This window comes from Musa acuminata, chromosome BXJ3-11 (genome assembly GCF_036884655.1).
Source record: "Musa acuminata AAA Group cultivar baxijiao chromosome BXJ3-11, Cavendish_Baxijiao_AAA, whole genome shotgun sequence".
NCBI classification, from domain to species: domain Eukaryota; kingdom Viridiplantae; phylum Streptophyta; class Magnoliopsida; order Zingiberales; family Musaceae; genus Musa; species Musa acuminata.
The window spans coordinates 6,540,237-6,648,713 of NC_088359.1; the positions used below are offsets into that span (position 1 = coordinate 6,540,237).

At 38.1% G+C, this 108,477-nt stretch overlaps 10 protein-coding genes, 1 long non-coding RNA gene and 3 pseudogenes across 19 annotated transcripts; 7 read left to right on the forward strand and 7 right to left on the reverse strand.

The window, feature by feature from the left end:
- Positions 1 to 432: 432 nt before the first annotated feature.
- LOC135652628 (uncharacterized) lies at positions 433 to 5,416 on the reverse strand. Of its 2 annotated transcripts, XR_010502162.1 has the most exons (4): positions 4,842 to 5,416; positions 1,029 to 1,118; positions 765 to 807; positions 433 to 657 (listed from the first exon to the last, which is right to left on the reverse strand). XR_010502162.1 is itself a non-coding variant. In XM_065173716.1 (3 exons), exons 1-2 carry the CDS (start codon positions 5,305 to 5,307, stop codon positions 1,051 to 1,053), a joined length of 534 nt encoding a protein of 177 aa, XP_065029788.1. In that variant the 5' UTR covers positions 5,308 to 5,414; the 3' UTR covers positions 433 to 657; positions 1,029 to 1,050. The 2 variants fall into 2 exon arrangements, 1 of the variants encoding a protein (XP_065029788.1); XM_065173716.1 differs by lacking the exon at positions 765 to 807 and having other exon boundaries at positions 4,842 to 5,414.
- A 666-nt stretch (positions 5,417 to 6,082) lies between these two features.
- On the forward strand, positions 6,083 to 8,252 carry LOC108951694 (uncharacterized; annotated as a pseudogene).
- Positions 8,253 to 11,760: 3,508 nt separating this feature from the next.
- Positions 11,761 to 13,415, reverse strand: LOC135652457 (large ribosomal subunit protein uL30y-like). Its single transcript, XM_065173394.1, has 7 exons — positions 13,279 to 13,415; positions 12,972 to 13,160; positions 12,768 to 12,865; positions 12,594 to 12,651; positions 12,420 to 12,499; positions 12,219 to 12,321; positions 11,761 to 12,134 (listed from the first exon to the last, which is right to left on the reverse strand). Exons 2-7 carry the CDS (start codon positions 13,149 to 13,151, stop codon positions 11,919 to 11,921), a joined length of 735 nt encoding a protein of 244 aa, XP_065029466.1. The 5' UTR covers positions 13,152 to 13,160; positions 13,279 to 13,415; the 3' UTR covers positions 11,761 to 11,918.
- A 2,108-nt stretch (positions 13,416 to 15,523) lies between these two features.
- LOC135653441 (uncharacterized) lies at positions 15,524 to 17,016 on the reverse strand. Its single transcript, XR_010502416.1, has 2 exons — positions 16,728 to 17,016; positions 15,524 to 16,594 (listed from the first exon to the last, which is right to left on the reverse strand). It is a non-coding gene; the product is annotated as an uncharacterized LOC135653441 (long non-coding RNA).
- An 11,009-nt stretch (positions 17,017 to 28,025) lies between these two features.
- On the forward strand, positions 28,026 to 35,669 carry LOC135653068 (NADPH--cytochrome P450 reductase 3-like). The gene is made up of 18 exons (XM_065174518.1): positions 28,026 to 28,482; positions 28,568 to 28,627; positions 28,713 to 28,789; positions 28,880 to 28,937; positions 29,031 to 29,114; positions 29,209 to 29,245; positions 29,668 to 29,737; positions 29,856 to 30,050; positions 30,142 to 30,234; positions 31,183 to 31,411; positions 31,507 to 31,590; positions 32,136 to 32,287; positions 32,362 to 32,458; positions 34,232 to 34,381; positions 34,541 to 34,618; positions 34,695 to 34,817; positions 34,965 to 35,078; positions 35,235 to 35,669. The coding sequence occupies exons 1-18, from the start codon at positions 28,180 to 28,182 to the stop codon at positions 35,313 to 35,315; spliced, it is 2,085 nt and encodes a 694-aa protein (XP_065030590.1). The 5' UTR covers positions 28,026 to 28,179; the 3' UTR covers positions 35,316 to 35,669.
- Positions 35,670 to 36,246: 577 nt separating this feature from the next.
- LOC135652154 (bifunctional dethiobiotin synthetase/7,8-diamino-pelargonic acid aminotransferase, mitochondrial-like) lies at positions 36,247 to 49,517 on the reverse strand. 2 transcript variants are annotated; one of them, XM_065172903.1, is made up of 14 exons: positions 48,680 to 49,517; positions 46,864 to 47,034; positions 45,252 to 45,513; positions 44,937 to 45,020; positions 42,748 to 42,868; positions 42,474 to 42,622; positions 40,939 to 41,033; positions 40,198 to 40,313; positions 39,974 to 40,120; positions 38,620 to 38,753; positions 38,415 to 38,546; positions 38,127 to 38,261; positions 37,282 to 37,394; positions 36,247 to 36,759 (listed from the first exon to the last, which is right to left on the reverse strand). In XM_065172903.1, exons 1-14 carry the CDS (start codon positions 49,450 to 49,452, stop codon positions 36,573 to 36,575), a joined length of 2,619 nt encoding a protein of 872 aa, XP_065028975.1. In that variant the 5' UTR covers positions 49,453 to 49,517; the 3' UTR covers positions 36,247 to 36,572. The 2 variants fall into 2 exon arrangements, with proteins under 2 accessions (XP_065028975.1, XP_065028976.1); XM_065172904.1 differs by lacking the exon at positions 39,974 to 40,120.
- Positions 49,518 to 51,675: 2,158 nt separating this feature from the next.
- Positions 51,676 to 56,003, forward strand: LOC103970947 (D-3-phosphoglycerate dehydrogenase 1, chloroplastic-like; annotated as a pseudogene).
- Positions 56,004 to 56,544: 541 nt separating this feature from the next.
- Positions 56,545 to 64,444, forward strand: LOC135653426 (ADP-ribosylation factor 1-like). Of its 2 annotated transcripts, XM_065175390.1 has the most exons (8): positions 56,552 to 56,876; positions 56,954 to 56,992; positions 57,108 to 57,170; positions 58,509 to 58,527; positions 61,906 to 62,017; positions 62,803 to 62,850; positions 63,379 to 63,509; positions 64,136 to 64,444. In XM_065175390.1, exons 1-8 carry the CDS (start codon positions 56,774 to 56,776, stop codon positions 64,167 to 64,169), a joined length of 549 nt encoding a protein of 182 aa, XP_065031462.1. In that variant the 5' UTR covers positions 56,552 to 56,773; the 3' UTR covers positions 64,170 to 64,444. The 2 variants fall into 2 exon arrangements, with proteins under 2 accessions (XP_065031463.1, XP_065031462.1); XM_065175391.1 differs by lacking the exon at positions 62,803 to 62,850 and having other exon boundaries at positions 56,545 to 56,876.
- Positions 64,445 to 73,779: 9,335 nt separating this feature from the next.
- On the forward strand, positions 73,780 to 75,153 carry LOC103970689 (zinc finger protein CONSTANS-LIKE 3). Its single transcript, XM_009384570.3, has 2 exons — positions 73,780 to 74,597; positions 74,686 to 75,153. The coding sequence occupies exons 1-2, from the start codon at positions 73,881 to 73,883 to the stop codon at positions 74,971 to 74,973; spliced, it is 1,005 nt and encodes a 334-aa protein (XP_009382845.2). The 5' UTR covers positions 73,780 to 73,880; the 3' UTR covers positions 74,974 to 75,153.
- Positions 75,154 to 78,350: 3,197 nt separating this feature from the next.
- On the reverse strand, positions 78,351 to 79,480 carry LOC135652239 (protein GLUTAMINE DUMPER 3-like). Its single transcript, XM_065173052.1, has one exon. The coding sequence runs from the start codon at positions 79,400 to 79,402 to the stop codon at positions 78,944 to 78,946; it is 459 nt and encodes a 152-aa protein (XP_065029124.1). The 5' UTR covers positions 79,403 to 79,480; the 3' UTR covers positions 78,351 to 78,943.
- A 3,495-nt stretch (positions 79,481 to 82,975) lies between these two features.
- On the reverse strand, positions 82,976 to 86,840 carry LOC135652682 (uncharacterized). The gene is made up of 6 exons (XM_065173818.1): positions 86,683 to 86,840; positions 86,531 to 86,557; positions 86,386 to 86,448; positions 83,486 to 83,564; positions 83,347 to 83,392; positions 82,976 to 83,277 (listed from the first exon to the last, which is right to left on the reverse strand). Exons 1-6 carry the CDS (start codon positions 86,722 to 86,724, stop codon positions 83,268 to 83,270), a joined length of 267 nt encoding a protein of 88 aa, XP_065029890.1. The 5' UTR covers positions 86,725 to 86,840; the 3' UTR covers positions 82,976 to 83,267.
- A 5,978-nt stretch (positions 86,841 to 92,818) lies between these two features.
- LOC103970692 (RING-H2 finger protein ATL56) lies at positions 92,819 to 93,621 on the reverse strand. The gene has a single exon (XM_009384573.3). The coding sequence runs from the start codon at positions 93,519 to 93,521 to the stop codon at positions 93,006 to 93,008; it is 516 nt and encodes a 171-aa protein (XP_009382848.1). The 5' UTR covers positions 93,522 to 93,621; the 3' UTR covers positions 92,819 to 93,005.
- A 1,005-nt stretch (positions 93,622 to 94,626) lies between these two features.
- LOC103970693 (tRNA-specific adenosine deaminase TAD3) lies at positions 94,627 to 102,044 on the forward strand. Of its 6 annotated transcripts, none has more exons than XM_065173386.1 (10): positions 94,627 to 94,822; positions 94,918 to 94,969; positions 95,121 to 95,191; positions 95,711 to 95,832; positions 96,492 to 96,574; positions 97,452 to 97,554; positions 99,311 to 99,787; positions 99,928 to 100,037; positions 100,682 to 100,810; positions 101,659 to 102,044. In XM_065173386.1, exons 1-10 carry the CDS (start codon positions 94,750 to 94,752, stop codon positions 101,708 to 101,710), a joined length of 1,272 nt encoding a protein of 423 aa, XP_065029458.1. In that variant the 5' UTR covers positions 94,627 to 94,749; the 3' UTR covers positions 101,711 to 102,044. The 6 variants fall into 6 exon arrangements, with proteins under 6 accessions (XP_065029458.1, XP_065029456.1, XP_018675693.1 ...); XM_065173384.1 differs by having other exon boundaries at positions 94,628 to 94,822; positions 99,895 to 100,037; XM_018820149.2 differs by lacking the exons at positions 100,682 to 100,810; positions 101,659 to 102,044 and adding an exon at positions 100,232 to 100,619 and having other exon boundaries at positions 94,637 to 94,822; positions 99,311 to 99,432; positions 99,529 to 99,787; positions 99,895 to 100,037.
- A 138-nt stretch (positions 102,045 to 102,182) lies between these two features.
- LOC103970694 (transcription factor bHLH149-like) lies at positions 102,183 to 106,022 on the forward strand (annotated as a pseudogene).
- The last annotated feature ends 2,455 nt before the right edge of the window (positions 106,023 to 108,477 follow it).

Genomic DNA, 108,477 nt, shown 5'->3' on the forward strand with positions numbered 1-108,477 from the left:
TTTTCTTTATAGATCTTGTATTAAATGCTTCATCTAACCCATTTTTTATTTATATATCCTTAAAAAATCATATGAGATTTCAAGAAACTGACCTTTTACGGATTAACATTAACATTAATATTAACATATAAAAATATCATATGACTTAAACAAAACTAATTAAATCCATAATGTATTGGTACACCAATATAATTTGGTAAAATGCACCACTTGTTCGAGTAATCTATAATCATGTATCACAATGCATAGATGTGGATAAATAATTTATATAGACCAACAAACTCCAACACAAATCTACACATGAAGTTGTAAACTGTTGCAAGTGCCTGGCTATTCCAAGTGAAAGCTTCAATACGTGCAGCAGCTACCGAGTTAAGATTCTCTTTTAAGTCCCTTGACATGCCAACATTGTAGTTTTTGAACATTTAAGGATTTCATAGAAGAACAAATGGATAAAATATGGCATTATTATTCAGAAACACATAACGCTTAAGTTATATTAATCATCATTGCAAGGGTGTAAAGGGGACGATAGCACATCAGCATATGTTTGCATTGGTGGGTTAATCTACCAAAAGCTTCCACCTCCCCTGTCCAGTGTGGAGCTGCTGAGTCGGTGTTGTTGTTGGCACATCACTATGCACATTGTCGCAGAGCCTGCATGGCGAGAGAAAGATAGCTTAGTCCTCTAATGACTAAACGAACATAACAAGACTGTCATAAGGCTTAGATAGGACGAATGTCCAAACATAATCTGAACCCACATGAATCTTGGTGACCATTTGATTGTGCAGCACCAGCCAATCACTTGTGGAACAGCAAAAGAAACGAGATATCAAAGCACCAATTACTACAAAGACTTCTGATTCTGGCATCATTATACTTATTAAACCAAATATATATTGCACCTGCTCGTTAATTAATTGAGGCATGATCCTTTGTACATGGTGAGGTATTTATTGTTCCATGGATAATCCTATGGAAATAAATGAGGGTTAATTCTACTCTATGGAATAAAAGATTCTCACCCTTGGAGTACCAGATAAACAGTCAGCTGTCTTCATCATCAGATTGTGTCTTCGGCACCTTAAGCTGACTCATCTGTTGTGGGGATAAATCTGTAATACATACAAAGTGTCATGATTAGAGAACCATGAATTACATTAACGGAATGCACATCTCATCTCTAAATCTGTTCTTTATTTAATGTGGTACATTATTCAATTATAAAAAGGAATAAGATTGTTTACTCTAAACAACTTTCAGGATAAGGAATCAATTAGATGAGGCAATTTGATAACTTCAAAGAGATAATGTGATTCATAGGTGCAGCATAGAAGACAATCAACTAGCAGTTTTCCAGTGCACCCACAAACTTCAGTAAAATTAATTATACAACTCCTGAACAACAGCTAGCTTATCTAGACCAGGAATTCTTTTTCATTTTTCAGTTTTTGTAAGGAGAACATGATACATCTCAAGTATGGTGAATGCTTAATACAGCATCATAAACCAAGTTGATAACGTAGCAGAATCTTGACGACATGAAATAAGAGCAGGAAGGATAATTCGGGTCTAGCATAACACAGAATGTGACAGGCACTAGCCCTTAGCAAGGGTCCATTATACATCAAATCTCGTGATAGCAAGTCCAAAAGATCCAAGTCTTTAGTGTCCTGTCAAAGCCATCTTATTATCTTTAACCAAAGCACCAAATTCACTTGTTAATTATTCAACAGCATAGAGCTAACTGCAAAGTCTTTGATTCAATCCTGATGATAGAATAGAGGTTCTTGCCTTATCCATTTTATTTCACTATACAATTCAACCACACCAGTGTAGCATTAGTAGACCACCTTAACATGCTGAATATATGCATTTACTTGTATTAGTCACCTTATCTCCATGGTGCTTAAATGCAAAATACAACTATTGAACATATTCTTCCCATTCTGGAGGCAAAAAGATGGTGTCCAAAGGGCTCTTGAAAATACTGCAAATACAGAAGCATCAAAGGATGGATACTGGTGCTGTGGGGAATGACTGGGTAGCTATGCTTGAGCATGCACATGAGTCTGTTGTAGATGCTGCTATTAGCACAGAAAAGAAAGCTAAAGACTTGTATGATAATGTGACTCCGTATTTGCAAGAGTTATAAGATCAACATCCATAACTAGAGAAGGTGATTGTTCCAGTCACTGGGACCGTCTACTACATTATTGGCTTGGTTTGTCATGCCCAAAATATTCAGGAAACTGCACAGTTATGAAACACAAAGTCCTGTTTCTTTGTTATCGGGGAATTCAACCAAAGAACAAGTTCCTTATGATAAAAGTCTGTGGAGTGCACTAGAAGACCCTGCGAGATGCCTTATTACTTTTGTGGCATTTTCTCAGCTGAGTTTCTTTTGTTGTAATTAAAACTAATTACTGCTACAATATAGTTGTCCTCATTCTCATTTCTGCACTTTTTGTTATGCTAATCGTCTTTTTATTTAGTTTTTCATTTCGATTTAGGAACTTAACTATCTTTTGCACACATATCAGCTTATTTTTAAGTGGTCTCAAACATTAAAATAGGCAACTTCTGCTTCTGTTACGTCTCAAATGTTTGGTTCCATTTGGTACTGGTCTGATTACCGTTTAATAAGACCCATACAGTGAATTTGTCGAGTTATACAACCTATATTGGACTGACTGGGTGAAATCACTCCTTTTGTGTCCTGGTTGGCTTTCAGATCAGTTTATGTGTTATTGTATATCTTATTTTAACAACATGTTCTCTACTGACCTATCATCCATAAGAAGTGCTGACCCTACAAGGAAAATCCTTAAACCCTAAGGATTTGGGATAGCCCTCACCCTATAAAATAAAGGGTGTGCCCTCATCCAAAGCATCCCAAAAGAGAACAAGGAAGTCCTCAACTAAGAGCCAACTGGCCCTAGAATTCTTCCAGCATTGTAGCAGCCAACTTCTTCCAGGCACAGCCTTCTTCCTCGCGTTCCAACAGCCCCAAAGCGTCATCAAGCTGCTGCAAGAAGTCCTCAACACCTACTATTTGCTGCCCAAACCTCAAGAGAAGGTTCCGACAGCAGAAAGAGGAGACCGAAACCGACATCTAAGATGTGATGCCGAGAGCACCAACATTCTGCCCAAAAACAACTAACGTTTTCATGCACCCATAGGCTTTCTATCATGCTTTTTATTCTGTTGTTTCAGATCTCATAGTTAGTACTTTGACTTTATAAACAATAGAGGTTGTTTTCTTTCGATTTTACGATTGGTCTTTCTGCAATAGTTCTCTCCTCCGCCAAAACTTCAATCCGAAGGGTGGAATCGAGTCGACAGATCGTCGAATCCAAACCCCATACGGATCATTGGTACCAACCATACAGTTTTATGAACATTATGAAATGGATTTAGGCACACAATTTTAAAATAAATACACATGAATAGTGAAGATACAACTTAGAATAACATGGATCTGAGCCCAATTTGCAAGGATTTATGGACATATCTCGGGCAAATTTCCTTGAATCAACGCTGCATTCATGCTAATCTAGCTTTGATCTACATGGATCTAAGCCAAATGCAAACTTAGCTTACATTTAAATAAATGTCTGTTAAACATGGCAACATGATTGGACTTACCTAGATTTGGAGAAGGTTTCTCTCAAGAAATGTATCCAATAACAAGTGAGAAACTCCAAATCCAAATATTGATGTGAAAAGTGAGTGATTTAAACAAGTCAAATAAAAATGCACGACAGGAATTGCTAGTCGCTGATAGAGAGAGAGAGAGTACCAAAGCTGGATGACAGGCTTACAACCCCGAACAACTCAAAATCAGTATCAATATTATCTGGATTCTGCTTCATTGTTGTCTATAATCTAAATATTATAATTATAAATATGACCAAACATATAGAAATAAACAACTGCACACTATCATGGTCTACAATCATTCTGCTGGAATGAAATCAACAAAGAAAACAACAATTCTGGTAATTGGAACATAAAAAAATCAATATCTTGGCACCATTGTATTAAAAAAAGAATTGATCGGGAGAAATTATGAAAAGATAATGTGGTCAGATTCTATATTTGAGGGATTAGGCAATCAAAGAGGTACCTTCTCCCAGAAGAAAGATAATGAAGATATAGAAACAAAAAAACACTCATATCTTGTAGATGAATGGGTCAGAGCAAAGAAGTGATCCAAGTGATCCATTCCAAGACCATACACCTCCATCATAGATGGTAATATGGTCTATACGCCACAGTATCAATAGGCTTTCAACTCTAAATGTTAAAGAAAATAAAAAGTGAGAATTCCTCTTAAAGATCTGTTCTACAAGCTCTAGTTAGCCATTTAAACAGTTATTCACAAAGTCAACAGTGTCCCAACAATTATATCGATCTCAATGTATATCATTGATAATGTATATTCAAGTACAAGAAACCAAACTCTTCCATAATGTGTCAATCCCAGAGATTCTCTGAAAATTTAAGTCAAGAAAGCAGTATCTTTATCATAAAACATCATTCTTCCCAATATATTTTAAACAAATGTCTTTAATAACGAGGTCAATAGCAAACACATTTGCCAAAGTCGTCATTCAGATGTTAATATTTCAGCCCATCTTCAATCTAGATAATTGAATTAACTAATTAATGGAAAATTGTCACCAATGCATAAAGTAGTGCAAAAGACCACCAAAATAGAAAGAAATCACCACTGCTATGAGATAATTAACAGAGAGACAGAGGCTAAATTCTCCAAATCTACGCTATTTCACGGTTCATAGAGCCGATTACATTTCAAAGATCTCATTGCTTACCTTCAAGGAAGTAGGCCGACGAGGGCCAACCGCGCTCGGTGGCAAACGACATCTCCTCCTCCTCCGACGGCGAATTCTTGATCTCGGGATCCGCAAGCCTGGAGTCCACGAGACCCGCGATGAGCTCCGCGACGCGGTATGGCCGTTTCTGGCGCGGGACCCAGTAGGAGGCACCGGGGACGAAGGGGAGCCAATCGGGGGCGTACCGGCGGACTACCATATTATGGATGGCGTCATCGACGCGGCGTTTTCTGAGGGCATCAGCCTCACCCGTCCCGGATCCCGTGCTGGAGCCCTCAGCGTCGAGATCGTTCTCCACGACGTGCACCCTCCAGGGACGGCCGGAGCGGCGGCGGAGGCCGAGCAGGCGGGTTGCGGGCGGGAGGGAGGGGAGGAGCACGAGGAGGCGCAACCCCACGGTCTCCAGCGATCGGATTAGGGCTCGGGAGGAGAGAACTCGAGCCATCAAGCAACGAAGAGGAGAAACCCCAGGGGAGACGTGATTGACAAGGGAGAGGAGGTTACCTATATAGAGAAGGAATCGGGTTGGGGTGGGAAAGAACAGCACAGTGTAAGAGAGAGAGAGAGAGAGAGAGAGAGCACAATCCAGCTAAAAATACCGGGTGAGAATAACGTGGGCGACTTCGCTTGTTTATGGCAGCGTTACACAGCATAACATACCTCCGAATTAGAGCTTCCGGTTTTTTTGGGGAAACATAAATAAATATATAAAATACTCATAATATCTCTAATTTTCTTATCATCATAATATTATATTAGATGTTACTTTGTTGTATTTATGGTTTCATATGCTAAATTCAAAAAAAATAAATACAAATTTGCTAATTTCTTTATTAGTAATGCAAGTTGAGGTTGGCATAGTACATGCTTGCTTGGGGAACAAGCTTTAATTAGAGAATTAGCTGTGGTAACCTAGAAAGAATTAGAATCCCTAAACTTAACCAAGCTATTCATTGCAAATCCATAGGATTAGTTTACATTACATGTTATTATTATCAGCCGTAGTAATTGTCGTGGCCGTTGTAGTGGTCGTAGTTATAATCGTGTTTATAGTAACACTAGTAACTGTAACGGTCGTAGTAACAGTAGACGGCTACGGAGAAGGACGGTTATGGGAAACGAGCGTGCTTGTGACGCCGTTACGTTACGCTGGTCCACGGCGTTCTCTAAGCTCATCGATGACCAATGTATCTGCCGTTCATCGAAAGGTCAACGTTACGATGCGACGTTCCATGTTTAACGTCGCCGCCAAGGACGTTTGGCTCATAGTGCCTTTGATTGCCGTCTCCGTCTCAAAGATCCGATCTGTTTGGGCCCCGCGGTTGACTTGATTTCTAGGGTTTGTGCTCCGATGGCGCTGCACTGCGGGCGTTCTACAATGAGATCAAGGGGATGAAGGTCAGGGATGTGCCCTCGTACGTGAAGTCGAAGCTGTCGTGGGATCACATCAAGAAGAGTGTGGATCAAGCGGTGGATCGCTACTTCGACAAGTACATCGAGACCAGCTCCATCCAACCAGTACCACGTTTGCTTCTGCGGCATGATCTTCTCCTACCTCCTCGCCCTTCCCGAGGAGCGCCGCCACCTTGAGCACCAGCAACAGCACGCCGCTGGCGGCCATCACTGATCGCCGCCGCCGCCCTCCCCCTCCGATCCGCCCAGGTCGATCCTAGAGCCCTGTTCTTGTCTCTGTCTTGGTTGTGTGATGTTGCGTAACAATTTTAGAGTTCAGATTAACAATCATTTGATCGACGTAAAAGTTCTGTTTTTTAGATATTTAGTCATTCAAAATGGATTTAATTTTCAGTTCAGGATCACAGTTTATAGATCAGTTTTTGCGTTTTTCTTCAAGCGGAAGTAAGAATTTAGTGTTTGTTTGGTAACGTTTAAGAAATTAACATTCTGTTTTGCTAGATCGGAGTTCAAGAACTTCCTATAACAGCTAAAGAAATTGATAGGTACCCTTCAAGAATGGTTTGAGAATATGTAAGAACTTCTAGAAGAGGACTAGTATTGGGAAAACATCCCATGGTTATAAGATATCTTTATTTATGTAGATTAGACTCGTTTGTGAGATTAATCAACGAAAACATGAGAAGCTTGACAACTTGAGCAATCAACAATCATAAAGGGCAACTTGCTTCGATTGCTGATACATCGTTGCATGACGCATGAGTAGTTTTAAGTTGTAAAATGAATCTACTGCCTCTCTTCTTGTTTCATATTCCTTTTCATTTTGATCCCTATATCTTTCCCTATGTATTCATCTTCCTCCAAATTTCTTGTCCTTATATATTTTTTCATCCTTGTAATTATACTATGCTCTTTATTTTCCTTTATTTCTTCTTTTTGGGCATAAATAATCATTTTGGTAGACCAGGCCTATGAAAAGGTTCCCATTGCATGGACCACCTTTGCAACTTTTATAACCTTGTTCTCAAGCATGCTCAGCGTCTGAGATTTCAAAACATTTTTAGATCTAATTTTTTGTAGGTGAAAACACTGAGGCAGTTTGCTTAAAGTATATTAGAGATGAATACATTGTGGAAAGTAAATGATTTCAGATCGTAGTGTACGAGAAATATCTGACAGCCAAGGAGAGGCATATGTTTCTTTGATAGATTATAGAAAATTACATATATAATTGTCATCCAATTTACAAGCCACTACCTCAAAATTCTATATACCAGCGGGCTTAAGTATACAGGATCCTGTTAGAAATTAGTTTTCAAGTGGATCCTTTCAAGTATTTTCTGGCATACTTCTAAGCTGCTAAGTGTTGGTGCGGCTGAATTCACATTTTGTATTTAGAATGTATCGATTTCATTTTAGAACCTTAGTTTTGCTTTTGCACTTCCATTTTTACCGACTCAAGGAGAAAAGCATTCTTGAACATGTTCTAATGCGAACTATATATATCTACAGGGCACTGGGAAAAGCTAGTCAACTGATTTTGATGCTTTAAAAGGCATATAATGTAGAGTATCAATCAAATCCATTTCTGTGCTTATCATACTTTCAAGTAGTCAAAGGAAATCATAACATGGTTGACTCCCCAATTTTTTTTACAGCATTAAACTATGATGACCATATGATTATAAATACAGTAAGATGCACTCAGATTTTGAATTGCCTTGTGTGTTTGAACCTTAGTCCATCTCATTTTTGTTCATGTCAGGTTTGAAGAGCTTCTCCATGGAAGACCAGCAATAAAACACTTGGAATTCCTTTTTTACTTGTTGTCCATGATTTGTTTGAGAAGATAGCTGAAATAAATTGTAATGACTGTACATTATGGTTTTCTTACCCCCAGTAATATGGTCATGAATTATAATTGCTCATGATGCAAACTGAGTTGTTTTTTAATGGATTCTGGCTTTGCTAAGGTCATTCCTGAATGCTTCATCTGTCCTTGATGATGTAATGCATTGATGATCATATATTGTAGAAATGGCAAAACTGATGCTCAAAGTAATGCATATCAGAGAAACCGATGCTCAAAGTTGCTTTGATGGTGCAATGCATTTATGATCACAATTTAAACCAGGCTTCATGTGTAAAAATGGCAAAACTGATTCTTGTAATTTGTCTTTCAATTTTACTCGACCATAGTCAATGAATTGTGTGCATGCTCTGTGGCAAAACTGATTCTTTATCTGTAGAAGAACAGAACTGGCAAACCTTTGTAGTAAGCATGGAATTGTTCTCTAGTGTTGCTGTGAAGATTGTTACATATAAAAGATCAGCAAATTTAGTGCGAGTACCATGCAAATGAACTTTTTGTGGGAATTGGAAATATCTTATATCTTTTAAATAGCAATGGATCTGCTCATGAAGAATCATGACAAGACCATCGCACATTCGAGCCCAGTAAACATCTGGAGATAAGTGGGTGTAAAGATCTATGGTCATCTGTTCTCAATGAGGTGAAACCAATCGAGAGGATGTTTTTTGCTAGTTACACATGATGTTTCTCTCAGCTTGAAGAAGAAGCCATAGCATGTCCCTGTGAAGGTTACTTGCATGTTGAACCTACACCTAATCAATCTGTAGTGATTCAAGAACTAGCACATTAAGCTTGCAGTCCTGCTCATAGGTGATGCTGAACCAGGAACGAGTGCCAACTATTTATTCTCAGATTGACAGGATTGACTGAATGCAATCCACTTTATTATAAGTGTACAAAGACTGAACCATGTCAAATTTATGCAGCTACTTCAACCCACAAAATAGAACGGCAAATGTGCAACTACTACAAACTTTGAAAGGGAAATGTCTGCCCCACAACATTATAGTAAAAAACATATGTTGTATGATTAGGCTGACAGCAACAGTTCAGAATCAAATAGAGAGAGCAGTAAAAAGTGGCTTAATGATGCTAACAACAAGGAATAAGCAAAGATGCCTACTTGAAGTCCATCTTTCAACAATCTAGTATTATTAACTGCCTCATGATAAATTTGATTGGTGAAAAAGAAAAGTCATCATTTATTTCTTAAATACTAAAACAAGTCAACATATTTTCCTTCCTCTTGTCATCCTTGTTCTTTGTTTGACAACCTACAAAACAAGAAATTTTATGCACTGAACTACTCTTCGTTCATGCAAAAAATGCTGTCTTCCTATTTGTATCTTCTGGAAGTCTAAAGAAACCAATTTATAAGCCTTTGCAGAACAGCTCAAGCAAGCAAGCAGAAAGGCTAGACAACTAACTTCCTGACAAATATCCCATTAGGCCTTAGCTAATCATAAAAGAACCAAACAAGGAAATATATCCAGATTTATTGGTCACACTTAAAAAGATGAAACAGAACCGCAACAATCCAGTGCTTTGAATTCAGCAGAGGATCTAATTGATAACCGAAAATCAGACCAGCCACACTAATGTAGGAATTAAAACCCAAAATTCTGGTCATCTGCATGAAAAATCAGCTCCCTTGACAGTCGTTACACATTTATATCTCACAGGTACCGCTAGACAAAACAGCAGAATCTAATTAAATTTTCCCTTGGTTCTAGGAAGCAAATATAATCAGAATAGCTTTCAATATCATGTTGGTTGCTAGGCATAACAATGTATTCTGCCACAGTCAGCATGTGGTGAGTATGAATGCATAATCCTGACTGATCCCTTTTAGAGTATTTTTTTCATGTGCCAGATCACGCTAAATAATGTGTCGTTCCACATGAAAAGAAATTTCAGCTCCTAAGTTTCGCTCAAACAAGTAATAAGTTTATCCGAGGAATTCGACATTGTTCTGAACTATATACCACCAGTACTATGTTCAAGATGCCAATGTACATGACAACTCATTAACATTACATATAGCCTTCAGTTGGTTTCGACTGTCTGGGTACAGAAAAAATCAAAACTGACAGTTTTAGTTATTTGCAGGTGCTGGATGATTCATGCTCAAAACTAACTATTGACCCAAATAAGTGAGATTTTTGTTGTGTTCCGTTTCCTAACCATAGTCTCGAGGGCCATGCAGTGCCATTAAAAACAATTAAATCCTTTCTAAGACAATAACGCCCAACAGTGGAGAAAATGCCATTAGCACAACCCAATCCAAACTTTGTGAAGAGTGAAAATCCACACTCTATTTTTCTCAAGCAGGACCCAATTTTCCAAGCTTGTCAGGTTAAAATCTGCATTTGGAAAACATAAGTAAACTTACAGGGTAGGAACATTATTGAGAACTATAGGACAAAAACCTGCACTAGGACGTTGAACTCACTAGGTGTTGCCTCACCCAAGCCTTATGATGTCTAACAAAAACCCATGCCATCTTGTTTTCTTCTTATGATGTCTACATTTTCTTCCTAATGAACATACGGCATGATCCTGCTACATTATTAAGGTTGTTTAGTTACAACCTAAGCGAGTGAATTCCATAAGATTGTAATATTGTAAATATCTGGCTATCCTCGTACATCAAAGAAACAGAAGTCTCATGCAATAACCTGATCTTTCATCTTCAACATAATGAATCAAATAGAAAGATTAGAAAATACACTGAAAACTCCTTTAGTACATCTCAATCCAAGCTCCACCTGACGGTCCTCACCTTACATCAGATTGCAATTATCTAATACCTAATTCACCCGAAGCAACCCACGAGTTCTTTAAGGACTTACAGAATGGTGGAATTGGATGAAGCCAGAACTCCTGCCTGAGCAATGTCTAGGTTTAGGACTACTGGTCGAAGAAAGGTATGAACTTGTTGTGGCAGGTACTGGTCCTGTATCAACCAGTACCAAATTCCTACTGACCTCGAACAAATCAGTACAGACCCAACTGATTAGTATACCATAATGCAATTTGGCTCCGGGCATCCAAACAATTACAGGATGGCTCACATCTTGATACTTCATCGAACCACTGCATATTATTTGTAATGTGGTATGAACCAACAAATAAACCCAAGTAAAATAGCCACTCAACCTCATATTTGCACCGAGTTGAAATTCACATAAAGTTGTAGCAGCATCCATAAGCCTCGCCTGTTATTGGAAAATTATACACATTACACTATCAATCAGAAAAAAAGTTATGGTCTGATTCTAGGGACTGGCAAGTATCTTATAATTGTCAAGAATTTTGTGGCTACGTTAGCGAAAAACAACATAAGATCACATCTGAAAACACTAAAGACTATTAAGGACTAAAAAAATGGAAAAAAATAATAGAAGACAAACTCTGACCAGCAAGCAAATATATAAACAAACGAACATTATAAGATGCACACTCATCAAAATTGTTGTCCACACTGAAACTCAACTACAAACTCAGCCCCTCTGACAAAGAGAAGCATTATAACTCACCACAAAAAACCAAGACTCCAGATTCTCAAGTAACAAATAGCATAGATAACAATTTATGAAAATTCAACCATCATAGTAGAGAACAATATTAATATCATTAAACAGGCCAACATTAAATCCAAGCAACAAAATTTTGCAGTTTTAATTATCCCGATTTCTACTGAAATAAAAACACAAGTCCAATTGATCTCTTAAACCCATGATGAAAGAGACATGAAAGACCTCAAATATCTAGTTCATCCTTCTGATGAGCTCATTAATATAATCTTCACGATTTCCAGCATCACCACCCTCAACATAGTGGTTCCTCTTCTTCTTGAGGCCACCCAACGGTGCCTTCAGCTTGAAGGGCCACAGAAAGTTGTTTGCCTCCTTGAAATGTGGTCCCACAGTCATAATCTCATGTACAAGATCTTCAACACAGATGATACCATGTTTTCCCAAGCCCTGTAACCAAAGAACAACCTTGTGTAAACTTCATAAAACTTGGTTGGAAGAAAAAACCCACTGGCAATGCATCCCACAACATACCTGCTCAACGACCAAGTTGTCCGTCAAAGGAATTCTCTGCTTGTTCAACTTCCCATACCCTCTCTTGTAGATCAACTCCCTGACACTCTTAAGATTAGGATACCTGAGCCATTCAAGTATCAGTTAGTACAACGGCTACACCTCACCTTACACTACTCTGAGCAATAGCAATAATGGTCTAGAAAGGATGGCGTTTAGTACCCATATGTCACGTATGGCTCAACCCTCTGCAGCATGTTCATTGTAGCCTTGTTAACTTTCAGAAACACCCCGTTGAATATCTACAGCAGTTTGGAAAAAAAGCATTTATTTACGATTAAATACTAAGAAACGCTATAGTAATTTGAACATGTATGATGAATTTTTCATTTGCACCTGTCTCAGACGGAGGAGCTGCAAGATCTTCCGGGTTTTCGGGTGCATGGCATTTATGCTATTGCAAGTCAACAACAAGAAGAGAAATAAGAAGCAACAATCATCAAAATGCCAAAGCAAATCCATCTATCACATAATAGACCACATAGTTAGAACAGAGAAAAGAACGTGTACCCTCGGATGCGGATGATGAACAAAAGCTTGGCCTCGGGGCTGACATAGAATCCGCCCTTCATCCTGGCCTCTCTCTTCAAGCGGATCAGTTCCTTCTCCTATCATTAAATCAGATCCAAATGAGATTAAAAAAAAATCGAAGTTTTAACGACAAGAACACCATAGAACAGTAATACTAGTGGTACAACAATTCGCAACACGCACCTGGGATTCGTACTCCTTGGCATACTGCTGGGCTCTTCCAAAGATCAGCTTGCGGTTCTCCCGAGCCTTCTTCTTCCTGGCATCGAGTTCCTGCTTCTTAGCGAGAGCCCACTGCTCTTCCCTCTTCCTCTTCTTCAACACGGACTCCGGCACCACCGCCTTCGCCTCCTCCGTCGCCATCGCCCTCCTCTGGCAAGAACGCAGATCAAATCAAGCACCAAATCAAGGTGAAAAAAGAAGTCGATTCCTAAACCCCAAATCGATAAAAGAAGACATGAACGATCAAATGGCGTTCGAGAGTAACAACCTTTAGGATCTCTCTCGGATCGGCGGAGGATCGAGAATAATGGGGGGCGATGGTGGCGAGCGCTATTAATACGGGTGGGGTTTTGTTCTCGGCGTTAGGGTTTGCAAGCGAGATCAGGACTCATCCGGCAACCGTAGCCGTTCGATTCTCTCTGTTAAGCTCGGAGTTAGCCCACTGAGGCCCATATTATCTTATGGGCCAAATAGTAATATGGAACTCGACATAAACCATGTCACGTTTGGGCCCCCGCTGGAACAGATTAACATTAAATTGATACCGGAGGGTATACTAATTTATCCTCTGTTATCTCGGATTAAGTGGCACATTTTAGTTCCCTAATTATTACGATTTCTTAATGCTATGCTTCATATTATTTTTGACAAAGTCAAGTTAGGTAAGTACATTGCGACACACATAAATCTAAGCATGAAATGAGAGTCCCAAAGTCAAGATTGTGGTGCACAAACTTTGGAATCCATATGGTCAGTATTTTAGATTAATTATATCGATCTAGATATTGTTTGAGATATAGATGCTCATTTCATAAGTGTTAGAGTGACTTCATATAGTACATCTATAATACTAATTTTACGAGTATCTCTTATGCCGTCGGAGTTATATCTCTATCGAAAATGTATCAACCCTCTTTAGGTATTCGATTAGATTTATGGATCGATGATTAATTTGATACTAACAAGCATGAATAATTACCTTGATCACTTAAAAAAAAAAAAAAAAAGTCAGCTTCTTCACCATGAAAATAAAAAGTTATTATGTAATAAATATTTTAAGGTTCATCTGTTTTACTTTGATATATTTTTCAATTATAATTTAATACTCTGTCCATTTCTCATACTTAACCTTGGTTTGATCGTGCCTCTCTTAGTGTGGTGTTGGTTTTGTGGCTTGCCACTGGAGAACAAACATAATCACTGTCATCATACTTTTTCATCAACCATAATTAAATCAATTAGTCTTAATTGAGAAATTAAAATGGCAATAGAGCATAAGATCCTTAACTTATCATTATTAGGAGAAGAGATTAAGGATCCTGAAGCTTAAATATGGCCTGTTCTTCCATGGAAACAATTGTCTGTGCCCCATGTAATCATACATCTAAACTGGCTGTTCATTCTTTGTCCATCAGATCCTGAAGCTAAGTCATGGAGATTTCTTTGACCTGGTCAACCCCCCTAATTAGAACATGGAGGCTGTATTGACCGATACTCTTCGATTCTGGAGTGGTGGAATCTTCTGCATGTCTGTCCCATTCATAAGTTGGTAGCCACAGTAATACCATGAGAGATGATGACATGGAGATCTCGAGATTCGCATGTGTCATCTGATGATAAGGGAATCTGCTGTTCTTGACGTCGTTCAAGGAAGGAGTGCAACATGTAGGGTACACCAAGAAGCAGCAACAACGGAGGAGGAGATGCCGTTGCTGAACTACCAGGGAAGTCGATACCGAGCTATCTCAAGCCAACCGTGAGCTCTTGCCATGTCGCTCGCTGCCTGCGGATACCCCAGGAGCCGGAAACACAACTCCGTGGCTCCACCGGAGGCTACTTCTTCCGAGAAACGTGGAAGGTCGATCTACAGAGCAAGCTCACTTGCCTCCATATCTCCGAGAACTCCCGCAGCAGCAGTCTGCTCGAGAGGGACAACGGCAAGAACTGAGAGAGCGAAGTGGAAGAAGACAAGACATTCGCGGAGAGGCAGGCGAACGGGAGGAACGAGCCGACGCCGGTTCACAATGAGGTAAAGCCAGCGACGGCCTACAAGATGGAGTCGCGACGGAACAGAGTCGGAGCACTCGCCGGAGCGTTTGAGATCGCCATCGCACCGGGAAAGCCGGAGGGCAAGTCGAGTGCGCATCAGCAAGTGGTGGTGGTGATGGCCAAGGGATGGAGAGGGTGGAGGCGAGGGAACGGACCCACAGAGATAAGATCAAGCGAATGAGTCAGAGGATGGTCGAACGGGTGAGTCACCGGACGGTAAGACCAACGTAGAAGCACACAAATTAAGCTTATAAAATATTTAAATATTATTTTATTGGTTAATGGGTTTTTATTAATTAATGATGTTGGCAAAATATTGCCGATCATATTTGATTTATCGTGAAATTATTAATGTATTAGAATCATATAAATTACATTTTCAAATCATTTTTATTCTTTTATTAAAATTTGTAAGAACAAGAGCTTGATTGTTAATACATAAATTACTGAGAGAAACCCAAAGGTAGACAAATAATCATGCAATTACCATTGCCGAAAACCTGATATCTTAGAGAATATAATGCACAATGTTTTAAAAGCTTTACTGATGGCATCTGCTGCATTCATTCCAAATACAAGAAAACATTGGCATCATCTGAACATAAACTAATCAACCAACATGAACGATAACTTAATCTACTATAATTTGTTTCATCCAAAGCAATAATCCCTCCTACCAATGACGTTCTTCGGTCAAACGTCTCCTTTTTTTCATGGTTTCCATGCTCAGAGCAAGAGAGAAGTACTAACACATCTACGAATATACATCGAACTTTGAATCCAAGCTCAGAGAAAATAACCCTGAAATGACTCGGCACAAATTAATCTGCTTAGAATTAACATCTGATCTTTAAAAAAAATATTTTCAACACTCTGAGATACAAGATGAAATAATTATTTTCAGTTGATTAATCTTTATACTCAACAAAACTAAGAAGAAAAGTGGGTAAAGAGTGATGATATAGACAGACCATCACGTCAAAAACAATAAGCAAAAAGGCCATGAGAACCAAATACTAACAGAAAAATAAAATCAATAACAGTGAAAACAGTAGCAATGACTGAAAATTAGAGATAAAAAAAAGAAAGCACGAAGAAAACTGAGATCCATCCATCGATCACTTATCAGATAAATGTGGCAGCCTTCAATTTGCAGGGGGGCCAACGAGCTGAACACGCCCCACAATCGTGTGGCAGCCTCACGCTGGTGGATCTCTCTGTAGGCACTATGCAAAAGGTGGCTTGTTATCCGAGCAACAAAGCACCCGTTGTCTGAATTAGTGCCATTTATAAGACTGATCGATATATATTCATGAACTTATAAACTACATAAACATCAAGGAAAGATCAAGAAAAGTGTGGTTTTTGGATGTGAGAAGATATGGCCAGGTATTGTGGCGTTGGACTGACGAGATGAGGAATCCAAGCAATCTTCGCCTGGCGGTCTGATGTCGGCTCCATGCGGCAGACAGGGATATCGCCAAGGATTACAAGAGGCGCCTGCTGTTTGACTCTGTTTCAAGAGCCTCGTCCATCTTGTCACAGACTAAAAAATCAAGAAAATGCACACAAAAAACCAAAAAGAAAAGAAGACAAAAAGGAGAGAAGCAGAAAATGCCTCAACAGAAAGATCTTCACAGAAAGAGAGAAGAGGGGAGGGTGAATTACCAATATATAGAGAGAGGTGGAGAAGAGGAAGAAAGCGAGAGCGCCGCAGGGAGGAGAGGTAGGGGTCGGGGTTTAGGGTTCGCCATTTGCTTGTGTCGCGTAATGTAGCGGCCAAGCGGCGTGATGGGATCAAATCTATGGTCGAACACGTTTGTCGTTGCTGATTGGTTGTTCCACTTCCGTTTGATCTCGGTTCAGGTTGGACCGGCGTTTTTAAGATCTAGGAGACTGGCCCGGCCCAATCCAATTCGGCCCATCTTGAAACTAGCACGGAAAAGGATACCGACTGCAGCTGTTCTCAAAACAAATTGTAGATTTGATTGGAAGTTATATGTGAGTTATGATTTGTCCAAACTATGATTCAATTCAATACAATTAACTTATTGTCCTCAACCTAAAAATAATAATTTAGTATTTAAATTTCATGTTATATGAATAAAGGGCTAATCTAAATGTTTGCTCATGATGATACTTAAAAACATGTAGATAATATGAATAATGCCAAATGACAAACCAGCACATGGATGACTTGATTCACGATACATGAAATGCATTGAACATTTATGAAACATATGCCTCCTAATATTTTTGCAAAAAAGAAACTATATTACTTTAGAAGTCTAACACATCATCTGCTCTTGAAATCAGCATATAAGAAAAGTTGCAAAGATCAAATCGGTCACCATTTTATCCTAACAAAATTTGACAACCACTTATCACATCTATTTCCTTCTCTCCAAATATTGGTCAATTTTCATTCAGAAAGATTCCAAACAAACATTTTATTCACTATTTTTCTATGAGAGATTCAACTACTGGTATATATGGTCTATCTGATGACCGATGTTAACTTCAATTACACTAGTATAAACTATTATTTTAAAGGACAAAAAAAAAAAGCACTTGTTACTCTTATTTTATAATTAACAAAGAAATGATACTGCATCAAGAGAATTAACTGGGTCAGATACCTAAGGTCCTTAGTATGCAACTACTCAATTGTTTGATCCAAAACAAGTGGATCATAAGAGCATTGGTTCATGAACGGGGTTTTAGCTGATAGTTGTTGGACAGACTAGAATATAACATCAGTAGCATGCATCTGTTTTCCAGTTATGAGTCTGACATAAACAAAAGACCTAATCATGCCGATTATGATACAAGCAGTTATTTATCTTGGGTGGTTTGTTTGTGTTTCAATTGTTGACCTCATTCTGATGAGAAATTATTCAGTTCCATATTAGAGGAGAAATAATACCATGGCTATGCTCACTTTACTAGTCTAGAACAATCAAATGAAAGAAATGCATCAGTAGACTTGAGTCACATTACCTGGTTCTGAGTCTTGTGGCACCAAAGAATAATAGTCACTGTGTTCTTTCACTATCCAACAGGCTTCAGAACTATTGAGCTCCATGATGATGTGTAAATGTGTGGATAACCAAATTGTGCAGGTCATGTGGGAGATTCTGCCCAAATCCGAGAGAGAGACATCGGAGCAGCACAGCCAAACTTTCTGGCGGCTGTCATCTTGGCACTGATCGAAACTTGTTGGTGAAAAACTAAATGAGGAAATCGAAGAAAACAAGATTAGTACCGACTCTTCTACATTTACCAACCTTATAAGATCATAAAAAGTATATATGACTGTACAGTGCCATGAGAATCAAGTATGCATGTACATACATATCAGAAACCTCTCCCCTTGATTGAGGTGGAAGAAGGGTTTCGTGGTAGTGTTCTTCATTGTATCCTTCATATCTACAGAAGACCATGAACATATATCAACCAGTTGCTATATCAAACCCATATGTTTCTATCTCAACTGTTATTTCACAACAAAGTTTTGCTTTCTTCATGCTCATCAAACAGAGTACCAAACAAACATGTGTGTACATACACATCAGAAACCTCTCCCCTCGATTGAGGTGGAAGAAGGGTTTCATGGTAGTGTTCTTCAATGTATCCTTCATATCTACAGAAGACCATGAACATATATCGATCAGTTGTTATATCAAACCCAAATGTTTCTATCGTAACTGTTGTTTCACAACTAAGTTTTGCTTTCTTCATGCTCATCAAACAGAGTACCAAACAAAATTTGAGTGGTCTAAGCTTTTGTTCATCATCTTCAACAGAGATCTAAATAGAAGCTCAGTCTAGAATTCACAGAGGCTAAACATGACCGTGGAAAAGTTGGATCTCAGCTAGATCCATACAAAAAGTACTACCTCTTTAGTGTCATGATTAGATTTAGAACTAACTGGATCCTGCATGACTTGGATCAAAAACAAATAATTAGCTTACCAAATCAACTTTAGCTACAAAACTATACAATGCATTGGAGCCATGCTTGCCTGCTCCAATCATCATCAAACCTACTAGATCTGATGATTTGGCACACAATGGAAACATGCCACCCTGTTTAGAGTGGGTCTTTGATGGTTGTATGTATTTTATTGCCTCTACAAACAACATTATACAGTCCCATTACACGATGATTATCAAAATATTGATAAGCCAGCTCTTTTAATATTTCAAAATAATACAAGGTTATTTCTAGCCCATAGTGTCTCAAATAACAATCCATTATGTATCCCTACAGTCTACTATGTGTTTAGTATGCTTCCGACGTATCATGTGTCTCGAATCCAATGGCAATATTCCAGACTGCTCAATTTCTAAATAGCCTTGGCACCATGATAAGGCTGTCCTTTTGCAATTTAGGTTATGGAGGTTCAAGTCGTGAAAACCATCAAGTTTGAGACAAACATAGAAAGAAAACAATTAGATTTCACTCTGTAAAGAGAAGGTACATAGGACTTCTCTAGATACTCGATTCCTTAGATGTGTCCTATATCGAGGTAACCCAAATTTTTCTATCAAAACAATCATGAAACAGTATAAGAATTCTACAACTAAAACTAATCAAGCAACTGATGCAATTGATATTACATACACCACAACTACACAAAGAAGCTGCTTAACTGATTTTACCTATATCGAAGTTACACATTAGGATTCTGTGAAACTGATATCATCCCAGAATGTTGTAAACCATATAAAAGATTGACTACTCTGGTACTGGTGAAACGTGTCCCCTTATGGATTCAAAACATAGAGCCAAGAGAAGGAAAAAGTACATTTTCCTCTGTCACTAACTGATTTCAGGGAGATGATTCATTTGAACACAGCATGGCAAGGATATCATCAGAATTTGGCTCTAATCCATGATAATGCTCCACAAGAGTTGTCAACAGGCTAAAGGACAACCCTGGAAGTTTTGTAAGATCCACCTTACAAGAATTCGACAGATAAGGAAACTCTGAAATTGACCTGGCTTTATTCTTCATATGTATGGAGGCATATTTTCTCAAGTAGCAACGGCCAATCTTCACCAGGTTGCGTTCAACTCCACTGATACCCTAAAACCCTATGTAGATATGAGGCTGTTTGTTTTCAGCCTTTGCATGTAGTCTGAAGACCCACAACTATATTGTACATGAGGCCAAGCACCATTAATTGGCTTCACCTGAGCCTGTTGCTCAAAGACTGGCTGCTATGTTTGATCATGACCTGAACTTTTCCTAATAATTTAACACATGAACTAAGTAGATGTTTCAAATAATCATCTAAGATATAATTTAACAGATTAGAGCAATCCAATGCGACTCCTTCCAAGACCTGTGCTTCTGCTATTTTCTGTATCCCTTTCTTTGAGTCTCAGAATGACATAATTCTCTGCAGTAAATGTTGCTACTCAGACTAGCACTGCTAGTAGAAGCTACTAAAGACAAAGATCTTCGTGCCCGATGATCATAAGGCAGCACCTGTTGAAGTCTCGTTTGCTCAGCTTCTGCGCCTATAGCTTATCCATATAGCCAAAATATCTTCGGGAACGCTCAGGTCCACGCTTTTTAGCTATCTGCGACTTGAGGTCACTGAGATTGATCCGATGGTATGCGAAGCTGCAGCATCGGCATGTCCCAGTGCCTAGCGGCCACATAACACACCAAATCAACATAAAATTAGTGTTCCTATTTGGTCCTTCCAATCTCTTCTCTCAACCAAAGAAGGGCTAAATCTTGATCCACTTCCAGTGGATTCCAAAAGCTATAATCAATCTCCTCCTCATCGCATAAAACCCCAGAGCAAGAAGGGACGATAAACATCCACTTGGCGAGCAACGATCCCAAAATCGAAGTAACTGGGAAGGCCTCGCACGGGAAGAGCATCGCGATCAAACTGGATCGAAACCATAGAAGAGCTGAACCCACCCAGTGGAACAACCAATTCAGGGGCCAGAAGCTCAAGAAAGATCGCATTCCTTGCAGAAAAATTGCTCGTTATCGATGCTGTGAAGCTCGATCCCGTGCCAACCCGAGCAGGCGCGGAATCGCACCTGGAAGGCAGGAGGGGGAAATTTCAAATCGAGAGCGGGGGAAGGGGAGGGAAGCAGAGGGACGAAGCAAGCAAAGAAAGGTCGAACCTTGAGGATACGAATGCGAGGAAAGGCTCGACCGAGGGAGGGCTTATGGAGCTCAGAGAAGCGAAGGGAGCGCTGCGATTCCTCCCCCCTTTCTCTCGATGAAATCCTCTGCTTCTTCTTCTCCACTTCGTGCAGCTCTTCACGCCTTCGTTTCGTCTCTCTCCTTCGGATGACTTAAGAGGGAAAAAGGATACATAAATTTAAAATTAGAACACTACCTTAATGCCTATATATATTACTTAATTATTTATATTTTTTATCAATAATTGAGTTATATTTTAGGTATTTTACCAATAAAATCCTTCATATTCGTTGGTATCAAATGGCTCTCCCTTAATTAGTTTTTATCTAAGAACTTTTTTTATCAATTTATTAAAAACATCTTCGACTCTCTATTCTTCATCGCTCCTCGCCATCATTACTCTTGAGTGTTATCACCTCTATCACAACTGTCTCGTGCTCTCAACATGTGCCTCCCTTTCTTTCTCCCCTTTTATCCTCCCTTATCCTTGTTTCAATGAAATCTTTTATTTTTCCTTCTTCTCTACTTCGTATAGCTCTTCATACCTTCTTTTCGTCTCTCTTCTTCAGATGATTTCTTTCGATCGCGATGATGATAAAACGAGATTAAAAAAAAATAAAATTAGAATACTACCTTAATGTCTATATATATTACTTAAATGTTTATATTTTGTCAATAATTGAGCTATATTTTAGGTATTTTATCAATAAAATCTTTCATTGTGTGTATCAAATGACTCTCCCTTTATTAGTTTTTATCTGAGAGTTTTTTTTATCAATTTAATAAAAATATCCTCATCCCTCTATGTAACATCCCTCAAAATTTTATAGATGCTTGTTTGTAAAAATGAGGAATTAGCTCAGAATTCTTTTATATTAAATAATTTTATATTAAAAGTTTATGACTAGGGATCCAAATGTGAATATTAAAATTTTGATATGATTTATAAAAGATTCAGACTTAAGTTAAAGAAAAAAAATGATAAACATGTGTCACTAGCTAACCTAAGGTTGGTGTCACCTATGTTTATTCTAAAGATGACACATGAGCTTCTTTCATGCATGCTTGCCACCTTGCAAGCCTTGTATTAGCTAAACCTAATGCAATTAGAGAAGAAACTAAAGAAAAGTTTAACTAAAGGAGGAAAACTTAAGTTACTGCAACAAACGTGGGGAAGAGGAAATGAAGAAGGAGAAGACAAAGCTTTGCTAGAGAACTCCCCACATTTGGAATCAAATTTGTTTAAGGCAAGTGTTCTAACCTCATTCCACATAAATACTAATCTCTATTTTCATCTTAATCTTATATAATTCGAAAGATTTCAGCTTAGAACCAAATATTTCTTTCGTTTTGATACAAAGCCATGAATCTATAATTTTTTGATAATATAATCTCTATGCACATTTTCAGACCTAACTTTTAGCACTAAACTCTGATTTAGGCACAGCCTAATCCATTTGAAAGTAGACTCAAAGATCTTTATTTTGATATTGAGATTGAATGATTTGGAGTTTAAATGTCTATTAAGACTTCTATTTCAGTTAACTCTACAGATTCTGCAAAATAGAGATCGTAAATTTCTGACCTCTTATTTCTTAACTGCTTATAACTTTCTACTATGTACTCAGATTCATACAAAGTATGATTTATAGGAAACTAGACTCGTAAAGATTTTTGTGTATATATGATTTGAATGATTTATAGCATAAATTCATATTAAATCATCTATTCAAATCAACTCTATGAATTCTATAAAACAGAGATAATGTTCTCTTACCTTTGGTTACTAAATTGTTTATAACTCATTGCTGGGAACTCCGATTCATACAAAACTTAAGTTATCAAAAAGCATATTGATACACTTTTGAATAACCTCTATTTTATATAAATTAGAGTATAATTGGCTATCCATATAATTCATGTAATGTGTCTCTCAAATTCTGTCAGAATCGAGCTTTTATCGATTTCGCTTATTCTTGTTTCGTATCTTTGGAAGTTAATTTTAGTTAAAATTCTTACTTTAGTTGAGCTTTACATTATTGCTTTGAGTTCATATATACTATTGTCCTATGAGTGTTTGCATACCTTGATATGTTACGTAAACTTCATGTTTGTATCGCAATGTTTCGTATAAGCACATGCATTCCGTTGTTCCGCATGTGTTTCTGATATGTCCCAATTTATTGTTTATAATACTCTTTTGTACTCTGATATTTGTGAGATTATTTGAACCTTTGCTAGAAATAGTAAAGGGATTGTATGGACCTTTGCTAGAAATGGTAAAGGGATTATCTGGACCTTTGCCAGAAATGGTAAAGGGTATGTGCTTAGAGCCCGCGATGCTCTAGTTTATGTTTGGGATCCCACTTCACCTTCTATCTATTTGATATGATATCTAGAGCTTTGGTTATATACTTCTACGTGTGCTTTGGATAAGAACGAAAAGTATATAATGTCAAATGCGATATTAAGTTTCTGTTTCGTATTTGTTATTGATATGCTCCGAAATGCTTCCTATGCCATTGATATACTCCGAAATGCTTCATATGCCATTGATATACTCTGTAACATTTCATATGCCATTGATATCCAAAATGCTCCTTACGTCAATGATATGCTCCAACTAATTCTACTCCTTTGTTATGTGTCATTTGAGCTTCTGGTTCATATTTGTTTTTTGATATGCTTTGAAATGTTTATACATCCTTGATATACTTAGAAACTATCCTCTTTTATCATGGATATGTCAGTCGCTTGCTGAGCTCTATGTGCTCACTCCATTGCTAATAATTTTTTTCAGGATAGCTTGTCGCTTGCTAAGATATTTAAATTGGGCTAAGGCAGTGGAAAGCTAGAAGACCTTAGGCAAACCTTTATTGGACGATATGTTTTTATTGTATAAGTATACTTGGTATCTAATGGAATGTTTATCGTAAATATGAATTTAGGAGTTTTGTAAATGTTTGAAAAGTACCTCTCATGTTAGGATTTTGGGAATGTTAAGTTAAAATTGTATAATGATATAAACTTATGATACATGTTCGTTTTGTGATTGTATAGATTCTCACAACTATGGATTTATGATGTGGTTATAGTTTAGTTGAGTTGGTTTTGGATTTTATGAATCATTGAGTGATATGGTATATGAATTTTAACTGCACAGGTTTTATGGGTGTGAGTTTGACTGAATACTTTCTCAGTATCCTTAAATGTGTGATTGGATCCTGGAATGAATTGTTAAAGAATAATATTATGAATTATTGTTGGGGCGTGACACTCCATCCATCATCGCTCCTTGCCATCGCCACCGTTATCACCTCTATCACCACCGTCCCCTACTCTCAATATGAGCAATGCCTCCTCCATTCCTTTCCCCCTTCTTCTCCTCCCTTATTCTTGCTTATATCTTTTTCTCCCTTTCCTGTGCAGTATTGTCCATGGAATAGTAGCTTTATCCCCCGTTATCGTTCTCCCCCTTTCTCACAATCAGTTATTACTCTCTCTTGTGAAGATGGAAAGCTCTATGCTCGCATCATCCTCCATCGCTTTCTCTTCCTTACCGATTGAAGCTCACGAAGATAGAAAGCTCTATGCTCGCATCATCCTTTGTCACTTCCTCTTCTTTGCAAATTGAAGAGGGAGAACCCTTTGGCTCCACTCACAAAGCCTTCATTATCTATGAGTCTTGTCTCTCCATGGTGAGAGCAAAAGATATCGATAGCGATAGCGATAGCGATAGTACTACATAACTATGAGCAACAGGGAAGATGGGAGGATGACGGGGAAGGGAGAAGAAGAGAAAGAGTAGGACAAAGCATTGCTTGTGATAGGAGTAAGTGGCAACGACGATCAATGACGTTTGATAAAAAGCCAATGGTATTTTTATCAAATTGATGAAAAAATAGTTCCTTTAAGTGAAACCAATTAAGCGAGTATTATTTAATAAATGTCGATAACATTACACATGTAGGTTTCCTTCTCAATTTTTTTCTTTCTCAATTAATTTATTTAAATATTTTCTAAATTACTATCATAAAATTTGGTATAATAAAAATATAAGATTTTTGGATAGTCTATTTCTCGTCAAAAATGAATCTTCTTGAAAGAATAGATAGTTTTAAAATATTACAATAATATTTGCTGAATTAAAATCGAGAAAAAAAAAGCATTCATGAATTAGTACTTGAGCAATTGAAAATTAGCTTTTTGATTTGTATTATGTAAAAATGGGCTAATTCATATAACAATTTCAGTGGCCAATATGCAAGATAAGATCTACTCATTTATATTCTTACATGGATAGGTAGGATAATAAGCCCCATGATGATTTTTTGTGTTGATTCCTTTATGGGACATGATTGATATAATTTATGGATTTGGGCCATAGTTTTATTTTAATTCTTTTACATCAAAAAAAAACTTTTGTTTCCTAATTTTGATAAGAGCCTATGTAACTTTTTATTAATATCATTTCATAGAAAGTATATGAAATTTGATCGAGCAGTATAATAATTGTAATTCTCATACTCACATGTGGGTAGCTGACCAGGTCATATGAAATTTGAATTGATCGAGAATATATTTTCACAATACATGACATGAATAAAATTTTAGTATTGGATGAATTAAGCTTTGATATGATCTGATTTTTTTTATAGTTAAGATTGGAAATTTATATTTTTCTCATCTGGTAGACCTAATCACAGTGTGATTCATGTGCCTTGTTTTCTACACCTACCTATATCATGAACAGTATTTATTGTTTTCTTTTTTCTAAGCATTTTGTTTGCTTCACCTACCTCATTGAAATTTATTGGATATCACAGTCTTTTTTATTTTTGGTTGATGATATATTCTAGTGATCAAGGCATAGTCTGTGCAATTAAAAAAAGTTCTATTTATATTGTAAATAATAATTAGTATTCAATTATATATATAACTAAAAAATTAATTTGATATAGTAAAATTAATTGTTTAATTTTATATATAACATAAATTATGAATATTTGAAAAAAATATATAAGTGTACATGTGTCATCCATCATGTACATAGTGCTAGCTAGCCATGGATAGGAAGACTTCCATTGATAGGTTGAGTAATAAAGAGAGGTAGAGTCAACATGTTATCTAAGATAAAATTAAGGGCTATCATGATATCAAATATTTTTCATGATGGAGCTTATTACATACATAATGATAGTGATTTTGCAAGTAATATTTGCAACAAAAACTTCAACAAATAAATATCATACTATTAAGATAAAAACATGTGAAATTTTATTCCACATGTTTAGACTCTCCAATTTAGTTTGGCTAAATCATTCTAGAGACATTTTACATAGTGAAAACACTCTCCAATTTATCATACTATTAAGTATTTTTATTATTTATATATATATTTGATTTGATTTAATTGTCAAAAATAAAATCACAATAAAAACAACCAACACTCAATATTTATAAATTGATCTTAACAACTAGTCAGCTGATATCTTCAAATTTAGGATTTATTTCAGCCATTAAACTTGTATTCAAATTTGGTGCTTCTCTCCAACCAATACACCTAACAAGATACAGTAGGAATTCATGCATTCCTTTTGTAGTTGGGAGATATGCCTAATTCCTTCCCCAAGTCAACATGGAAATAAAATTGCAAGTGATCAATTTTCTTGCGGCTCCTCTAACATGATGACTCGTTTCTTGCTAATTTTGTGAGACCTCAGAGTAGCAACTCAATTTCATTAATATCTGAATTATGTTCTTCCTATTGAATTATCTGTTGTCACTGTTTAAATTACTGTTATTTGGAAACAGAATACTTTTTTTTTTTTTCATTTTTGATAAAATTATATATGTATATGTAGTTAATGAGTTTTGTATTCATCCCTCTTAAGTTAAAGTTATACATATTTTTTTTCTTCAAAATCCACAAACATATATATATATATATATATATATATATATATATAGTAAATAAATTAAATTTATATTTATACCCCTTAAATCTCATAATGTTGCTAAAAAAATTAAGAGTATTTTAGGTGCTTTAAGTAAACTTAATGGTATAAGTAGTTCAGGGGGTATATTTATACTTTTAAACCACATTATGATGCTAAAAAATTAATTTGAAGTATTTTAGGTACTTACATTAGTTAATTAGATTCCAAATTCAAGATAGATAATTTTAAAATAGCATGCAATCAATAGCATGATCACAATATAAAAAAAGATGCATCCCAATTATCTTAAAAATAAAATCTCTTCTTGATTTTTGTTTACTTCTTATTTTACGGCGGATTCAATAAATTAAGAATAGGTTCAACGAATTAGAAGGAGCCAAATTAATAACCAAGAAAATAATAATAATAATAATAATATGAAATAGATATTTCAAATTAAAATGTAACAAAAATGAATCATTGTTTCCTTAAATGCATCCTCCTCGCCATCTGTCACAACAGTACATTACAGATTCCCATCCCTCTGCTGAAAACACCTCACTTTCGAGTCCATTCGTACCACAACCCTGACAAAGGCCGCAGAACTTTCGTGCCGGTCTGTTGCTTGGGTTGAATCTGCCGAGACTCTTTCCGGGGTGACGTGGTGTCCGAACGCATGGGTCCCCAAGGCGGGAGACCACATCAACCCGGACGGATGTCCGGGGTGACTGTGCTGTCCTTCCCAGCGTTTCGATGTTAACCATGGTTACCGGCCGCGGTAGGTGGCAGGGGAGCCGTGTGGGGGGTTTGGTAAGCGAGAGGTCGTCGATAAAACCACCCTTTCCCTCTGCTATCCCACCAACTCCACCCTCTCTCTCCGCGACCCACGAAGACGAAGCAACCCCGAGAGAGGGAGGGAGGGAGGGAGAGAGGGAGTTCACGATCCATCGTGGGATTGTCTTGCGTCGCATCGCCCGATCGAGAGGCACCTCTGGCGCGACGATGGGATCGGAGCAGATGAAGCCCTCGCCGCTCGATCTCCTCTCATCGATCCTCACAGGCGGCGATGGCGCGCCTCCGGAGGCTGGGCTGGCAGTGATACTCGCCACCTCGATCGCCGTGCTCGTCGGGTGCGCCTTCATCTTCTTCTGGCGGTCGTCGCTCGGCGGGAAGGCGAGCAGCCCGGTCCAGCCGCCGAAGCCCTTGACGGTGAAGGTGGAGCGCGAGGTGGAGGCGGACGACGGGAAGACGAAGGTCACCGTCTTCTTCGGCACGCAGACCGGCACCGCCGAGGGGTTCGCCAAGGTAAGGGTTGGATGGATCTCGGTGGGCTTCGGCCGGAATCTTAGCAAGTTCCGTGTCTTTACCTTTTTGTTTGCTTCCGAGATAGGCGCTTGCGGACGAGGCAAAAGCGCGATACGATAAAGCCGTCTTTAAAGTCGTTGATCTGGTAAGGCTGATTGACGTGTTCTGAGAATCCTCGAGCGTTTGATTGGTCTTTGACGACGTGGCGTTGACATTGGGATGTCTGGCAGGACGAATATGCCGCTGATGACGATGAGTACGAGGAGAAGATGAAGAAAGAGACATTAGCTTTGTTCTTCCTGGCTACGTAAGTTCGAATTTGCTGCCTTGACGATGTGCTTCCATCAAAGCATCTTCTCCATATGTCGTTTGACCATGTTTTGTTTGGAGCTTACAGGTATGGAGATGGAGAGCCTACTGATAATGCTGCTAGGTTCTACAAATGGTTCACGGAGGTTGGGGAAAACCTAATTTTTGATTGCCTGTTTTACGATTCTCTTCTCATGGTTGATGTCTAATATGGTGCTTGGTTGTTATTGATTGGAAAGGGTAATGAGAGGGGGAATTGGCTAGAGACTCTTCAGTATTCTATATTTGGTTTAGGCAACAGGCAGTATGAGCATTTCAACAAGGTTTGTTATATGTTTATTGTAAATGTTTGTGAATTTAGAATATTCGTTCTTGAGCTGACTCTTTTCTCTCTCTTTTTTTGGCGTATAATAAAAGGTTGCAAAGGTGGTGGATGAGACCCTTGCTGATCAGGGTATATTATTTTAACCATCTAATCTCGTTACTTGAGTGTTTTTTCACATAATATATTTTGTTCCTTTGTCATACTTCATGCTTTATGCCTTGTGGTTCTTGGTGGTAATAGTGTGGTATAAACATCATACTTTTATAATGTGAAGGTGTAAAACTTTCATTATGGTGGTTATTTTGATTTGCAAAGATCTCAAGTTACTGATTTGGAAAAGATTTCATTATGGCCCTCGATGGACACTTTATAGCCTTTCCATATTGGATCATGCTGATGTCTGTGTCATTACTCAGCAGTTTGTGTTCAGACTTCAGAGTCTCATGGGTTTTCAGATTTCTGACCTCTTATAATGATACTGGTTAGATATATTTTTGCTGTATATGACATTAGAAGCCATTGAAGATATGCTCACATGCTTGTATCCTCAGGTGCAAAGCGTCTTCTGTCTTTGGGTCTTGGAGATGATGATCAATGTATTGAGGACGACTTTAATGCATGGTACAAAGCGTCATCCACGTCTTTAAGAGACTGTAGTGCTTGTGTGCTGTTTTGTTGGTTTCCTCCGCTAGTAAGTACAAATTTTGAGTCTCTTCTTGTTGACAATCTATTATTTTAGGAAAGAGCTTCTATGGCCAGAGTTAGATCGGTTGCTTCGGGGTGAAGATGAAGTTTCTGGTGCATCTACTCCTTATACAGCTGCTATTCCTGAATACCGGGTTGTATTTATCAAACATGAAGATGTGGCAAACCTGGAGAAGAGTTGGAGTCTGGCAAATGGTCATGCAGTTCATGACATTCAACATCCATGCAGGTAATATTTTGTTTGGCATGTTCTTCTCAACAACTACACAATTCTCTGGTTGAATAACATGACTAACTCATGCACATTTTGGATATTCAAGAGCTAATGTGGCTGTGCGTCGGGAGCTTCATACCCCAGATTCGGATCGGTCCTGCATCCACTTGGAGTTTGACATTGCTGGCACTGGTCTTGCGTATGTTTCTTTTCTATAATTCTTTATGGTGTAGAATGCTTCTCATCGTTTGCTTTCATTTGATATGTTTGCATTATTAGTGAGGTATCAGATGGTTTAATTCGTTATTTTGAAAGTCACTCCAATTTGAACAACCAAATAAAGTTAGTCGCATGCATGTTATGTGCTAATGCACAGCCCGCAGCTTTGATGCTTCATGGTAGAAATCCATGTAATGTGGGCTCCATCTTTATGCTTTGGCCTTTTCTTTAGCAGTTTAAGCCAGTAAATGCTTTTAATCTCTTCGAAACTGGATTACTATCCTGTAGTTTTGATGCTACATGTTAGAAATCCATGTGTTGTGGGCTCCGTCTTTATGCTTTGCCCTTTCGTTAGCAGTTTAAACCAGTAAAAGTTTTCAGTCTCTTTGAAACTGGATTATTGTACCTATTTCTAATTTTCTCTTCACTTGGCTCAAGTGGTTTCAGTCCTATCCTTTTCAGTTGAGCAACTCTCATAACGTACCTAAAGCTCCTTTTTTCGCGAGTTTGAATGCTTCTGCCTTCCATAGTCGTTTAGCCCTGCCAGTCCTAATTTCTAGGATCTCATCCTCTGAATGAGAAGGTACTTTTTCCCTGTCTTATGCTTAGGAATATTTGTGTAGCTAATCTTTGGGTCCTTGTTTCTACATTGCTGTTCCATTTATGTCCATCTCATTCTCCAGAGCACGATATATATAGTTAGGAATTGTGCAGGAGAAGCATTTCTCTAGAAAGGTTGATGTACCATGTGTGATAAGGTTATTTGTGTGGTTGTTTGATCCACAATCGCGTGCTTCTTTAAGATTTGGCATTGTTGTTGGTCATTTGAAATAAAAACTTAGGTCATGTTAGTTATATCCATTTATAGTTGAGGAGTTCCATGTCAGTTGATTTTCTTGTAAACACTATGATGATTTTGTTACAACAGGTATGAGACTGGCGATCATGTTGGTGTATTTTCAGAGAATTGCATTGAGACTGTAGAGGAGGCAGAAAGACTATTGGGTTATTCATCAGACACATATTTTTCCATTCATGCTGACAAAGAGGATGGTACACCACTTAGTGGTGGCTCTTTGACACCTCCTTTCCCATCTCCATGCACCTTAAGAACTGCACTTACTCGATATGCTGATTTTTTAAATTCACCCAAAAAGGTGAAATTTTCATTGGGCTCAAAGTCATCTTGCACATTTCTTTAGTTGTTATTTGATACTAACTTCAAGTTGATTTTTATGTTAACTGTTCACAGAGTGCTTTACTTGCATTAGCTAAGTATGCATCGGATTCCAGTGAAGCAGAGCGACTTAGATTTTTGGCTTCTCCTGCTGGAAAGGTTCATGTTCTTTCTGGGATTTCATAAAAATTGTCATCTTGCTTAGGTTAAATTATAACCCCCGTTTTGCTTTGTCGCAAATTTCAATTGAATCCTTAAGCTATAATTTTTCCCAATTGACTTTCTAAACATCAATTGATGTTTCAATCAGATCCTACCAATCTAGTCTTGATGGAAAGCTTAACTGACCTCACAATGCAGCTTGACATACCAATATGATATAAGTTTTGAAGTGCGAAGTTGTTTGATGTATCACTCGAAATCTAAAATATAAGGCATGGCAGTATTGACTTGCCTTAACTTGGCAATCAATATGAGGATGTTAGTCAGCTTTTCGTTGTTTGTGTGATAATGGGCAAGTCAAGTCTTACTGTGATTCATTTCCACATTCCATAAAAAATTATGGATGGAAGCTAATGGCAGAATGTAATTGAATTTTAGGAGAATTTTAAGTTTAGAGTCTCAATTTAAAATGTCTGAAGTTTGAAAGATTAATCATCTTACTTACCCTTCAGCAAGGTTCATGCTTAGTTGTTGTGTTGCAGGATGAATATTCTCAATGGATTGTGGCTAGTCAGAGGAGCCTTCTTGAAGTTATGGCTGAGTTCCCTTCAGCCAAGCCTCCCCTAGGAGTTTTCTTTGCTGCAATTTCCCCCCGCCTGCAGCCTAGATATTATTCAATATCATCTTCTCCTAGGTAATACCTAGTTCTATACTTGATACATTTCCTACTTGATGTTTTAGTTGACCAATAATTTGGATCTCATATAGGATGGCACCAACTAGAATACATGTGACATGTGCATTAGTATACGAGAAAACACCAACGGGAAGGATTCACAAAGGAGTCTGTTCAACTTGGATGAAGGTACTTTTTCTACATTTTTGGAACTGTTTAATATTGCTTTGACTTGATTTCATAATTGGTTAATTATCCTAAAAGAATTGGCAAGCCTAAGTTATGCAGATCAATTGCATTATAAGTCTAGGTGAATGGAAGTTTTGTCTGAATTATTTTAGCTTAATTTTTATATTTTAAATTTTGAATTTGATTTCATGGTATGTATCTTTTTTTCTGTACTACTAGTAGAAGATGATGAAATCTAGGTACTTTAAATTGCTTGCTGTAACCATGTTGGCATGTGTTGGATAAAATACTTGTAGGATTCTCTTTGGATACATGTTGGTTATCTCTTCGAAGTATCCCATCTTTTTATATAGTTATTATAAAGATCTGGTGCTTAGAGAATACTTGTGGGTACTTTTTGGGTAAGTTTGTTCTTTTCATATGTGATATTTTTATTTAAAACAATATGGACACATTGTCAGTTATATATTATTTTAAAATTCCCTGTGTCGATGTGTTTGTGATATACTGATATTTCCACAGGGCAAAGAAGAGAGTCAAATTTTAGTTTGGAATCCAAATGAGACAAAATACTATAGAACCATAGAAAAGGAAAAAACATAATTTTCAGAAGGAATTATTATAAGGGTCTTTAGTGTATATCTTATCCGTTTACCGGTATTGTCCAATTTTAAATAGTCCATCTTTGTTGTGGATGCACAATTTATTCTGCTCAATATTATGATGTCACTGCTTCTAAAGTATTTTAAACTGCCACAAGCATTTGTATCATATTCTTTTGTGTTTAATAATTTATTTTTGAGAAGGTGAACCTAGTTTTATCATTTATGTATCACTGCGTGCATCCTTTTCTGCTTTCCTGTGTTATGGAGGGGATATTAAAGTGAGTTTGTAGCACTTGCCATGCCACCACAATTTAAAATGTATTATAGTTTTTTGGCTATTTTTCTGTGTGATTTTCTAGATTCATTGGATCTGTGGGCAATGTGCCCATCTACCTTTCAATGTATATTTGTTAGTGTATACTCCCAAACAAACATGTACTATACTCTTGAGGTTGACTGCCGCACATCCTGTCAACAAAGAACTTGTTATTGTTATATTTGGTATCTAATACATCATGTTCAAGCTGGTAGAGTGGAAGATGCAGAGAATTTTTTTTGTTATATTCTTGTTATTGATGAGGAATAATTTTTAACAAATCCTACTATTGCATCAGTTTGCATAATCTGTTACATGATTGCTTGAAGCCTTGTAACACTGATGTTTGTCACTGTTCATATTTTATGTAATGCTGTACAAGAGTTTTCGTTTTTAACTGTATAAGAATAGTATATGAGGAACTCTACTTTTGTCCATCCAAAAGTAACACCCATAGGAAGGTTATGTCAGAATAGATAGTCTTTTATACATATCAAATGAGCTGTATGCTCTTCAAATGCAGAATCCACTGGGTTAGAAGTGGTAAAATTGATGTTCATAAACAAATCCTGTGTAGATATATTTTATTGTGGATCTAATATTTGGCAACCATGGTTTACCAAACTGAAATCCAATATGTAATTTTAGTAGCAGATCAGAAAAGGCTTATATTCTATGACACTATGTAGTTTCAGTATCTTTTGTTGTTTCTAGTCTTCTTTTACATGAACTTTTGGTACAGCCAGCATATTCTGAAGCAATGTTATTTGATGTGAACCCAACTTAGTTTATGGGTCTGTTTTCTGTTGGTGTTTTTTCATGTTATGTGACTTTGCATCTCCTGGCTTGCAGCATTCTGTTCCACTGGAAGAGAGTCAAGAATGCAGCTGGGCTCCTGTCTTTGTGAGACAATCAAACTTTAAACTTCCTGCAGATCCTTCTTTGCCAATCATTATGATTGGTCCTGGGACAGGATTGGCGCCATTCAGGGGTTTCTTACAGGTTTATATGAATCTCCATATTTTCTGCAAATGCGTTCTCTTTTGTTTTTCAGAAAAGAAACCCAATCTTAGGAGGTTATGATTTTGCTTTTTTCTTTTATAAAATAAATACATTCTTAGGAGGTTATGATTTTTGACAATGTAAGTTATTGCCACTCAGGAAAGGTTGGCCTTGAAGGAGGCTGGAACCCAACTTGGTCGTGCTATTCTCTTCTTTGGATGCAGGAACCGCAAAATGGTATGATAATTGGTAAATACCTATAATTAGTCTGTCTCGTGCTTTTTAAGTCTATCTAATGAGATCCTTGTTTCAGGACTTCATCTATGAGGATGAGCTGAAAAACTTTGTTGAAACCGGGGCACTTTCTGAACTGATACTTGCCTTCTCCCGCGAAGGTCCAACGAAGGAATACGTACAGCATAAGATGGCTGAAAAGGTTTATGTGCTATGGAATTTCTTTCTGAGCTGATACCTGCCACCCGTATTTTATATGCTATGGATTTTCTTCCATCTCTTCAGTATGTTCGACAGAGTTGTTGTTTTCGAAAAAATTGCCACTAATTGTTTCACTTCATCTTTTCAGGCCTTGGACATCTGGAATATCATCGAGCAGGGTGGTTATATCTACGTTTGCGGTGATGCCAAGGGTATGGCTAGAGATGTCCACAGGGTACTCCACACCATTGTTCAGGAACAGGTAAACACTTTATTTTCAGAGCAAGGTCATAGTTTGATACTGCAGGGCCGAAGTCTGTTGTTTGATATTCCACATGTCAATGTAAACAAATTGTTCAGCACATTCCTACGGGAGTGCAACTGTTTTCTGAGCCGATTCCATTTCATTGTTTTGCAGGGATCCCTCGATAGCTCAAAGACTGAAAGTATGGTAAAGAGTCTGCAAATGGATGGGAGGTATTTAAGGGATGTGTGGTGAAACTACATCTCAGCTTTTTCACTTTTCTGGAAAGTGCTCACATGCAGTGCCTACTCCTTTGGAAAACCTTTTTACGAGTGATTCAGGAACCTTTAACAAAGGTTCGATACTTCAATGCTGGGGACATTGATACGCTTTGTGTCCGCATTTCTCATCCTTCATGGCCTGCATTATTGTCCTCAATTATGTGATTCTTTTAACTGTCTAACAAGGATTTTGTTCATGTAATATATGCCCTTTCTATGTATTGCTAGATTGATTCGTTTGGAGAATAATCTATATGTTCAGAAAAAGGGTGGAACAGTTGAACTTGGAATCCAGAGACATTTAATATTATATGAAGCAACTTCATTATTTTGTGCTTTCCTCTTGTGACTACTTTTGTTTTATGTTTTTTAATGATTTGTTGTGTTTGCTCGTGATGATTTATTGATTCGTGTTTCCGTATCCCTTGAGATCTGTCCAAACCAGTACATGACCACCGGTACGATCTTTCATACTTAATGTTTGATATATGGCATAATAAACCGATAAATAAACAAAAGAACCCTTTTACGAACAGAATCTTATCGTACGAATCACATCATCACACTATGAAACCCGTCTATTTTACCCCATAATTCCCCGTGTCACATGCGAAGTCAAAGCAAGGCCCCCACCCACATCTTTCATACGCCAGGAGTACTGCCCCAGCATCTGAAAGGATGGCTTCCTTTCCCAAAAAGATGGGGCCGTTTGATAAACCAGTAGTCTCACAAAGAACGGGCAAATTCAACTTCAACTTGGAGTCAGATACTAATATGGACACAATTCGAGTCTGATGACTCGCTGACTGATCCATCCATCATACAACAGCTTCAACTTCAACAGCGTTCACTGCACCAGAGCAAGTTTCACACCGAATTTTGGCATCAGTAGAAATTTTGTTCCCTTGATGCTGAATTCCAAGACCAACCGTAAAGAAAAATATAAAAGCTCAAGTGCTTAGTAACATTTATACAATGTAGAAATCAAAGAATCAGTCTAATAAAGGACTCCAATAACTGCATAAATCATGTGTTTGCTCATAGAAAATAGCTCAATCTAGAGATGAAGTTCCAAAGCAAACATAGTGTCAAACTCTGAAGGGAAGAGGTTCATCGGTATTATGCAGCATATATGGTCAGTGGGTCAGTTGTCCGACAGAGAAGACATCTGTTTCAGGGCACTACTTCAACCATGATAATACCATCTTCAGTCCATTTTGTTGTCATATTATCATTCTTTTCTCCGAGGTTCGCTGAATTCGTATATTCTCTGATGTAATTTGCATAGTTGTTGACTGCAGAAATGAGGCGATGTACATGGACTGCACATTAGGTAAATGACATTCCCAAGAGGTCTTATGTAAAGACCATCAGCACGAAGCTGTTGGACCAGAGAACTTGCGAATAATGATGCATATCTGCACAGAAGTTGGATCCATCAGTTAGCTGCCAGAAAGAAATCCATTAATTCCAGAATATCCTGTCTATGGTGTTTTTGTTTAGATATTATCAAAGTATCACTATAATCAGAGCTCCATCGATAGGGATAGTCAACGGGAGCAGGAAGTACTTCACAGGAAGTGTCACAACATAGTAGGCAGATAGCATAATGATGAAACTTGGTGTATTTCATTTGTCTGATGAATGATATGAAATAGGTGTTTAGAAAAATATTAGAATGACCATGATCCACCTATAAGACTAATGACAAAATATACTGATATAAGAGAAATAGATGCATGCAATATAGACAAACATGAATAAGCAATAGAATGTCTCCTTCAAGGGTCAGAAGCAATTTGAAAATTATTTTATTGGGCGGAGACATTACACCTCCACATGTCAACATATTATCTGCCTGTCATTTGCAATAGAGTTTTTTTTTTTCACTACAAACTTTATAGTAGACAAATAGAATATATCTGTATGTACAAACATACCCTGTATCACAGCCATCTGCTTTGAGTTCAACAGCAAGAAGAGTTCCCAGCACTACTACTCTTTGGACTGCAGGAAGAGATGACAATCCATGAACAAGTTTCACGTCCCATAGCTGCAATTGTAGCACATGAAAAAACATTACAGAAGATCAAAAAGTTACTTGATTCACCATCCAAGTCCTGCTTGAAAAAGCTCTCTACAATGTGAGCTATTATTATACTAAAGAAATTGGAACATGTTAAAGCTCAGAAACTATTCGCATATTAGCAATAGATTGTAGATCAGATAAAATCACGACAGAAAGATGTGGTATGAGAGCTTCAATAATCTTATTCGTTGGTGGTGTTTAACGTCCAAAGGAACAAGCAATTTTGCATATCATAAATATGTAGTATTTTGTTTGTGATTCTATAAGAAATCCCCTTACAAGAGCACAAAGGCCATGTTATTGGCCAATTATGGCCTGCGTCGAGGAGTGCATCTACTACATATTGCAAGTATAATTACTCACATATGCCTGATTCCACTCAGATGGATATCCTTTTTCTCATATCTTAGATTCACTTATTCTTGGTATAGAGATAGATGTCTAATTATTGGTGGTCAATGCATTTCAAACCAGCACATCACTGGTCTATCACTTCTATGAATGTGATCTTAGAATCTCTCTGTTTGTCAGCAAGTGACATGATCAATTAGAAGGAATCTGATGTTGTAGCTTTCAGAAGACAATCAAGATCATGCTGATGATCAAGATATTAAGGTTGTTTCAATTTGGATAAATCTTAAAGCAATATAGTCGATGCTTATTATTCATTAATGTTATGTAACAAGAACAATATACCTCTTTTAGCATCTTTCGTTCGATGTCAAAATTTGCATTAGTATTGGGATCTTTGAACCATTGGATAGCTTTTGCAGCTGATGCGCAACCCACAGCATGAGCAGAATAGGAGTGACCATGTAAAAGAGCCAATAGCTGTAACAAGAGAACAGAAATTGGAGCATCTTAGATAAGTAGAATATTCTTTTAGGCAAACACACAATCATGTCAGTGAAATGAATCCAGGATCTAGTAGCTATCACTATAATAGAAACTAGTTCTATGCAACTTAACAGTGAAGTCAAATACCTTCGAGTCACCTTGAAATGCTTCGAAAACAGATTCTGTTGCTAAAGTTACAGCCAGTGGTACAACTCCTCCAGTCAGCAATTTACCAAAGCATGCCACATCTGGCTGACAACCTAAAAGTTCAGCAGCAGACTGCAAGATAAACAGAAACAATCGTCAAACAGTTTAAACATGTACAATAAGTGGGTTTACCCCATTGTTTTACCTCTCTCCCAAGCCGCCAAAACCCTGAGAACACTTCATCAAATATAACAGGAATTTTACGAGATTGACACTCCCAAACAAGAATCCGCTGAAAAAGTGGATCAACCAAGTGCATTCCACCAGCACCTTGTATAACTGCAAACAAGTTAAATCTTTTTTAACAAAATAAAATTATATTAATGAAGAACAAGATGTGATACTGCAAAAATATGCAACACAATTTGCACTTCCACAGTCTAATTAGGAATAACCAGCCATGGAAAACACAGGAGATTTGTTCATAGTTTCCAAAATGCAATAACAAGTGTCGAGAACGTAGACAAAATATTTTCTTTGTATTATTTATTTTCTTTTATGTTTAAGAAATTAATTCCCTTTTTAACATCAACTGTTATAAAATCATTTCCAGCACATGCTTAAGTAATAGGTCGGACTGAACTCAAATTTATTAAATTTTATTGTACTTCAAAAGGTAGTACTCTCTAAGTCCAATATTCTCAGGATGCATAGAAAGTCTATACGGGGAGCAAATTACTTGTAAAGGAGAGAGGGTTGCTCTATCTCAAAATGTTACCATTTGAAGTCGCAAACAGTACAACAGCAATCATGGAACTTACTGTCGGAATCACGAAAAGCCAGTTTTCAAAACTGATCCTGTGAGATTGAATCAAACTCAGGAAGGATCACAGAAACAAATCAAAGCAGAACCGAACCTAGTGTAAAACAATGGTTCTTTCTTGGCTTCATTTCAGCTTCTGGTTCATTCAAGGTCCTGAATGAGTAGTTAATAGAAAACCATAGCACAAAGATGTTTATATTATTCTTATTAGCCAGCACTATTTTTAATTAAGCTCAACATACATCTAAGATAAGGTATGTCACTGTATGATGAACTGGTGTGTCCCCCAACCAACATGTGTGAAAAACGAAATAGATTTTATCCTGTTTATTATGATCTGTCAACCTCATGAGAATTGATGATTCATCACTTGAGGGCATAACATGGGTAAAATTGTGTCTACCAAAACTAATCTGAGATAGGACCTGTGAGAAATTTGCTTGAGGTCATAACAAGGGTAAAGGAAAACTTACTTTAATTTGATAACAGATTTTTGTAAGCACCAAACATTCTTGGTGTTATCCAAGTGCAGAAACATATTTCCATTTCAAGCTTTTAATTGAATATAAAGGATAGTGGACATTCAAAGAAAGTAAAACAGATACCTTCTAATAGCTTCAATTGTAACAAAGTTTTCATTAGCTCATAGATAAATTACTTCTGAACTACTGTCGTCTGACCAAATTTTCACTAGATACAAAATCAAGATGAAGCACAAATGATAAACTACACTTGCCTGGCTCTATAATTAATGCTCCAACCTGTATGGAGCGGCTAGATGCAGCAAAATCAGATAATTGCTTTGATATATAATTAGCATAATTTTTAGCAACAGCTGAAGTGTCCCTGGTCGGACAAAACAATTCAGCACACGAGCTAAATCCTGTAATATGTAAATAATAATTATGTGATACAAATAAAAATCAAATAGAAGTACCAAATGAAGCATGATGCTCTTACTTGTATCTTCCGGCTTCAGATGATTAGTCCGTAGGCAATCAGGTAGGGAAAGACTCCAGATCTCATTAGAAATAAAACATTCCGGAGGATCCAGAAAAAGGCCTCTTCCTGAATACCTGCAAATCAAGGAGAGAAAATCAGGGGGAAAGGGGCAAAATCACCATATTACAGGTAATATACTGAATTTGTCTATTATAACATCTCCAACAAAGCAACATTATTGGTTAAAAGCTTTATTACACAAACTTTTTTTATTTCCAGTAAATAAATGAAATTAGTACAGGTTGCACTCCAGCATGTTCCACAGTTATGTTGGTACACAGATTATAATTAGGTTCATCTTCCCACAGGTATGGTTTTTGGATCACTATGGACAGTTGACCAAACATCATCTAACTCAAAGAACAATGCAAATATCAGAGAAGGAACATAATATTTAACATGGCATGCTGAATTCAAACATGCAAAAAATTTGTAACTCTCTTAGACATAGCAAAATTTTATTTTTATTGAATGTGTATGCCAGAGGAGATTATTTTGTCTATATGATTCGATAACATAACAAACTCTTTCTCAGCGATAAAAATACTGGACCAAGAAAGCACCCATTATTATTGAAGTTTCTATCAATAACAGAACCTGCTTCAGAACAGCTATATACCCTGACAACAGGAAAATGAGATTATATGATTGCTTTATTTTATAAACACATGAACTACACACATGGCTAGAAGTTGATACCATGGCTGTTGAATAAAACTTGTATATGATGATGGAGCTTGTGCTTCCATAGCACCTAATGTATCCCCGTGATAAGATCCACTGAGAGCAAGGACCTGCATAAAGAAATTGAAAAAGACAAAACTTGGGTTTGATTGCTAATAAAACAAACCACTGAGGATTATCAGCTGTACAAAGACAAGGAAAACAACTAGTCATGCCATCCCTCTTTGATGAGTTTTTTATGAGTTTCAGAAAGTTCATCACACCAAATCAGTGTCAGCACAGAGCTCCCTGCAACGCCAAGTATGTGCCAAGTACCAATATTTCCTTTAGGATATTGTTGGTCTGTACCATTCCACATGGAACCTGTACTATACCATACTGACATGTTACGGGCACAGGGCATGGTGGGAAAACGTAAAAAACTATCTAGACATCTATATCGAAGGTTAATATTATCTTGTAAGGGTAATACAGTGCATAAGACTCACTAATAGGGTTCTTGGAAGGATCGATGTATTCAATCTTACACTTGCAATCAGAGAAACCGATTACATGATTCAGACCTCCTCATCCAGGTTGTGAACAAGCAAATGCTGACCAAGGCTCATCCTCATAAATGTCAGGACATAAGTTCAAAAAGATGGCAATATTTTTTGAACTAATTAGAGTGCATACTTACATAGTCAACAATACATTATTTAACACCAAAGATAAAACAAAGATGATAAACCACGTAGTCAACATTAACAATTTTCCAGTCACACTTACATAAATAATTTCTGTTTCTGTCTATTGGCACTGCATGTAATCACAACCTTTTTTTTTGCCTAGAAGAAATATAAGCCTCTATATTCGAGCAACATTTACTGGCCTGCATCTAATGTTCCATTACTATATAGCAGTACAAGGAAAACCTATAAGACTGCTGTTTCTCTTACTAATTCTGAAGCATACGATTTGTATTGTACAAACTACAAATCAATAAAGTTTCTCTATTTATATGTTCATCATCATTTCATGATCACATTTTGTTACACAATAATGACAAGCATGAACATACCACACACATTATCAAAAAAATATTAACTTAGAAGGTACTTTTCTAATATCAATCTGCAAATTTATTGCCCAAAATTTCCTTTATAGCACTGCTAGCTATAAAATTAAATTTGAGAATGGTCTAATGTTACTTTCTAAAGAGAAGAAACCACTAGCGATCATTTATTTCCAAATGCACAGAAAAATTCTCTTCATCCTTATCATTTAGGTACATGGTATAAAATAGATAGAGATCAAAATTTTATACACTAGGTTGCGCTTATCTTTGCTTCAGAAACAAAGTGTAGTCCTAGGCTAATAATAGTACCTACTCCTAATTAAATTATAAGCCTTGAGTGACGCAATAATGGAAACATGATATTCTACACATCTAACAATTTTCTGAATAGAGATCAACTACTTTTTTAAGGAAAACACCATAAATCTTTAATAAATCTGACAATCATGCAATGAACAGTTAAAGAATGTATACACCAAACAGAAGAATATACCCTGAGCTCAGTACAGCTTCCTTTTGGCCCCAGCTTGTGAAAATCAGCATGGATCCCATGATCAGACATGTACTTACGGAATGCCATCTTCAGTGCAATTTCAACTGCCGTAGATCCATTGTCAGAAAAGAAAGTTCGAGATGCCCATCCTGTAAATACAAAAAGACAAAAATGCAAGACTGCAAATCAACTAAGCTTCTCTGAGAGCCATTTACTTTAACTGTTAAAAAGTTCTAATTTGGCAACCAAAGGAACTAAAAAGTAGATATCACACCTTTGCCAACCCCATCGAGCAAAAGTTCAGCACATTGCAATGCAGGTTCATAGACATTCTCAGGAAACATCACATGCCCATATCTTGCAGCAGAATAACCAATATCTTTCACAAGTTCAATCTGAAACCACCTAAGCAACAGACAATATTTATCCAAAACAATTAAGCTGTATACTTCCTTTTTCACTTAAAAACGTTCATACAACCACATTTCACAATTTGTTTAGCAATTGGCACAGCGTAGTGGTCACCCTACAAACCAAGTGATGCAAATAGCTTTGAAGATGAAATAAGCAGTTTGTGTACATTAAGCAATTAATTATCCACTCTAAAGCAATCTGATAATCTTATCTAACATCAATAGCCTGGTGTTATTTCGTTCAATCACAACTGTCCCATCATACCAACCAAGTTTTTTTATTTTCAAAACTTTTAAGAGCCAACAAGATAGTACTTGAACTGAGCTGAAGTGAAGTAAGCATTCTCTATATGAAAACAAATTTAATTGGAATGTGCCAATGAAACAAAGAAGAAAATTTGTTTACTTCAGCCTCAATACTTTCCTCTTCTTTCAAGCAAAAGGATAACTCTTTCCATCACCCCAAAAGCTGGAGCATGTGAATTCGAGACAGTGCCAGGGAGCAAATTGGTTGGAGATGATGGTGACAAAGGCCACCTTCATCACCCAGAAATGCTTGCATCTTTTTGTTGCTATTTTTCCAATTTAATATCATAGGAGTATCTTTTCTTTCACTTTCCTCATTTCTCTCTCATATATCTGAAGATGATGTTATGCTTTGTTTAGTCTTTTCTTTACCCTGTTGCTGAAACAGCAGATCATACCAGAAAGCACATCTAATTCTTATGCTAGCCAAGACAGGTTTGTACTGCTGGAAATCAAATTCTTGCTAATAGTAAGAATTGAAACTGATGTCCGATCTAAATGAGCAAAATTATACCATAAATTAATCCCTCATATCCTTTCTAACCCTTTCCTCCACAACAGAGCTCTTCTATAGAAGGACCTCGAGCAATTGTTGAATTACTGTCATGGAACTTGAATCAATTTTTTACTATTAGGATGGAGTATCAATCTGGTAGTTTCTCCAAGATGGATCAGATGCTGTTGATGTGATGGCCAATGGTTCTTTACATCTGGTTAAGAGTTTTAAGTGTGAGAGCCAAGGATGTTAATTCAATTTTTTTATGGAAATGGTCAGATTTATTCACAAATCCTGTTGTTCCTTCACGAAATTTGTTCAAATTGAACATCAAAGTGAGAAGCTTAGGGATATGGATGAATCAAGAACCATCCAGTGGAAGCCACCGGATATAGCGAGGATGGAGCATCAATTTGGTAGTTTCTGCAAGATGGATCAAACGCTGATGATGTGATGGCAAATATTCTTTACATCTGGTTAAGAGTTTTAAGTGTGAGTGCAAAGGATGTTAATTCATTTTTTTATGGAAGTCATAGGATTTTTCACAAATCCTATTGTCATATTGCTTGCAAAAGACAGTTATTGCTTGCAAAAGCTAGCATCATGCTCAGCAACACTTTGCAAGCAAGGAAGTTATATTGCTCGCAAAAGGCACATGAGACAGGAACAAACATAAACACGAATACAGAAGAAAGATGAATCTCCAGAACATGGGTTCAACCAAGTTTTCATTCCCACCATAATCAGATTCCAATACTTTAAAAAAAGGAGAATTAGGATCCTTAAATTTTTTGAGTTATATTAGTTTGTGGTATTTAAGATTTTATTTGGTCGACGTAACATAAAATGATAAAGTAAAGGAAACTGTTCCAAATTAAGTACAAGACTAGCATGTTATAGCCACCATAAAATTTAGGACAATAAATGGGCTATTGTCCAAGAATGGATGTTTGTACTCCGCTGGTTCAATGCAAAGTAGTTTTTTCTATAAAAAAACAACTTTATTCAAAACATGCCATTAATGATTTAATTGGAAATTAGTAGCATGTCAATTGGCCAATGATTTCAAGGAGCTAATGAAAGCATAACTAAAAGGGAAAACAGCAGTTCCACCAATGGTAATTACTTCATCGGCCTTTACATGTCATCATGATATGAAGTCACTCAATGGGTGATAGGCCCCACAAATATTGGTAGATTATCTTTGACATTATTACATGTGAGCAAGTTACATGTTATACTACTGACCTGCAAGGTAGAATCAGGCCCTTGAGTCCACCAACTTCCACATGCATCAAACTGTGGAATGATCATCTCTTGGTCATTCAAAACCTATACAAGAAAAGGGACTGTTTCAGAACTACCTTAACTGAAAAGAAAAGAAAGTAGTAAATAATATTTCCCAAATTTATCATTGATTTTGAAAAAAAAAGAGAAAGACTGCATAGATCACATCATACAGTAATTTGTGAAAACTTGTTAGAAACATTTGCATATAATGATTGAGAAGTATATCCAGCCAATAGCTCACATGTAGACTAACTAGAACAATTTTACACAAACCTTGTGAATAGCAAAATTCTCACCACAGCGTGAGTCAATTACAGTAACCATCTTTTCAGGAACTAGTTTGTGCTGAGTGAATGGCCACCAGAAAAGGCTGCCTGCCTTTCTTGGCATATCATGTAATCTCTGAATCCTTTTTATATGAGCAGACAGCATGATGTCCTGAAGGGAACTAAAAGTTTGCCTAGATTCATAAAACCAATCCAGCAGGTTGTTTAGTGGATCTCCAGGAATTGGTGGCAGTACAAGCACAGGTAACCTTTATCAAGATGAAAGGCAATGTTAGGGCGGATTTGGAAAAACATAACAATACAACGAACTCATAATATATTAAATTAAGCACAAAGAAAAGCTTATTAAGTTCATGCCTATGACATGAATGATGTATTCCATTCAACAGGATACAATACTGGTCCTGCTACAAACTGACATTTAGTGGAATTGTACAACTAATGAAACATAATGGTCAAATATCATTAGGTAGAATATTATTTAGGTCTACGGATAATTCCAGGCTACAATCACATATCATAGGGAGACATCAATTTCCTAAAACAGATGTTATCATGTGGATAAGATGGCTTTTATTTTGCTTGCAAAGATATGCCAAGATCTGGTAGAAATAGCAGTCTTAAAGAAGTACGTAGGTTTCTTTGGAGGACTCAAATGATATTAGTTTTTGATAGATGAGTCCAGAGTGCATAGATTGTGTTCTCTTTGTGAAGTTTGATTCCATAAGAGGAACAGAGGAGTAGAGAAGGAAAGATTGCCACCCTATTTAGTAGTACCATACCAGTCCATGGGTAGACCAGTAAATACTTGTCAGCCAATCACATTGCAAGGGTGTGTCAGTAAATCCTCCACAAAATACAAGATCCCATAGCAGTACCTGACAGACATTTACGTATGGACCTCCAAATCTTACTGAATTCAGTCCCACAAACCATGTAGAGAGGATTCAGCAAGTAGTGTTTCAAGGAAGGGGATTGAAGTAGTGTTTGAAGGAAGGGAATTGTTGCAAATATATGGTTGCCCAAGAGTATTGGAGACTTTCGGGATCAATAATTGTAATATAAAGACAGCTTGATTTACCACGGGTTGAAATGGGTCGGATTAAGATATAGGATATAAGGCACATAGGGCAGACCAGAAACTGGTCAAACCTGCCGATAGGTCAAAATTTCTTGACCTAGACCTAACCAGGTCGAGTCAGAGCAAATGGTTGATCTGAATCTGACTAGACCAGCCAACAAGTCAAGATCTCTTGACCTAAACCTGACCCATGAACCCACCAGGTCATCTTTAAAGAGTTGGGTCCAGGTTGGATCATGTTGACCAGACAAGCTCTTACAAGGTTCCCAACCCTAATAGAGAGCAAAACACAAATAACTTTCCAGCTTATACACTGAAGAATTACTTGGTTATCTGGGATGTCAAAAAGCTCATTGCAAGAAGGATTTACTGGACCACTCCCAGTGTTGTGGTTAGGCTTGAAGTTTGTAAAGTCATGATGTTGTAATGTTTGGTAAATTTAATAATATAAAAATTTTACTTCAGCGATCATTTGTAAAATATAATATAATACCATGTACTTAAAGCATACTAGTACCTGCTTCTTAAGTATGACTGCAAGGACACCTCATTAGATAGGCCTTGATCCTCCAAGATAATGGCTACAACATCATATCCTCTAGAAGTTAAACTCTCATATGCAGCTATAGTTGCCGATATACCACCAAGACGGCCATCTCCAACAAGAATTGAAGGTAACCTGAAAGGCCTGGTGCAAATTACAGGTATAAGAAAAAGGTAAACTGCTACACTCAACATGGAAGACAATAATCAAAGAACATAGTTGTTTCATGATTTTATATATATATATATATATATATATATATATATATATATATATATATATATATATATATATCAAGGTGATCAAAATCAAAGGGACAATCTTTGTCTTGAGAACACATGATGACCAAATTCAACAAGAACCCAAAAAAAAAAAAATGCTTCATGATTTTAAATAATAAGGTCTGATTATTAGCAAACGGGCTTACTCCAAAATATATCACATTAAGTAACAAGATAAACACTGATAAGCTTAAACAGGCTAGAGAAATATTTTCTTATGTCTTCCATGTGCAATAGTCTGACAGCCTTCGGGCAGGAGCATACTTTTTTACCATTGTTAATGCAGCAATCTTCTATCTGAAAAAATGCTTCAATTGGGTCTTCTGTACTCAGGTACAGCCATGAGATCAACTCTGAATACAATATACTAGACAAAGGAAAACCTGATATTAAAGTTTGCAAGCTAATTTAAGGCTAAATGTTTTACTTTGATGATAAACAATCTTATGACAAAAAAGAATGATAATAGACTAATAAAAAAGGAAATGAATTGCACCCAGATCAATTACCTTCTTGTTTTACCTTTGGCATAATTTCATCTGCAATCCTTTAAAGGAAAGTTTAACTAAAAAATAATATTTTTTATTCAACAAAAATCTTAATACAAATATGTTTCCTTACTTTATATTTCTTTTTTATCTTTACTAATTCTTCAATCAGTTTCATGCAATTGTTTTCTTGCAAAATCTACAAAGAAAAGCTGAACATGCTAAAGATGAAAATGATGACGAAGCATGCAATTTGTCCAGGTACAAAATATTTTTTGGTAAAAAAGATCAGTGTATTCACATCAAAAACAGAAATGCAAACAAACTTTGCTAAAATCAGCTTTAATTGATGAGAAAATGTTATTCCCTCGCATCCATTCCCAAAAATAATTAGACTCTCCACTTTCCACCAAAAAATTGAATAAACATGTCTTCTTCTGTGAGACATGGTCATTTATAAAAATGATATTTGATAGTTAAGATCAAATGAAACATCATTTCATTCACAGACGCTGAGGATGAAATATTTACACATTATTTGGAACAAAATAGAAATGGATTCAGTTCTTTTAAATTCTGATGTTTAAAGAATATCAAGAATTGATTTTGATTGTCTATTATTATAATAATACCCTTAATTGAGATTTACAATATATGTTTAAAAAAACCTTTAATTAGAGTTAAAATTAGTTGGATTTAGATTTTATCGTGCAAATTCAACTGATTCACTATGTGGCTTGCATGTATGACAAGATATTTGAAGTCACTAGCAGATCAAGTCAGAAACAAGAATTACACAAATAAGAATCATGAAACCTACTTCTTCTAGGCTTCATTTCATATCAAATGTCATATCCTACTTGATATTAGTAACAGAGCCTATGATAAGTACTCTATGTAGCCAAATCCTGGCCCTTTATGAAAGACATCAAGAAAAACACTTACCAATCAGAATTCATAGTTGAAGTTTATCAACCAACACATGATATAATAAGCATATGACAAGGGCGTCAGGCATACCTATACAAATCGCACTGAAGAGTTCCCGAAGGCCCAGGGCTCGCCACACCCCCCGCGGTCTCGATCACTCTCCAAATCCGCTTCTTACCTCCATCATCTCCTCCTCCCCCAAGAGAAAGCCCCAAACATCTTCCCAGCAACTCCCTCAAGGATGAGTCTTCCACCGGCATGCCCTCTCTCTTTACTGCAAGGTGTGGCGAAATCCCCTCCTTCCATCCAAACAACGTCTTGCAAACCAATTTCGATTCGCCCTCCTTCGCCTCCCCCATCCCTGTGCGCGTCTCCTCATACATGCAGAGTCCTCTCGACGCCGCGCCACCCTCCTCCGCCTCATCCGGTTGCTCAAGCCTACCTCCGAGCAACTCCCCGGCGGCAGCTCTCGACGCGTTCAGGACGTGGTCTGAGGCGAGAAGCCCAGAGAGGGAGCCACCCTCGTAGCGGCGGAAGAGAGCGGAGACCTTCCGGCAGACGAAGCGGGAGTCGGAGTCGCGGGGGAAGCCGGTCTGGACCGGCTTCAGGTAGAGGAAAGCGGAGGGATCGGTGGAGCAGGGGGAGAGGACGGAGGCAGCGAGGCCGGCGGAGACGAGGGTTTTCCCGACGCCAGTGTTGCAGCCCCAGACGACGTAAGTAGGGTTCGTCAGGTCGAGGCCGGGAGCGGCGACGGGTGCGGCGGAGCGGAGGGATCTGGATGGGAGCAGAAGGAGGAGCGGGAAACGGAGATGACGAAGGCGGCTGTGGCGGGGAAAAGAGGTCGCACGGAGGAGGGGAGCCATCCGCGTCGCCGGCGGCGTAGGGGAGGGACTCGCTGAGTAGGTCGTGAGCTGCTCGAGTTCTGATAACTCGTTCTGGGTTTAAACGGAAAAAGTGGAGTGGCATTATAGAAATATATCCTTGTACAGTTTGAAAATAACTAATCTGTTGTGATATGCTTGTTGCATATACAATCTATTATAATATGCTTATTGTATGTCTCATTTAAGGATATTTTTATTTGTGATCTTACTATTTATAATCTAATTTTGAGAACTTTTGATATGAAGTTTACAATTAAGGTCCTTTTTTACTATTGATAATATCTTGTTAGTGATGATCTCCTTAAAAATAAAAAAATATTATTTTACTATTTATAACTTATTAGTATTTTTTTCCCTACAACTCGTAGTTTCATCCTCGTTGTTGATGTCTTCCCATCAATGTCGTTGCTACTAACCCTACTTACTATGGAGTCACTCGTTGCCCCCTTTAATACTCTCTGCTTGCTATTGACATGGCCCATTGATGCTTATCGTAGGTGGTCAGAGGTGATGCCACTTATTGTCGATGTCGTTCGTTATTGTTACCAACATCATTCAACCTCGCTTGGTACCCCCTTGATGTTATCATCCATCCAAAACGAAGAAAAGGAAGAAGAATAAGATGAGGAGAAAGAATTTGTATATATGTATCATACAAGGAAATTTTTATTATCAAAATTTTATTTTTATTACAAGGAAAATTTTTTTTCCTACAACTCGTTGTTGATGTCTTCCCATCAATATCGTTGCTATCAACCCTACTCATATGGAGTCACTCGTTGCCCCCTTTAATGCTCTCCGCTTGCTATTGACATGGCCCATTGATGCTTATCGTAGGTGGTCAGAGATTATGCCACTTATTGTCTCTTCACTTATTATCGATGTCGCTCGTTATCGTATATCATTTAATCTTACTTGGTACCCCTTGATGTCATCATCCATCCAAAACGAAGAAAAGTAGGAAGAATAAGATGAGGAGAAAAAAAGAAGATGAAGAGAAAGAATTTGTGTAGATGTATTATACTAAGGAATTTTTTTATTATCAATCTTTTTTATTTATAATCTTATTTTAAAAACTTTAGATTTGAAGTATTCAATCTTCTTCCCTATATTACTATTGATTACACCCCATCTCAAGATGACCTCTCAATGCTTATAGTAGATATAGTTAGAGATGATGTTGTTCATTATTATTGTCGCTCAATATCGTACAACCCCACTCGTTGCCCCTTATGCCATCCTCTAAGGATGAAGTAAAGGAGGATTGATATCATATCATTTTATAATTAATAATATTGACTTTTACTATTGATAAAAATTATGTGTGAGATAATTATTAAACAATTCATGCTCCCATGGATCTTATCACTCGTCTCGATGGATTTTAAGAGTTTTTAAATTTTCTAAAGCTTCAACTTCTAACCAATAGAGAAATAATACATGTTCATGGACTGCGTTCCGGGCCCCACATCATTCTCCAGTCATCGAACTGGTATGTTGCGGAAAGGTCGAAAAGGTAATTTTCCGTTTTGCTTGGCTACTCGCGGGAGCGATACGGTTCTCTGCTGGAGGTTGCAGCTCACCTGTCTCTTACCAGGCAGCGAACACCAAAGTCACCCAGACAAAAAAATCCACCTTCGTGAGATGTAGCTCTTACTGGTTGACAAAGGTGGGCCCCGCATCCAAATATACTGTGGGACCCTACTGGGAACGAATGGATAGCGTGTTCCTGTGTTTGGAAGCTCGACCGAGATCCAGAGCGCAAATTTTCTGCAGCTATGCACTGTGAAGTTCCATCCAAAATCGTTAAGTCTGTTCTTCTTTGTTAAAGTTTAACGTCAACCATTTTAATAAAAATATACGCTAAAATAATTTTGATAAAATCAAACGGACGATTCAGATTAAAGAACAGGTGCGATGAACGGTATATCAATATTGTTTGTTTAATCCCAGCCGTCCAATATTAATAGTATTTTAATAATATTTTTCTTTCAAAATAGGCGGGCGGTTGATATGATAAAGCGGAAGCGGGAATGTTTTCTACGTGTTAGGTGGGCCACCGCCTCTCTGCGCCCTGTCACGGTTGAGACAGGTGCACCGCGTCCTCCTCCCCGCGCCCCTTAATAGTTCGACGCCTATAGGTCCTCATTCACAGTCTCCCTCGCCACGCTCCACCAAAAGTGGAGTCCATGGCCTCAGTAACCGCCGCAAAAGCCCTCTACCTCTTCACCGCCACCTCCTCCGCCTGCCGCCAACCTCAACTCCCCCCTCTCCTCTGCCTCGGTTTCTTTCTCCTCCTCCCTCTCGCGATCCCCCTTCCTGGGCCTGCGCCTTGCCGTGCCTCCCAACACACCGTGTTTCCGCAAGTGGACAGAGGGACGGGGCCTCCGGATCGAAGCGGCGGTTTGGCCCACGGTTCTGGTGGCCGAGAAGCTGGGGGACGCCGGGCTGCAGCTGCTGTGCGAGTTCGCCAACGTGGACTGCTCCTACAACCTCGTGCCGGAGGAGCTCTGCGACAAGATCTCGCTCTGCGACGCCCTCATCGTGCGCAGCGGGACGAAGGTGACGCGGGAGGTGTTAGAGGCGTCCAAGGGCCGGGGTCGGCATCGGCAATGTTGACCTGCAGGCCGCGACCGAGTACGGATGTCTTGTCGTCAACGCGCCCACCGCCAACACCGTCACGGCTGCGGAGCACGGAATCGCGCTACTCGCCCAGGCGGAAGCGTCTATGAAGGCCGGTGAGCTCCTTTTTCTCTATTCCTTTCCTCTTTTTTTGTCTTCTATTCTTCTATTGATGCTGTAGGATTGGCTCTGATGAACAAGTGAAGTAAATGGAGCGGATCTAATCCCAGGATGTGGACAATGAGAGCTACATAGATCCGTCGTTTAGTTGTTTGTACTATTGCGATCGCCTGATTACATTGTCGAGAAACCTGCTAAATTATGGCTGATGATTGTTTGGACTAAGATTCATCTCCTTTCTCTTTATGAGAAGAACAGGTCGACTAGCACAGGATATTTTCTCTGGTATCCAACAGAGATTTCTTATTACATGAATTAATTGTGTTATTGAACTTGCAACATTTCGATTTTCTCATGATCTATGAATTTCTTTTCATTAATATTCGTGATTCATTGCCTGTTTTTCCCTAATTCTTGAGCAAAAAGTAGGATAGATTCCCCTTCATTTCTGTTATTTCATATAACTTAGATTGCCAACTTAATTGGCTAAAGTAAGAGACTTTTGATTTGGTGGTGCTGATTTATCCCCTGGTTTTCTGGTCTAAATTTTTGGATTCAAGTTGTGTTAATTTTACCTGACTGGAACCTTGTTTCAGAGGTAAATCATTATTTGATACTGCAATAATTTGGGCAATTGGTTTGATTGTTAAGATGACCCTTATGAATGTTAATTTAAAATATTCAACATATGTAATTATCCTAAGCAATAACTTGATATGGTAAAGTACCTAATGTGCTTCATTTGCATAAAGTGCATTTCATTCTGGTTGACAACATGAAGTTTTTTATGGGTATGGAAAGCATCTTAAGGAGCACGCCTTAAACTTATTTTCTTGGTTACTTGTGACTGCAGTGATTTAAAAAGCGCTTGGCGCCAAAAGGTGCCAAGGTCCAAAAATGTCCGAGGCGCTCGCTCAAGCTAAGCGAGGCGCTAAAATATAAAAATATATAATATAATTAATAAATATAATTATTTAAAATTTTAAATAAAAAATATGCTATTAAATTAAGAAAATTTAAGATACAAAATCACAATGTCACATTAATAAAAAGTTTCAAATAAATAAAAATTAACAGTATTAAAATCAAAATAATATATTATTTAATCTATTAACAGTATTGAAAATTAATCATTTTAAATAAACTTAATAATATTAACAGTATATAGTATACGTATACTATTAAAAGGAAGTGTAAAGGCGACGAGCAGCGGGATCGAGATCGGCAGCGGCGAGGGTTAGGGTTCGGTTGTCACTTATATGAGTTTTAGTTGGTTCGATTGAACCAACTAACCATCATAGATCGAACCAGACCTAAAATCCTGGTTCGATCGCCTTGGTTAACCCAGGCGCTCGCCCGAAGCGCCCAACGCCTGGGCTCGGGCGAGCGCCCAGGCGGCGCCTGTTTGAAGCGTGCCGCCTGGGAGATTAGCGAGGCCCTCGGGCCTCGCCTCGCCTCGCCCGAGCGTCTTTTAAATCACTGTGTGATTGAACCCTAATCATATCTGTCTATTGTCTGTTTGGAATGTCTTAAGATCTTGTAATGGCAGCAAAAGTTTTACTGTACTTGACAGTTGGTAAAAGTGGATTCGGAACCTTTTTTCTGAAGAATGTGAATGCACATTACTGTATACTGATTTTCATTTGTTTTATTGTTTAAGGATGTCATACCTTACAGAATAACTTTTTTTCAGGTAACAATTTTAGAAGTATACTTCTTCCTTTTCGATTTATTGTAATCTATATCATTATTCGTGAGTACTCTAAAATCTTGAGTTAATTCTTGAGATCTTATGGAAACTATTATTGAGAAGAATCGTATCTTTGACATTTGCATTATACTTTTTTTTTTTCAATCAACATCTATGTAGTCAATAGCAATATTTAATTAAGTAAAATATTGAAACTTATTAAAGGATTTACTTAAACCTGTATACTGTTCTATTTTGCAAAATTGACAACAAAACTCATAGTAGTTTTTTGTCAGACTTAGGAGGCCAAAGATATAACACATGTTAAACAATTTTATTTGCTGAAATATAGCAGAAAAGAGAATTCATGTTCATATCTTGTGCAAAATGGTTTCATTTCTGAGTAATTTTCATGTTCTAAATTTGAAAAATAAAAGATAATAAAAATCCTACGTGTTGTTATGTATGGTTAACAAATGATAAGGCGGGTATTGAGTGCTCATGAGATTTATCCTTTCTTTGTAATAATCAACTCTTTGTGTGTAAACACATAGTTCTTTTTCTTTTTTCAATGATATGTCAGTCTTATCATTTGTTGGTTAAGGTTATCTGTTGTCTTTCTTTATGACTTACAAATTTAGATTGTTAACCAAGCAGCAAGCTAATGTGATTGTGATACTCAGGGAAATGGCAGCGCAACAAGTATGTTGTTGTCTCTCTAGTAGGAAAGACATTGGCTTTGATGGGATTTGGAAAAGTTGGTTCCGAAGTCGCTAGCTCATGATCCTTATGCTCCAGCTGATAAATTCCGTGCCATCAGTGTAAACTCATATCATTTGATGAAGCCATTTCTGCTGCAGATTTTATCTCCCTCCACATGCCACTCACTCCAAGCACTGCAAAGATCTTCAATGATGAAGCATTTGCAAAAGTGAAGAGAGGAGTTAGGATCATTAATGTTGCCAGGGGTGGAGTTATTGATGAAGATGCTTTGGTCAAAGCACTTGATAATGTTACAGTTGCTCAGGGAGTCTTCTGACTTTAACCTTCAAATATGTTTTAGCTGCCAATTGTATGAACTTATATGTATCAATTACCATCTACTGTTTTGTTGCTTGCTTACCATTTGATCATATTACCTGATCTTTGGCTCAGGTTTAAAATTTGGGAAAAATGCTATTTTTGTTTAATTAGTAAACAAAAATACTTGTTATATCATGACTGTACCCTTTTCCCGTCAGGTTCTTTCTCAGCTAGCCCCTTACATCATCCTCGATGAGAAACTGGGAAGTCTGGCTGTCCAACTAGTAGCTGGTGGAAGTGGAATCAAGGGGGTCAAGGTTGTATACAAATCAGCTAGAGATCCTAATGACTTGGATACAAGGATTCTGCGTGCCATGATCACTGAAGGAATAATAGAACTGATATCTAACATGTTTGTCAATGTTGTTATTGCAGATTATACTGCCAACCAAAGAGGCCTCCGCATTAGCAGATGAGAGAAATTTTCATGACAACTCTCCTGAGATCCCTCTGGACTCGATCCAGGTCCACCTGACTAATGCGGAGTCGAAATTTGTTAGTATCTTGTCTGATGCTGGTGACATACTAGTGGAAGGAAAGGTAAAGGATGATATTCCACATCTCACCCCTGTGGGGTCTTTCACTGTGGATGTAAGTCTTGAGGGAAACTTGATACTCTGCAGGCAGGTCGACCAGCCGGGCATGACTGGACATACGAGGAGAATACTTGGAGACGAGAATGTGAATATCAACTTTATGAGTGTGTGTAGAACTGCACCAAAGAAGCAGGCCAAAATGGCCATTGGTGTGGATGAGAAACCTGACAAGGAAACGCTCAAGATTGGCGAGGTACCAGCCATCGAAGAATTTGTGTTCCTTGGACTATAGTCTTGAGATCTTCCATGGCTGCAATTTTTAAGATCCTGATTGTTGCATGGTACAAATAAATGCTCGGAGGGCATCATTTCATGGTACTTTGATAGGTCCTGACAGAGAGAGTAGGATAGATATATATTTTTTTTCTTTTTTCTGAATGCTGCTGTTCTAGCCCTATCGATCTTCTCGTTGGATTCAATATTTCAGTTTGAATAGGGTATATGCACATTTTTGTTGCTGCTGCTTGCATTTGTGATGAGCATTATATAATTTGTGTTTGTGTGTGTATATATATATATATATATATATATATATATATATATATATATATATATATATATATATATATATATATATATATATATATATATATATATATATATATATATTGATAAGAAGGTTCTATATATAAAATAATTATGTATATTGTTCAAATGCTGATTAAAAAAATATTACGATTTACGATTAAAAAAAAGTACTCCAATGGATATGATTCAATTAAAAAATAAACACTGATGTAGAAGTAATTAAAACATAAATACTAATTAAAAATAAATATTACTTGGTGGTCATCTACTCGACTCATTCTCATTTTAGATCGAGTTTTAAACTTCGAGAATCAAAATCTCATAAATTTTGAAAACAGTAAATAGTTTAGTTAGGAAAGAGTTTATCATGTCATCCTAAAATTCTGATTTCAAAGTTCAATTTATAGTGGTGTGTTAAAAAAAAAATAAAAAAGCAAATAATCTTTCCCCTCTCATTCCCCATTTCTAAATTCTAAAGCACGTCTGCCTCAAGGAGGAGGACAATCACCATCTCATCTGCTACTTTGGGATCCTCCCTTCCCCCTCCGACGATCCCTTTAACCCTTCTCCTTTTGCCGCAGGGGTAGGGTTACGCCGCTCGGATCTGGATTCTCGACGGAGGATCCCAACCATCTCGATCTGATCGATCCGCTGCGCGTCCATGGGCATCCTCTTCACCCGCTTGTTCTCGTCCCTCTTCGGCAATCGGGAGGCTCGGATCCTCGTACTCGGCCTCGACAATGCCGGGAAGACCACCATCCTCTGTAATACCCTTCTAAGCTCCATTCCTCTTCCTTGGGTTCGGATTTGGTGGTCTGATCTGGTTCTCTTTCTTTGTCAGATCGGCTTCAGATGGGGGAGGTGGTCTCGACCATCCCAAGTTGGTGCTTCCTTCTCTTTGATCCGTAGTTTTTGCTTTTGTTTTCCATGATTGGTATGTGGATTTTGGTGGTTGATATCGACGCATTTCTTTCGTTTTTTTTGTTCTGATTCAGCGATCGGGTTCAACGTGGAAACCGTGCAGTACAACAATGTTAAGTTTCAAGTTTGGGATCTGGGTATGTTGATACACCTATTCGGCAAAGTAAACTCAATCTTCTGTTGTAAGGTTTTACGGATCCACTGTTGCGTTATATTGCTTATTCATACAATCCTCGTATAAATTGTTTGATAATTGGATCTGGATTATAATATTGTAGCTCATATTTCCTATGCAATTTCTTCAATAGCTCTTTAATTGTTTAAGTCGTTGCAATTGCCAAGTATAATAGTCTTTTCATGTTTCATTAAGAATGTCACGTATAAAAATGTTGGCCTATGTGTTGCTTTTTGATGTAATATATGTGGCCTTCTATTTTATTAATATTTTTGATTTTGCCGTTTGATTCTTCCACATATAAGTGATCTTCAATGGAATGATCAACATCATTAATCCTAAATTTTTATTTCCTATGAATTTGGGAAAAAGCAGTGATGTTGAATTGGATGGTAGGCAGCAGGAATTTGTGTGAACGTATTTAACAAGTGGACTTGTACAAGACTTGGTCGAGTTGTAACACATCCTTACGTCACTACCAATGAGTTGTAACACATCAATGTAGAAACTAACATTGTTCTCGAGGAGACATATTTTTGGTGCTGAAAGCATTTTTCCATTTCTTCCATGGCCTCTGAGCTGCATTATACATGTAAATGCATTTTGATGTTGAGGCTTAGGTTTTCAGTTCTAAGGTCTTTTCTCTTTCTCTCTTCATCTATTGGAATTTATTACGATGATTTGTTTGTCTACCATGTTGTTTAGGTTCTATCTTGAATTGCTTTTGAAAGCATCCTATCTTTCTTTTTTTGAAGTGTTTGTAGTAGTAATTGCACACCTCTTTCAAGCAATGATGTAAACCCCAACTAGTGCCTGGTAAAGATCCAAATATTTTTTATGAGAACCTTTTGCTTGTCATCTACCTGATCCTACTTATTGCAGGCAGCTTTTTTCTTTCCTTTGGATAGGCTATGAAACTAATATGGCACTATGTCTAGACAGGATATCACTCTTTCACGAAAGCTTCTTGGTGTTATGTGGAAAAAAAAAGTTATATTAATATCAAAATATTTCTATGGATATGTAACCACTGTACTACTTACAATTAACTGTATCTAAGATGATGGCATATGATGGATATCATTATTCAAGCATATTTGAGCAGCTTTGAAAATTATGGACTTGTATATCATTAATGCTGTTTAGTTTGCATGATTAGCTCAAAATCAGAAATAGTCTAATGAACTTAATCTGTTACAAGCTTTCTTTTCGCCGTTTCTAATAAATCTGTCTATATTACTTGGCTTGATATTCTCTTCAAGTGTTCTTCTCTGATACAAACTCATGTTTGCTATAACAGGTGGGCAGACAAGCATTAGGTACTTCTTTATTTCTCAATCTATTATTCCATTATGATCTCTTTTTTCATTTTATCATATGTACAAGAAGCGAATGAGTTTATTGCTAGATGTTCATCTTCATATTTCGGAAGGCTTAGCTTGCCTATGGGATCGTAACTTTGAGATTATATTGTAGATTTCTTACCTGAGGCACTTTGGTTGGGACAACTGAAAATGTTCTTTAAGCACTAGACCTGTTCAATAAATGGAACTAATGTTTTAATCTTTTTGTCTTGTTATGGAATGATGCAGTCGTGTTGGTAATTCACAAACTTGGATGTCTTCCTTCATTACTTATTCCCAAATATTTAATATATAAACATGTGAACAGGAAAAAAGTTTAAACTAACAAGTTTATCTTGTTGTGTAAATATTTAGGCTGATGAGTTTAAGCTATTAAATAACAATTCAATCCTGCATGTTATAACATATTTTAAGAGTTAATATGAAGTCTAAAGCTGTTTTTCTTCTATGCATGTTTCTGTAACAAATCTCCATTTTGGTAGTTGTTGCTCAATTAAAGCCCATGAAGCCTCCAATATGAGGCTTATTTAATGGTGTTAAACACTTGGGTTTAGGAAATTTCAATAGCAGAAATGTACTAAACCTTGGTATGATTCATGATGATTATGAGGCTACTTGGCTTACATGTGCTTGTGAATTGAGAAGATAAAAAAATGAGCAAAGAAATTTTAGCAGTTTTTTCAACATAAAAGTTTGTGGTGAATCAGTTTTTGAGAATGTCCTTTCATCTGGGTGGGTAACTTATGAATGGTTATTGAAGAAGACTGAAGGCTTTCTACATGTAATTTATGGCATCTGCTACGAAGGTTGCTTTTGTGGAATACACTTCAGGAATTCTCCAATATGGATTAACTGAACTTGGATTTACTCTAGATTTCTGACATCTTATGCCACCCAACCATTTGTATATTTTGATTAAATTGAACTTCCAACTGAAGTCTCCCTAGCATAGATTGCCATGCTGACCTTGCTAGTTGGTGTGTCCATGCTAACATAAATACTGATATAAGGCATAAATGTCATGGATTTACCATGCAGTATGCACCATATAAATATTGCATTCTAAGTGCATCCTTGTTGGCATGGTCATCATGTTACACAATGTATCCTGTGTGTGCCTTCCCTGAACTCTCACAGGGGTATGTTATAGGTAGTGAGTAATCCTAGTTTTTGGATTACAGCAACTGGTCCCACTGAATTCAAACATTCATGTAGTCAGCGATGGAAATTTTTGGAAATACAGTGCGTCTTAGGATGGATTGATCATTGTGCAGGTTGAAAGTAGGGCAATTTTGGTGATGATTAAATTTATGCCATCATTGGTTCATTCTGTTACATGTTGTTTTTCCTCAAAAAATTAGTTTACATTCCTTTAAATTGTGTAAGTGCATTTGTTGAGCCATCTGCACTGTTACAACAAAGAAGTCTAAGATGAATAATTTAGTATGTTTTCTATCAGTGACTTAAATCATGGGTTGATAGATGCAAAACAATTATCTATATTGTGCTTCTTCAGAAAATTTTTCTTGTCTTATTATGCCAATGTTAAGATTTGTGTTGCATAGAAGCCTTATGAACTACTTTTGGAGGTCATTGAAGATAGGAATGATATTTATCTACCAGTTGTTTTGACTACCAAACTTTTGAGCAAGTGGCAAATTGCTGAGTAGGATTGTTATTATTTTTTTAGTGCCTTATTTGGCGAAAAGGAAGTTATGAGAGCTAAACAGGGCACCACAGACCGGTAAATCGGTAATAAGTGTTTCTGCTTTATGAATGGTAAAAGTGCATGTTGGTGAGACAAAATGTAGTTTGGAAGAGAAGACAGAAAAGAATTTATTTGTTGTGAGACCTACATTTCAAATTTAAGATACATTAAAAAGAAAGATGCACAACATAAGAGAAGGAAAACGTCAAACTAAGATAAAAATGATATCTATGCATCTTAAGCTAATATAGACCCAGAAAAGTGATGTCGATGGTCAAAGGTCCTAGCCTCTTGATACGGATAAAAAAAAAGCTGTAAATGAGTTCCTAACTTCTCATTTTAAGTTCCTAAATTCGTCAAAAAAAGTTTGCATGTGCATATAGGCCATAAGGGTATGAGGCTTATACAAATTTGCCACCCGAGATGGTATGCTAATACTATACGTTTTGAGATTTGACATCCCAGTATGGGCATATTGTTGTAACAAAAAGCAATGAAGAAGCATTGTTTTAACAAAAAACAAGAAGCATGTGCAAAAAGTTCATATTGTTTTCTCCGATTATGACTCTTACGCAACAACTATAATTTTTTGTACAAGGCGATGAATGCCACTGAGAGCAGCTTAGTAATACATAGCAAGTCTGAGAAATTTAGTAACATAACTTGTTAGTATATCACTTATCTGAACCATAATTTTATGTTCTGGCGAAAACAGATTGACCATAATTTTGAAGTTAAATTGGTTTGCTAGTTTCTGCCAATTCTGATTAGTTTTTACCGAGAGTAATTGGAAGCCCAATTAATTTCTTTTCTGATCTTTGACTTATTTTAAGCTGGTTATCTCAATTTCAGCCGAGACTAAGTTCTAGTAAATTTTGGTAACTGCAGAGTTTTTCGCTTTGATTTTAGGTTCACCTTTTCTGTCTCTGATTGGTATTAGATTAAGGTATTAGTTTTAAGGCTTTAATTGAATGTTTTGGCAATTTGGTTCCTAGTAAGATTTTTATGAGAATTTACACCAAAGTAAATCAGCAATTATAAGAAATACTTTGGAAATTCATATAAAAAACAAAACAATATAAATATTGCCATAAGTATGCATCACTTTAGAATATTTATCTTCTTGTGATATACCTTAGGTTACTACATACGATTGTAATATTCTCTTGAACAACACATTGTTCTAAATTTTGTACTTCCCTATATCTAATTTTGACTTTTTTGTGTTCTATTTTGTTTAATTTTTTGCCTAAAACTATTGGGAACCAGTGAAAAACTACAACGAGTCACCAAGGTTGTTGAAATTGAATCTTGAAGGATTATACCAAAACAGATATCAAGACTTATGTTCGGAAATATGATTTAAACTCCTCTTAGGTCCTGGAGTAGAATGCAGCAGTAGTTTTGAGATGAGATGGCTACCAAGTAATGGTAATATTATGTAGCATTGCCATTAGCTGAATTGCCTGGATGCTACTGAAAGTCTTCTACTACATACATGCAAATCTAATTCTATTTCTCTCTCCCCTTTCGTGTAGCATATTTCATGCAATAGAAAATTAATAACTTTTAAATAGCCATATCAGCAATCTATTGATGATTATTTGTCATTTTATTTTCTGCAGACCCTACTGGAGGTGCTACTTTCCAAACACTCAAGCTGTTATATATGTTGTTGATTCCAGCGACACAGACAGACTTGTGACTGCTAAGGATGAATTTCATGCTATCCTGGAGGTCTGTAGCACAAATGTATTCATTTGTTTCTCTTATGTTATGTTCTTTTTAAAACATGTTTGTACCATGTTTGAAAGTAAGATGTTAGCGTTGAAATGTCTAATCACTCTCTTTTATATTTTCAATTAACTTGCTAATTTTTTTGCACAAATTACCTAAATAGTTGCTAATTGTTTATTTGTTTTATATACTATGATCAAGTTTTCCTTTTTATTTAACTGTATGTTTCACTTTCTCACAATAATGAAGTTCTCAGTATTCTATTTTCTTTGCCTAAGAATAGCTGATATGATTATTGTAGGTTGATGTGTATGTCATTCTATTTATTGCTCAGAATCTTTAGCAATATAAATCATATGACAACTTCTGAAGGGGATGTAGCGGAGCATGGTAGAAGGTTTATCTTCTTTGTGTGTCACCAGTTCATTTTCTTCCCTGTTTATTGCTTTTACTGTAAAAGTAAATGGGGGATTAATTTGGATATGAAAATTGGATACAGTTGTTCCCTTGCTGTATATCTGCAGGAATCATTGGGGTTGTTTTAATAAGACAGTCATATGCCCCAAAAAGAAGCATAAGGATGCTCTTAGTTCAATTTTAGCAGAACCCAAAATAAAAGTGAACATGAATTTGAGGCTCCAAGGTGCTCTGTTCTGTGTTGCTTTGCAACTGTTGATGGAATGTATCTGTTGTTGTGCAAAACATAACACATTGAATTTTCCAGTAGTATTTTGGTGTATGTAGACACACACAAGATTTTATTGACTACTCCATATATATGGCAGGAGGAAGAACTGAAAAGTGCTGTTGTCCTCGTGTTTGCAAACAAGCAGGTGAAGCTTCTAGGTCACTCAATTAAACTAAGCATTTCTTTTTTGACATGTGAATTTGCAATTGTCTGAATCATGCATGCATCTCTATCGTTGTTTTTTTGGGTTTGTAAATTTCCTTGGTTGGAAGGTTGAAAACTTGCCCTAGTTTTCTCTTGGCCAGATGATATTTCAGTTTGGTAGTTTCTATGATTGAAGAGTTATGCTTCATCTTCAAGTCGAGTAGGGATTAATTTAGAAACAAAATAGAAGAAACAAATTGTGTCACATACCATAGGTTTTTTTCTATGTAATACATGTTCATACTTTATATAAGACGTTGAACATTGTGAATGTGAAAACTAAAATCTTCAGACAGAATAGAAGTCACCAAAATATTCAGGATGGCATGGTTATCTAATTATCTAGTTGAACATATGAGACTTTTAGATACCAAATATGGATACTAGTTTAGGCAGAAGAAAATTGTTTTGATTGTTTTTATTTGTTTATATTATTTTTATCGACCATGGTCATTTTGTTTCTTTGCAGGATCTGCCTGGTGCTCTTGATGATGCTGCAATAACAGAAGCCTTGGAATTACACAAAATCAAAAATCGTCAATGGGCAATTTTTAAAACTTCAGCAATAAAAGGAGAAGGGCTTTTTGAAGGACTGGATTGGTAAGCTCAACTAATCATTTTAAAGTGCTCCCAAATCTTTTCAATTTGAGAATTGAATTAGCGTAAAGCTATCTTCCAATTGCGTGTTTGCCAGCATGGAATTTCAACAAAGAAATTGATGAAGGTCTGTGGTAGCAACCCTAGGACTTTAAAAGTGGGTGACATGGATGAGACCAAGTTATGTCCATTACCAAGGGCTTTTATTTCTCCAACATTTGCATTTTAAACTTCAACTATAATAGCTAACTTCAGGAACTGATCATTGACCGATTTTTCGATGAGTTATAAATTGCAGTAGACTATCAGAACAATTTATGTCAAAAGTAAATAATTGGTACAGGGAACATTATTTGGTGCAGCAGAAAAATAGATATTTAGCCTTTTCTTTTTTATCTTGCCACTCATTATCTAAGAACTAATGTGTAAAATTTGTTGCTATTTGTTACTTTGCTGATCTTACGATTTAAACTCATCAGTGCATCTCCTTCAGTTTATACTTGCAGTTTAATTTATTAGTACCTCGGCATAGGCTATCTATTTCTTTCAAATTTTTTATCTCAGCCGGGTATGTTAAAAATCCATAGCTAATGTATGACCTTCGTATAAACTGATGTTTCATGTTGCAGGCTTAGCAATACACTCAAGTCAGGTGGAGGCTAAACTTTGCTAAAAGCAGAACTCATATCCTAGGTCGGGGACTAAACCTTTTTGAACTCTGGAAAAAATTCGACGACACCGCATATTGATATTAAATCTTGCTGAGCGTACGGTAGCCATGAATTTTCCTTATTCAGATCTACTTGAAAAGTTGTGGTTCAAAGATCGAATACATGGTAATTTTAGTTGTTATTATTTGTAAAATTTGTTGCAAGAAATCTTGTTTTATTATCTTTCATACACAAAGGATACGATGCAATCGTCTCTTGGTGTTAAAATTTTTCCAACCAAGAACTTTGTTTGGCGACATCTACAGCGTAGATACAGGAGGAAGCAGGAGTCGGTTAATTGTCCGACAGCCGTGGTATGTAGATGTCTGCTTCGATATTTATGCTCTAATAAGCACGATTTGAACAATAATATCTCTCATCCCCTCGTGACTTGACCCAGAGACCTCTGGCGAGGATTGCCTGATCCTGTTGCAGAGTGATTCCTGCACGGTTCTCTGTGAGTTCTCGTTTTCTTCTTCTTACTATTATTTAACTATGGTTCATAATAATTATTTCGATCTCTAACATATTCCCGATGGTAATAAAGTGAGAAAACTGGCCTCCAATGACTTATTATAGTCATCGTTTTAGAGAGTGCACTTGATAAGCAGCCAGTAGGTAGAGATTAAGAAAGATCAAAGAATGCAGTTTTGTTCATTCCCTAATTGACTAAAGTGATAACTAAGTGAACTCCAACATGTCATTTGCTTTTCTTGTGATGCGATCGTGAGGTTCTTACTCGTACTCATTATGGTCGTACCAGACACCCCATTGCAATAGGAGACTTTAATTGGATATAGGATGAGTTCAGATAATAACAGATAGAAATAGATAGTCATGTTTGAGTTCATATTGGATGCAAACTAAATATATGTTGATAAATCAGGATATACCGAGTACTCGAGTCTATCCAATCTGTTTCAATCTTGTTTAAGTACTTCTTATTTGAGTGAGATGGATTTGGATGAAATTCATGAATATTCTGATTTATAGAAGAAAAAATATCTTGAAATGCTCTACCCATTCAGATCACGACCTAAAGCCAGGCATAAGGCTCGAGCTAGTTTTCCATCTCCTCGGAAGGACAAATTTTATTGAGATTGTCACACACAGGCTCGAATTGTTTATACATGGTTTAACTGTCGTCACGGAATCATCTCTCGTGTGGTTTATAGTTGATCGATTCTTCGAGAAAGTCAAGTTCATTGTTGACCGTCATATATAATATTTTGCCACTTATTACCATCTGTCGTTGTCTTGTGTTTCATTAATTATCATTGCTTCCCGTTCTCCATGGATAGTCTAACAAGATACTATAACTTGCAAGACACCCAGAAAGTCTGAAACGTGACGAAACCGTTTTACGTCATGCATGGGATTTTTCAACGTTCGTACGTGGAAAGATACCCACGAAGTTGAAATGCAATTATTTTCTTTTAAAGATCATTCTTTTGATCAATATAGCCTAACCATAGAAAGAGACTGAATTTAATCCGAAGATTTTTCTTGTAGGCGTGGTCTTGATAAACAAGATTTCAACAAGGAGCCATCCACTTATCCCATCAGTGATAGCAACTAGATTTTTCAAACTATACGAAGAAACATCACAATACACAGGGAGCATCATAGCAAGCATAAATAACATCTTCTTCATTTCATTTCTAACATGGTATTAACTCTGATCTCGTAGTCAACGCTATTGCTACGGCACCCTCTCTCCTTTTATACAGTGATTCGCTGCTGGCCGCCCCTTCCTCGTACATTGCAACTCCATTCAACTAGAGAACCAGAGGCTTTGAGGACGGATCCAATCTCTGCTTCGATAAAGTAGTAGAAAAGAGCCCTGTGCTTCGGCTCATCCATTATGACTTAGCTCGAGAACTGCTGGAAGCTGACTTGAGGTTGGCCAGGCAGCTTGATGATCCTGTTTGGGTGGGATAGATTGGACTCCAGCTCCCTGGAGGAGCAAATCTGAAGTAGAGCAGCAACCATGACCACGACCCTCCATGCCATAGAATGCATGTTTCTGGAGCCACCACTAGGCACAAACTAAACGAGTACAGCTCTAATCGAAGAGAGTGTGAAGCTTGCATGGAAGAAACAGAGCCCAAACTCGCAGAGCACGTAGTCAATCCAGAAGAAACTCTTTCTCGCTATCCGATGTCACCCAGCTTCCAGTTTTCTCCTCCCTACGTCGGCGTCTTCTCTTCTCCTACTTGAGCCGACGACTTTGTTGCGGCCACCTGCTTCGACAGCCTGCTCTTGCAGTTGATGAGTCGCACACGCATATCACAGATTCTTCCCCTTCTCATCTCGATCGACAATGACCGCAGCTTCCTCCCCCTCTTCTCCTCCTCCGACATCGGTCAATCTTCCTCATCGCAGGATCGCAAGAGGCGATTCCCACTGTTACTTTTCCAACAATGATTGTTTTCCCAGCGGTGACTACAGCACTTACTCTGGCGAACGATAGCTGTCTTCCCCTGCTGCCGCGACATGTCTCTGCCCTCATCCTCCCGGATCGATGAGTAGCTTCACCGCTTCTTGAAGACTGGCACAAACCGCTTGGTGCAGACCACAAACCGCTTCCTCTCCGGCTCGACGTGCACTAGGACATTTGAAGCTGCAATCTCTCACAGAACTACAAGTCGCAACCTCTCACAGAACTACAGATCTCTCTTGAGCGGTCTCTGAAACCTTCGACCCACACCAGTCGAGGCAATGATCTGCATCGATCGTAGCCGTTGTCGCCTATTGTGAACTGTTGCATCGCCGTCAACTGCCACAAGCACAGCTCGCAGCAGAACAGACCTGCTCTTCCAGGCCACACCTTCAGCTCACTTGAACCTGTACGACATCTCGGCTTCGAATCCTCGTCCTTCGCGTCCTCACTATCCAGCTTTTCAACAACATATCGAGGCTTTGCTCCACCAAGCCATCTTGGACGTCAAGAACTTTCATTCCCTTGCTGCCCATCACTGTCATCGCTGCTAAGCAACGAATAACGATTCTTCTCACCGGAGAAGCACCTGCATTGCCCTTCAGCAAAGTTCTACGCTGCACTGCTCTTCCCGTTCTTCACCGCCCCAATCCTTAACTGCAAGAACTGCTGACCGAAGATATATCTAGCCTGCACAGAGCTAAACGCATCCAACAAAGAACTCATCTGCTAGTAACCCACCTCAAGCTTTGACGCTCTAGTTATGTCCGCACAGGAAACCATAGTACTTTTCCATTTACTAAGTCTTATTTTCACAACTCTCATCCCCTTCGAGTTATCCAAAGGTGAGAACTATATATCTTGACGTGTTCAATTTTCTAATCTCCTATTTGACTATGATCTACTAGGTTACGTTGACGACTCTCTCCGTTGTCCACCAGCTATGTTAACATCCCAAGAGCACCCAATCCAATACCAAATCCAAACCATAAACTATGACTACGATAAGATCGTCTCATCCTTCAAGCAATTCAAGCCTTAGTCGTTAGATCCCTTGCCCCACTCATATCTTCATGTAATACTACTGTCGAAGTTTGGTGCAAGTTACAAACCACCTTGGAAAATCATTCACATACTCGCAAACTCAATCTCTTATCCAACCTCATGAAAACAAAATAAAGAAGTACTACTGATGAATATCTACAAAATATAAAAGTTATTATTGATAACTTGACCTTAATAGGTAATTTCATCAGTGATGAAAAAGTCATTATCCACACCCTTAAAGGCATAGGGGACGAGTATAAGGAACTAACAATAGCAATACGGGCATATGACTCACCAATGTCATTCGAAGAATTTTACGACAAGTTGACTGACTTTGAGATATGTTTTAAGCGAGAGGTTAAATTATCAGGATCATCCATCACAGCTCAAATCAGTTAAAAATCCAAAAGGAGGGGCAACTAGTATAACAAGACTGTCAATAAAGGTTTGACCAAGATGCCTCGTGAACTTACGAGCTCCAAACAAACCATCCCTCCTCTACAACCATCAACATTTTAGTCACAACTATTAAGACGACTACTTCAATTATCCTTAGCCCTGGCGTCCTAAACATCCAAGTCAACAAAAAGTTGTTTGCCAACTATGTGACAAAGTCAGACACTCAGCAAAAGTCTATCGATCTTGACCTAAACTTCCTCCTCCATCACATCGACCCTAAGTAAATATCACGACTACTCCGAATACCAGTCAACACAATTGGATTGTGGACTATGACGCATCTCATCACATCTGATCTACAGAGTTTGTCCATCCACAATAACTATGACGGAAATTAAGATATCATCATCGGTGATGGTAAAGGAATTCCCATTACTCATATTGGTTCCACAATGCGTAATCCACGTAACACAACTTTCATATTCAATGATATTTTGTGTGCACCTCACATCAAACGAAATCTCATTTTTGTTTTCCAAATTCTGTAAATAAAATAATACCTCAATTGAATTCTTTTCTAACTCCTTTCTTATCAAGGATTTGAGCATGGGGGCATCCTTGGTCCGTTGCCATATATAAAGCATGTCTAGTGGCCAAAGAGTTTCATCAATGTCCTAGTGTTGACTTCACAAAGCCATTTAGTATCGTTGTTAAACCTACAACAATCTGACTTATTTTGAGTTTGGCCATCTCAAAAGGCTGACATTTACGATAACTCGAAGTTAACAATGCCTTTTTACAGGGAACTCTAACTGAAGATGTCTTCATACAGTAACCTCTTGGCTTCATCCACCCTCAGTATCCAAGGCATGTTTGTAAACTACAAAAAACTATTTATGGATTTCGTCAAGCTCCAAGAGCTTGGTACACCGAACTTTGACTCGTTTTTGACATCAAATGACTTCATCCACTCCAAGTCTAATATCTTACTATTTCTCCGTCACCAAAGTAGCAATATAATATATCTTCTAATATATGTGAATTTTATTTATTGTCACGAGCAACAATCCTTTAGAAATCAAGGTATTTCTCAAGCATTTAGCAAATCAATTCTCCCTCAAAGATCTAGGAATCTTGAGCTACTTTTTGGGAGTGAGAGTCACATACACGTCTTCAAGACTCTTCCTATCACAAAGAAAGTATATTCAAGATATGTTATCAAAGACAAACATATAGGATGCAAAAGCGGTTACAACTCCTCTGTTTACTAGCGAGTCGCTCAAACTATATGATGAAAGCCCTACTACGGACCCAACTCAATATCGTAAAGTACTTGGCTTCTTACAGTATTTATCTCTCACCCGTCCATATATCTCATTTGTGGTCAATAAATTATCACAATTCATGCATCGGCCATCTACCATGCATTAGTCTATAGTTAAACGAATCTTGCGATGTCTTCATAAGACTCTTAATCATGACCTATTTTTCTACAAACACTCCCCCATTTATCTCCATGCCTTTATTGATGCTAATTAGGTAAGAAATTTTGATGACAAAACATCCACATCGAGGTATATTATCCTCCTTGGAGCTAATCCAGTCAATTGGAGTTTTAAAAAATAAAAGACAATTGCACGATCTACAACTGAAGTTGAATACCGTGCCATTGCAACCGCTGCTGCGGAATTCAATTGGGTCACAAATCTACTCAAGGAACTTGACATCAACTCCATCTTTAGTCCTACAATATATTGTGACAATGTCGAAGCCACTTACCAATCCACCAATCTCAGTATTCTACTCACATATGAAACACATACCCATTGACTTTCACTTCGTGCAAGAATAAATTGTCAAACATCAACTACGTGTTTATCTAATCAACTAACAAACTCACTCACGAAGCCTCTCGCCCACAAATCATTTTTATCGTATCGGTCCAAGATCGACATCCTTGACAAGAGCACTGTCTTACGAGGGCATGAAAGCAGCTAAGATTTCCCTTAATAACAGCTAAGATTTTTCCAACTACATAAGGAAATATCGCAGCTCCGTTGAGGGAAATCCTCTCTTCTAACGTGTATAAATAGGGAGCACTATATCAAACACAAATAACATCTTCTTTATTTCATTTATAACACCTAGGAGATGTTTTAATAATCATCTACTTATCAAATTTAAGTTTATAAAATATTAGAAACAAATTTTGACGTCTTGATCAACCCAACGTGTTCCAGACTCGCGTGCACAGAATTGTTCGATATATCTCTAAGATGTAAATGTTATGCTATTGAGATATCACCTACATAAAAATTGGGGTTAGAATAGGTTTTTCGATTCGATCCCTCAAATACTCAGGTTAGTAATATGAAGTTCTCAAACGTTGGTTCGAATCGTTTGAAAAGAAGAGTTTTCCCCTATTTGAAATATATTTTTATACCAAGAAAGTTTTTGTTTATATTGCTTTTTTTTGTCTTAATGAATGAGAAGGAAGTTTTTATTTTCTTGCTTTAAATCTTCGTTCACGTAGATAAATGGGTCGATGTAGGTAAATAGGTGGAGGGTGACTTGGACAATATATGACAACCACGTGTTGGTTGATGATAGATTCTTTATCAATAAACATAAGAGGTATTCATTAGGTATGTAACTATTTTAATAATAAGACTGACCACATGTAATCATGTAGTTAATTATTTAAGATTAACTACATGGATTTTTAGTCATCATTCAGATATATAAAAAGTCATATATTTAGTCAGATTAAAAATATTTATATTTTTATAATATTATTTAAAAAATTATTTTTTTTTCTTCACCTTTCTTTATAGTATTAAGCTTAATCATTTTACTTCTTTTAGGTGTAAGCACTTGCCAATATTATCTTAAATAATTTTTTATTTTATCATTTATTGATATGATATATAATTATTCATAAATATTTTTTTTTATCTTTCTTAGTAACTCTGCACATCTATCTTAACATTCTTATCTTAATAATATAAACTCTTTATATATATATATATATATATATATATATATTTTATTCAATACTCAAAAACTATAATTCTTTTGTATATGTGTAACTATTAAATCATATTTTGAATGTATCATCCAAATGTTGTGAACGAAATCTGAGATTCCTTTGACTTTAAACTTATTTTGTGATATATAAACTCCATCAAACAATTTTGAAGACTATAGTTTATGGACCTTATTGTTTAGAGTCTTCTTTTTTACTATTCACAATCTTTTAAAAAATAATAAAATATTTTTTTTTCTCTTTTTTTCTTTTTCACCGGTGCATGTTGATGTAGCCATCGACTCTCCTTATCTCCTATCTTCAAATCATTCCATTTTATTATTTATTTTATATTATCTTTGATAATTTAAAAAAAAGGAGAAAAAGACAGAAGTAAAAAAAGAAAAGGAGGAGAAAGAAAAAAGTTATATATGAGGATTGAAAAGATTTTATTAGAATTGAGTTATAAATTAAGATCATATATATCTATTTATAAAGGGATAAATTAGAAATATTAAACAACATTAACATGAGGTAGTAAATAACCAAAAAGAGATTGTAAACAATAATCTTCTAATTTATATAGACAAGATGTGTGTATATATATATATATAATAAATCGTCCATCTCTTGATCATTATATGATCGTGTCCCATCCGTGAACTAGATCAAGAGATACAATGACAACCTTCTACTGACAACAAAACTGCACACCATTTGTCACCTCAACGTGTGTTTTTTATAGATATATTATGCTAGTATTTTATCTTCTTATATAGTTAAAGCTGATCAAACTTGATCTAATCCAATCGAATGTCACTTAATCTTGTAAAGAAGAAACAAAAACAGACAAGGTTCCAGATCTAACAACGCTTGTCCAGATTGATGGCGGCGGATCTACATCAACCAAAGATACGTGCTTCACGCATGAGAAAGCAGCCCGCCATGAACTAACTACTACTCGATGGCATTAGAGACCGAGATTGGGGATATCATTGTCATTTTACTATGTAGTTCTCTCTCTCTCTCTCTCTCTCGACCTTTCGGCTTTTATTGTTTGGGTTGGCTGTGATGCGGCCAAATGCTCGTCTGACTCGATCGTCCCAGGTTGTCTGTACAGCCATGCCTCGGCCTGGTCCTCTCCATACCATACTGCAGCCTTTTGGAAATTTGAAGTGCCATCACCGTGATATCAAACGACTCCGAATCTGGCACGGGATCTCGTGCCCTTTGTATGATTGTGACTAGTCGTGATTGTTGCCAACGTGTGCACGGCTGAAGGCGCAGGAAGGCAGGCAAGCAGCAGTTATTTTAATGCTAATAAATAGTAGTTCGATGACACGTAGCCGACATGGTTCTCTTAGCGTACTGGCAGCTAGGTGAAAGGCTTCGATGTTTTAAAGCCTAGGAAAACCCTCTTCCCACACTTGCGACGAACACGTGGCACGAACTGAGCAGGCAGGAAGCCAGGGTCGGCGGGGCCGAAACATCCTATCCCTCGAATGCAAATCGAAGGGAGGAGGATGAGCGGTCGCGTTGACAACAGCGTCCGAGAGATCATGGACAATCATCGCGTGCCGCGTGTGGTCCCCGCGTCCCACTACTCCCGGACCAATAAAACCGCGGGCCCCACCGACTTTTCGACCTCCCAGAATCGCCTGGCGAACCCCCGGCCCACGGTTCTCCGATCCGTCCACTAACCTGCTCCCGTCGCGTGTCCGGATGACACGCGGCGGTCCGAGCAACCCAGAATTTGCAGGCCCCTGTGTAGCGGATCGGAGTAGCGGGAGGGGTGACGGCAGCCCAGTCGTCAGACTGCAAGATGAACTGTCGGTTTTGCCCTTCGTTGTCCCGTGTTCCGCAGGTGGGCAGGGCTCAACGATCAGACTCGTAGGGATTGATGGGGGCTTGGCAAGGTCTTAAGCGAATCAAAATTAAATGGATTACTCTACGCATCGGGAGGCAATCAATTCGAGCCACAAACTCGATATCTAACTCCTCGCACCTTTTCGAGCACACAGTTGCACCTAACACTCGATTCCACGAAGCTAATCTAAATAGTAAATATCTCACAGAAATTTCTATTTCGTAGCAGAGACAGGTTGGCGTGGATTCAAGGCTTCGGCTTGCTACCCTTCCGGGGGTGAACACAGTCTTAACGATCTCACAGCGACCTGAATCAATGTTTAAATGAATATTGATTCATTAAAACAGAGTTTTAATCCGTTTATTTATGATAAAAACCAAAAAAAAATTAAGTCCCTAATAGTTACCCTGACTCCCAACCGCACCTAAACAGGGTGAGGAGAAGATGCGAGAGTTGTAGGGCCCGGGGGCGGCCAACCCCCACGTGACGGGTCCGCGTCTCCTCCAATATCGACGCCTATAAAGGTTTGCTATTGTTTTACACGGCCTTCCAGACGCCACGTGTACTACGGGTACTCATCACCAGCCCCACCTTACCGGCGTATCTTCAGCGACTTATCGCGTCCCAGTAAATCCACCCACTTTGCTAAAGGACGATTGGAGTGGGACCCATTCCTGATGGCCAATTCTTAACTCGGTGTATGATGATCAATCGACGTCGCTGTCTCTTCTTTTCTTCTCACCCCTAGAAGATATAGGACTCGCCCGAGCCCTTCGTCTTCCCCTCTCTTTAAACTACAAAGCCACGAAGCGGAAGCCGAAGAGCTCAAGGGAACAAGATTGAGAGGGAAAAGAGAAGAAGAGAAGAGCAGCGAAGAGAGGGAGAGATGACGAGCGTGGCGGAGGGGAAGGGAGGATACTGGGCGGGATTGGAAGGGCGGCGGTGCGACTCGTGCAAGGGAGCGGCCGCGCTGCTGTACTGCGGCGCGGACGCGGCCTACCTGTGCGGGGAGTGCGACGCGCGGGTGCACGGAGCGAGTCTGCTCGCTCTGCACCACGAGCGCGTGTGGGTCTGCGAGGTGTGCGAACAGGCGCCCGCCGCCTTCACCTGCAAGGCCGACGCCGCTGCGCTCTGCGTCGCCTGCGACGCCGACATCCACGCCGCCAACCCCCTCGCCCGCCGACACGAGCGCATCCCCATCGTTCCCTTCCTCGAGCCCCTCAAGCCCTCCACGACCTCGGCCGCCGCGTTCCTCCTCGGCAACGAGAAGGATGAGGAGAAGGAGAACGACGCGACCTCCTGGCTCCTCCCGAACCCCGGTCATACGCACCCCAAGGTTTTGATAGGGGCGCCGGAGATCAAATCTACTGAGTTCTACTTCTCGGACGTGAATCCGTACCTCGATCCGGAGTACAGCACTAAGATGGACGCCGGATTCTACCAGGCGGACAGCGTCGTTCCCGTCCACGCCAAGGCGTCTGGCTTCGACGGTGGTGCTCCGCCGCCTCCCTCGTTCCTCCCGGCCGATGCCCCCATCGAGCTCGACTGCGCCCCGTCCAAGCCCTCCTACGGCTCCTACACCACCCACTCCATGAGCCACAGCGTAAGTCCACGTGAAACCCTAGGATCTAGAAATCCTCTTGACATTAATCTATGTTATCTTGCCTGATTCCTCGTTTGGATCGGATCAGGTGTCGTCGTCGGAGGCGGCAGTGGTGCCGGATGGCATCGGGAACGGTGCGGCGCCGACCGATCGGGAGGCGAGGGTGATGAGGTACCGTGAGAAGAGGAAGAGCCGGCGTTTCGAGAAGACGATCCGGTACGCGTCGCGGAAGGCCTACGCGGAGACGCGGCCGCGGATCAAGGGCCGGTTCGCCAAGCGATCGGAGATCGAGGCGAAGCTCGACCGCCTCTACCCCTCCTCCGCCGCGGCGGCGTTCATGGTGGACGGCGGCTACGACGTCGTGCCCTCCTTTTGAGAGAGCCCTCCTTTCTGCTCTGTAACGATATGTGATAGCGCTCGTCGATGCGCTCTCGATTTCGGCTCTCGGAATCGTATATATATTTATATATAGTGTAAGAATAAGCTACGGGCGGGCTCTTTTTATGCCCTGGACACGAATCTTGATGCATGATTTAGGTTTCTCTCTTTACCTTTAGTTTCCTCCCTTGGAGCCCTGTTTTGGCCTACTGAAATCTCTCTACTGAGCTCCTCCACTGCAGCTGTGGAGTAGAATATGGGAACACAGAATAGATGCTGCCTATTGAAATCTCTCTGTTGAGCTCCTCCACTGCTGCTGTGGAATAGAATATGGGAACACAGAATAGATGCTGTGGTCTCACTCTCAGCTGTGCTTGGTATTGTTTCAAGTTTATATCATGGCACAGCATTGAATACATTGAGCCATTTTTTGGTTGCATGGTCAAGCACAAGATAGAGAACCTATGTAGCAGAGCTTAAATGGTGAAGTCTTTCTTCCTCTTTCTGCATGCTGAGTTTTGTGCAATTCCTTGAGAGGTTGAACTGCATATAATTAATTGTCAATCTCTCTAGAACTGAGCATCAAGGACTTGAATGATTGTTGGAAACAGATGTCTAGTGAGTGAGGTAACAATTTGCAGCTGATCCTTGTTGACATTCTTACCTTGAAGCTTTTGTTCAGCCACTTGAGTTATTTCCTGATCAAGATTCTGCTCTGCAAGCATTTCCTCAACTTAGCACAGCTGATATCAGATTGACTGATGCTGGTTTGGTGACTTGAATTCATGTTGATGTGCTTTTTGTTTCCCTTAAACTTGTTCATAATATTGATTCCTTCCTAATGGTCAAAATGGTTATATGTAAGCTCTTCAAATCTCAGTATGCAAGATTATGTTCTTGAAATTTGCAGAGAGTCTATTGTTTGAGAGGGCCATTCCTCAAGTCCAAAATCTGATGTCTCCATTTCAGAACCAAATCAAGAATTATGTTTACAAGATTGGACTAAGAACAACGCTAGCGTTAATCAATCACAAGCTAAGATTTTGGGATTAGTGGTGTCCCAAATAAAATCCTATAATGAGATCAGATATAACATCAGCATTTGGGAAGACAATGATCAGTCTCTGGCCACTTCAGTTTGAAATAGGATGCTAAATATGTCATCCATAAGTACACATAGATTGAGGCCAAGCATTTCCCATGTCAATTGAGCCTGTCATGTGGATTGCTTGGCCTGGCCTGGCCTGGATTGTGACCACACTTGGAGGAAAAGGTTATGGGCGTCAATGAACCTCCATAATCCACTTAATAGATCCAAAAAAGAATCTATGTTGTTTTCCATACATTTCATAACCCATATACTTGTATGACTGACTAACAACGATCTTAGGACTGGTGTTGTATAGTTGATAGATTTCATGTTCGATACAGTAGTATTACCATAAGACTCAATTTCAAACTGTAATAGATCTCCTGATTGGGTGTTCAAACATTTTCTCTCTCTTTATTGCATGCTACAAATATTCCATTTTGTTTGCCTTCATAAATTCTACCCTTTATTCTTCTCATTTGTCGAGTCCTCACAAAGCAATCCTGTAGTGGGCCCTGTCAACCTTTATATCGTGTTACTTTCTCCGGCCACAGGCCCTTTTCATTCTCTGTCTTCTCCGTTGAGCTTCCTTCTTTTGTGAGAAGGCTTTGACCCTTCAATGAAGACTTCATCTATTAGTTCCTCTTGACTTCTTTCCTTGTCCTCAGTAGTACTACTTCCATGGCTCTCTCTCTCTCTCTCTCTTTGTTGCTTGCAAGCGGAGGGCGACTCCCCATCGCCTTGCTGTCGGCCACATTCTTCACTTTCTTTTCACCTCCAACCCTTTAATATCAAGTAGATAGCCTTTATTCACTCATGTAGCACTACATCTTGCTCATACACTTAGCTTCTTCGAAATCCAATTGTAATATGTATGACTCACATCTTATAGATGATTAAGAGCCTTAACATTGGACTGATGTACCAGACCTTAAAATAATTAGATCTTATCTCAATTATTATTTTAGGGTCAGCTATCCATGATTGTTTTATTTTGTTGATTAGTTTCAACAATAACAAGTGTTAACCTTACATTGACAACATAAGATAAATAAATAATAAGGAAATAAAAGATCAAATAATTTCTTTGGGTTACTAACTTGTAGTCATGTAGTTGACATCCCACTGCATGGATGTGTTCCATGAGCACTCAATTAGCCTGCCATCAGCAAGTCTTAGGGAAGAAGAAATATGTTGCACTGAGTTGAAATGTAGTTGAGCAGACCATCAGCCATGGCTGTCAATGCATTTTATTTCATAATCGAGCCAAGCAACTCTGGCTTCACTTTGACAAACAAGTCTCAATAATTAAGGTACCAAAACCATATTGATGTGACAATATATTCCATATGCTGCTTCTCTCATTTCTTCCAGGTTCGGATGAGACAGTGGTCACTACAGGCTGCTGATTCCTGTCACCCGATAAGGCTCCTTCAAATCCTCAGATATAGTGTTCTTGGCACAATAATATATTCTCTTATGATTACTTATATACATAGTTTGTGGGGGAAAAGATACTTAAAGACTTTTGATCCATTTCTTTGATTCCTGTATGCCTTGGTGTAATCATGCACCTATTATTCTTATGGGATCAGCATCATAAGACTCTAAAGTCTGAAGTATATCTGAATGCAGATCAAGATTTTATTCATAGAATTATTTAATGTGGGTGGAGAACAAGCAATGGTATGCCTTGATATCAGTGAAATGGATCATAAGGGTGTTTGAGATTAAAACATTGCTTGATGGCATTACTGTTCCTGAATTGCCATGGTGCATGCACCTGTCTTTGTTAGAGAAAAGAGGATTCTTTTAGGATGGCCCATGGCATGTTCTTGATCAAAATGGGAGAAAGAACTACTTTTTCCTCCTCTTTTCTGTATTGTCTCTTCTGCAATGCAATGAAACTATGGGCACTTGTTTTCTCTACCATCTTTTCTGCCATGGAGTATGATCATTGGAGCAAGTGATGGATCCCTGAATGAAATAGAAGAACTGATGTTTGTTTCCACCTGTTGTTTGCATCCAAATAACTCTTCTTACTTCAATAATCAGATGATCATATGCTTTCTTTTTGGTAATTTCTAACTGAAGTATCGAAGAAGTATTTATTGTTCGAGATTTTATGGGCTCTATTTCAATCATTCTGCCTTTCTGTATGCAATCATATACATGTGATTGTATCTCCAACCTCTTCCCCTAGAAAATCCAACATCAACTGTTGCATTGCTCTCAGTTAAACAAACAGGAGGAATCTATGTACTAAAATGAAGCAGAGAGAAAAATTGGAGCATGAAGCTTTGTTCCACGCAGGTCTTCAAGGTAAAACATAATGTCAAGTGGTCATGCTGTCATCTCTATCTAAAAAGCTCTTGAGCTGGTTGCACAACAAGCTTGGACTCAAGTGTGTCCTGTATCTCATCAACACACCTACTCACACAGCTCTCTTCTTCTTCTTCTTCTTCTTCTTCTTCTTCTTCTTCTTCAAGGTTTCTTTTCGACAGTAATCAGTAGAAGTGACCTCCAGGTTTTTAGTACACAGCGCTTCTGCTGCTGCTGCTGAGTCTTCCAAGTCTATTGTTCATTAGAAATCAGCAGCAGTAACTCTCTCTCCCCACATTAGAAGCATAATTAGCACTGTTTGTGTAACATAGTAGCATCTTTCATAATTAATTTGCAATTATTTGCTGTTTAACACTAAAAATAGTTGCTTGCTCTGCTGGATTTGGTAGAGAGAGCGAATTAAACAACTGATTCAGAGGATACACCTTACAGCACAACTCGAGAATTTGTGTTTGTTTGACACAGAAAAAGACTCTAATTTTTTGCTTTTAAAATAATACAAAATTTATGAAAAAAAAGAGAGGAAAAATTAAGATTAGTTGCTGCAGGATTCGGGTGCCGTCACCTGCGGTGAGATAACCCCACCATGCGCGGCGGCGTTACTGGAGTCGTCGCTTTTGGCCACGACGGTCGCGGCGCAGCTGGCGATGGGGGTGGCGAGGAAGGTGGGCATGCAGTCGCCGGCCATGATGACGACGATGCCCTCCTCGAAGAGGAGCGGGGGCTTGGCGGCGTCGCCCGGGCCGCACGAGGCCTCTCCGTCAGCTTCGCGGTTGTCGGCGTCTTCGACTGAGTCGAGGTAGCCGGAGAACTTCCAGTAGGAGCAGGCGAGGATGAGAAGGGCGAAGGCGATGAGGCCCATCATCGCCGCCAGCCCGCCGAAGAGGTATGGAACCGGCGAGTGCCATGCCGAGTGCGGCACGCTCGATGCCGCGCCCGACGGCGACGTAGCAGCGGCGCCGCGGCTTGTGTTCAACCCGACTCCTGGCCTCATTACGTATCTATACACTCCTTTATGCTTCCTCGTACAGAGAGAGAGAGAGAGAGAGAGAGAGAGAGATGCTATTGGGAATGAGGAAAGGACCGAAGGGGGTACTTATAATGATAGCGGAGCAATATATATATATATATATATATAGTGAAAATGACAAAATCCCAACATATATTCTCCATGATTTCAAATTAGTATCTGCCCTTTTGGTATCAATACTTCTTCACGTGTAGAGATGTAATTGGGTGCTATTAGGTGTGTTCTTATCCAAAAAAGGGCCCCACAACTATATATAATATGCATGGCAAATCTTACTCAGGTAGAGTGACAATTGCACTAACTCAAAGCTAATGGAAAACTCTTTGAGCTACAAGAGTGAGGAGGGAGGAATCCATGAGGTAGGAGGACATTTACCAACTCCTCCTTATGATATAATACTTGACTAGGGAGCACCAAAGAAGTTTCATCTGTATTTCCAGAAGCCATGAGTGACTTCACACCCTTCAATGATTCTGGTTATTTAGGGTTTTGGGGGCATTCACATGAGATGAGGTGACAGAAAGGGTGATGGACTCCACTCATGATATCTTCAATAGGTGAAGGAAAGAGCAAGCCCATGGTTTTGGTGTTCTAATGCCTCTGAGGATATATAATATCAGACTTTTTCTTCTCTATTTGTGGGATTATATTTTTATTTCATGTTAAGTGATAGTCATTGATGTCGTTAATCTAGCCCGACGTGTTTCTAACTTTGATCAGAGATTTTCTAACTAGATTCTTTCGACACATAAATAAAACAATCTTATGATAGCTTAGAGTAAAATGAAGAGGATATTTTATCCTTTTATACTCGAAGTTTTCTAACCATAAAATAAATATCCTTTAAACAAAAAAATATTCTTCTAATTGTTACTTGATTTAGTATCAATTGTCGAGTTTGACGGAAAGCAAACATTCATCCCATTATTAAGAAAATATTAATATATGGCATAAATACTAAAAGATAATTTTATAAAAAAAATCTTGTATTATTGAGGATCGAAAAAACCGATGAAATATATTAGGTCTATAATTTCATGGATATACTCACAGTATAATTTAAAATATTAATATGATATGAGACTTTGAAAGAGTGAGTCCTTACTTTCACATTGCAAGATTAAAAGTTGTTAATCGTGATCAGTTTGACTCAAAAGCTTAACATTGTGGATAGATATAGTCTAAACCTTAAGACAATCTTATGGTAAGAAAAAGAAGAAGAAATATAAATATTTCCTTATGGATAGATATAGTCTATGATTTTTTTCTCCTTGTGTGTTCTTCACATTTACAAAGTCATCTATCTTTCCCTTTAACATAATAACCTTCTCTCTCTCTCTCTCTCTCTCTCTCTTGAGAAAAGATCCTGCATCGAGACCTGGACTAAGAAATCAGAGTCTTCCACTTTAGATTAATCAACTCATCATTCTGGAAGCTGAAGAAATGAAGTCGTGATTTCGTTGTTTTGGCAACTTTGGTAGACCGACTGCGTTTAGCTTTGTCTCTATTATTTGACTACTGAGCATCTCTTTTGGATAAAAGAAGCTCAAAGTGGGAATTTTACAGCAAACCAGCCGTGTAATGCAAGCTTTACCTTTGCAATATTTTAACGTGAAGAACGTAACACAGGAAAGGACTGCTGACATCTATTACTCATTCTTATTCTACCTCTTAATATTCAACTTATACAGGAATATTTCTCTCAATGTTTATTGCCAACTTGATCAAAGTTTATTTAAATAGAGAATTCTGTAAAAGTTTATCGTGTCCGAGTCCAAATCCATTCTAACATATGATATGTAGATGGGATGTACTTGAAATTATTCTTAGTTTTTTTTATATTTCTTTATCATTATAGATTGGGTGAATTTTTATAGACCGATAAATGAATTCGATACATCATCATCAAACCAATAATATTATAGAACGAAAGGTGTCACCTCCGGCCCCGCCCTACGGTGAGGTGGGTAAGATACACCGAAGAGAGGCACCGGCGTTCCCGTTTCCTTCTCCTTGGACTGCGACGGTTGCTCTCTCTCTCTCTCTCTCTCTCTCTCTCTCTCTCTCTCTCTCTCTATCTTCCTTTCTCCTCCGCAATGATGGAAGGAAGCATGAGATGACTGAAGCAGACCAGACCACCTTGTGGTGTGCGTGGGATATGATAACTCGGGAATCTTTTCTCGTCGAAGCCATCAAAGCTTTCTACGCCAAATACCACCGGAAAAGACACATGAATCATCCTTTTGCCTTCTTGTAGGACATGGTTGCAGGTAGTACTACTACTTCTTTGCATGCATTACAATCTGCAGACTCTACGGCCGAACAGACGGGTGCAGGCAGGCAGGCTCAGAGGCCTTTGAGAGCGACGTAGAATGCACTCCCACGTCACTTTTGCAACTTGAGATTCCGCACATTTACCTGTATGGAAATATTGATCATACGAACTACCGAGGAAACATACTACCATCGTGTATGTTGTCATACGTAAAGCCCCACCACGCACTCGCTAATAAATTACTGGTGTTCATAGAGGAAGACCGAACTCGCTTTCTAATTGCTTAACCGTGCGGAGTTTGTACTCCTTCTTTCTCCCCGTCCACCAAAGGCCCCACGGGGTAAAAGACAAAGATGAGAGATCCATGGATCGTGAAGAACTCAATGCGGACAGCACTCGAGAACCCCCCATGTTGAAGAAGCCTTTTGCCATCATGCATCTGCACCTGCTGTTGTTACCGATAGCCTTCCATGGAGAAGGAAGTGTTTGAGCTATTTGTTACGGTGGTGGGTGATTTGTGGAAGTCGCTTTCTGGCGTATATGATTTGTTAGCAAACCACACCACATTGAGAAGTGTGTTCTCTGGTGACACAATAAGAATGGGTTTTAGGACCAAATAAACGGTGGGCTTAGTGGATGTCATGACACAGCTTTAAGGTTTCTATTAAACAATGGTTATTAGGAACAAAGGCAAGCTAAGAGAAAAAAAATCTTCCAAGTAATAATGAGTAGATCGAAAAGGAGACATAATTGTGGGTTAAGTGGCTGTCTCATTCACAAAAAGCGGCCTTTAAACCACTATCAGCCTGGTTGATTGACAGTTATGTATTGGATAGAAATTGATGATGGAACTTTTGTTCCTGTGGCCAAACATGGCACCTCGAAATGGCGCCACAGAAAGTCCAAGCAGTAGTCATTAGCTTTTGTTGCATGAGGGCAGCTGTAAGATTATAAATAAAAAGATGCACAAATTCAAATTTATATGAATTAACTTCTTTACATGGAGGAGAAGAGAACATTCTCTGATCAAAGAACAAAGCTTGCAGCATGCCAAAGACTTTTGGTACCAAAGTAATTCTGGGCACAGGATTCTCCCACATGTGAAGTTTTCTGAGAACCTAACTTTGAAGTATCAATCTTTTGCTGCTAAGATGAACAGATACATAAAAGAATCAACATTATATCATGCAAAGCTAGAGACTGCTGATTAGTAGGCAAGTGTGGTGAAGGATATTGGATAAGAATGCTATGATGCAATCTCATAAGAAACAGTGATCCTTTTCAAGCCTGCATGGTTTAACCCTGGGATACTTCAAACTGACTACTGATGCTAATTTATGCCTTGATGACACAGGCATTTAACACATATCCTTGTTGAACTGTAGTTGCACAAATTAAAACACAGACAATTCTAGAGAAACTTCTTCTCATCTTGAACACTCAGGTTCAAACGACAGACAATTTGCCAATACAAATGTCACAACAGCTACAACGGCTGCGAAAAGGAGAAGTTAGTCCTGCCGGATGCAACCGAAGCCAAGTAACTTCACGATATCATTTACCCCTGAAAAGGCAATGGACCACTAAATAAGAACATTTTCCAAAACGTGGACAAGATATGATTTACACTTACGTGCTCATCATCAGCGTTATGTTGTCTCCTTTCAACAGAATCCTCCCTGTGAAAAGGAAGAGTAGGCCTAAAGGATAAATAAAATGGAACATAAACGAAAAACAAGCAATAACTGGAAGGACGAAATAACTTGACCAACCCAATGGCTTTCTGGTTTTCTTCTTCACATTTAGTTCCTCAGCTTCTTCCAGGACCAAATTCATGTATTCATCAAAACCCTGACAAACAATCACGCCACGTGTGACTAATTAGGAAATTAACCAAAAACGCATTACATTGCTTTTGTTAACATATGAACATTCATCGACCTGCATTACATTGCTTTTGTTAACATATGGATATTCATCTACCACTGACAATACCCTTGTCAACCAAAAGATGACTATTTCTGTTGGGAACATTATATGTGTCTATAATATATGTGAAATAATTTGCTTACTACTAATTAATACTGAACACGCAATAGTCCGCAAACTTTCCATTTTACAGTATACCAATAGTTAATTATATTTTCAAATCTGTTACTTTGATAACTTCTTTAGCAAAAATAATTTTATGACAGTGAAGAGAAAAAACAACATGCAGTAGAAAACAAGAAAATATCAACAACTTGAAAAATTCAAGAGTAATAATAACAAAAAGAAACATGTACTAATATTAAGGTAATAACATTTATATCTACAGATAGATGTGCATAACTGTCTGAACACATGCTCAAAACTAAAAAAGGGCAAGAGATTCTTTTTCAGAAAACCATAAAAATGTTTTGAAGCATTGCCTTCAACAGGATAGATTTTGACAGTGCCTGATGCAACAAAAAGAAGTCCCATAATAATTAAAGAGAATGACTCTGATCAATGCTTCTAAGCCTATATAACTGATGTGACAGATTATAGAGGGAACTCAATATTGGAATCAATAAACACAAGTTGAGACGCAACTTCTGTTTTCTTCTGTGTCAGTTTCATGCTTTAAAAAGAGAGAATATAATACAAGTCATTCTGGCTATTTTTCAACACAATATTTAACGATATCTATAAGATCAGTGTCACAGATGCAAGGTCACAAAAAATGCATCTGTCACATTCAGGTATAAGCATAAAAAATGGGAAATAGATCATCTGATAACTGTATACCCAATAAAGATTTACCAAATTTGAACAAAGTACCCAATAAAATGACAGATCACATAAATAGAAACTGAGTTTGTAATTAGACCTAATAAAAGACTGTCCACTAAATCAGCCTGAAGTGGTCACAATGAAGCTTCATAGTTATGACACCTAAATAGTCCCACATTGATTAAAAAAAAAAGTAGATTTTGTATCTATGGATATAATAGCTTACTGCTACAAAGCTTTGGCTTAAGCATTTTGAGCCATGTGATTAAGCCGACTCCATACTAACTAATTGACTAATAGGCTACTTGAGTCATAATAAATAATACTAGGGAAGCTACAGCAACCATTGTGGATTGTAACTCAGCAATCACCAAGAGGGACTAACTCATGCCCACAGAGATGAGGATTTATTTATATTAATTTCATACTTCAACAACAAAGATAGTTCAAGGAAAAATACGTCACACCCTCGCAAGGAATATGTGATTGTTAAATATGGAAGATGGTCAAAATCCTGATATTCCCATACTGGAAGAAACAAGAAGACATTTCTCTTGCCACTACTGACTTTTGTTAAAGTATCTATGACAAAATGACTATACCAAGTCAAAAGATAATATTAACCAACAAGCTACAAAAGTCATGAGAATTATTACCCTATGATTTCAAACATTTCATAATGGAACTTCATATGATGGATCAAATGTAAATTTGTCCACATCATATGATGGTGGAAGGGCACTCGATTGGCAGTTTCATATAGAGTCATCATTGTTCCCATTGCAAATCATCAGTTGTTGGTAAACATAAAAGACTAAACCTAATCACGAAAGTGAAAAGCTATCAACCATTCTCGCTGACAGAAAACACATGGATCTCATGCAAAACATGCAGATAAAAAATGTGCCAAAACTTGCCTCTAAATCACATTAATAACTTAAGAATGCTCGAGAAGATAATTTGGCACATGGATCCTAACAGATAAAAGCTAACAACAAACAAAGCTTTTGTTTGTTATCCTAAACTAAAAACTTTAAGCTGATATGAGGTCCCTCGACTTCATATGCACTTATTACTAAACTTGCACATCCTTTGTAAAGGGGATATATTTCCAACAGTACCTACAGATGAAACCAAAACAAACAGTCTTCGAAGAAAGATATGCTTACTGAAAGTCTTTGCATTTTATAGAAAAAGGATCAGCAAACGTCTCTTAAAACAATACCCAGATTTAGACAGTTAACCCACACCTTGTTTTCCTAATTAAATTTCTAGGGTCTTGTTTTTCCCTCTTTTTCTTTTTGCATATCACTAAGTAAATCATCTCACGTTGACTCTTAGATCTTGAATCTTGGTGTGTTTGACATTGTGCTTGATGCCAAAGTATTTTGGCTGGTGCACTCACAACAATATCAGATGTTTTTCTCATGACATGTGCACTAGACATAAGAAGGTGGTGGGATATTTTAATTGGACTGTTTAAAATCCACTACCAGGAGTAAATTATTTTAAGCTGAAGCTTTAAACTCATTGAACCAAGACCAAAAATGAAGTGGCATTTAGCAACACACAGGGAGCATCTATGCTTCAGCATTAAAGTTCTCCCTACATAATTGACGAATAGAACATGCGCACTTATTTGAACAATATCAAACCCCTCTTAGGATTCCTTAATAATATGCATAGCCCATAATACAAGGGAAAAGGGCAAAGCATAAGAAGAAACAGTTCTGGTTTATCCATTTTTGTCAATTCCAGAGGCATGCTACAAGTTCAGGCGAATAGTTTAGGTAAATTCGAAACAGAAGCAAGATCTGACTCGACAAATTTTCCTCTCAAAATTCACAGAGCACACGAAAGATACAACTTTAACACGGAACCTCAATAAGATGGTGAAAAAGAGAAGCAAAACACTTACAATAATACGCCCCTCGATCCTCAAATCCTTCTGCTCAAAGAGCCATATCTGGATGCGAGCTTTCTGAAGCAACAACCCAAAAAGTCGAATAAATAAGTAAACAACACAAGAATTAACGGAAATCAGCGTACGCATCAGAACTTACGCTTTGAAGGAACCTGAAAATTAGATTCTGCAGCAGGATCGCCGATGCCCGATCGTGATTAACACAAGAAGTACCACAACAAAGAATCAATAAGGTGAGCGGAGACGGAACGAAAACTAGGGTTTGAAAAGAAGAATGGAGGGAGAGCGTACGATCGGTTGGGTCATAATCCGTTGGACTTTGGTCGACGCCATTGCTGCTTCTCCCTTGTAGCCGGTTTCCTTTTCTCCTCTCTCGGTTCCGGCAGAAGCCCCTCCCGATGAACGCGATAAAGAAAACCCTAGCTTGAGCTCTAAAAGACGAGGGCCGGTCGAGAGTTTAAACGAGTGGCCACAAGTCTTTACACGAAACTTAAAGCCTAGACATCAAAAATCTCAACGGTGGATGTCAACGATCCCAATAAGAACTCTCAACGGTGGATGTCAACGATCTCAATAAGAACTGTTTCTGATGTTTCGGTGCAAAAACGTCTCTTAGGTCCGTTTAGCATTAGCTACCTTCGGCGTTCGTCATAAAAGTGAAACCTCGAGATCAATTTAACATATGACGATCAATTTAATATAAAAATAAAAAATAAAAAAATAATTTTAATATTTGATGATGGACGGTACCAATAATTTTAATGTTGATACTAATATAGTTGCCTGGCCACTTACTATAATGATAAAATCTGCTCTAACAGTTATGTCATCCGCCTCCTCGAGGGCTGTGTCGCTAATCGCATCGTCGTCCACCTCGCTCCGCTTTGTATCTATATTGATGCTAACGTAGTTGCCACTTAGAAGCTATGTTAGTGTTGACCCAGATGATGATGGTCGCTCCCCATCCCATTACTTGTCTGCTATCCCATTCTCTTGGGAATAACTCTCGAAATCCCCAAATCCCTCTCCCACCCCACTAAAGCTAAGAACACCTCTGCCCACCCCCTCCTCTCCCTCTCTCCCCTGGTTCGCTCCCACTCAGAACTCTTCACCATGCATAAGAAGCATTCTACTACCTCCCCTGACCCGTTTGTAGTTGCACCGCACTTTGCTCTAATGGCCTCCCGCATGATGGCGACGACATGGACGAGCTCTACTTAATGCCTAATGGAGCATGCCACCTTGTAGGAGTCGTACAAGTTGAAGAGTTAGAACCGATCAACGATAGATGCCACCCTTTGTGGCGTGACATCAAATTACTACTTTAATTAGGTGCTCGACCGATGCCACGCCACATAGGGTGACTTCTACCACTGATCGGTTTTGACTCTTCGATTTGTACGACTCATGCAAAGTGGCATGCTTTGTCGGATATTAACCAAAGTTGTGAACTGATGCGACACCACGGAGGGCAACATCTATCGTTGATCGGTTCCGGCTCTTCAACTTGTACGACTCCTACAAGGCAGCATGCTTTATTGAGCACTAACAAAAGCTCATCCATGTCGTCGCTATCATGCGAGAAGTCATTGGAGCAAAGGTGGCAAAGCACTTCTTGTGCGTGGTGGAGAGTTATGAGCAGGAGTGGATCAAGGGAGAGGGTGGGCAAAGGCATCCTCAGCTACAACGTGGTGAGAGAGGGATTTGGGGATTGCATCAGCGTCGATGCTAATGACACTACTATGCTAATGACACTACTGTTTACTATCGAACATTAAAATTATTTTTTATCTTTTGTTTTCGTCGATAAAAATAACATCATTAGGGTAAATGAACATAGATGTTTCACTTTCGTAACTATAGAAAAACCTAACTTTTTAAAGTGTAGGGACCAGAGGACAATATGCGATTATCCTGTGCAAAAACGACCTTTTTTTTTCTTACCATAACTATGGTTATGAAATTGAAAACAATTATAAATTAAAATCGATCATTATAAACCAACTAAATAAAAAAAATAAAAAAAAATCATAAATAAGTTCTTTGTTATAGTAATATAATTGGTATTTTATATTTAGAACATATTCACATAAATTAGAATCTTAATAATTTTTTTATAAATCAAAATCTATGAATCGTATCAAAAATCGGAACTAAATGGACGATTTTGAAACTAGAACTAGTTGGGTTCTACTACCATGGTATCCCTACTACTGTAGTTCACAATGTTCCCATTCCTCTTGGAATTTTCCGAGTAGCAATAGAAGATTTTTTTTTACGGTATGTACATCAATTTTGCATTCATTAGTAAGAAAAAAATGAGAATTTACTTAACAGAAATAGAGAAGTAGATCATTTTGTTAGCTGGTATTTACACCAGTTTGGATTCACTAGTAGAAAAAAATGGGTTAGATTATCTTATATGCTGCAATTGTGTATTTATCAGAAAATACAAAAAATCGGGTAGAAAAAAATGGGTTAGATTATCTTATATGCTGCAATTGTGTATTTATCAGAAAATACAAAAAATCGGGTAGAAAAAAATGGGTTAGATTATCTTATATGTTCTACTACCATGGTATCCCTACTACTGTAGTTCACAATGTTCCCATTCCTCTTGGAATTTTCCGAGTAGCAATAGAAGATTTTTTTTTACGGTATGTACATCAATTTTGCATTCATTAGTAAGAAAAAAATGAGAATTTACTTAACAGAAATAGAGAAGTAGATCATTTTGTTAGCTGGTATTTACACCAGTTTGGATTCACTAGTAGAAAAAAATGGGTTAGATTATCTTATATGCTGCAATTGTGTATTTATCAGAAAATACAAAAAATCGGGTAGAAAAAAATGGGTTAGATTATCTTATATGCTGCAATTGTGTATTTATCAGAAAATACGAAAAATCGGATAAACATCCACAGAAGCGGGTGACCTGAATCGCATGTGTTAACAGGTACGACAGTTACCCAATCCCGACCGTCTTGGAAGTTGTTGGTCATCTTTCCCACTACAAAGCTATTCCGTGTCACGTATTAAGACGCATCCAAGATCACTGTTGCTGCCGATGTGGGACTAAAAGTATACAACCTTATCGACCCTGCTCTTTTCATAACTTACAGTACAAGTTCTTTTCAGAAATATCCGCAGTAAACCTTGGAAGGCATTTGTGCCACAAACAGATTGATAAAATGAAAATAAAAATAAAATACTTCTCACGTAATTGCAGTAAAATCTCTTGATCAAAGGTTTTCTCCATTGTCCTTCCTTTCCAACATTACAAGTCCAAGAAACTATGTAAACAGAAACTGTTTTCTTGTCCCACTCTTGCATTATTTCTTTAGGGATTCCATCTCCCATGAGGTAATAGTATTCATTGCGTATAAGAAAAATACATGATCTTGGAACTACATGCCAACCTTATCATTTTAGCTTACGCTGACAGACTTTGTAATTGTGAAAGTATATTATAGTGAAACATATCATGAACAAAAATGAAGGTAGCTTAAGCTAATTCAGCTAAAATCAATCACCAACAAAGAGCTCTGTTATGAAAATGAGGTTCTAATTATGACCACAATCACAACCTGACAACAGCATTGGGAAATCAGTCAATGAAGAACTAATCAAACAAAATACATTAGCGAAAGAGAAATGTTGTGTTGCATTCATGTCAGTACCTGTCTTACCTTGCAAATGCCAAACATGATATGAGATACCCTACTGAACTGTAGGCATACATTTGCACAGTAAATTAAACCCATCCATAATACACTGGGCTAATTGCACAAAGACTAAAAATAGTTGTTCTTAATCAGGTATAAATAAAAGGATTACAATTAAAAAAAAGTGTTACTTTATTCATGGCCGATGGCATAAAAGCAAAAATAACCATCCCTCTTTGGACATTCTTAAATAAATGTGCGGTCCACAATTATAATTGCATATGCTTTGCACAGAAGAGTTTCTCAAATGTAAAAGCATAGGCTTCCATTTCTACTTCGTTTCCTTTTTCTTGATGACAGGGATTCCACAAATCCATTAACAAAAACAAAGAAGGAACAATCTGTATAAGTTGCACCTTACAAGCAAAAAACCCAGGTCACAATAATGATTAACTTTTACACCCATTATCTGTGTATACATGAAAATGACAACTTATACAAACATCCATACTTATCTATCTAGTCTTCTTCATTTACAGTATTGATATCTCTTCATTGTATACTTAGCTATCTAATCTAATTGCTTCACACCATCATCAACAAAGGACAATTATTTTGCAATGTACAGATTTGCTACCAACCTATAAAATGAATTATACACATATTCCTAGATGCCTACCAAGATGTCACGGATAAACCAAGATTTGTGACAAAAAAGTCAGGGTACTCTTCTTGTATGTGGTGGCAAAGCACCCTTGTGTGGCATGTAATTAATGCATTAGGTTCATGGTGGGCTAAGCCTAACCCTGTGCTGATTTTGCCAAAGCCTAAAGGATATATTTAGGTGTTGTCGCACAAGGGGTAAGCTAATGCAGTAGCTTCATGGTGGGTTAAGCCTAACTCTGCTGATTTTGCCAAAAGCCTCAAGGATATATTTAGGTGTTGTCAATCACGAGATAAGAAAGTTGAGCATTAAGAAACCTCCTTGATGATGCTCCCCACTTAACAGCGGTCATCCAAACTTAGGCTCATAAATTAAGTTAAACAATAGCACAGGACCAACCATCATGGGCTACTAAGAAGCATGCTAACATCAAGTTGATTAAAGGAACTGATGAACAAGTGATACTTTTGCCCCAAAAAGAAACCTATTTGTTTTGAACATCAATTAATCTACAAATCCAAGAGGTATATCCTTATCTTGAAACTAGCAAACCACTGGATATAGGAAAACATTGAGTTCTTTGGTTGTTTCAAACAAATTTCGCTGTATCATAATGTACCGTCCGGTATGAGCGGTATGTACAAGTCCAATAGGGGACCAGTACGAACAATACATATTAGCTTATCGGTATATTCCATCGTACTGTATATTAATACATTAGTATGATTCAATATGTATCCTACCGACAGTAGATCGGTATACCGGTACGAACCGATATGACGAACCATGGTTTCAAATAAGGAAGAGTTGTCTGCCTTCTGATAAGTACCATGTTGGCTTAGGAAGTGGTTCATTTAGTTGGAAGAGTGAAAGGTAATTGTCACTTCAGCTGGCATTTCAACAATATAAAGTACACAAAAGTTGCTTTTAGATAGTAATTAGCTAGGGAGAGTGAGTTTAGGATGCCTTGGGTTCATGAACATGTAGATCTTATTGCAGGTACACTAGTACCTGAAAGAAAGATCTTTCAAAACCTTGAACCCCCATCCCTAAACCAGCTTTACAAAAGAGAGAGATGTACAACTAAAAGACTTAAATTACGATAGAATTCAGAAACTGCTCGACAAGATCTTGCCACTTAGGACTGTCCAAATGGTGCGTCCCTTGGCCTCATGGATTGAGGTTGAGAGAAAGGAACACTGTGGTACTTTGATTTGATAGTCAGAACTCAAAACATCAATGAATGATTGGTGATGGAGGACACCATACCAAAGCATACTCATGCACAACAGATAAGACTTACATAAAGAAGTTCCTTTGTGACAAGATAAGAATTTTAAACATGCAAACCAACACAAAACGTGGAGAGACTATAATACTGAACCCAAAAGTCTAACCAACAACACAAATCAGAAACACATCTACGATCAGCTGATAAAAGAATAGGTGAAACAAATATACGGTTGCAATTATGTATTCAAATGATTCAAGTTCCAATTCCTTATTGACTGCGTCTAAAAATCGACCAAGTTGAAATTTACCAAGAACTCTCTTCTTCGTAAATAATATCTACTCCACTCGTACCAATCATTCCATCTCTAAAATCATATCTCGAGGACAAGTGACCCTTGTTTAGTTACCATCTTTAATGGTTAATGATCACCGAATCTAGGAAAAGAACTAATTTACCAAAGCTGCAAGATAAACAAGGAGTACTCAAACCAACATAAAATGTGTTAGGTCCCATTGACTTTTGAAACCCAAAAAGCCTGACCAACCATCTGCATCAGAAAAATGTATTTAAGAATACTACTGTTTCAAACAATATCTTATGATATCTTGATTGAAATCCAATTCGGCTTCAACATGCTATCTAAACTAAAAGGTGAGAGATTCAAGTTTTTTTTTTTTCAATAAGTTTCTATTCATCTTTTACAGCAAAAGATATATGACAAATCAAGCTTACTCTTTTTGGCTCATTGATATCTATACTTAGCAAATATTATTGCTTCCATAAACATCACTGATTCCTCATCAAAATCAACTATTTGAACAATATATACTCACCCAATTAACCATTTTAGATGACTATCGCTCATCGAATCCAAGAGAAGACCTTAGATTACCGAAGTTTCCAGCTAAACAAGGCCAAAACGCTACATTGATAAAAAAAAAGAACATCATTTTGTACAATAAACACGGAACCCTAACACAAGGAACAGAAATAACTTACAAAGATCCACTGAACGAACCCACCCCGTCGGCCGGCCAACAGTCGGCTCCAGCTACGCCACGCCAACGAGAGTGCGGCAGATCGGGCAACCACGCGACTTCGCCAGCCACCGGTCGACGCAGGCGACATGGAACACGTGCCCACACGAGGGGAGAGCTCGGCACCTCTCCGCCTTCTCGAACCCTTCCAAGCACACGGCGCAGTCCGGCGGAGGCCAAGGCGGGGACGCCGATCGACCGGAGTACTCGAACCAGGGAAGCCCCTTCAGCTGGGCAACCGAGAGGCCGGCGGGCGAAGCGTCGTCGGCCGCGTTCGGAAATAGGGGGCCGTTGCGGCTGCGGCGGCGGAGGGTGCGGCCTGCGACGAGGAGGTGGAGGAGGACGACGGCGGCAACCCCGGCGAAGAGGAAGAAGAGCGCGAGGGCGACGGCCATGACGAAGGTCTGGAGGATGAAGGCCAGCACTCGGGCCCCGCCCCGGGGCTTGGCGAACGCAGCGTCCGACGGCAGCGTCCGGGGCATCGCAGCGGTGGCGGCGGGGAGCGGGCGTCCGTGATCGATTCCAGCCATGGGGTTCCGCCAATGTTGCCGGAGGACGAGGAAGCGCTCTCGATCGCGGTCTCGGGTTTCGGGATAATATTGGAATGCGGGATTACTTGGTAAAGGAAAGAAGCTCTCGCGGAGGACTCTATATTGACGCGTATCTACCAATCGCAACCGTTGGTTCTGCTTCGCGAAGCGCCGGATGATGGTGTGGGATGACGGCGGCTCCGCTGCCGATATACCCGGGCACGGTCCACCGTTTCCTTCGCGCGTCGAGACGGGAAGTGATAGTGACATGTGTCCTTAAGTTGACTGAGTCAACGTTATTTGGGTGGGCGAGGGATTGGCGGCCTCAGCCTGCCGCCGCTGGTTTTCGTGGGCCCGTAAGATAAGGATCGCGTGTCGGAGCGTCGTCGCCCGTGGCTGCGAGTCGAAGGCGTCTGCTCGATCCTGATGAACATTGTTAAGATTCGGGCAACCAGGCTTCGGATGATCCTGGCCAGGCTTGTCGAAGCGACTTCGGGCCCTTGCTATTAGTTCGAGATTCGTGCTTGATCCTGATAAACACTGTTGAGATTCGGGCAACTAGGCTACGGATCCTGGCCGGGCCGATGGTCTGAGTAGCTGTGGTTACTAGTTTAAGATTGGTGCTCGATTCTGATGAACGTTGTTGAGATTCGAGCAGGCTCTTGGGATAGGATGCGTGCTTGATCCTGACGAACACTGTTGAGATTCGTGCAACTCGGCCTCGTGTATAGGATCCTGGACGTCCCGTGGCTTCGATTTCTTCGTACCTGATTGGTCCGTTGCAGAAGCCCGTCGGCCGTGCCTATTGGTTCAGGATTCGTGCTCGATCGTGATGGCATTTTAGCCTCGGAGGATTCTTGCCTAGCCATGGGCGCTTGATTCCTCGTTGAGGACATCTGGGCCGTGGATATATTTTCAAGATTCGTGCTTGATCCTGATAGGCTCGGGCATCTAGGCTTGGGACGATCCTGGCCGTGGCTACAAGTTCAAATTTGTGCTTGCACCTGATGAACACTATTAACATTCGGAGAATTTGGGCCGAGCTGTAGGATACGACTTCTTTATACTTATATGGGTCGTCTCGTTTAAGGCCCATAGTTCCGTGTCAACTCTCCTCGGGCCCGTTTCCTGCAATCCCTCTCGCCTAGCTTCTTGGAACCGCCGGCTGTGGAATCCCTAGAATTGGAGCGGCGAGACCGCGGCACGTTCTTGGGCGCAGGCGGAGGAGATGACTGGAACGATGAAGTGGGAGATAGTGCATGTTCCTGGTGAGCCAGAGAGCTCTCTCGAAGTGTCTACTGGTAAGTCGTTTTCATCAGATGAAGTTTAGTGTGACGAGGGGCGTTGTTTACTTGTTGATTTTGGTTCAAAGTTCCGATCGTTTTTGCTGTTTCAGTTGATGTTTTGGCTTCGAAGATTGAACCAAAGCTTGCCAACAAGATTGTGAGGTTAGCATTTTGTTCTACCAGTGGTTTGCTTTGCTTTGACAGATACAATTTTTAAGTTGTCCTTCGGCAGTTGTAATTGGTTTTTGCTCGATGAATTTGTTTATGATGGTTTCTTTCTTTCTTTGTTCCTGCTATCTGTTGAATTGCTTAGGCAGTTGAATCAGGTGTGTCCACTCGAGAATCTCCGTCATGTGAAACGGGTGCGAAAAAGGACGGTTGAAGGTCTGACCTTTCCTCCTATTTTTCTGCATGAGTAAACATTGTTTCTTTTCTCTTTCTCTTTAATCTTCTGGTGTAGAGTAATAAATGTTGAGAATGGTGGAAGATGCTTATTGGTACCCAAAACATGAAGGCATGCTTGATTCGTGGAAAATTCTTTACTCAGATAGATACCATCCTTTATCTTCGTTATTGCATTATTGCTTTATTATTAGTGCATACTGGTATTGGAGGGATGCCTTATTTTCTAGCCAATCATCTTAGTTGTAGACGATAGCTACTAGTTGTGTGAACTTGATGTCTACAAGGCAGTACTTTCTTGCAAATTTTTGATAGCTATTCTTTGTTTGTGTTCCTATTATATTCTTGCGTCTCATCCTGTAAATTTTATATCTGACTTATAGTAATTTTAAATGACATCATTGAATTTTGCTATCCACATTTTCTTTAATAATTTGTATGTTGGAAAAGCCTATTTGATGTAATCCCAAATACTTGTATTATTTGACTTTTTTCTGACAGGTAATGCTGAGTTGTCAGTTATTCTATGTCTTTCTGATGAATATGAAAAAGATGCAGAGGCAATACCAAGAGGCATTCATCAGCTTATCAGTGACTATAATTTGTGTCCTTATAATGCAAAAGTGAGCTCTCTCTCTCTCTCTCTCTCGCTCGCTCGCCCGCCTTATCTTATTCATAAGGAGTCACTAATTTTCGTTTACAAATTTCTGGATGTCGAAAAACATCATCACCTTATAATGTAGTTATTAAAATCATGAGATGAGGATTACCATGTGAGAGGTTTACACTTGATTCTTAGAGGCAGAAAATTTGGCATTTTGGTTTATGATGAGGTTCGTCCTATGCACCTCGGGCATCATGGTTTGAATTGTGGAAATAACTTTTCTGCAACCAAAGGGAAAGTTGTACATGTTTTGCCATCCCTAGACCCTCTAGTGGTGAGAGTCTTATATATTGGATATCCATTTTGGAATGGAGCACAAACTGAATGTTGGTTGTTATATCTCCATTTTGTATTTGATCTACATGGTGCTTTAAAATTGTTTAAAGAAGTCACTCAAAATAATAACATGAAAGCCAAGACCCCATGGGAATGTTTGTTTAGTACGTACCTAGTTTCATTTAGTAATAACATGGCTTCAAGCAACATAATATAATGGTTTGTCGGAGTAAGGGACTTTAATTTGCCTCTAACAATTTCGATGTTAAATTCAGTTATTTTTTACAGAGATCACCTTTATTAAGAATTTCTTACATGCACTAGTGCTGAAACTAATTCCAGGTTGCCAAGTATGCTGCTAGATCAAAAGAAGAATGGGAGGAACAGTGCAAGCTTTGGCCGACGTCATATCATCCATCAACCAAGTAATTTTGGTTATAATTGTCATTCAAATATTGGAGATATTTACTTGTTATATTGATTTTTCATTGCCTTCAATTTCTATCTCATCAAATTATAGACAGAATTTTATGGATTAGTGGCAAAATTTTCTGTTGTCAAATTTCTTAATTTGTACATTGGAAAAACTATCTCAAACTTTCCCACCTTTCTTAGTTTGGACTAGATTGAGATTTAGTGCATGTACTGAATAAGCTAATTTTGGTTGTGTCTTAATGGATTAAACATGGAAGAGCGTTAATGCAGATTTCCTTGAAGTAAACAAAGATAGAACAAACAACATATCTCTCGTTTGATGGTTGGTTACTATGGTAAAATAGATGAGTCTTTGAATTAGTAATTGAGGGTCACTTTTTTATTATTATAGTTCCTAAACATATTCTGAAGAGTTCCTCTTTAAGTATAATGATGTGACCTTACGTTGTTGTTGGGGAGCTTGTTGGATTCTTATATTTGATGCATTTTTATTGAGTCTTAAACAATTAAAATCTTTTCCAGGCACTGGTGTCATAACTTGTGCCCTTTTGTTGGCCTCTTGAAGAGGTTGGTATAGTTCATGATTGACAAGTCCAATACCTAACAGTTGGATCAGAGTTTAATTCATTTCAGGTTCTTGTGAAAAAAAAAGTAATGTGAAAAGAAGAATATGATGGAGTAAAAGATAAGAGCAAGACAACGAGCCAACAAAGATGAAATATCAGCAGTTAATAACAGCTGCTTTCATTTATGAAAAATCCAAGATTTTCATTGTCATTTTGGACAAACAATTGTACTCTGGGTATAGATACTAATTGTTCTTGATGGGATTGCAGTACAATCTTCTTATCTTTGCAAATGTTACAGTTTCGATGGGGTTGCTGGACTGAGTGAAGGGGAATTGCAGTTGATATTCAACTACATGAAGGTTGTGATCCAGTTAACAAAGTTGAGTTATACTGGTGGTAAAGTATGTTATTTATTCTACTTCTGCACTATTTTCACTTTTTCACAGACTTTCTTTTTTGCAATTTTACTATAAAATAAAATTTTGAGTAGAGTTGAGGCTTTAACACTATTCTGGAAAGTTACTGCAGTTAGTATTCTGTTATGCTGATATATATTATAGTTTTTGTAGATGCATATCTGGTTTTGAGTTTGTTTTCCTTTTCAGATGTGTGAAAATCTTGAAGGTTTTCTTCTCTCATGTATTCTACAAGTCATAATTATTTTGTATGGTTGTGTGCATGCATGTGTGTGGGTGAGAGGGGAGTTTGTCCAATTACTGATTTTATGAAATTAGAGTATCCAAGCGTATGTTGTTTGAAGTGTACTCGGGACATATACTTTTGTAGGGGATTGGTCAGCAACTACTCTTAGCAGCTTGTCATTTTTTATATCTTTACAATATGAGTTGTTTTTTAATCCTTTTTTTAATTTTGTGTTTACTTTCAATTTCTCTATGTTTTCTGCTTATCATTTTGAGTAGAGTTGAGGCTTTAACACTATTCTGGAAAGTTACTGCACTTAGTATTCTGTTATGCTGATATATATTATAGTTTTTGTAGATGCATATCTGGTTTTGGGTTTGTTTTCTTTTTCAGATGTGTGAAAATCTTGAAGGTTTTCTTCTCTCATGTATTCTACAAGTCATAATTATTTTGTATGGCTGTGTGCATGCATGTGTGTGGGTGAGAGGGGAGTTTGTCCAATTACTGATTTTATGAAATTAGAGTATCCAAGCGTATGTTGTTTGAAGTGTACTCGGGACATATACTTTTGTAGGGGATTGGTCAGCAACTACTCTTAGCAGCTTGTCATTTTTTATATCTTTACAATATGAGTTGTTTTTTAATCCTTTTTTTAATTTTGTGTTTACTTTCAATTTCTCTATGTTTTCTGCTTATCATTTTGAGTAGAGTTGAGGCTTTAACACTATTCTGGAAAGTTACTGCACTTAGTATTCTGTTATGCTGATATATATTATAGTTTTTGTAGATGCATATCTGGTTTTGGGTTTGTTTTCTTTTTCAGATGTGTGAAAATCTTGAAGGTTTTCTTCTCTCATGTATTCTACAAGTCATAATTATTTTGTATGGCTGTGTGCATGCATGTGTGTGGGTGAGAGGGGAGTTTGTCCAATTACTGATTTTATGAAATTAGAGTATCCAAGCATATGTTGTTTGAAGTGTACTCGGGACATATACTTTTGTAGGGGATTGGTCAGCAACTACTCTTACCTGCTTGTCATTTTTTATATCTTTACAATATGAGTTGTTTTTTTAATCCTTTTTTTAATTTTGTGTTTACTTTCAATTTCTCTATGTTTTCTGTTTATCATGAATGTTGTAAGAAACATTCTTTTTCTTATTTTCTATCTTGCTTCTTGTATTTTGCAGAAAGCATCACCAATTCTTTAATTGCCTGCTCATTTTGTTGTTGACAAACTAATACCTCTCACGCTACTTCATATGCCTATACACCCAGGTCTTCCTCCAGTTACTAGAGGATTTTGACTGTTGCAGAAATAATAACTAAATATTGAAAGTGGAATCGTCCCTTAGCTTGCATGCATGCATGCATACATACATACATACATACATACATATGTATGTATTCAAGTCTAAGAGCCTCTGTCGTTTCTTTTACTATGTTCAACTTTTATGGATTTGTATGAATATTCATGTCAGCTAGCACTTAGCTGAGCATGTTCTTCAGCATTGCAGGTTCTAAATGCTGCTATCATCGTTGATCCTATTAGTAGGCAAGTCATTGCAAGTGCTAATGACCAAACGTGTCCATGGCCCACAACATACGAGACCAGTGCAAGATATAACTGCAATGACAGGTGTGGAGTAACCATTGCATCCCATGATTCCAATCTGAATGGATTACAGAACAGTCTAGAAATTTCAGTTCAAAAATTTCAACTTGATATATGCAGTGATGTATGTGCTGGGGTTTCTTGCTTAAATCCTTGGGGATGGACAGCACAAAAACAAAGCAGTCAGAGTTCCTCAATGAAAAGCGAGAGCAAACATACATGGCATCCTTTAAGGCATGCTGCTCTTGTTGCTATTGAAAATGCCGCAGAAAGAGATAGGCAACTATTCCCCGGTCCAGGATCATCAGAGTCTCAATCTACACCAAATGGCAATCCACTGTGTGCTGATAATTGTCCAGCAAAACGTCAAAAGATACAGGTGTGAGCTTCTAAACTTTACTATCCGTTTAGAGTTTTAGTTTCTATACTGCTCTATAGGTTTCATTTGTAAAAGTTGAACCTTGAATATGTTGTCTATTGAATTAGCAACATGTATGTCAGCTGGATCTATTTCGTCAGGAGCACAGCATGGTCAAGGAAGTTCCAGACAATAGGGAACCTACTGAAATAATGCGGCCTTATTTGTGCACTGGCTTTGATATCTACCTTGTATGGGAGCCATGCACCATGTAAGCCAAATTTAGTGTTTAATATGCCAATATGCGATTGAGATTTGGTCTAAATTTTTGGTTTTGGAGCTTGTTTGAACTAGACAATAATGCCAAAACTTTTCAGTAATTAGCCAATATATGACATGCATGCCGCAGATTATGTAGTTTTTTGCATTAAATATGTTCTTATATTTATATCTGCATGTTTGAAGGTGTGCCATGGCACTTGTGCACCAACGAATCCGTCGCATTTTCTTTGCCCTTCCAAATCCAAATGCCGGTGCTTTGGGCAGTGTCTACAGATTGCAAGGAGAGAAAAGTTTGAATCATCATTATTCTGTTTTCAGGATTTTGATACCAGAGCAAGACCTTAATAGGGTAGAATTAAATGTATCCGATAATTTCTTATTACATGGCTGAAATCCAGGTGGTCACAGAACTCTCAAATTGTATTGCTCTCTAGTCTCTATTAAACATTCAAGTGTCAACCTGCAGACAATTAGTTTTACCAGTTGACTTGTCTTCACTAAGGTCCTCATAAAGCATTATAATCAAATTGGGTTTTGTCTCGAGGAGTTATAGAGACATTCTTCTTTTCAATTCTCCATCATCTGAGAGTTTCTTGGCTAGACAATGATCATGTTTTCTCTTTCTGGGTGAAGCTTTTCAGGCTTCGGCTATTGTATTATTAGAAGTTATCTCAGAAGAAGAATGGTTATGAAACTTGAAGACTTCACTTGTTCTTCTACACTTCACTCTCCTGCAGGACCGCAGGAAATCTTTGTGCTAAGGTAATTGGGAACAGCTTACTGACTCTCATCTGAGTAAATGGCTAATGTTATCTTTGCCAACTTCTAAAACCATGTCTTATTCTTAGCAAATTCTGTCTCTTCATGAACCTTTTATTGCTGTGATTTTCCTGTTGTTGTTGTAGATGTTAAACAATGAACGGATATTGAGTATTGGTTCATGTTTCTTACATTTATTTCTTTCCTTTTTAATCTCTAGTCGTATGACTCTCGGACAAAATCCATGTCAGGAACCATAGGTGCTCATGTGGGACAATCATGTCCACGTGCACATGGAACGAAACATAAAGGAGCCTTTCCTTGCGTCACATGTGTATGTTTGAACTTATTGGAGTTGTATGCCGTCTGTCAAACACATGAGCAGCTGATTAGAAGACTTGTTCAACAACCCCACATGACCACATGAGTCCAACTTGATCGATCCTGTTTGATCTGAGATTCGTTTCAACTTAATCTAGATATTGATATGGTTTATCAATCCAGTGATCTGATCAGGTGTCTAATCTGATCATTTTCTGGTTGAAGTCATATTTGTATGAATTGAGGTCAAAACATATGGAGTTGCATCTGGACTGATTGTAGCAGCAATTCATTTTGTTCATATACTGGGTCTTACAGCTGTCTCTTCTGACTTATGTCTGACTTACGTTGGATAAGAGTAACCCTGCATGTCTGTGAACAAGTTTTTCTGAGACATGACAAATCATGTCTTCATGCACAACTCTGGCAATGCTGCCAGTGAGTGAGGCCCTGTTGTCAGTTCACATGACTTCAACATGTTCCTAAGCATTTTACATCTTAAGTAAACTCTCATCTAAATTTTTTTTCAGGTTTGATACAGTGGATAACTGCAGTAGGAAAGATGAAGTGTTACAGGGCTGAAGATTTTATACTTTGCATCACGAAGATTCAAGACACAGTTCAGATTGCTGATTGCATTGCCAAAACAGCATGTGGTGAGGAAAGGAAGTCTTATTTATCTGAGGGTCATGTAGGCATCAAACTTTTGCATCTTGACTTGGTTAAGATACAGGTATAAAATCACCTCTGTTCCAATTCACGCATCTGATTTACAATCTACATCTTGATGTTATTTGAATGAGGCATTCTACCCTTTATGTAGCCAGCATATGGCATATGACAATCCTTTATCATTAGTGAGTCCAAAGAGGAATAGAGTAGATTCCTCTGGTGCTCTTGCCTGGCCCTTCGTTTCCTGCTACTCCTGATGATCAACATAGTAGATTAAAGTGGCTTTTGAAAGACTTATCTTCTTCCTGTACTGTGTGACCTTGCCTCACTATAACACAAGCATGTAGGTTGTGTTAGACAGGGGAAGGAAGCTTTTGATGCTCTTTCATCATAGTATACATATATATATCATGCTAAAGCAGACTATATGTCATCATCACATCTCACCGTATTAAATGCCAAAGTAGCTTTGGGGTTGTAAGCTTGCAACTAACAAAGCTAGGCAAGTAGATTGTCTTGAAAACTTCCACTATATTAGCTAAAAGACGCAAATATTTAAGATGAAAAAAAAGAGAAAGAAAAAGAAAAAGAAAATGTTCAGGCATAGTTGAATTGATTTCAAAATTCTTGAACCAATTCATAATGTCACAAAACATCTCTCTTGCTTGCTTTTGTTTGATTTGGAGAAAAGATGAGGAATCATAACATGTGAGAGATTGCGAGTAAAACATGTGAAGGACATGTGCAGGATATGGTAGGGACTCCATAGTACAAGTTTCTTACCATTGGCATGTACAAGGCATTGGGAACAACCACTAGAGACAGCTTCTTCAAGGAGAAAAGAAGCTTAAAGCTTTGACATATTTCTTATGCTTACCAAACGATCCATGATCCTGATAGAGCTTGGCAAATCTGCCAGAAGTGCCCCAATGTAGGACATAGAAAAAGTTGAAGGGGGGTCCCCTTTGTTCTTTAATGATTTAAGCAAGGAGGGATGCATGCCCTTGTTGGGACAGAGGGAGCCCATCCATGTGTGAGAACATTGTGGTTTAGGGCACTTCCTAAGAACAGTGCAACAATAATAGTAGCTGTTCCTTACCATGTGGTCCTTAGTTTTGTCATACAATATTAATAATAATTATTATTAATAATTCTAATAGGTCAAGTTGCAAAGACCTGCATAATTCGGGTCAAGTGCGAGATGATGATGATGAGGCTTTGGTTGCAAAGTGACTCATTCAGTGCACTAGATTTTCGTCAATTTAGTAAGTTACTTTACAAGGAAAGGGACTATTTTTGTGATTTAAATTTTGTAAATCTATGTCATGCTTGCACATAATCAAGTGATGACTGATATCAGCATATGATGCAAGTAATGCTTAATTGTCGTCGACACTAAATTAGGTATTGGCTCACATAGCAGAAATTTTTTTCTCTGAATCTAAAGATGTGCATGTATCCTGATAAACATTGGTACTGATTTAATACAATGTATACATATAGATGTATGTCCATATGCATCGTTATCCTAATGATTGAAGCACAAGAGTGAAGAGTTGGAGTTGAAATCTGATCTGACACCTGATTAAGCGATTGCTTATATTAAAGTGTTTGTTGAATTGTTCGAATATTGTGTTTTTTGTTTGAGATGTTGGGATTTATTCATCATTCATTTTTGAAACTAAATAATTTTCTCTTTTACAAGTTCATGAGAATATGTGCTAGGTTGCACCTGGTTTAACCCTTTGCAAATGACTATCGGAATGGAATCTCATGAGTGAGATAAATCAGTTAAGTTTGTAACATTTTGTATCGGTGGTGTTTGACAAACCTATTATGAAAAGAGGAGTTATTTTGGCATCATGCCAATGTGTACATTCCTTAAAGCCATTCCTAGCTCCCCCAAGGAAAAGGTAAAGAAATGCAAAAAGATATGTGGAGTACTTAATTGACATATTATTTATTTCTTTTATTATTTTCATAATAAAATGAAGTTGGAGGGGTAGGAGGTCATGTGAAGCTCCAAAGCTGAGAAATCATGATGTGGATTCCACCCATGTGGGGTTTCATTTCCCATCACCATGTTTCCTGGATTTTGCCAAGCTAAAGGTGCAAGAAATAACTGTGTATTGGATTGATTTCTTAATCTCTTTTCTCCTCCATTTTAATATTTCCTGCTACATTTTGTCAGAGTAAAAGGTGGAAGAACTGTTTGATTCAGTTGCCAACACATGCTGTCTTCTTCCTGGTCTTGTTGACAAAAGCCTGCCTGCCCTCTTCATGGATGAAACCTTCACAATCCTCATTCCTATTGCTTCATTCTTGAAAAGATTTGTGATCAGAGAAAAGAAACATAGCCATGCATGCTTGACTGCATGAACCCTAAAATGAAACCCTAATTGCCAACCTCTTGGCTCTTCTTGTACATGTTGGAACTCACACAAGGAAACAATGTTTGCTTAGGCATTGTGGGCCATGCACACCATTTGCATGCATGTGGTGTGTCTTCCAAGTAGGACCCCATCTCTCTTTCCCACAACCCTAAAATAAGGTGGCTGTTCGTGCCTCACCATGCACGATTCGTTCCATAATTTCTTCTCCATGAAGGTCCAACATTTCCTTCTACCTGTCTTCTTCCTCTGCACTCTGATCACTTTGTAGCTGTTTCCAAACTCTGATGCCTACACTGCACACTCGTAACACACCACACATTCATGTATGTCCGTCTTCTCACATGACCTCCATATGTAAAAGAGCCACTTGTTACTCACCACTGTTATCTCATAACACTGCTATTTCGTCTGTGCTCTTTTTATTTTGATGACCAAGCGAGCTTGGAGGAGCAGCATTATATATATATATATATATATATATATATATATATATATATATATATATATATAAGAGCAAAGAGAGTATTGAATAGGCAGCTTTGCTTTCCTATCACAACCATGCAAGTCACAAGAACATTCAAGCAAGCCTTCCTCGAGCAAATGCTGCTTGGCTTCCGAGTGACTGATGTTTCATCCAAAAGGATGAGCTTCCAAGAGAAGAAGAGTGTCATCAAGCTTTCGGCCAATGTCGCCATGGCCGTGGCTCGGGGTAGCAGGAAATGGACTCGTGGCCTCATCGCGAATCTCTCCAAGGAGCAGCAGAAGAGGCAGTTCCCTCGGGTGATCCTGGGAGAGCAGTATGAGAGACTGATGAAGCCATTCATGGAAGATCCCAAGAAGCAAAAAGATCCTGAGGAAGCCTTAGGGTGTCCTCAACCAGAAGGAAGAAGAAGCTGTGTGCAGTGGAGAAGAGAACGCGAGTGCTCCGAAGACTTGTTCCCGGTGGCGAGTCCCTGAGTGGGTTCTCCTTGCTAGATGAAACCTTGGACTACGTCCTCTCTCTCCGAGCTCAGATTGGTCTGATGCAGAGCCTGCTGATGACCTGCGAGGCATCGAAGCGCAGGTAAATTGATCGAGCACCATGTCTACACACCTCTACTTCTTACAGCCTCTCATCACGCCCTGCATCATCCATTACCTCGCACCATATTTCTCACAGAGCTCACGAGTCCCAAGTGCACATCGCCTGAAACAAAAGCTTCGACTGTGGGCAACCGAGGTCGATGTGGTGGGATTCCATGACTGGCTCAGGAAAGGACAAAGCTCCCTGTGCTGTCCACTCTTCTGAATGCGGTGAAAGGTTGAAGAAGCTCTTCCATATGATAAAACCATGATCATATGTGTTTACACATCTATCTCTCTCTCTACACATCTATCTTGGTCAAATACCTTTACTACATCGTATCTCTCTCTCTCTCTCTCTCTCTCTCTCTCTACACGTCTATCTTGGTCAAATACCTTTACTCCATCTCATTAAGTATCCAATTATTGAGTCTTAGATTCAAGGTGACAAGGCCTCACTGATGATTTCTTACTCAGATGTTTGCAATGCTAATATTTTGTTAGGAAAGAATTATTAGGATAGACAGGAAGAAGGGGATTTGAATTAATATAATAATATTTTTAAATAACAAATTAATATATTTTAAAAACTTAATTAATTAAGTTAAAGTTATAAGTAAAAAACATAAAACTGAGTCATAAGTAATAGAACTAAAGATAAATAAATCAATTTATTATGGTTGGCACTCTTGGTTCCTTTTTTCTTGAGATCATCAATTTTCATTATCGATCTTTTTTTCTAATCGAATATCAAAATACCCTTATTATAACCCACTCTTTTTTTAAGGCTTAGGAGATAATATTTACGCTCTTTTTTTATAAGATATCTTTTACCTCCTACAATTTAGAATTTCAACTAGACTTGAAAAGAGAGGGAGACTCAAACTATACTTAAAATTAGAGCTTATAATATTTCACTAGTTCAAAAATGAATGTTAATCAATCAAACCTAAGTGAGATATTTATAGACCCCAAAGGATCTTAAGAATAAATCAAAAAAATTTAAATCTTCAAAACTTTAAGATATGGGCAGTACTACCATCGATTTTGCACAGTATTACCATTACAACTTTTAACACAATTATAATTCTAGACTCGCATAGTACTATCATTATAATTTTTTAATTTTGGATAGTACTACTATCATCGTAGGCGATACTATAATTTGAAAAACTGATAAAGTACAAACAATACTTATCAAACTCGAGTAGTTCTATCGCTTGGGCCTATTGGTATCACTATCTAAGTCTAATTTAGGTCATTGGTTTGACTTTCTAACTAACCCAATTCAGCTCGGCTTCAAGCCAATAACTTTATAAGTTGACTTTATTTTGGCCAATGATTTTAAATAACCCAAGTTAATATCGATTAGGACCTTCACAGATCAATTACACATCTGGCATATTTACAAAGCTTTCAACTCGTTATATATTCTTTCGGCATATCATTCAATCTTCAACTTTTAATATATCATCCTTTCCTTCGGTATACCGCTTATTTCATGGTATTTTAATTTTTTCACAACATCTAATCTTTTGACATAATATTCAATCCTTCTGACACAATATATGAACCTTTATCACAAAGTTTGATTTCCGATATATCGATCAATCATCTATCTCGACATCTAATTTTTGACATGATAATTTTTTAGTATAGCGTTTGACTCTCGTGCTCCAGTTGAGTACTCGATGGTTCGATTTTATAATCAAAGTATTTTTCTTTGTTACTCATGTTAAGGGTATATTAGTTTTATCATTAAGATTCAGGATTATTACATCAAATCTTTAATTGGATATAAAAAAATATGAATCATGATTAAAGTTTAAAGTTTAATTCGTTATGATATTTTATAAGCTAGTTTCACCTACCAAGATCAGGTTGAGAACCTTCAGAAATCCAAACCCTTTTATATTTAGTACCATGTAACGATGACAGATACTTAAAAACGAACCTAACTTCATGCTCATAAATTCCAAACCAGTCTGTTTCAGAATCTACCATGAACTCAAAAATCTTCTATGTCACAATCAAGACTACTTGTGCACAGTTATCCATTCACGTTAGTGTGTTTGTTGAGATTTGAGACATGAATATTTATGAATCAAGAATAACTCACTCACCAGATTAAGGATGTATGCATGTAATTAGTTCATAAGTGCTATTTTGTTGTTTCTCGAGGGAAACTACAAGTATTTTAGATTGTGAAAGCTTGCAAATTAACAATGCATATATGCTCTTCGGGAATGTGTTGATGGGTTCAAATGCAGGGCACTGTTTCAGGCTCGCATGAGGGTTCTAAGTTTGGGTCGGGGAAGAAGAGATCAGAGACCACTAACAGAGGAAAGAAAGAAAGAAAAGATGATCCATGTCTTGGACAAGTAACTTAGAGATTTCTCAAGTCAAAATGTTATATGAGGTAGAACAATGCGTAGGGCAGGTGATGGTTTACATCTACTCTCTTTCTACCATAGGACAGTCATCCATTGCCTACTACAACATTTGAATCAATGGAACAAATTTCTCATGTAATGGAAGCAGGTTCGAGAACAATGCTGGTGAAGGCAGAGAAGCAGTTTACAGTCTACCTGCTGTGTGGTGATCATTACTTGCTCCTTCGTGCATGCAATCTATCAGAGAATTCAGAGGGGGCTATCAAACATCATCCTAAGTAGAGAGAATAAATAGTGTATGGTCTCAAAGTACGCATTATTTCTACCATTGGAGAGGGTTGAAGAACGGAACATGTCAATTAGCATTGCACTTACATCAATCGTGGCACAACGAGAGGAACATAAACAAAGGTAACAACTATTATGAACGGGTCGGCACTAAGAGAGGGGGTGAATTAGTGCAACGGAAAGATTACGTCGATTTAAAATATCTTCGTTCGATTAAAACTGATTTCGACGAAAATCGTTTCGGAGAGATGTTAACTTTGAAATCATATTCGTAAGCGTAATGGAAGTAAAGGAAGTAAGTAGTTTATAGTGAAGGTAAATAGCAATAATAGAAATACAAACCAAGTTTTTATAATGGTTCGGTCACCGTGACCTACATTCACTCAGCCGATTCCCCTTCCGTCGAGGCCATCGGCATCCGCTAATGATCTTCCTTTAATAGGCGAAGATCAACCTCCTTCATACAACTCTATTCTCTTTTTGTAGGCTTAGGAGAGAACCTTTACACCCCTTTTTTATAAAGCTTCCCTCACGCTCTCCC

Excerpts from the sequence above, each read along its gene's own strand:
- LOC135652239 (XM_065173052.1), bottom strand. The coding sequence starts at position 79,402 with ATGAGGCCAGGAGTCGGGTTGAACACAAGCCGCGGCGCCGCTGCTACG.
- LOC135652682 (XM_065173818.1), bottom strand. The coding sequence starts at position 86,724 with ATGGCGTCGACCAAAGTCCAACGGATTATGACCCAACCGATC. Across the intron at positions 86,558-86,682 it reads GGATTATGACCCAACCGATC|AATCTAATTTTCAGGTTCCT; the intron begins GTACGCTCTCCC and ends ATCCTGCTGCAG. Across the intron at positions 83,565-86,385 it reads GGATCGAGGGGCGTATTATT|GGTTTTGATGAATACATGAA; the intron begins GTAAGTGTTTTG and ends ATTGTTTGTCAG.
- LOC135652457 (XM_065173394.1), bottom strand. The coding sequence starts at position 13,151 with ATGGCGACGGAGGAGGCGAAGGCGGTGGTGCCGGAGTCCGTGTTGAAG. Across the intron at positions 12,652-12,767 it reads TTCATCATCCGCATCCGAGG|CATAAATGCCATGCACCCGA; the intron begins GTACACGTTCTT and ends GACTTGCAATAG. Across the intron at positions 12,135-12,218 it reads ACAACTTGGTCGTTGAGCAG|GGCTTGGGAAAACATGGTAT; the intron begins GTATGTTGTGGG and ends CTTTGGTTACAG.
- LOC135652154 (XM_065172903.1), bottom strand. The coding sequence starts at position 49,452 with ATGGCTCCCCTCCTCCGTGCGACCTCTTTTCCCCGCCACAGCCGCCTT. Across the intron at positions 40,121-40,197 it reads TCTGAAGCCGGAAGATACAA|GATTTAGCTCGTGTGCTGAA; the intron begins GTAAGAGCATCA and ends TACATATTACAG. Across the intron at positions 38,262-38,414 it reads CATTTCAAGGTGACTCGAAG|CTATTGGCTCTTTTACATGG; the intron begins GTATTTGACTTC and ends CTCTTGTTACAG.
- LOC135653426 (XM_065175390.1), top strand. The coding sequence starts at position 56,774 with ATGGGCATCCTCTTCACCCGCTTGTTCTCGTCCCTCTTCGGCAATCGG. Across the intron at positions 56,993-57,107 it reads GGTGGTCTCGACCATCCCAA|CGATCGGGTTCAACGTGGAA; the intron begins GTTGGTGCTTCC and ends GTTCTGATTCAG. Across the intron at positions 63,510-64,135 it reads CTTTTTGAAGGACTGGATTG|GCTTAGCAATACACTCAAGT; the intron begins GTAAGCTCAACT and ends TTCATGTTGCAG.
- LOC103970689 (XM_009384570.3), top strand. The coding sequence starts at position 73,881 with ATGACGAGCGTGGCGGAGGGGAAGGGAGGATACTGGGCGGGATTGGAA. Across the intron at positions 74,598-74,685 it reads CCCACTCCATGAGCCACAGC|GTGTCGTCGTCGGAGGCGGC; the intron begins GTAAGTCCACGT and ends GGATCGGATCAG.
- LOC103970693 (XM_009384575.3), top strand. The coding sequence starts at position 94,750 with ATGACTGGAACGATGAAGTGGGAGATAGTGCATGTTCCTGGTGAGCCA. Across the intron at positions 95,192-95,710 it reads GCGAAAAAGGACGGTTGAAG|GTAATGCTGAGTTGTCAGTT; the intron begins GTCTGACCTTTC and ends TTTTTCTGACAG. Across the intron at positions 95,833-96,491 it reads TGTGTCCTTATAATGCAAAA|GTTGCCAAGTATGCTGCTAG; the intron begins GTGAGCTCTCTC and ends AACTAATTCCAG.
- LOC135653068 (XM_065174518.1), top strand. The coding sequence starts at position 28,180 with ATGGGATCGGAGCAGATGAAGCCCTCGCCGCTCGATCTCCTCTCATCG. Across the intron at positions 31,591-32,135 it reads TGGCTTCTCCTGCTGGAAAG|GATGAATATTCTCAATGGAT; the intron begins GTTCATGTTCTT and ends GTTGTGTTGCAG. Across the intron at positions 32,288-32,361 it reads TCAATATCATCTTCTCCTAG|GATGGCACCAACTAGAATAC; the intron begins GTAATACCTAGT and ends GATCTCATATAG.
- LOC135652628 (XM_065173716.1), bottom strand. The coding sequence starts at position 5,307 with ATGGCTCGAGTTCTCTCCTCCCGAGCCCTAATCCGATCGCTGGAGACC. Across the intron at positions 1,119-4,841 it reads GTCGGCCTACTTCCTTGAAG|ATTTATCCCCACAACAGATG; the intron begins GTAAGCAATGAG and ends TATGTATTACAG.
- LOC103970692 (XM_009384573.3), bottom strand. The coding sequence starts at position 93,521 with ATGGCTGGAATCGATCACGGACGCCCGCTCCCCGCCGCCACCGCTGCG.